The following is a 144179-nucleotide window of genomic DNA, read 5'->3' as shown; positions in this document are numbered from 1 at the left end:
TGTCCCGGTGAACTTCGTGTCACTTTAAAACCTTCCCTCGACTTCTACGAATATTTTAAGACTAAAATCAGCCCAATCCGTCCAGCCGTTTTCGAGTTTTAGCGCGACTAACACATTGGAAAATCCATTTTTATATTTATAGATAAGATATTAGATTAGATATTATGCGAAATGCTTTGAACCTGGTTGTGCACTTAATTTTGTTATAATTTAATATATTATATTTCCTTAATAATTAAATAATAAGTTCTCAAATTACACTCTGGATTTGTGTTGTGTTTGATTTCCACTGTTCGGATGTAGCTCAGTTTGGGAGTTTCTGTTCATCAACCGTTGGATGAACCTTTAACATAATATGGCAATTTACCACTGTCGGAAGAAGAAGAAGAATACATATCTTTGACACTTGACAGATGACAAGTGTTTGCTGGTCTCTTTTTGCCGCGGATCGGGCTTGATGGCATTCGAGAAAATTTTGTTCTGATAATTTTTCAATTCAAGAGTACTTCAGCTACGCTCCGGAGCGGACCACGCGCTACAGAAGACAATAATCTTGCTCCTACAAGATCCAACGGGCTTGCTGCTACTGAAATTGCCTGAGGAGTACCCCCTGCTGACTATGGAACAGGTTAGTCGGGCATGATACAGATTCCGAAGTGTCTTTTTTTGAGAACTTTGTATTATCCCGCAGGCAATTTAGCTATTTACACGTTATTGCCTTTCCAGAACGTTTGATCCAAATATTATGGAAATTTCTCGAGAATTTTCCTTTAAAATAATCAAGAGAGCAAAATTTGGATATTTTTATACCCTGTAAGTATAGGTTTTTGCGTTGGAAGTTAGGTGCCAGATAAACCATGAGACAAGTCACAGAAGATAAGAATTGTACAAAAACCACTGACCTCTATAATAATACACTGGACAGGCTATGCCGTACAAAATGACAGCTATTTCTTATGCCGATGTGAACTAATTACATAGAAAATGACAACCGCCATTTGCAAAATAGTAGTTCCAAGTACACTCACTACTGCTTTTACATAGCAATCAGCGCCAATATGGCGACTTTCAAATAGGAACATTTTATTGATAGCGATCGCCTGTCCAGTGTATTATAGAGGTCAGTGACAAAAACCAAGGAATTCTCCAGAAGATGCGCGTCCAATTTCTGTTGTGTGTATACTGTTGACATAAAGTTCATTGTGCTGTGTAGTTTCGTTGCAAACAGTCGCATTCGCGGCGGTAGCAATTGAGCTTACTTTTAAGATTGGGACAATAATTTTAATACATACTTACTAATATAAAAATAAGTGTATCTGTCTGTAACCTCTTCTATTACGACAGGTATATGACTACGTTCGTATTTAAAGCCCTTTTCAACAAAACTCCGGAAAATCCAGTTTCAGTGATAGTGTAGCTGTCGCAGTCGACTGGTTAAAAATGTCATTCAATCAAACAGCTAGCCCTTTGACTGAACAACGCGGCTATACGTCGTTTAGCCAACTTGTTGACTGCAACTTTCAAACTTCAACTAGATAATGCTTAGCAGTGGCGAAGAGTCCATATAACCCGATTTCCGTCGGCCTCCCTTTTGGAAAATCGAATCTATGGGCCAAATACATTTTTGTCTAATAAATATTTTACATACTTAAAAAGTTTTGAATTCACTAAACGCCTACAAAATTTTATATGCAATAAATTTTTCTCTCACTTGAAATAGTTTGAATTAATAATTAATCGCCTACAAATTTATATAGGCAATGCAACGTGCAGGCCGTCTCCGATAGAAGCCGATAAATTAGCGGGTTATTTCTTCATACAACGATATTTTATAGTAAGCATCTGTCCTTTTCATTCCTGTGAACTGATCGTCATGTTCTCGTTCTACCACGCGCCAATATACTCGGATACAAGCCGATACTCGGCGAGTTATTACGGAGAAAGGTTAATTAGCAACGCACAAGTGCGAGCGAGAAAGATGAACTTCATGAAGTAAAATTGTTATGAGTCAAATGAGTGTTTGTAAACAACTTGTTTGTTTTGTGTTTAAATGTCGAATGTTATTTGTTTTAGCGTTAAGAAGAGTGCAGTGTCGCGAATTTAAATTAATTTGTATTGTGATTTGTTAATTGTGACTCGTACAGCTGAGACTGTTGTCTGACAGATTATTTGCTGTCGAAGGAAACTTCGTTTTCCAAACTTAGTTTTGAATGATCATATGTGCCGTCAGTCGTCACGCATACAACTTAACTCAGAAGGCATTTTTCAAAGGCATCATTATCAAACTTGAAACTCGAACATTGTTGAACATCAGTGCTGAGCGTTTTGGTAAGTAGATTTTTTACTCCGGCTTCCCTTCCGAAAATATTCACCCTTCGCCACTGAAGTTTAGCCAACTGGTTAAATGGTAAATTAACTAAGGTTAGTGTGTGTCGCTTGTGCTATAATAGCACTAGTAATGATAACAAGGTGATTAATTATAACCTAACTCATTTTGAGCACAATAATGCAATAAATACCTTGGTGATGCATTTCATAGTCCCGTAATTTCTCCTCGAATATTAGTTTAAATTTTGATTCACTCGTATGCGCCCCCATAATTTCTGTCTCTTTAATAATAATTGTAACGTATATTTACGAAAAATATCTTAAATCAATACAGCTGTGTAGTGTGCACACAATAAGTACTTTATTTTTTATATTAAACTTTATATTTTATGCCAAATTTCAAAGCATATTTAGCCCCCCAATTACACAACTTTACCCATAAACTATTTATCATTGATAGGTTTAGGCCCAATTTCACCAACGTCTGTTAGTGTTAACAGCTTGTTAAAATGTCCTGTCTTCTCTTTCATTCATATGAAAAACGAAACAGCTAACGTGATACTAATTCGATCATTAACTTTAACAGTCGTTGGTGAAATTTGGTCTTAAGGTTACGTCACTGCCTGCACAGATAAAGTATTGAGTTATTTAATACCGTAGAATAGATATAACAATCGAAAAAAATCGAGACTTAAATGTAAGATGATACCACCTCTTATAGAAAGACTTTTGAGCAAGCGTCAGCGCGATGTAGAAGACGCACGGCGCCATCTATTATGAATTTTTTGAACAAATTTACGACCCTTACAACCCTTTTTTCCAGTAAAAAAGTAGCCTATGTCCTTTCTCAGGCCTTAGACTATCTGTATACAAAATTTCATTACAATCGGTTCGGTAGTTTTGGCGTTTGGCGTGAAAGCGAGACTGACAGACAGACAGAGATACTTTCGCATTTATAATATTAGTATAGATTATGTGCACACTGCACAGCTGTTTTTGGGTATTTTGATTAATTAAGGGCCGCGCTACACCGGAATGGCAGCGGCGAGGCGAGCACTTTCAGCGCTGCCATTCCGGTGTAGCGCGGCCCTAAGAGGGGTACTTCTTACCAGGGTTTTAAAAAGTTTTTAAATTTGACACAAATTTTGTTGACACCGCGCGCTATAAACTAAAGTCCACGCGGACGAAGTCGCGGGCAACAGCTAGTATATATATAATATTATTATAATATTATTAAACATCATATTCTAACGTATTAAAAACTATAAACAAAAACATACTAACTAATAAGTATGATTAGTTCTATGTTACAATAAAGTAAAAAATAAAACGCCATCTGTTGAATCGTATTAGAACTAAAATGTTCATTCCATCGATATATTTCTGGATTTTTTATAATATTATACATAAAATATGTTTAAGATTTTTGAAATTTTATTTTAATACACATCCAAGACCCAGGAAAAGTGAAAACTTTTTGTTCCGCCTGCGGGACTCGAACCCAGGACCCCCGGGATGAGCGCTGGCCACGCGCAATGCGAATTCATTTTCATCGAAATTTTCATGGAAATAAGATATTTTCCCACATCAAAATGTAGCCTATGTCCTTTCTCAGACTCTAGAATAACTGTATACAAAATTTCATTGCAATCGGTTCAGTAGTTTTGGCGTGAAAGCAAGACAGACAGACAGACAGACAGACAGACAGACAGACAGACAGAGATACTTTCGCATTTATAATATTAGTATGGATTGAAATTGTAAGATGTTAACCCATTGATAATGAAATTTAGTGGTTTTCCGGTTTCGGTGACGGTGGCTATGTCGCAGCCAACAGGTTAAAAGTGTTTTCGAAAATACGTTTCATGCAGTATGTCACATTAATGGCGGGGGCGCGCCGTGACCTAGCGTTGCTCAGCCGTTCGTAGCATGCTTATAAGTTACAGCGGAACCCGCACCGATTCATCAGTTTGTTTGAAGTCGACCTACTCAGCTAACGAAAAGTCGGCCACTCAGAAGAGATCTCGAAATTTATATGTTTGACATGGTTTGACGTAATATTGTCGTATCGGCCGGCGCGTGCCGTATTAATACGTTACTCAGCAGTTTGAAACATGTTGAAAGTGACAGTCGCGCCCAATACACGGGCTAATAGCCCGTGTGTTTGAAGTCGAGGTACTCCTTACTCCTTAGTTCTGTCCATTCTGGTAGCATGCTTACAGCTGTACCCGCGCCGATTCGTCAGATTGTTTAAAGTCGGCCTACTGGTTCGTTCTGTCTATTGCGTGTATACTGTCTATATATAGACGAAAGGGTGCGTATATTTAGCTGGGGCCAGTGACAGTTGGGTGAACATCCAGGTCAGTACATGAGGTAAATATAGAGGTTTGGGTGACGATGTAATATACTACGCACTATCGTATTTATCTACTTATATATAAAATATTATAATATATTGTATATAAAATTCTCGCGTCACAATGTTAGGCCGCGTACTCCTCCGAAACGGCTTTACTGATTTTAACCAAATTTTATATGCATATTCAGTGGGTCTGAGAATCGGCTACTGGGTACTTTTTATATTGATAAGTGCATTTGTTGAATAAATAATAGTAAATTATTACAACTCGAGACTGACGGCGACCATTGTTTGTGCGACGGGATAGCGATGGACGTTGCCATGGTGACATACTTATTTAGTCACTTCAATAAAATAATACGGGCCAAATACTTTATATTGGCAAAGAAACGTTTGCCGGGACAGCTAGTTTAAATATAAACGAAAGAGAAATAAATAACAAAATATAATATAAAATGTATAAAATTAATTTATTCTTAATCCTATGTCCTTTTCAGGGACTTAAAGTATCTTCATACCAAATTTCAGCAAAATCAGTTTAGCGGTTTGGGCGAGAAGAGGTAACAGACAGACAGATACAACGTAACGTCAAACAAAACTTCTTATTTACTGTCTATGCTGGTGCTGCCTGTTATGAAATAAGGGGGCAAACGAGCAAACGGGTCACCTGATGGAAAGCAACTTCCGTCGCCCATGGACACTCGCAGCATCAGAAGAGCTGTAGGTGCGTTGCCGGCTTTTAAGAGGGAATAGGTTAATAGGGGAGGGTAGGGAAGGGAAAAGGGTAGGGGATTGGGCCTCCGTTAAACCTTGTACTATTATCTATTCAGTGGTTAAACACACTCACTCGGCGAAACACAGCGCAGACGCTGTTTCACGCCAGTTTTCTGTGAGCCCGTGGTATTTCCCCGGTCGAGCCGGCCCATTCGTGCCGAAGCATGGCTCTCCCACGTTAGAATGTCCTATCACAACTCGTCTGTGCTATTAAACTTATCAAATGAATACTCGTTGCTCTAAATACCTAAAATAGTAATTACTTTAGCGCTCAGAATAATTAATGATAAATCAATAGAGCAATATAAACTAAGCCATTATTATAACAAACTACGTAGTAATACATAAGTTGTTTTGTCAATATGTATTTAGCTTTTGCTTAGATTAATCGACGCGTAGATCTATAATATTAAGAGGATACACCAGGGGCTAGAGAAATGAAAAAAAGTACGTGTAATATCTATAGCTGTCTCCCTTACCTCAAGCCTATACCGCAGAACGCGATAGAGACAACTGCAGAAAATCCAGAAAATCAACGATTCGTTGTCCCCTGATTCCTTCTCCAAAACTTAACCGATTTAAGTACTTTTTTCATTAAAGATTAAAAAAAGGCTTGAGCTGTGTTCCTATGTTTTGCTTTTTTTTGTATAATCTAGCCAAATCTGTTTTCTGGACGTTTGAACACAGCGGAAAATCTGGCCATTTTTTTAGGTTTTTGAACATTCATATCTTATTTAATAATTAAATTATGAAAAAAAAGAAAACATAGGGACATTGTATTAGTGGCCGTAGATATTTAGGAAAAAAATTATAACTCTACTAGCATTATCCAGGGAGGAAACAGGGGACAACGCTTGTATGGAAAAAATGGCGGTGTGGAATCCTCTTAAGGCCGTCCCCCGAGCAAACGACCTTGGCTATACATTTGCCGCGTTGCCGAGATCGCACCAAAACCCTATTTTTTTACTTATCTTAGTTCAAGATTGTCCTAAAAAAATTTTAAAACGGGAAAAATGTAGTATATGATATTGTCGATCTATTGGCGTGTGTTTCAAATAAAAGTAATTTGTAAATCCTAAGGAGATGCTGAATGTATGCTTGAATTTTGATAAATTGGTTTTACTTTGGAAGCTGATATCATGAGTATAATAAACAAAATTAGAAAATTTAAAACAGGGAAAGGAATGTTGATATAGGTACTGAAGATTATTGCTGTATTTTTATTATAACTTTAAGTAGCTTTCAAACTCTGAGTTTATAAGGCTTTAAATACGGTAAATTACGGAATCTCCGTAGGGAAGGCCCTTAATGGGCTATTACGTCTGTTTCGGTGACGGTGGCCGATTTCATTGAAACGAGGCTGCAGATACGCAAGCGTAATTTTATAGTACCGAAGTGTGTGCGCAGTACACGAGAGTTTTCTCTTTACTCTTGTAATCCAGTGGTACGGACGACCTACATACCGGCAAGAGATCAGGCGCAGGACCGACTTTTTACATGCCCATCCGACGCATGGATCATCTTACTTATCAGACAATCAGGTGATCAGCCTGCATCGTCCTAACCCAACTTGAATAACTTTCTTTAATCGAACCCACGACCTCCGAGTCAAGAGCCACGCTCTGAACCACTGAACCACCAACCTTTAAGACATTCCAAGGAATAATTATTATATTGACTTACCTACCTGTGTAAATTACGTTTAATATAATTTGTAAGGGTCTCTTAAATATTGATCGGCCCTTCACACTTCGTTAGGACAAGGGCTGATTGGCAACGCCATTAAATACACAACTCATTTGCATACCCCCGGGTATTGTAGAATATTGTTGACTATGCTAAAATACAAAATTGCTTGCAACTTCTTCAGAAATTCATTCATCGTTAGGGCATGTGTAAAAATAACCGGCCAAGTGCGAGCCGGACTCGAGCACGAAGGGTCCCATACCGTTATAGAGCAAAAATAGGCCAAAAATTGTGTTTTTTTTGTATGGGAGCCCCACTTAAATTTCTATTATACGATGTTGCCACTTTTCAATTTCTTCACTTTTATCTTTCTGTCTGTTACCTTTTCACGCCCAAACCACTGAACCGATTTTACTGAAATTTGGCATGGAGTTGATACTTTGAGTTCCGGAAAAGGACATAGGATACTTTTTATCCCGGGAAAATGCACGGTTCCCATGCGATGAACGAATTTTGGCGCTACAGTTGCGGTCGTCATGTAGTCCATATTAATATCATAAAACCGGCCAAGTGCGAGTTGGACTCGCCCATGAAGGGTTCCGCAGCTGCAATAAGGTTTATTTCTATGAAATTAAAAGGTTTTTGAGTTATTTTTATAGTTCTGCAGTTGATTTAATGAAAGTTAAAAAAAAACTACTTGCTAGATCTCGTTGAAACCCATTTTCGTTGGTAGTTTTTATAGTAATGTACATCATATATTTTTTTTAGAATTATCATGCCCCTACTTTAGAAGTTAGAGGGGGGGGGGGACACATTTTACCACTTTGGAAGAGTCCCTCTCGCAAACTATTCAGGTTAGAAAAAAATGATGTTAGAAACCTCAATATGATTTTTAAAGACCTATCGTTAGACGAAAAAAATTTTTTTTGTTTCAGTTGTACCTATTGTACCCCTAAAGTTTTTGATAATTTTTCCATTTTTGTATCAAAATCCTAATGCGGTTCACAGACTACATCTACTCACCAAGTTTCAATAGTATAGCTCCTATAGTTTCGGAGGAAAGTGGCTGTGACATACGGACGGACAGACAGACAGATAGACAGACATGACGAATCTATAAGGGTTCCTTTATTGCCATTTGGCTACGGAACCCTAAAAAATAGGCCAAGTCTGAGTCGGACTCGCGCACGAAGGGTTCCGTACCGTTATAGAGTGAAAGTAGACAAAAAATTGTGTTTTTTGTATGGGAGCCCCCTTAAATATTTTCTTTATTTTTATTTTATTATTAATTATTAAAGTACAAATAAATATAATAAAGGATTTTTGTTTCATTCAATTTTGTTTCAAGTGTGTAACTGTTATCATTATTGATTACGAGCAAAAAAGGCCAAAAAAATCACGTTTCTTGTATGGGAGCCCCACTTAAATATTAACTTTATTTTATTTTAAGTATTTTTTGTTATAGCGGCAACAGATATACACAATCTGTGAAAATTTCAGTAGTCTAGCTATAGCGGTTCTTGAGTTACAGCCTGGAGACGGACAGACAGACATCGAAGTCTCATGAATAGGGGCTGAAATTTGGTATGTAGACACTTAGAGTCCCGGGAAATATATATATATATATATATATATATATATATATATATATATATATATATATATATATATATATATATATATATATATATATATATATATATATATATATATATATATATATATATATATATATATATATATATATATATATATATATATATATATATATATATATAAAACTCGAGCTGAAAATTGGCATGCAGGTAGATGATATGACGTACGCATCCGCTAAGATTTTGATCAATTCCACCTCCGAGGGGTTAAAATTGGGGATAAAAGTTTGTATATAATAATACTTCTTAACGCGAGCAAAGCCGCGGGCAAATGCTAGTCCTAGATAAATGTGTATTTTATACGCCTGATTCGATTAAAATACGTAATAATGAATACATCATTAACAATAATGATTTATTAATGATAACGATAGACTTGACCCCATGAAATTCCGAATAATCATTGTAATAATGAATAATTCCACGCGATCACATCCTGTATACGGTTGCCGTGGCAACAGAACGAGACCATTAAAATATGATGTGATAACACTCTCAATAATTCAATAGAAAAGACGAAAAAACAATTTGAAATGAAATATTGTTATCGTTCTGATTAGGCACCATTATATACCGTGAGAATAAAGAAGATAGAATGGAATACTATGGCATTGATGTCTCCTACTATAAACAATCGTATGTTAAAAAAAATGTTATTACATAATATATATATATATATATATATATATATATATATATATATATATATATATATATATATATATATATATATATATATATATATATATATATATATATATATATATATATATATATATATATATATATATATATATACAGGGTGTAACAAAAATAAGTGATAATACTTTAGGGTGTGTACGTGTTCCTTGTAGAGAGCTCACTGTGAAAGTAGCAGCGCTGAAAGACCAAAAAATTTTTTCACTTTTGTATGGGGAAACTCGCGACGCTCGGGCCCTTACCCATACAAGTGAAAAAAAATACCTAACCTAACCAATACGAGCGAAGATTCAGAGGAAAATGAAAAAAAGACGAGGAAAATTATTTAAAAGGTCTTAATATCTCACGGACTACTGGAGCAGTTTTTATGATATTTGACACAAATATACTTAGTAAACTACGTGAAACTTGGGTTATTAATTTGTGAAAAATGTACGGTTTCCGTGAAATTCCTAATTTATGCGGGCGAAGCCACGCGGAACGTCTAGTTATTAATTTAGAGCAAAGAAGGCTAAATAGTCATGTTTATTATATTATGGTAAGTACCTAAAAAGGTAGGTCCTAAAAATATATAAATAATATTTTGTTTTTATTATTTTTCCTTCTAGCGGCAACAAAAATACAAAATCTGTGAACATTTCATAAGACGAGCTATAGCGATTCTTGAGATACAGCTCCTGAAGACAGGCAGATGGACAGACAGAAGGATAGACAGACATCGAAGTCTTAGTAGGTAATTATAGGGTCTCGTTTTTACCTTTTTGGGACGGAACCCTAAAATATATAACTTTCCAATTGCTTCAAATCGTTAATTAGTTAAAAAAAATTGACATCAGAAATTATCACCATAATATTGAGAATTCGATAAAATGCATGGGTTTCCACTTTGTTACGGTACCCAAAATGGCGGATGATAAAATAAATAAATGGTAAGTTAAGCGACTTATAGTCATGAGACATCATATACGAGTCATCATCATTACCTAAAATCGTGTAATTGTAAAATAACAGGTAATCTGAGATTAAATTAAATTCATAAATATTATTTTGCAATTATTCGAAGGGGGCGTTAAATATTTGTTAAAAAACGTATATCGTCGAGAAATTTAATTTCCCTTAGAAAAGTAGATACTGTTACCGACTAACACCAAATACATTATAGTCAATAGCATTCATTTAATAATAAATATGGCAGACAAACTTTTACCAACACGATGGCTACTTTTTCTTTTATCTTACTTCAACAGAACTGTAAAACAATTAGTATCCGCAAAAAGGTAATGCTGATGACTACTTCCCAATGTTTATACGACGTCTACTGGATCACAATACGACGATACGGTTATACAATTATAATAATAATAGTTTATTGTCTCAGTAAATACATAATAAGGAAACGATGCAAGACAAAAGATAAATACAGAGTGTTACAATAATAAGGTGCACAACCCCTACACTAAGAGTCTTGTGCTGTAGGGGTTGACTAAATTAAATGTACATAATAATTGGATGTATTATAAAGATGACAGAGAGAGGGCTTAAGGTAAGTATATTAATTTACTATGTAATTTTAATATTTGTATTTTGTGTGTATGTGTGTGTGTGTGTGTGTGTGTGTGTGTGTGTGTGTGTGTGTGTGTGTGTGCGTGCGTGTGTGTGTGTGTGCGTGCGTGTGTGTGTGAGAGAGAGTATGCAAGAGGATCTTATTTTATTATTTGTACCATTTTTTCTTAATCTTTATTAATCACTTTACGACTGCTATACGAATATTTAGTCACTAAAACGACCATTACATGATCGCTATGCAAATAAAAGTTATATATTTTGCGCCTATTTCGCGTCATATAAAGGTTAATACGAATGCTATATAACCAAAAAGGCCTGACCTCAAGTTATAACCAAAACGTTGTCTCGAAACTTATATAACCAAATTTTGCTAGTTAAGGTGTTAATTAAAAAAATGTATCTCTAGAGAGAAGAGGGCTAGAGAGAATGGGCAGCTCCTAATTAGTACATCTTTAGATTATATCTGTTAACTTAATTAAATATAAACATTGTTAATTACTATTTGTAAGATTCTAAGGCCTCGTTGCTATGGAATGAATCTTTATGCTGTAAGAATAAAGACCTTTTACAGCAAAAATAAATCTGAGGTGTTTCTTATGAAAGGTTTTTGTTTATTAAATACCCCCACATAGTGTGTAGTATTGTTACATATTTACGGAAAAACTGAACTGATTTTGATAAAACTTGACATAGTTGTAATGTAGGTTCCGGATTAACACACAAGCTACGTTTTGTCAAAAAAAAATTACATTATTTTCGTAGGATGTTCTTATTATCAGATTTTGCTAGATATAATAATTATTGTAAATTGCGAAAAACTTCATCGTATTCTGTTACCTCTTTAAGCTTGAAATACTTAACCGATTTTGATAAAGAATACTACATTATTATCTGTATAGGCGTATTTTCCTGTCTCCATACAATCAATTATAAAAATAACTGAGTTAGCAGCTTCGGTTAGCAGACGCTAAATTTGGCTGAATGCCAGACGCCTGGCAAATAAGGTTCTTTAAATGAAAGGCCGATTTCACGACGAAAGTTGCAGTGTGCCAGAAATATTCTCTGGCATATTTTACGATTTCTTTATAGCATTGTCAATAAACATTTAATTTACTAAGTTCTATGGTAGAAACCCCGAAAAGAGGCTTACTTGGTATGCAAAATGTACGAAATTCTGGCACGAATTTATATTTTTTGAAAGCCGTGAAGGCTGTGCCTAGACTTGGGGCTTCTCGTATAGGGCTATTGAGATGGGCACTTTTAACAACTAAGGCAATTATCATTCGCATATATCTTACACAAACACCGTGCTGAAGTCTTACAACATCGCACGCGTCGGAGTAGGGGCTGTTAGATTTTTTCGTTACGAAATTTATTGATTCGGAAAACTCCAGTAAAGTATTACCAAAGTAAAGATAATAACACTTTCTTTATAGTTTTATATAATGGTATGTACCTGAAATGAGTACTATAATGGTTTACACATTTTCTAAAACCATCAATTAAATCATAGTTTTTCACAAACTAGATTTCTTAATATTTTAAAACAAGCTTAAATCAAAAAGAGTGCTCCAAAAATTAACTCTTTCACAATTTTGTGTCTTCCCATCCTTGTAGACCTGCACTTGTAGACCTGTAGACCTGTACTATGACTGACCTTTTTCTGTTGCCTTTAATATATCGCCCTAAATCCCTTTGTCCCATTTACAGGGCTTTATTTAGTTTGGGGTGGTTTGGACTTTGGACCCTTTTTAAATCAAAAATAATGGACACGATTCGTAAAAAAAACTTTGTGTCTTCAAGGTAAAGTTCGATATCTTTTGTAATTTGTATTGCGATTTGTATATTTTCTGTCAATTATGTTGATTGATAGAAAAAAGCAAGCAAGAACTGATAGACGTGAATTTTAGGCTACATTTACAAGTGATGTAGCTAGAAATTCAGTAGAGCGAATGAGCTGGTTCGATTCCCGGATGGAAAATAGATTTTTGGAAAACTTATAATATTATTATTGTAGTTTAAAAATGGACATCACAACTTCTTTGAGCATTTTTGGCTACATACTTAGTTAGCAGTAGTGGGAGTACTTGGAACTAATACTAGTTTCTACAACCAATAGCGATTAAGCAGACGTTTGCTAGTTACGTCAGATTTAGTTCTCTTTCCCCGCATTGGGGGCGCTGATTCCGCTTCAAATAGGCACAAAAAACAGTTGGGTATCATAAGTTCAGCGTACTTGTATAATGGAGATCATTGGGCTACCTCTTTTGTGATTAAAAAACATACCAGTGACAATGTAAGATGTCAGTTAGTTAGACTGAAAGTACGGCTCATTTATCAACAAGATGTACAATTAAGAAATAAAGTGTTTAAAGCATTTCAGGGTTTTTAAGTTCATAAAAGAAAACCCTTTAGGGAAAACCACACATGCTAATATAATTAACTAGCGACCCGCCCGGCGTCGCACGTGTATAAAATATATAGCCACTGAAAAAATGAATAAAATCGATAGCCTATCATCCTTCACGTGGTCTACTTCTTATTTGTGCCAAATAACATAAAAATTGCTCCAGTAGTTCGCGAGATAAGCCCTTTCAAATAATTTCCCCCGTTTTTTCCACATTCTCCTATTAATCTTGTGTGATAAAATTTAGCATATAGCCTTCCTCAATAAATGGGCTAACACTGAAAGAATTTTTCAAATCGGACCAGTAGTTCCTGAGATTAGCGCATGCAAGTTAGCTCTTTCAAATAATTTTCCCCGTTTTTTCCACATTTTCCTCCATTTCTTCGCTACTATTAGTCTTAGCGTGATAAAATATAGCCTATAGCCTTCCTCAATAAATGGGCTATCTAACACTGAAAGAATCATCAAAATCCGTTGCGTAGTTTTAAAGATTAAGTGTCTATCTGCCTGTCTATAATTTATTCACGCCCAAAGCGCTGAACCGATTTTGCTGAAAGCTATGGAAATGCTTTGAGTCTCGGTAAAGCATATAAGATTTTTTTATCCCACAAGGTTCCCGCACGATAAACGAATTTTGGCGCAACGGTGTTGCGGGCGGATTGATTGATTAAGGGCCTGTATAACCACTTCCTGATAAGTACCGGATAGGCTATCCACCACGTAACTTGACAGATAGAGTATAGAGAATCTGTCAAAAAAGGCCCTAAATTTTCAATTAAACTGTACGCGTGTGTGAGGCGTTATACATATAAAACCGTCCTCGTTTTTCTCTTCAGCACAATTATTCTTCTATATTGATGGCCGTCTTTCACTAAATCGCTTTCGAAACACCCTATTTAAATTAGGCCCTTAATAAGATCCCCTTCTGTATAGATTTATTTTATGCTATTTTTTTCCTACGAAGAAACGAAGATCTTGAATAGTATATAATAATAGTATTTCAAAAAGATAAAACCGACTTCAAATTTAACGTAAGTAATTAAGAATTAAAATTCCCTATCTCAAAAACTACTGAACCGATTTTGATGAAACTATCAGTGTTCCCTAAGTTGAACAATACCTGGTACAATAAAAAGGGACCACTTAAATCGGACCTGTAGTTCCGGAGATATGCGCGCACAAACATAAAAACATACATACATAAGTACACACACTTTTGAAATTTGGCATCAGAAGCTGTTATAGATTAACATAATATTATCTATACAAAAACTGGGCAGTTCTGGAAATATTACATACATACGCGTCGAATTAATAACCTCCTTTTTTTAAGTCGGTTAATAAAACAAAGTATGTTGTTGTCTGTTCCTATAAAATAAACTAGATGTTCGATCCAATTCGATAATCGCACGGGAACCGTACATTTTTCCGGGATTAAAAGTATTCTAGGTCCTTTCGCGGGACTCAAAGTATCACCATATCTGATTTGAGGAAAATCAGTTCAGTGGTTTGGGCGTAAATAGGTAACCGATAGATAGAAACTTTTGCATTTTTAATATTAGTATACATGCTTACCTGGGGGGCTAAAATGGTCGCTTCGGAGAATCATATATTATTATGAATCATAATATGATGCATTTTTTTAAATGGCAAAATGCAAGTCTGCTTACAATTCATGTCTACAGCTCGACAAGGCTTTAAATGAACGTGGCGAAAAAAGGAACTAACGCTGCCATCATACAAAAACGTCATTTTTGACAGTTCTCCTTTACCAGCAACGCCCCCGCCCACGTTCAATTAAAGCCTTAATGTCGCACTTTAGTAATTCGTACTAATTTGACATTTGTCAGTTTGACAGTTTTGACAATTCATTTGCTGAATTGATTGAGAGGAATTGCTTTGTGACCATTTTCGCCCCGCTGATCTTTAAATCTACGGAACCGAAGTTAAAAAGATTTTTGTATGCTTAATTGCTAACAGTTAAATAAATATATTTTAATGGCATAACAACTTTTGTCGGTCAGATGGTTATGTAAGAAAAAGTTTGTATTTCAAACTCTTCGTCTAATCACCCAATAACTTAAAAAAAAAACAGAATTTGATTCCTCTTCGAGTTTAAAATTTAAAATGCGACTTTGGAGGTTCGAATGTTTATTCGAAATTCAAAATATGACTTCGGGGGTTCCCTGACTTGCGAAGTTTTTGAATATTCAGTAGCAATTAGCGCCAAGTGCGAAGTTAATTTATAACGTGCTTACTGCTTAACGATGTTGACGTGTGAATATAAAGAGATAATTTATATCCATACTTACTAATATTATAACGCCTCCGTGGTCTAGTCGTATAGAGCGCGGCTCTTGACTCGGAGGTCGTGGGTTCGATTCCCGCGTTCTAAGCAAGTTATTTCCAAGTTTGGTTAGGACAATGCAGGCTGATCACCTGATTGTCTGACAAGTAACATGATCCATGCGTCGGATGGGCATGTTAAAAGTCGGTCCTGCGCCTGATCTCTCGCCGGTCGTGTCGGTCTTCCGTCCCACTGGGTTATGAGAGTAAAGGAATAGAGAGTGCTCTTGTGTACTGCGCACACACTTGGGCACTATAAAATTACTCCTGCGTAGCTGGCCTGGTTTCAATGAAACTGGCCACCGTCACCGAAACCGGTGTGGGAGCTTTTATTATAATATTATAAATGCTATGGCGTGTCTGTATGTGTTACCTCTTCACACCCAAACGACTGAACTGATTTGGCTGAATTTTGGTATGGAGATAGGGAATGTTTCCGCACGATAAATGAGTTTCTACGCAAACGCCTTGCAGGCGTCATTTAATATAGGTACACTGTACTCGGCGAAACATGGCGGTAGCGGTCATTGACTCCCTGTCAAAAACTTGCCATATTCTTTACAAAGCCGCCATTGACAACATCTGACACTTCACTGTCAATCGTTGTTGTTTATATAGAAAATAACAAGTTTTTGACGGGGAGTCAATGACCGCTATCGCCATGTTTCGCCGAGTACAGTATAGTTTCACATAAATTCTTGTGAAAATTATAAAAATCTTATAATTCTCGCTTCTTAGATAAAATCGCAATAAAGTTACCAGCCCTACTGCTATTAACATTTAAAAATACCCTATAGGCTATGTCCTTTTCCAAGAATCAAAGTACATTAGAATAAAAGGAGAACGACCAATAATGTATGGAGTTTGGTCCAAATGTCCATCACTAACGAGACCTGAAAAGAATGAAAGTTACTCTATATTTAATGGATACTAAGTCAATATGGGTCTCGTTAGTGGTGGGCATTTGGACCACTTCAGTTAATTCTCCGTCAACATGTTAGTTTAGTAGACAGAATACAGATAGATAAGTAGATAGTCACTCTTCTACAAAAAGTAATTTATGTAAAAGCAAAAGCCATTTTATGTATAAAACTTTTATAAGTCCGCTTAAAACTAAATGTTCAGTTTAATTGAAATAAACTAAACTTTTAACTTTTATTTGAAGACGTAAGTGGATGAAGTGGGTAACAAAAAATTTAATTAATTCCCGTCTTTTTTAAGATCGGAAATTTTAAAATGTATGGATTTTATGTATACTTCAGCAATAAAACATCCATATCTTTTTGATTGCAAAGCATTCTCCCGGTCCATATGCATTTAGTTATGCAAAACTGTTAAAACAAACAAACCTGTAACATCCCATGTAACACAGTTTTAGCAATAAATATTTAAGGACATGTGTGGATCAAAATATGGGAAACTATCATTTTTACATTTACAAAATACGAACTGCAACAATTACTCAAATGAGTAAGGGAAAAAATTTCCCGTATAATTTGAATAAACCTTGTAAATTACCTACTTCATCATATTCTGGCTATTATGGCTACACATAGCACATTATTTATATCTAATTATTTTCCCGGTCCTAAAGCCTCCATTTATGCAAAAAAACAAACATTTTCAAATTGTTACTTACCCACTTCCTGCACTGACGTCTTTATTTGTGAACTGTAACTATGGCCGGACTTCTAAACTCGGCGGAAAGAGCTTTGCATTTAATATTCTCAATGCAGTGTAAAAATATTTCTCTTTCACAAACTTACTGAATAAATCTGTTTGTTTTATAAACGGATCAAATATTTAAAAAGTTTGATATTATGGGCAATAAGAAATAATATTATTATTATAACTGTGGATAAAATTTGATTTCAGTAATTATTATATTTTCATTGATTCCATAAGGGTTCGAACCATCATTGTCTAAACTAGACGACGCGCGACGCCCGCATCTCCGTTGGCCCTTTGCGCCAATATTCGAGTTTTGAAATTTATAATATTAAAATGGCTTATATATAAAATTACCGTACCACAATGTTAGTTACCGTACTCCTCCGAAACGGCTTTACTGATTTTAACCAAATTTTATATGCATATTCAGTGGGTCTGAGAATCGGCTACTGGGTACTTATTATATTGCATTTGTTGAATAAATAATAGTAAATTATTACAACTCGAGACTGACAGCGACTATTGTTTGTGCGACGGTATAGCGATGGACGTTGCCATGGTGACATACTTATTTAGTCACTTCAATAAAATAACATGGGCGAAATACTTTATAATATTTCAAAACAACGTTTGCCGGGACAGCTAGTCATCATTATAAAATATAAATTACATGGATATTTTAACCCATTAAAGCTTAAATGAAATAATAATTAAGAGATTCAAAATGAAGTTCGCAGAGATAGCTGTGCAGAGCCACTGAGTGCAAAACGATAAGGCGCTTAGCTTGCCCTCACTTTTGTCATTCCCTTTTCATTTTATAACTATTGTTATTAATTTAGACATCGGATTATGTGCACGAACAAAATGCCAAAATATGCATGCAAATATGCACGTAAAATGGCCGAAATATGCACAAAATATGCACAATCAAAATTCACTTATTATTTAAATGTTTTATTTTTGGAAGAGCATATACATAGCCGAAATATGCACTATCAACGAAAAATTGCCAAAATATGCACTATCGCCTAAAAAGTGTCATAAGTCATTATAATTATGTATTTGCATATGGAAATATGCAAAAGCATATAATACGATATGTAGTTATTATACTTTCCTTGTGTTCAAAATTATTATTGCATGCATAAGAAAACTAGATGAGGCCGTACATTTTTTCGTTAATAAAATGTAAGGTCAATGTGTCGAAGCCCGTCTGGGAGGTAAGTCCGTCTAGCGGCAATAACTTCCATATTTGAACGACTAGTTTCATATGGCTCAGTGGGTAAAACGATATTGCAACGTTAGTTTGACCTAAGAAACAGACATGTCGCTACTAACTACCTGTTACGAAAAAAATGATCTCAAAATTTTTTACCGTTTAAACCGTTGTTGCCATGCATTTTACTTCACAAGCTAGGGCTATACTGCTGCTACTCGTAGACGGACTTACCTCAAACTGTAAGGGAAGTCTGTCTACACGCCGAGATTTAAAAAAATACCACGTAAGTAAAAAAATACGGCAACTAAGATTATTTTAGATCATTATAGGTCTTATTAATATATTATAGCCTATAATTTCCGATGACACAAGTTACTTTAAAAAGCGAATCTCGTAACAATAAATTATGTTAAACTTTAATTTTAGAAAAGTATGCCGGACTTCGACACATTGACCTTATCGTCCTTTCCCGGGACTTAATATTCGAATATCACGCAGGGAACCGTACATTTTCCCAGAATATAAAGTATCTTAAGATTCCCCGGGGCTTAAAGTATATCTATACCATTTTTCAGCAAAAACGGTTTAGCGGTTTGGGCGTGAAGAGGTACTAGATAAACAGATAGACTTTCAGACTACATTTACAATGGACATTAAAATGAACATTGTAATGTACAGACAGTAAAAAATTATAAACGTATTTTTTTATGAAAAACTGTTTTTATGCTTAGAAAATCTTTCTGTTTTTCCATGATTGAATTTTTCGGGTTTTGAGGGTAATTTACGGTAATTTTATACTTCTCATTTCGCGGTAAAAATCTTATCTTAATACTTTAACCGACAACCGTCATAATGACGATTTATTCTTGTTATTATTGCTTTTAAAATTAGGAGTAAAATTAAGTACTTTTGTATATTACTAGCTGTCCCGGCAAACGTTTCTTTGCCATATAAAGTACTTATTTCGCCCGCATTATTTTATTGAAGTGACTAAATAAGTATGTCAATATGGCAACGTCCATCGCTATCCCGTCGCACAAACAATGGTCGCCGTCAGTCTCGAGTTGTAATAATTTACTATTATTTATTCAACAAATGCACAGTTCATCAATATAATACTTAAGTACCCAGTAGCCGATTCTCAGACCCACTGAATATGCATATAAAATTTGGTTAAAATCAGTAAAACCGTTTTGGAGGAGTACGCGGCACTTTTATAATATATATCATCAACGCTTTTGCATCCATTGTGGATGAATACATTACTTTCAGAGCAATGTAACCACTCTTCAAATACTGTAGTACCTGGGACAAGATTTTCAATGTCCATAGACCGTATGGTTGCCCAAGCACATACGGCATTTTCGCAACATAGTCGGCCTAGTCCAAGGAATGAACAGGTCAATATTACGCTTATGGCCAACTATGAGCGGGTTTCCTCACGATGTTTTCCTTGCCGTACGAGCGTTCGCATTAGAATGTCTCATCGGTTCTCTCTCTTGTTGCCTCCACCCGGGATCGAACTTATACTGTAAGTGAGTGCGAACCAAAGCTCCACCTAAAGGCCACGGACGGTCATGTCAAGCTTGTGCAAAATTAACCAAGACGTGCTAGTAAGGTTAAGCAAAGGAAATTAATAGAAGACTGAACAATGCCGCACATCGCGCGGGGCAAGTTTTAACAACTTATACTTGTTCAATCTTTTGAACACTTACATTTATCTTGTCTATGCGCTTAGCTTAGGGTGGGCACACACGGTAAGACCTTTAGAAAATGCGTATGATGTATTTACATACACAAACTGTGAATTTGCATCGCACCGCAAATATCTGTGACAAAACTCATAATAAAAATGACATTGCGATGCGAATTCGCACGAATTTGCAGTTTTGTGTAGGAGCCTTTAATACGCAGTAAGTAAGGGTACGTCTACAAATAGCGTGACCAGATTTTGATGTGACTTACGGTCTCAGGATGGATTTCTTTGAAACCGCCCCTTAATGGGTAACTTAGTGAAACTTTAAGGGGCCGTTTCACAACTTACTGATAAGTGCGGGATAGGCTATCCACAGCTTATCTGACAGAAACTATATACTCTATCTGTCAGATAAGTTGTGGATAGCCTATCCGGCACGTATCAGTAAGTAAGTGGAGGAACAGCCCCTTAGTATTACTTATAATATAAAATGTTGTCTACAACAGCTTTCATCCAATTATTTAAAAATATATTAGTGGTTTATCCGTAAAAAGGTTACAAACAGAGGGAGCCGTCATTTTGCCGAAATAATAATGTCCTTTTCTGGACCATAAAGAATCTCCATACCTTACATCTAAATAGGTTCATCGGTTTAAGCGTTAGGCTGCGTTTCCATTGAAGCGGAGCGGAGCTTAGCGGTGCCGAATTGACATTGGTCAATTCGGCACCGCTAAGCTCCGCTCCGGTGATTGCACCATGCTCGAAATCTTCGCTCCGCTTCGCTGTCATTCCGCTGGAATAGCATGATTGGTCAATTCGGGCACCGCTAAGCTCCGCTCCGCTTCAGTGGAAGCGCAGCCTTAGGAGGTAACAGACAAACAGATAAACTTTCGTATTCTTGATAAAATCCTGTAAAATCCTAAAAGTCGCAAGTCTGTGGCTCGCCTTATCCTGTCAAGTGTTCCGGCTTTGCGAACTTTAATGAAATCAGTTCGAACATTCTTCCAGCTCAAATACTTATAACAGATTATAATTTGTCACCACTTATACTTACTAATATTATAAATGCGTCTGTCTGTCTGATACCTAATCAGTCATCACGCTTAAACCGCTTAACCAATTTAGATGGGTATACGGAGACAAACTTTGAGAGACAGGAAGGACATAGGATAGGTTTTTTGGGGAAAAATGTACGGTTCCTGTACATGGCGATACATAAATTTCGCCGCAACGGAGATCATCTAGCATTGAATTAATAACTTAGTTATTTGTTCAGTGACTATTTTGTAGTTTGATAGTAGAACGATTAGGCTAGATTTATATTCATCCGCATGAACGCGCGTATTGTCCGCTACACCGCAAGATTACAAGCAATAATAATAATAATAATAGCTTCCACACCGGTTTCATCCGGTTTCATTAAAACCAGGCCAGCTACGCAGGAGTAATTTTTTAGTGCCCAAGTATGTGCGCAGTACACAAGAGCACTCTCTATTCCTTTACTCTCATAACCCAGTGGGACGGACGACCGACACGACTGGCGAGAAATCAGGCGCAGGATCGACTTTTTACATGCCCATCCGACGCATGGATCATCTTACTTGTCAGACAATCAGGTGATCAGCCTGCATTGTCCTAACCAAACTTGGAAATAACATGTTTCCAACGCGGGAATCGAACCCACGACCTCCGAGTCAAGAGCCGCGCTCTATACCACTAGACCACGGAGGCGTCACAAGCAATAGTAACTATGTAGCGATTTATTGAAACTAGAGATCGCCCAATGGTCGAAATTCGACCTTCAATTTAATTATCATCTTCTTTTGGCCCCCCGTTTAAAGTATTGAGTATTTCAGATTTAATAAAAAACAATCCATTTTTAATTTCACAACAGACTTCAACCATAAACAAAGGAGTAGAATTCGTGTGTATAGGCTTGTCATTCAAAAGATCGTAGTGTACAGTGTGCACATTGTAGTGTGTGTAATGTTTTAATTTATTAAAATAATGTATGATAAAAGCATAATTTCAAAATAATATTAGCTCGATGCACTCTATTTAAGCTATAACTGTGCAAAATTTCATTCACCTACGTCTCCGCATTTTTCGTCAAAAGGGATCCAAAGTTTTTCGCTCGCGTATTTATATATATATATATATATATATATATATATATATATATATATATATATATATATATATATATATATATATATATATATATATATATATATATATATAATATATATAAATAATAATAATAATAACCACACTTGGCCGATTATATTAAATAGCGGCACGGTCGCAATGTCATTTAGGTACATACAATAATTGCTTATGATCTCGCGGTGTAGCCGCCAAACCGCGCGTTCAGGCGGACGCAAATAAATCCTTAGAGCAGACAAAAACCAAAGCTTCATTCATGTTTCTTACAATAATGCCGCGGCCGCATAATTATGCGTCTATCGTCACGAAGCTTCCATTACAGATACCATTGGATGATACACGCAGATCGTCCATAGTATCGTCTCAAGCATGAAACACTGCATGTGCGGCCGCAGCATAATAGACATGACTACAGTTTACTAGAAAACTTTAAAAAGGTTCGATTTACGAAACTAAAGGAAGGAACTAAAAGACAAACAGGTCTAAGACACAAAAGACAGTTTTAGACAATGCATCATTATTTTTCTAAGGTTGCCTTAGGCTCAACTCTCACTGGGGCAGAGTCGAAGCGACGCGTCATGGTTTTCGTCAAAGCATATCTATCTCTATTTTGCATTTTAGTACAAACGTACAGTGATTTGAAGCCTTTCTTTTTAGGGTTCCGTACCCAAATTGTAAAAAATGTACCTTTATATTAGTAAGATTTCGATGTCTGTCCATCTGAAATATAAAAAGCGCACATCGCCGTGGTAGGTCTCATGTAGACGCGACGTTCCAAAAGTGTTAACTTTGTTAACTTACTTAGAAATAAATATTTTTCATTTCATTTCATCGACATGCGTTGCCGCGCGCATTCGCTCTTCGACGCTTCCATATTTTCTTAGCAGAAATACATAATATACATTATGGAGCAATAATTGAATCGTCGCTTCGACGACGCCCCAGTGTGAGTCGAGCCTTAGCGATCGTTACTTCGTACAATGGGGTTCTTTGTTGCTTCGACTTTTGTTAAGTCGATCTAAAACGTAGCAAATCAGGTGGAACTTGGTAATAATTGCCGCATACAAACCTGGAGTAAAAGTAAGGCCTTATACCTACAATATCTTTATTTTTAGTTACTCACTAGACTGGAGACACTTGGCAAAGTTTAAGCCCGCGTGTAAAGTTTTGAGTAAGACAAATAATTGACAATTAATAATATTGTTCAGCCTTTCTTTATAAATTAAGCTATATATAGCAACTCCTATTTTTCTGAAAAGATCGTTTTATTAAGACATATTTCAAGTAAAATATTTTCGTTCAAAATAATTAAAATAAAACTAATGTAAGCGCCATAATTTACCCCAAAAATATGTTAGTGTCGCCGCAACTTAAGCCATAATAGAGCAAAGAATTCTATTTAAACTGAGGTAGAAGTCTTTGTAATAGAGGTGCTAAAGAAAATTTCTTCCCGTCAACCTGTCAGGAGATAAATCGCCAAGTCCCCCTTTACCTCCTTCTCAACCCCCTCGCAATCCTAAATCATTCGGTTTGTGCCCATACAAATGACGAACATTCCAGCGACGTTTGCGTGAAATGGGACGAGTTTTTTCTGCAAACAAACTCGTACACCTGAGGGGTTAGTGCGAGTTTTATTCGATCATACGCATCGAGCGCGTAAACGCGAATTTATATATATTATATATAAATATAATAATAAATTCGCGTTTACGCGCTCGATGCGTATGGTCGAATAAAACTCGCACTACAAACTAAAACCTTAGACCAGAGGGGTTCTGGTCTAAGGTGACGCCGCGTTAAAGTAAAAAACCGTGTTGGACATGTTTTAGATTGCTTGTTTTCTATGAGAGGCAGACAGGCCGGGCCGGCCTCTCATAGAAAACAAGCAATGGAACAGCAAAAAATGGAAAGGGCGTAAGCGACAAAATGGTTTTTGTCGCTTAATTTAAAAACTTCATATAAGCTATGGGCAAATTAATGTGTATGCTTGAAACAATTTATGTACAAATTTTGGAAGCCTAAATCACTCTCCTCTGTTGGAAAAATAAGAATGCCATTTTTTACAGAGGTCTTTTTGATTGAATATTATGTGTAATAAAAGTTGACCAATCGTGTTATGCTATGAGTAATTCAAAGACAAAGACATGATGAATACTGACAATGAACTATAATTTCTTAGCTTTAGTCATTGCTGAGAAAAATCGATATCGCTACAGCCAAATTATCGAGGCGTCGCCTTAATGAAAAAAAACTTTCAGCAAGTTTAATTCAATTCAATTCATTTATTTGCTTTAAAAGTGGTGTAACAGTAGATGGTAATGATCAGTTTCTTAAGAACACTTGTAGCTGTGTTTAAAATAGCATGCAAATAATATTATACATATAAAATACATCATACAAATATAATTAACGCTAACAATAGTCAAATCAATTTATACATAAGTCATTCATATTAATTAATAACAATACTTAAATAAACATGGTCATGAATAGTATAAAAATTTACTAGCTAAAACATACTTCGATAAAACACGAATAAAAAGACATTTTCTAAAAATGATTCCTAGCTAGATCGATTTAACGCCCCCGAAACCCCCTATATACTTAATTTCATGAAAATCGTTGGAGCCGATTCCGAGATTCCAATTATGTATATTATGTCGCAGGCAGATTGTATATTTAGCCGTATTACATTACGGCTAGCCGTTTTAAAAACGCCGCCGTTTTGTAATGCGGCGTGTCGACGTTTAGCCGGATTGTAATTGCGATACGTTCTTCAATAAGGCGGCCCACGTTTAGCCGCATCGTACTCCTACGTAAGTTATAGGGTGACCATGATTGCAAAATAAATCAATGCTGCAATGAGTGGCCTATACTTCATTAAATTTTGGTAAGCACTCAGAGAATAAGCAAAAAATTCTGGATTTATTTTTTTGTTTTGGCGGGGGCTGCCCCCGAGATCCCCCATTTGTTTTATGACGGTCGCCGGCTGCTGCCGCAGCACGCTCGCTTCGCTCGCTCGGCTACCTCTGTGTTGTGGTCACCCCCCCGTCCCCCCGCTTCGGTATCCGTAGTAAGTAGGCCTTTAATTAACAAAATAAATAAATTAATTCAAGAATTGCTCGTCTAAAGATATAAGATAAGATATTTATGTCAAGAAATTAATGATGAGTTGTGCCAAAATTTGTTTTAGTATACCGTACTTTTTTGGGGACTAAAGTCCCAGTTCCAGGGCTCCGCAGAGCCTTATGAATGGCTGGTGTAGATGATTTGTTTTATCCAATTGTGCCGAAACAGAATAATAATTATGCTTGTCGAGTCTCTACAGCAGCTATAAAGTACTCAACCTGCGTTCCGCCGGGACTTTATCAGTGGCCCGCGTAAAGTTAAACCATTTTGAAATTCACGCCCAAGGGCAAAATAGGTCAAAGTCGTCGTAAAAGTCGTAAAAATTTTGGTTGCGGCCCGTGACCAAAGAAGTCTTTGCCCGTGACACCAAGACCAAAACGTGTTTGTGGCCCGTATCAAATAAAAGTTGAGTACCACTGCTCTACAGTAATAATAATAATAATATCTATGGACGCTTCACACCACGTCAGTCTGGCCCCGTGGTAAGTACCTGATGGACTTGTGTTACAGGTACCAGACAACGGAAATATATTTAATACTTTTATACTATACATACAATTTAAGATTTTTATTATATGTTACACATATTTAATACACATCCACTTTGGAAACTTTTTGTTCCGTCGGCGGGATTCGATCCCGCGACCCCCGGCTTGAGCTACCAACGCGCTCACCACTGAGCCACAGATGTCGTCGACAGTATAACTTTACTCCCACTTAACATTTCGATCCAAAAATAACAGCAATCACTGAATAAACGCCCAACTATCTCTGGACAAAGTTCACAATGGTCCTTCAACAATGTACCTACCAAGAACAACTCTCTCTAACTCTCTTCAACTATAGAACTCGGTAGAACTCTGAACATTATTATCTCTAGATTTGCATTCCAATGATTGAAGAAAGTTTTCTTGTTATTTTTAACAGCTGTAAGTCGTAACTCAAGAAAAGAGATATCGTTATTTAAGAGCTCACCTGACTCTAAAAATCAAACATCGTCCTTCTCTCTTCACACTCACGCCCGTCTTTCATATGCCAGGTGAAAAAGGACGGCGCGGAATCATCGCCGAGTCAGTTTTACTTGAATAAAAGACGAACTATAATGATTATGAAAAAAGTGTTTTGAGCAAATTTAGGTTTTATCAATACCTTTTTAGATATTAAAAAATATTAAAGAAAAGACAGCAAACTTCGAAGATCCAAGCAAAAATGTAGTCAAGTTAGGGTCATATGGGCTCTTAATATTTTAAAGGATTTAACTATTAAGCATCGAAATACGATGCTAAGGAAAAGTCATGTTGACGTCCCTACTAAGTATATTATCTACAAACAAACAAACAAATATACTTTATTATGCACATATTGATAATATTATTACAAACACAAATAGGTACAAAATAATTAATTGAACTGCACACAAAGGCGGCCTTATTACTTTAAATCAATATCTTCCAGGCAGTTCCAGGCAACCTTTAACACGTCTTAAGAGATGAAGAACTTAGGAAAATCGACTTCCAATCGACTTATCTAGTACTTTTATCTATAAAAATTAAAAATTAAGAAAACAAATTTTTGCCATTTGTTTGCAATACAATATTAAACCGATCGGGCTGGGACTTTGATACCTAATTAACAACAATACTTCTTAACGCGAGCAAAGCCGCGGGAAAAAGCAATTTTTTTAATTTAAATAAAATTGTCATTTTTTCGAACCTTTTCGAACTTTTGGGATTATAATATGAAAGCAACTTCCGTCACCCATGGACACTCGCAGCATCAGAAGAGCTGCAGGTCACAGGTGCGTTGCCGGCCTTTTAAGAAGGAATAGGGTAATAGCGGAAGGGAAGGGAATAGGGGAGGGTAGGGAAGGAAATAGGAGAGGGGAAGGGAAAAGGGTAGGGGATTGGGCCTCCGGTAAACTCACTCACTCGGCAAAACACAGCGCAAGCGCTGTTTCACGCCGGTATTCTGTGAGCCCGTGGTATTTCTCTGATCGAGCCGGCCCATTCGTGCCGAAGCGTGGCTCTCCCACGTCAACATATTATACTTAATATATTACTATTTTCAAATAATATACAGGTCCCAAGAGAGCCCATAACCTCAGAGAAAACTACATAACATAAAAACCAATCATTCTCATGGCTATATGTAAATCTTACGTCACATCCAATCCGCGATTCCAATTATAGCTCAATATTAGTTTGGGGTAAGCGGATTGCCTCGCACTAGCGGCTTTTTAGGGTTCCGTTATCTGTGAACAAAACCCAAGGTGACTGAAGGTCCTACCCAAGGATGTTTAATGATGATAATGAATAGGTAGTTTCTGCGCTATAATGAATAACAGAGACGAAGGCTAGGGCGTCATGTAGTTTACTGTCTAATCCTATATATAAAAATGGATTTTCAAATGTGTTAGTCGCGCTAAAACTCGAAAACGGCTGAACGGATTGGGCTGATTTTAGTCTTAAAATATTCGTAGAAGTCCAGGGAAGATTTTAAAGTGAGACAAAGTTCACCGGGACAGCTAGTCTTATATATAAAAATGGATTTTCAAATGTGTTAGTCGCGCTAAAACTCGAAAACGGCTGAACGGATTGGGCTGATTTTAGTCTTAAAATATTCGTAGAAGTCCAGGTAAGGTTTTAAAGTGACACGAAGTTCACCGGGACAGCTAGTCTTATATATATAAAAATGGATTTTCAAATGTGTTAGTCGCGCTAAAACTAGAAAACGGCTGAACGGATTGGGCTGATTTTAGTCTTAAAATATTCGTAGAAGTCCAGAGAAGGTTTTAAAGTGATACGAAGTTCACCGGGACAGCTAGTATAATATAAAATTCTCGTATCACAGTGTTTGTGCGCGAACTCCTCTTAAACAGCTCAATCGATTTTAATGAAATTTTGTATGTACATTCGTTAGGTCTGAGATTAGGTTTCTATCTACTGTTTATATTAATACTAGAAATAATTTATATGGCAAAACAACGTTGCCGGGTCAGCTAGTTACTAACAAATAGTATTTTAAAAAGATAAAACCGACTTGAAAATTGTACGTAATTGAGAATTAAAATTGTCGTATCTCAACAACTACTGAACGGATTTTGATGAAACTTGAAGTATACTCTAAGTTGAACAATAGCTAGTACAAAAAAAGAATCACTTACATCGGACTTGTAGTTCCGGAGATATGCGAACACAAACATAAAAACATACATTCATACATACATACCCTTTTTATGGCACTTTTGTTCATACACTGAAATAGACTGACATACACAAAAACTGAGCATTTCTGGAAATATTACATACATACGCGTCGAATTGACAACCTCCTTTTTTTGATGTCGGTTAAAAAATTGTACGAAACCCTTGGTGCGCGACTTCAACCAACACTTTACCCCAAAACTATATTTTGTCGAGTATTTTCTTTACTAATCGTGGCAAATCTGACATCAATTAGGATTGTTTTTCTATTAAGATGAATGAAAAGAAAAGGCTTTACTTTTAGGGTTTCTTGTAAGCCAAAAGAGATTTAAGTATTTAGTGTTATTTTGTTAGATACTCTGTCTAGCACGTTATTTTTAACTCATCCGTATGTATGTAACATTTCCAGAATTGCCCAGTGTTCGTATTATATATATATATATATATATATATATATATATATATATATATATATATATATATATATATATATATATATATATATATATATATATATATATAGTATATATATACAAGAATTGCTCGTTTAAATATATAAGATATTATATCAGCGTCTACGCCAAATTTGAAAAGTGTACTTAGGTATGTATGTTTTTATTTTCATATCTCCGAAAGATTTATACGTGGGAGAGCCATGCTTCGGCACGAATGGGCCGGCTTGACCGGAGAAATACCACGTTCTCACAGAAAACCGGCGTGAAACAGCGCTTGCGCTGTGTTTCGCCGAGTGAGTGACTTTACCGGAGGCCCAATCCCCTGACCTCTACCCTATTCCCTTCCCTACCCTCCCCTATTACCCTATTCCCTCTTAAAAGGCCGGCAACGCACTTGCAGCTCTTCTGATGCTGCGAGTGTTCATGGGCGACGGAAGTTGCTTTCCATCAGGTGACCCGTTTGCTCGTTTGCCCCCTTATTTCATAAAAAAATAAATAATAACAAGTCCAATTTAAATGATTATTTTTTTTGTTAAACTAAGTATTGTTCAACTTAGGGAATTCTGCAAGTTTCATTAAAATCGGTCCAGTAGTTTCTGAGATACGAAATTTCAATTCTTGAGTACGTACTATTTTGAAGACGATTTTATCTTTTTGAAATATGTTTTTTTTTTTATGAAATAAGGGGGCAAACGAGCAAACGGGTCACCTGATGGAAAGCAACTTCCGTCGCCCATGGACACTCGCAGCATCAGAAAAGCAGCAAGTGCGTTGCCGGCCTTTTAAGAGGGAATAGGGTAATAAGGGAGGGTAGGGAAGGGAAGGGAAGGGAATAGTTGAGGGTAGGGATGGGAATAGGGTAGGGGTTAGGGGATTGGGCCTCCGATAAACTCACTCACTCGGCGAAACACAGCGCAAGCGCTGTTTCACGCCGGTTTTCTGTGAGAACGTGGTATTTATCCGGTCGAGCCGGCCCATTCGTGCCGAAGCATGGCTCTCCCACGTACTTTTATTTTTGTAATAAAACCATATTAAAAAAATAAAAATATTAACCTTTCATAATCATACACTTGTCCCTCCAGTATGCCGATCGATCAAGTAGTGGTTAGCCTTTATTATCAATTTATCACGACGTTATATTCAGGTGTTGGCATTTCCACGTAATACGTCGGTCGCACAACCGAACAATACGTCAACACACCGTGACACGTTACGTCATTTCCTACGTTTATTCAACGTAAATTGAAATCTCGTGACTATAACGTTTACGTACAATGTAACCCCAATATTACCTTCCTAAAGTTATTTGGGTTCTGTAAATAGACATGTTATTAGTAACATTGCGTCCGTATGCCTCGGTCACAACCATAAAGTTAATATACCTAGCGGAATAGAGAAACAAAGGCCTGAGCAAGAGAAATGTCACTATCAGTAACACTGCGTGGTAAAAAGCGACGTGTGATACATGACAGCAGCACTCTTTTTTGACGTCCAGTCGGCACGTGCCGCACGTTGACAATTTAATCTCATAGAAATCACGTTCAATCATGCTTGTGTAAATGTATACGTACACATATTATTTTTACACACAGATGAAACCAATTTCGGTTACGTTTGACAGCTCGAGATTGTTGCTCTATTCCCCTAGGGCCTAGGTATATTAACTTTATGGTCACAACTCACAATGCTGTATTATGAATTATGATATCTGAATAGAAACTTTATATGTGCAGTTTTGTCACCAATAAAATTAAATAATTTTTTAATAATTTATACGTGGGAGAGCCATGCTTCGGCACGAATGGGCCAGCTCGACCGGATAAATACCACGTTCTCACAGAAAACCGGCGTGAAACAGCGCTTGCGCTGTGTTTCGCCGAGTGAGTGAGTTTACCGGAGGCCCAATCCCCTACCCTATTCCCTTTCCTACCCTCCCCTATTCCCTTACCTTCCCTACCCTCCTTTATTACCCTATTCCCTCTTAAAAGGCCGGCAACGCACATGCAGCTCTTCTGATGCTGCGAGTGTCCATGGGCGACGGAAGTTGCTTTCGATCAGGTGACCCGTTTGCTCGTTTGCCCCCTTATTTCATAAAAAAAATTATAATTAAACGTTTTAATCGGGACTTAACGCGACTTATTTAAGTAGTAAGTTTAAGTGTTGTGTGTCGCAGTGAACCTACTGACTTTCAGTGTATTGGAACACAAATATTGGACAATTCGAGGGTAGTCGTAGAACCGACCGCCCGGTGCAAACGAAGACGTCGCGCTCCTGCAGTCCCCTCGTGACCACGGCCGTTGCAACACGGCCGAAACGTCGAGAAAAAGTATGTACTCGTAGTAGCATTACTACTTAAATAAGTCGCGTTAAGTCCCGATTAAAAAGTTTAATTATAATGCAACGCGAAAGTTTAAAATGTTAAAAAATTTATATTCTACTTAATTAAACGCCAAAGAGTGTCTAACCGCTGAACCGATTTTGCTGAAATTTGGTACGGAGACACTTTATAGTAGGGGAGGGGAAGGCGCTTCTTTCTAGTCACTCGAGCGTCATGGAGACCTAGTAGGTTTTTTACATTAGGTAAAACTGGTAAAAAAATAATAAGAGCGTTTTTCATTTTAGCGGTGGGTTCATAAACTGCAGCCATTTTATAGTTTTGAAAAAAAATATATATTTAGAAAATTGCTTATTTCGGTCAGTTATTATTATATTTTAGACAACAAGGACTACATCATTTAGTTTACTGTTTAGTGCAAAATAAAATATCTGCGAAGCTTAGTAAGGAAAATATGAAGCTTTATTTTTTATTTATTTTAAAATGTCCCTACAGGCTTACTTAACCTTTGAATCGTCAGTGCTTTATATGGAAGCTTCTTCGGGGTATACTAAACATCCCCTATCTTAGCCCGGCCGCACATTGTCCGAATTCTGATCAGAAACAGTTGAATTTCGCCGGACCGCCCGCGCCACCCCGCACACTATCCGAAATATCCTTCCGGCGAGTTCGAGCTCACTCGGCTCAGTACAAAATGTAAGAGACAGCGCGGACGTTCAACTGTTTCTGATCAGAAATTTCGGACAATGTGCGGCCGGGCTTAATCTGACAAATCCGATGACATTTCAATATTCAAAAAAAAATTTTTTAACCCACCAAGTGAGAAATCTGATTTCTATAGTCTATACCATGATGACTAGACACATGTCGGAAGCCTATACAAGCTTAATCTGACACTCTCGAACTAGTCCCCTCCCCAACTATTAAGTCACGGGACAAGAGAACAAGACACAGGATACTTTTTATCCCGTAAAAATTTACGGTTTTTTAAAAATGAATTTTGACGCAACGGGGTTGTCAGTTGCGGGCGTCGTGTATATAGCAGATTAAAATTTATTATATGTACTTAGAAATAAAATAGTATTAAGTAGTAATAAATAATAATTAATAAACCAAAAGCGCGCCAAAAAGTTTCTGTAGCCCTCAATCGTTAAACTTCATTAATACAAAATCCCATTAGCAGCGAATGTTTTGAGATCCAAGATGGCCGACAAGATGGCGCTGACAGCTCTTTGCGCGGGAAATTTCGTTTGATTTTTATTTCCAATTAATCAAGTCTCAAACTGCTTCCAAGCTAAAGGAGTAATCAAAGGTATTGGATAAAGTTTCGATGTTTTTTCAATAATCAAAATTGACTTCATAAATGCGTAATTAAAGTGTTGAAAAGGAACAAAATCAATCTTTTGATAACTAGGAACAAAGTTCTATTTACACTGACCGTTAAACGCCTCTGCGGTCCAGATTCCAGTGGTTTAGAACGTGGCTCGACTTGACTGTGGTCGTGGGTTCGATTCTCACGTTGGAAACATGTTATTTCCAAGTTTGGTTTGGACAATGCAAGCTGATCACCTGATTATCTGACAAGTAACATGATCCATGCGTCGTATGGGTATGTAAAAAGTCGGTCCTGCGCCTGATCTCTCGCCAGTCGTGTCGGTCGTTCGTCCCACTGTGTTATTAGTGTAAAGAAAGAGAGAGTGCTCTAGTGTACTGCGCACACACTTGGACACTATAAAATTACTCCTGAGTAACTCCTGGCCTGGTTTCAATGAAACTGGCCACCGTCACCAAATAAATTGTAATCCTTCATATTTTTTGGTATGCAAATATTTTGCAGTTCATCTTTGTACAGGAACCTAGCTACGAGAACCTAGGTAATAACTCAAATATGGTAAATATTCTCGTATGGGAAATGATCTTGGTATTACGTTTGTATGAGACACTTGTGGCGGTACCCACAATTCGCCTAACATTCCTGCATCGCGCTATCGAAGTTTCGGAGAACGGCAAGATATATACAACGTCTGAAATGACGTCAGTGGGCTTCGGCCTGACCGAGCATGCTATCTCGCTCGGTCGGAAGATCTTCCTTTTCGGCCGCCACTAACAACGTTAAACACTTATCTAAAAATTTTAACACAATCGGTCCAGCCGTTTCAAAGAAGTTTGGAAACTAACATCGCGACACGACAATTTTCTTTACTAATATTATTAAATGCGAAAGTATGTTATTCTGTTTGTCTGTCTGTATGTCTGTTACCTCTTCACGCTGAACCGATTTTGCAGAAATATTATGGCATGGGGATACTTTGAGTCCCGGAAAAGGACATAGGATACTTTTTATCCCGGAAAAATGTACGGTTTCCGCGCGATAAACGATTTCGACGACGAATTTTGGTGCAAAGGAGTTGCGGGCGTTATCTAGATTCTAGTACAAAATAAACTTCGATATAAGGGTGGTAATTTTAAGTTTTTTGTTATCGATGAAATTCAATTTGCCGCGGGAAATAAGTTGCTGATAGAAAAATAACAATCGAATGTTTGGTGGAAAAACAGCGCGAACTAAACTTAATATTTTGTAAGCAATATTGAGGGAGTCTGAGGAAAATTGATACCTGCCCAAAACTAGGGATGTACCTTAAGTATAAAAAATGACGATATCTATACTATAACATTTTAAAAAATGTGACTTGGATTCTGTTCAAAACTACAAAAAAAATACAGTACAAATGAAAAAATGCATAATACTTATACAAATTTTTTACATTCGGTCAACATGACGATATCGATACTATAACATTAAAAAAATGTGACTTGGATTCTGTTCAAAACTCCAAAAATACAATGCAAATGAAAAAATGCAAATACAATTTTTTAACATTCGTTCTATATTTATAATAAAAAATACAACATAGCAACAATTAAGGGAATTTATGTCACGTAATTATGAGACTTGCCACTATCAAGTTTTTCCGTTTATAAAAAAAAATGGCGATAAGTATTTGGTCGCTGCCACCGACCTCTTCTTCTTCTGATTAACTTCGCTGCGGGTCCTAAGGCAGTTTTCGCATGTGCCTCGGGCTTCCTGAGATCATATCGAAGGGTTGTCGTGGTTGGATACCACTGTTGATCCTGGCGACACAGGAGATACAGCGGTGAGAATTGAGTGGTGGGCCAAAGCCCGATCTAAAAAATGCCACGAACGCACGGTGTAGCCGCCAAACCGCGCGTCCGGGCGGACGCATATAAATCGAGCCTATCACTTCGATTCTATTAAAACTATCGACATATTTTATCGACTCCACCCCATCTCTAAACCGAAATGCCCCTAACGCAGTTATGTGTCCATCTCGGTAAATCCCCTCTCGATGTGTAGCTTGTACATTCATTTTGAACCTTATTAAGTTGTTTATAAAGTCGAAAGTATCACTGTTTTTGTTATAAGCTATGAGCAGTGAACATTATAAGCTGTGGGCATTGATGTATACTGTATACACTATACAGCATAATTTGTATGTAAATGACCGCTGAGAAGAACTTTGCTTAGAGGTATGTCGTGGAAACGTACACTTGGACTTTGATGGTGAAAACTGTTCTATGTCCTTTCCCAGGACTTATGAATAAAAACTCTATAACAAACATTAATTAAAAATAGTTACCAGACAGTCAGACGTAGGTACTTTCGCATTTAAAGTAGATCTACCTTTATTACGATGAAGGTGTTGATTCAAAATCAAATCAAAAATTGAGGACAGCATCCGAATTAAAAATTATCTGAGCAAGTATATTTACTACATTATGTAATACATTTAACTCAACAACAGGATAATATTTTATTATAATGTTTTTTACGCTCGAGGCAGCACCAACACAGACAGTAAACAACAAGTTCCGTTCGACGTTTGACAACGTTCCTGTCAATATTCTGATATGACGTGTGCAACATGTCGGACCTTTTAAAATTCCCTATTCTTGCACAATTTGATTTTATACAAAGTTACCTATTGGCCGACATATTATAGTATAAGGAATAGTCCGTTTTCGCTGTAGCGGTTAGGGATTCTAGTTGGTCTTCTAGAGTTTTATCTTGCCATTCCTTCAGGATGTATTTTAATCGCGAGGCTTGACTGTTAAACGCTGTTTTATCTGCAGCAAGTCTGCTCAACTGCCAAACACGTCTCAGCCGTCGCCTTTCCTGAATTTCCTTTTTTATTTTAAGAGGAAAGTCATAAGTCGTCTTATTAGTTCCTCGGGATGGTGTGTTCTTTCAACATGCTTCCTGTATCAGTTGGGTAATATACTTTGTTGCGTTCTCTACGTCGTCCGCAGTTTTCAGTGGAATGTTAAGCATTAAGTTCTCGTCAATGTAATCTCGAAAGCTTTCCCAGTCAGTATTTTTATTATATAGTTTTTCCGGATCTTCATTTTCAATTATATTATTGCTTAAGGTTAGTATGACTGGAGTGTGGTCTGAGGAGCTATCTTGGCAAGATTCGCATTCTATGTAGTGACTGGAGAAGCCCTTCGTAACGAAAAAATCCAGCAGGTCAGGAATCTTGTACGTGTCCGTAGGCCAGTATATAGGTTCACATGTGGAGATTGCTGTTAATTTGTTTCTGTCTATAGATAGTTTAAGTTGTCGTCCCCGAGTAGTAGATAATCTGGAGCCCCAATATGTGTTCTTGGCATTTCAGTCTCCTCCAGCCAGAAATCTCGTACCCAATGTTTTGAAAAAGTCATTAAACATGTCTTCTGATATTTTATGTTTCGGAGGGCAATACACAGAAGAAATGTTTATTAGTCCCTTTTTATCTTGAACCGCTATTGTAGTGGCCTGGAGGTGTGATGTTTTATATTCCGGCATGATGTGGTGTTTGAGTGATTTTCTCACTATGATTGCCGTGCCTGCATGACCTGTTCCGTCAGGATGCAAAGTTATATAGCATTCAAAGTTGTTGAATTTCATGCTATTGGATGCGGTGCAATGAGCTTCAGATATAAGTAACACAACTAGCTTTTGTTGGGTGAGTAGCAGTTCAGCGTCTTGTTTGTTTGGAGTCAGTCCATTTATGTTCCAAGTTCCTACTCGAATAGCAGTCATTTGGTTAGCTTGTCAACTAGTTTTGTAATGAGCATCATCATTACAAAACTAGTTGACATTCATTTGTTGTAATATTATTTCAAATTTTTCCGTTTGTTTTAGTAGAAGTTTGTGAATCTGGTTGTCTGTCTCTTTTTGTAACATTTGCATAGCTCGTAGACTTGCTGGTATCTTTAAGCGGGTACATTTTATTATGCATGTCTGCTTCTAGGTTTTCTATTACTGTGGGTGTTATGTATTTTTTTGGTATAGACTTGGTCCGTCTTAGTAGAATTTGCCTATATACGTCGCATCCTTTGTAGTTGGCTGGGTGTGGGCCATTGCATAGGGCGCAGTGTGCGGGGGTTAAACGATCCTGTTTCTTGCATTCAGACGTTTTGTGTGATTGACCGCATTTGATGCAGCGATAGGGTCTCATACAATAGTTTTTCGAGTGTCCGTACTGTTGACACCTTTGACATTGTACAATAGTTGTTCTCCTTCTAGACCCTAATTAAATACAATATTTAAGATATTGTACATCAGTGCTCTACAATCTATTGCATTATTATTGCATTAGGAATAGTAGGTATCTAATATAATGATTATAATAACATTATTAAGCTCACCTAATTACAACCCCGGATCTTCCATTTTTTTCAGGCGGGGCAAAAACTGAAAAATGCCACCCCCCACGGGCGTATATATAGCTTTGTTAAGGGGGGGGTCCCTAACGTAAAAAAGTGGCCAAGTGCGAGTTAGGCTCGCCCATGAAGGGTTCTGCAGCAGCCTAAATACCATAATATTATATTGTCGATTGGACAAGTAAGATGGATAGTAAAGTGTTGGGTCCGGGTGAAGTATGAATTTGGTCGCCCCCTGAATTTGCCGCCCGGGGCACAGACCCCAGCTTGCCCCCCCCCCCTAGATCCGGGGCTGCCTAATTATCTTATTAAGTGAAAGCTATTAACACAGAATTAATAATTGAGACACCGCGGTCCACGACCACCAAAAATTCAAATAAAATGACACTTTATGACAAGCTATAGTTTTCATATTCTACAAGTTAACAATGGCATCCATATCCATATTCCATACTAAAATAATGTATTTTATTATTATAACTTATTTCATACAAACGCCGAAGTACTCAAACGTATGCGTAAAAAAGTGGAACTTGTCCGTACCATCAAGCAAAGAAAAGTCGCGTATCTGGGCCATATCTTCAGGAACAAACAGTACAAGCTTCTTCAAACCATAATGATGGGTAAGATTGCCGGGAAACGAAAACCAGGGAGACGCAAAACATCTTGGCTGAGGAATATCCGAGAATAGGCGTGATGACTATTTTTTTTTTCTTATTGGTAATTGAAAGACCTGTAAAAAATAGAAACATCGCTGAAAGCATGACTCTGATAGCTTAAAAATTCACCTAACATGACAATTCTAACATCTCATAACAAAAAAATACAAATGCTATCAAGCCGTATCGTGATTTCTTTATTTTATTAACAAAATACTCTAATCTTTGACCTTGTCATCATCCCTATGTACAGGGATAAAGTCTGTTGAAGAAATTTTCAGACTCGCTTTGGACAAGGAAAAGTTTCGGAGCCTGACTTCCAATCTTCAGTGATTGGAGAGGCACTGGAAGATTATAAATGCAAGTGTGTGCCTGTCGCGGATAGAAAGATAATCCTGGAAAAGAACATAGGATAATTTTCTCGTAAAAATGTACGGTTCCCGCACGATTGATGAATCTCGTGTAACGTGTTAAATGTTTAACATCCCGTTGGTTGTGCCCTTCGGCTACGGAACCCAACTCAGGAAATTGGTTTTAAAACTATTAAAACCAATTTCTGGTTGGTTTAAACAACAAAGTTAATAGTTTTGCAATAGAAGTTAGAACACAAAGGTTCAATCAAACCAGTTCAATAGTATTCGTATGTAAAGTTCACGGTTATTTTGCCTCTAGAGCACTGCAAAATTCATCTCTATATACAGGACATTAGGGTCATAGAGTCATGTAAATTCGTTTTGTGTATTGCGCTATGTAAGCGAAAAATATTTTCGGTTTGAAGAGAATTCGTCTAAACGCTATTGCTTATTTCTAACGTTTGTTAACAAAATTTGTGCACTATTTTTTTTTATGAAATAAGGGGACCAGCGAGCAAACGGGTCACCTGATACGGCCTTTTACGAGGGAATAGGGTAATAGGAAGGGTAGGGATGGGAAGGGAAGGGAATAGGGGAGGGTAGGGAAGGGAATAGGGTAGGGGATTGGGCCTCCGGTAAACTCACTCACTCGGCGAAACACAGCGCAAGCGCTGTTTCACGCCGGTTTTCTGTGAGAACGTGGTATTTCTCCGGTCAAGCCGGCCCATTCATAACTATAGTCTTACTAGGCTGTTTTGGCGCATGGGCAAATCAGAACTCTATAATTATTAGGTCTAAAGGCCTCTATTCACTTTGATTAGTGCGAGTGCAGGCGATTAGTGATTAGGAGAAATTAAATGACTTGCACTAATCAGTTGCTGTCCACACTTGCTTTCTCCTGATTACTAATCACCTTCACTTGTACTAATCAAAGTGAATACAGGCCATAAAATAAAGCGTGTTCAACTATTCGAGGACTGATTTTGGTCTGTCGTGTCACTTTTCAAACGTGTCATACAAAGACAAGCAAACCTTTTATCCTTACTAATAATATAAGAGAGTGTGTATGTCTGTCCGTCTGTCTGTCTGTTACCACTTAAATCACTTAACCGACTTTAGTAAAATTTAAAAATTCAGATACTTAGGTTAAGTTGCACCAGAAACGTGGTTAAAGTTAAAGTTATGGTTATAGTTAAGGCTAAATTTAGCTTTAACTTTAACCTTAACTTTGACCGGAGAAATTAACAGATGACAGCCTGGTCCAACAAGGTTATAAATGAACGTGGGTGGGGGCGCTGCTGGGAAAGGAGAACTGTCAAAAATGGCGTTTTTGTATGATGACAGCGTTAGTTACTTTTTTTGCCACGTGCATTTATAACCGTGTCGAGCTCTATGGTTATGGTTAAATATGGCGTCTTGATGACGTCCATAATCCATTTTTAACTTTAACCAAAGATTTGACATTTTGCATTGTAGTTAAAGAAGTTACAGTTATAGTTAAAGTTAGTTGGTGCAACCCAAGCTTAGTGTCCCAGGAAAGGACATAGGATAGTTTTTATCCCGAAAAAAGTACGGTTCTCATGCGATAAACAATTTTCTGTGCAACGGAGCTGCGGACATCAACTAGTATAATATATATATATTTTTTTTTTATGAAATAAGGGGGCAAACGAGCAAACGGGTCACCTGATGGAAAGCAACTTCCATCGCCCATGGACACTCGCAGCATCAGAAGAGCTGCAAGTGCGTTGCCGGCCTTTTAAGAGGGAATAGGGGAGGGTAGGGAAGGGAATAGGGTAGGGATTAGGGGATTGGGCCTCCGGTAAACTCACTCACTCGGCGAAACATAGCGCAAGCGCTGTTTCACGCCGGTTTTCTGTGAGAACGTGGTATTTATCCGGTCGAGCCGGCCCATTTGTGCCGAAGCATGGCTCTCCCACGTATTGATATTAAAGTACAGCAGTAGTTTCACTTTATAAGTGAATTGAATTGTGATCAGCTCCTCAGTTATACGACTATAGCACCTAAGCGCATTAGGGCTCGTTCATAAAGATAAGATATAAGAAAAAATTTAGTTTGGTATTATTTTTAGCAATGTTCCGCGAAATAAACCCCAACCTTTAAGAGGAGTCTACACCGCCCTTTTTTCCATACAAACGTTGTCCCCTGTTTCCTCCCTGGATAATGCTAGTAGAGTTATAATTTTTTTCCTGAATATTTACGGCCACTAATACAATGTCCCTATGTTTTCTTTTTTTTCGTAATTTAATTATTAAATAAGATATGAACGTTCAAAAACCCAAAAAATGGCCAGATTTTCCGCTGTGTTCAAACATCCAGAAAACAGATTTGGCTAGATTATACAAAAAAAATAAAACATAGGAACACAGCTCAAGCCTTTTTTAAATCTTTAATGAAAAAAGTACTTAAATCGGTTTAGTTTTGGAGAAGGAATCAGGGGACAACGAATCGTTGATTTTCTGGATTTTCTGCAGTTGTCTCTATCGCGTTCTCCTCCATGCTTCCGCAAAGTAACGCCTGATTCTATTATAATAGCTTCCACACCGGTTTCGGTGACGGTGGCCGGTTGAAACCAGGCCAGCTATAACGCAGGAGTAATTTTATAGTGCCCAAGTGTGTGCGCAGTACACAACTCTCTATTCCTTTACTCTCATAGCCCAGTGGAACGGAAGACCGACACGACTGGCGAGAGATCAGGCGCAGGACCGACTTTTTACATGCCCATCCGACGCATGGATCATCTTACTTGTCAGACAATCAGGTGATCAGCCTGCATTGTCCTAACCAAACTTGGAAATAACATGTTTCCAACGCGGGAATAGAACCCACGACCTCTGAGTCAAGAGCCGCGCTCTATACCACTAGACCACGGAGGCGTTATTCTATTAACTGACATCTATGAAGTAAAAACTGTAGTTTTAAAAACAAAAACCTCACGGCTTTTTGAAAATATTGATGACACCTCTCAAGGTAAAATCCGGTCAGGAGGTTCAGTACTCTGCAGGAGTAATATGCCAAACATAGGCCATATTGTTTTTCTTAGTTTTGAGGGAAGAGTCAGGTTGATTTCTGCATATACTAAGGTTGGGTTGCACCAGAGGCGTGGTTAAAGTTAAAGTTATGGTTACACAAGGCTTTATAAGAACGTGGGCGGGGGCGCTGCTGGTAAAGGAGAACTGTCAAAAATGGCGTTTTCGCCACGTGCATTTAAAGCCTTGTCGAGCTCTATGGTTATGGTTAAATATGGCGTCTTGATGGCATCCATTTTTAACTTTAACCAAAGATTTGACATTTTGCATTGTAGTTAAAGTTACAGTTAAAGTTAAAGTTAGTTGGTGCAACCCAACCTTACATTTTTTAAATTTCATTCCAGTTAAGCCCGGCCGCACATCGTCCGAAATTTCTGATACGAAACAGTTGGACGTCCGCGCTGTCTCTTACATTTTGTACTGAGCCGAGTGAGCTCGAACTCGCCGGAAGGATAGTGTGCGGGGTGGCGCGGGCGGTCCGGCGAAATTCAACTGTTTCTGATCAGAATTCGGACAATGTGCGGCCGGGCTAAAAGTCCTCAAAAGCAAAGAAGAAGGGAAACTAGTCCCTAGGTAAAACCTGAATGATCTTTTAATATTTTGTGAACGATTCTTTGTTAACCTATGCGTTTATTGCAATCGGAATGTTCTATTTTTCTCCTACCGAAAATCGGTCATACTTCACAGATTACATCTAACGAAACTTCAAGAAATTACATGACAAGACGTGGGAGAGCCATGCTTCGGCACGAATGGGCCGACTCGACAGGAGGTATACCGCGTTCTCACAGAAAACCGCGCTGTGTTTCGCCGAGTGAGTGAGTTTACCGGAGGCCCAATCCCCTACCTTATTCCCTTCCCTACCCTCCCCTATTCCCTTCCCTTCCCATCCCTACCCTCCCCTATTCCCTTCCCATCGCTACCCTCCCCTATTACCCTATTCCCTCTTAAAAGGCCAGCAACGCACCTGCAGCTCTTCTGATGCTGCGAGTGTCCATGGGCGACGGAAGCTTTCCATCAGGTGACCCGTCTGCTCGTTTGCCCCGTTATTTGTTCATGTTATTCGTATAACGTATCATAGAGTTATTTAAAATATTGTTCTAATTTATTGTGAACACACCCTTACGCCCGTTTCTGTAACTTTATAGCGTATTTCTCGTCTCATTCACTTCTCTAACTGAACTCAACTGGACTGGAAACTCGACAAACACATTTGCACAGAAGTTACTCCACTAAATAACGAAAAGTGATACGTCTTATTTAGAAAGTTATCTGTTAGGTTACTGAAATTGTATTATACTACAATCAATACTCAGTTTTTAAAGTTCTTTGAAAGGAGTTTATCTATTCACTTTACTCACTGGCGCCTTAGACTGGCTAACCTAAAAAAATTTTTGCATTTTAGAGCAAAGGGCGCTATGAATGAATTAATTATACTAAAAACTAACACTAACACTAAAACATTCAACACGTATTGTCTGCGACGTGGGGCGCGACGTGTTCGGAAGTCGTCCTCAGAACCTCCTGTAGACGACTCCAATCGGCCAGAACTCCTCCTTCTCGAAGGTCGGTAGATGGTGCGTCGGGACTCTCACCACAAAGGAGCTAAAATTGACTTTGTGGCGGGACTCCAAGCGCTCGACCCTCAAGACGAAGTGGGTCTTCTCCTGATGTAGTCCACGACCTGCTCGAACGTCGTGGACCAGTGCAGCCTGGACACGTACAGCGGCGTCGTAGGAGTCTCACGCCGCAATAGCTGCTCGGGTCCTACGGGTACGGTGCCGCGATGGTTGCGGTCGACGGGTTTCTATTAATGAATGGATATTCTTTATTGCACCAAAACAACCATGACATACAGAACTTAGAACGATTGAGTAAAGAGTACAAAAGGCAGTTTTATCGCTACAAGCGATTTCTTCCAGACAACCTTAATTATAGAACTACTAGCGACCCGCCACGGCTTCGCATCGGGTATAAAATATATAGCCACTGAAAAAATGATTAAAATCAATTCAGCAGTTTTGACTTGTATTCATTATTACTACCCGTGGCCCGCATTGGTCGGTACCACCCATAAAGTTAATATACCTAGCGGAATAGAGCAACAATCTCGAGCTCTCAAACGAAACCGAAATTAGTTTCATCTGTGTGAAAAATATGTGTACGTATACACTTACACAAGCATGATTGAACATGATTTCTATGAGATTAAATTGTAAATGTGCGGCACGCGCCGACATGCCGTCAAAAAAAAGAGTGCTGCAGCCGTCATGTATCACACGTCTCTTTTTACCATGCAGTGTTACTGATAGTGACATCTCTCTTGCTCAGGCCTTTGTTTTTCTTTTCCGCTAGGTATATTAACTTAATATGGTACTGCTGCAAAAGCTACTTCCCACAATTTTTAAATCTGTAATATCTTCGAAAATATTCAATTACTTAAATCATATGGTGAGAAAGTTATATCCTTATACATATAGCCAATAGCCTTTTTGCCGAAAAATGCATACCTGTTTCTGCTGTTTAGTTTTCACTTATGGCGGCACGTGTCCGTTGTTTTTTTACCGAATTAAATGCAAGCACTAACCCTAAAGTATGTGGTCTCTAAGTGCCGCTGAGTAAGTAATACGTCCTCAGTCCTCACCGTGGTCCTCACACAAATGACCATCGATTTAGTTAGCACCATAGACTAAAAGAAGTTGCAGACATGGCAAGAAGATAATATTATAATATTACTAGCTGTCCTGGCAAAAGTTGTTTTGCGATATAAAGTATTTTATATAAAATAATATTATTTTATTGAAGTCACTAAATAAGTATGGCACCATGGCAACGTCCATCGCTATCCCGTCGCACAAACAATGGTCGCTGTCAGTCTCGAGTTGTAATAATTTACTACGAGTATTATTTATTTAACAAATGCACTTATCAATATAAAAAGTAGCCAGTAGCCGATTCTCAGAGGTCTACTGAATATGCATGTAAAATTTGGTAAAAAATAAAAATCAGGAAAGCTATTTCGGAGGAGTACAGTAACTAACATTGTGACACGAGAATTTTATATAATATAAGATTGTCGTAATTATGTTTGTAATTTAACGTTGTTTCTCAATTTTAATTGAGGTACCGATTGCAAAAAAATGCAGAAAGCTTAGCAATCTGTGCATTTAAAACAGGAAAAGAGATGTAACAAGAAAGGAAAATTAAGTAACTATACAGCTGTACCAATTTAACATTGAAAAAATTTAATTTTTGGCGACGTCGACGTAGAGTCAGTTATATATATCTATATATTAATACGTGAGAGAAAAACTTTGTAACCCTTTTTACGAAAAATGGGGAAACGTAGGTGCATGAAATTTCGCACAGTTATAGTTTATATGGTGAAGGAGTGCATCGAGCTAATATTATTTTATAATTATGCTTTTATCATATATATTTTTAACAAATAAAACGTTACACACACTACGACACTACTACTAGGAAAAATGACAGACTTTTGAGTGACAAGCCTATACATACGAATTATACTCCTTTATTTATGGTTGAAGCCTGCTGACAACAAGTTGACAAATTGAAAATGGATTGTTTTTTTATTTAATTTTAGATACTATTAGACAATGCTTAAACGGCCAGTCTGAGATCAGCTGAGTCCCAGAGACAAGAATTGAAAAAAACTATGATGAAGTCAATATTTTTTACAAAATATAGGTAGTAGTCCTAATGTCGTTGCATGTAAGGTTGAATTTCGACCATTGGGCGATCTCTAGCAATATTATATTATGCGTCCGCCCGAATGCGCGGTTTGGCGGCTACAGCGCGAGATCACAAGCAAATGTATCTTATTGACGGCACGACCGCGCCACTATTAAAATAAATATATAACTAACTAACCTAATCCTAGCGTTGATGATAGACGTTTACCACAGTGTCTGCCAGCTCACGAAAATAAAAAAGGCGTATAATAATATTCCGAAGCCACATCTGTATGTTTGTTCGATCTTCTTAATCGTTACTCCTCGTTCCCCGAAGTATTAGTCACTGGACCCCCACTTTTTCACCACTTTCAATCAGCTGTCTATGTACCGTTTATATGGACGATTATACTGATGCCTTCTAAACCAGTTTCGGTGACAGTGGCCGATTTCATTGGTACCAGGCAGACAGGAGTGTTTTATAATGCCCAAGTGCGTGCGCCGTGCACAAGAGTCATCTCTTTCTTTATTCTGGTAACCCAATGGGATGGATCATTTCACCCATAAACTCACAATTTTATTAAAATCGGTCCAGCCGTTTTGAAAATATTTGGCAACAAACACTGCGACATGAAAAAATATTATAATAAAAATATACAGTGTGTAACAAAAATAAGTGATAATACTTTAGGGTGTGTACGTGTTCCTTGTAGAGAGTTCACTGTGAAAGTAGCAGCGCTGAAAGACCAAAAAATTTTTTCACTTTTGTATGGGGAAACTCTTGACGCTCGGGCCCTTGCCCATACAAAAGTGAAAAAAATTTTTTGTCTTTCAGCGCTGCTACTTTCACAGTGAACTCTCTACAAGGAACACGTACACACCCTAAAGTATTATCACTTATTTTTGTTACACACTGTATAATATTATGATTCTTCTTTGTTAACCGCCTGAAAATACTTTCACCAAGTGTCTAGGCCATTAATAAAATGACTGAATACTCCATGAATAGAGAGATCCTAATCCGGGAAAAGGTGGATTTACCTAAACACTATATAAAATGACAGCATAGATAACTAAAGTTTAGATAAAACAAAATAGTTAATATAATATACAGCTGTCACATATTTGAAGCTTTTTTTTCTGTCATAAATATCCGGCAGCGGGAGACTAGATTTCTGCTTCTTCTTCCGGCCGTTCCCAATATTTGATCTATCTCTGGTTTTGCCCTACTAGAGATAGGAATAGCTCACAATTGACATAAAATATATGTCTCTAATGTCTAATGTGAGCTATTCCTATCTCTAGTAGGGCAAAACCAGAGATAGATCAAATATTGGGAACGGCCGTTAGTCGTATCCTCGTGGCTGAGGGACGTGACCGCCAATATTTTCTCCAGTTACCCCGAAAACAGAAAGATAAAAAAGTTTTATACTTTATCAAAGGTCAGGTAGACCTTCAGAACTGGATACCTCCTAAAGTAACCGCCACCGAAACTCCATAGTTACTGGTCGTTCTAACCTCTAATATAGGGGTTATACATATTATTATACTCGTATAGTTCGACAAGGCTTTATTTGAACGTGGCGAGAAAAGGAACTAAACGCTTCTATCATAGAAAAACGTCATTTTTGACATGTGTTTGACAGTTCTCCTTTACCAGCAGCGCTCCCGTCAATGTCAGCCACGTTCAAATAAAGCCTTGTCGAACTGTACAGGTTAATTTTCAGCTTTTATAAAATGACGAGAGCCAGCAGCTCTTAGGTTAGAGGAGGTGGCCCCGTGCGAGTTTCTTACGCCGGTTCTTCTCGCCGTGTTAGTTCCCGAACCGGTGGTAGGCCAACTAACAAGTAATATACCTTAATCGTAAAACGTTCAGAGGAAAATATTCAGAGATAAAATAATCTTTCATTTTTATTTGGAACACAATATGAATGAAAGAAAAGGAAATTGTCATTTGATACATTTGAGCAGTTACTTTTCCTTACTTTTTAACCCCCGACAAAAAAGAGGGGTGCTATAAGTTTGACGTGTCTGTCTGTCTGTCTGTCTGTGAGTGTGTCTGTCTGTGGCATCGTAGCATCCAAACGGGTGGGCCGATTTTGATGAAGTTTTTTTTTTGTTCTAAAGCTGACATGATCGAGAGTGTTCTTAGCCATAGTTCATCATCATCAGCTTGCTCAGTGCTAAACAATCGCGGTTTATCTGGTTCGTGAAAGGCCGATTAGCAACTTGCAGCCGTTTGATGGGTTTTATATTTTGCATTCTAGCTCGTGACAATTATGAATATATACACATTAATGGAAAGTTGACCTGGTGCTGCAGCATCACCTGGTAATCAATAGGATACCCAACTCCTCACCAACTTAGAGCAGAGGTTTCGTGTTTGGACTCATTTTAATTGCGACAACTAGTAAGATGTAAATAAACAGTAAATATTTACATACTGCTGCTGCAGCATCACCTGGATTCTATAGGAGCCGAGCTCCGTATGAACCCAAAGTGGAGGTTTCATGTTTGGGCTCTCACTGACAGTCTCATCCAAGAGGACATTGGTATTCATTGAGATATGATCCTGTTGATAGGAACTATTCTTCACTATAACCAACAGAAGTTTAAAAAGCATGAAATAAAATTAAATTAAGAAACTTTCAAAAGTAATGAAATAATATTTACTGACTTTAATTTTAAAATATTATTCGTAGTTTTATCGTATAAAAATAACACACCCATAATAAAAGATATTAAACATATTTCCTGTGGAATGGGGTGGAATAATTTTACATATTACTTTCCCCATGCCATATTATGAGGGAACAAATATAATTTTATGCTTTCTGTCACCTGTCATTTCCTCCCAGAGTAAACATTAGACGGAACGAGGAAAAAACATGCCTCCCAAACCGGTTTCGGTGACGGTAACTTGTTAAAAAGCGAAACCAGGATTTTATAGTAAGTCAGCAGTACCCAATAGCTTTGTCCACACTGTGCATTTTTCTGTTCGTCAAGGGCATGCGTTATAGCGCTGTCAACAGCGAACGTGAGGCATGCCCGCGACGCATGCCCTCTGACCGTATCCAAAAAACAAAAATGACAATGTTGACGTTGCGTTCGTTGACGCATTTAATTATTGAATGCGCCAATATGAAAGTTGATGACGAAAAATATTCATGATGAAAGTGCACAGTGCGGACATAGCTAATACCACCTATACTTACTCTCTTTTGTTTCTTGTCAAACAGGTGGTCAACCTACGTTGGCCTAACTAAATTCTTAGAAATTAGTGTAAGTAGGTCTAAGAATCGGCTAACATCAACCCTAAAGGTTTACGTAGCCAACGGGTAAAAACGGGGCCCTATTACTAAGACCTTCTTGTCACTTGTCTGTCCGATTGTCTGTCTCCAGGCTCAAGAACAAGAGATTGTGTATATTTTCTGCTGCCGCTATAACAACAAATACTAAAATCAGACGTGGGAGAGCCATGCTTCGGCACGAATGGGCCGGCTCGACCGGAGAAATACCACGTTCTCACAGAAAACCGGCGTGAAACTGCGCTTGCGCTGTGTATCGCCGAGTGAGTGATTTTACCGGAGGCCTGCTCTATATGGGTTCGGAACCCTTCGTGCGCGAGTCCAACTGCACATGGCCTATTTTTTTCTCACACACCTCAATGTAAAGTGCTTTCTTTTAATATCTGTTTTATCTATCATCTATTTTATATCGTTGCCTCAGGTAAAGTAAACAATCCTCTGTCCTGAGGTAAAAGGGACCGTCGGACCCTCGAGATCACTCTGTTATTGTTTTGAAGGTAAATGAAAAAGATTTAAATATTACACTAATCTTAAAATATTTTTCATTTCCTTTACTTACATTAATAATAATTAAATAGTTTAAAGCCGATTGAAAACTCAAGGCCCCATACATGGTACGATTCGTCTATACTCTATACCATTGATTCCCAAAGTGGTCCAGGTGGACCCCCAGGGGTCCACAGGAGCCCGATAGGGGTCTACGCTTGCGTGGAAGAAAAATGGGGGTCCACGAGTCTATGAAAATTAGGTGACCCGACTTGACTTCTCCTATGAATATAGGCAGACAATATTATATTAGCAGATTAAATATTAATCCCTCTACCAAGTATATCCCTCCCATTAAAATTGTAACTTTTATCTCAGGTTACCATTGTAGAAATTTTAATTTTGATTATATTGCGAGTTGCGACTGTTTTTAAAATAATAATCATGGTTAGTTTTGATGTTAAATTGATTCTACTTCGATATAACAACATAAAAGTGTGGTAATAATAGCTACAAAACAAGAAAAATTAAATATTAGTGTTAAATTTTGAATTTTTTACCAAGTCCGAAGTGGAAGCTTATTGGTTCCTTGCTCCATTGGTTGACTTGTGAGTCAAACTGAGTCACTAACGTTATCATGTGTCGAGGTCTCGATACTATTTCGAAAGTGCTTCGTGCTTCCAACTTAGGTTGTCTAACGTTTTCGTATCGACAACTCGATACGCTTGCGATAGGTACGAAACGTTACAAACGTTACAAACGTTTCGTACCTATCGCAAGCGTATCGAGTTGTCGATACGAAAACGTTAGACAACCTAAGTTGGAAGCACGAAGCACTTTCGAAATAGTATCGAGACCTCGACATGATAACGTTAGTGACGTCACACAACCGTAAATATGAGTGAGCAAAATAGAACGAATGGTCGTAAAATTGAATGAAAATTTCATTCATAAACTAGATACGTATTTAATCAATTAAAAACTTTGTGATTTTAGGGCACTTCAAACATAAACGCTGTTCACATTTTTTTTTTTTAATAAAATAAGGGGGCAAACGAGCAAACGGGTCACCTGATGGAAAGCAACTTCCGTCGCCCATGGACACTCGCAGCATCAGAAGAGCTGCAGGTGCGTTGTCGTCCTTTTAAGAGGGAATAGGGTAATAGGGGAGGGTAGGGAAGGGAATAAGGTAAGAGATTGGGCCTCCGGTAAACTCACTCACTCGGCGAAACACAGCGCAAGCGCTGTTTCACGCCGGTTTTCTGTGAGTACGTGGTATTTCTCCGGTCGAGCCGGCCCATTCGTGCCGAAGCATGGCTCTCCCACGTATATCTATATATACCACGTATATATTATGACGCAATATGACGAAACTGCAGTACAAGTTAATATTATATATTCATTAAGACGAATGGTATTTATTAATAAAATTTTTCTTTTAATGAAATAAGGGGGCAAACGAGCAAACGGGTCACATGATGGAAAGCAACTACCGTTGCCGATGGACACTCGCAGCATCAGAAGAGCTGCAGGTGCGTTGCCGGCCTTTTAAGAGGGAATAGGGGAAGGTAGGGAAGGGAAAAGGGCCTCCGGTAAACTCACTCACTCGGTGAAACACAGCGCAAGCGCTGTTTCACGCCGGTTTTCTTTGAGCGCGTGGTATTTCTCAAACATGTCTCTCCCACGTCCTTCGCTGAAAGTTGCTTACAACTTTTTATGAAGTAAACCCAAATTTTCCAGAAGTGAGTGAGATGATAATGAACCATTGCTAAGTACACTCTCGATCATGGCAAGTATAAAACAAAAACTTTATGAAAAGAAAATTTTCCGTCTTGATCTTAAATAGGCTCTATGTTATAAAATAAAAGTTTATCAAAATCGACCCAACAGTCAGCATCGAAATTTTCCGATACGATAGACAGACAGACAGACACACACAAAAGGTCACGTCAAACTTATACCACGGCTTTGAAGTGAACTTCATACAAAATTTTCTGTCTAAATCTGTTTAAACGAGTGCCAAATAATTTTACACCATTATTATCTACGACGATAGAATTTAATTTTGCTTGTCACAGAACTAGTGTAACTGTATTTTAAAATACCAATTTATTCTTCAATAGCTCGGAAGCGTGTGATTTTAAAAAGTTACAATTTTTACAAATCAATTTTATTTATTCCGCTGCACGTTCGACTTGAATTGAAAACTTATTTTATATTTACAAGTATGAATTCACAACCCTAAGGGCCTGTTTCAGCACTTCCTGATTACTACTGGATAGGCTATCCACAACTTGTCTGACAGGTACAATATGAAGTATGTGTCAGATAAGTTGTGGATAGTCTATCCGGCACTTGTCAGGAAGTGGTGAAACAGGCCCTTACATTTAAAAATAAACTTTAAAATAATTATTAAACTAAAGTGCAATAAATGCTTGAATCTTACAAAAAATGCTTGCTCGTCCTCTAGAATCTCTGCACTTCGGAGTTCGGTGTAATTTTAAATTTTATATTCTCTCTCCGCTGAACTGCGCTCCGTTCTTTCTGCACTGAACCTTAGTCCCACTTTTTTTTGCTGCGCAGGAGAAACCCATCTTGGGTGCCCCGGGTTGTGAGTGTGCCTCAGTAAGCTGAAGCACCCCGGGGGTATGTGGGACTCTTATCCACTAAAACCACCTGCGGTTTGCCTTCAGCCGTATACGGAGGGATATCCTGGATCTGTCTAACACAGGACTCCCTCCACGACCGGCCGGTCTACCTCAAAAGGGACCGGACTTCCACCAAAGTTAGGGAATGCTCCGGCAAACTGAAGCGTTCCCCTCGGCGCCGGGACTAGCTAAGCCGGGCAGGTTCCCAGGTTCCTTGCCCGGAGCCCTTAGTCTCACTTGTGCTAGTCTGGGCTAAGCTGACTTAGATGAAATTTGGTATGGCGATACTTTAAAAGACGGGAAAAGACATAGCTTATGCGACGTCTTTTAAGTTTTAAAGTACCGCTTTTTACGGAAAAATATTTGAATTCAGACGTGGGAGAACCATCCTTCCGGGCCGGCTCGACCGGAAAAATACCACGTTCTCACAGAAAACCGGCGTGAAACAGCGCTTGCGCTGTGTTTCGCCGAGTGAGTGAGTTTACCGGAGGCCCAATGCCCTACCCTATTGCCTTCCCTACCCTCCCCTATTCCCTTCCCTTCCCATCCCTACCCTACCCCTATTAGCCTATTCCCTCTTAAAAGGCCCGCAACGCACCTGCAGCTCTTCTGATGCTGCGAGTGTCCATACTCCGACGGAAGTTGCTTTCCATCAGGGGACCCGTTTTCTCGTTTGCCCCCATATTTAATTTAAAAAAAATAAACTCCTTGTTAGGTATTTTTTGCGACAAAACCTATCCCGGTATTCAAAGTATTTCCATGCCTAATTCCATCAAAATTGCTTTAGCTGTAAACACGTAGAGACCACAGACATACATTATTATTATAATATTAGATGATGCCCGTTGCGCCAAAATTCGTTTATCGCGCGGGGACCGTACATTTTTTCGGAACAAAAAGTATCTCCATGCCAAATTTCAGCAAAATCGGTTCAGCGGTTTGGGCGTGAAGAGGTAACAGACAGACAGACACACTTTCGCATATTTTATAATATTATTAGTATATTAGTATGGATATTAGTATGGATTAATACGGCTGGTTAAAGCTAGCTTTTGATGTGTTCCATCATCCATGTAAATCGCTAATTGGAAAATGACAAAACGTCGCTTGAAACTCAGTTTAGAATGGAGTCTTTGTGAGCCGCGCTGTTTGAAACTAGATTAATAATTTGCAGCTTAAAACGCTGACAGTCAAGCTATAGAGACAGCTTAAGTTTTAACTTTCAGTTAGCATTTGTTGCATTTGTTGTCTGTGATTGAAGCATAAATATGCTGAAATAATATAAAATATTTTTTTACTCAAAATAGGTATTATAAATACACTTTTTGATTTAAGTTAATGCCTGTTGCGGCGTGCGTTTGCGGGCAAATTTAATGCGGACCACCATCCGCGGTCCGTGTGTTATCACGGAGAGTGCTCTGAGGAATTGTTCCACGCGAAAAATATAATATACCATCCTAATCACCTTGATAAGTGGCAGTCTTCCACCGTGCGTTTTTCGCGTAACTTTCTGCCTAGCACTGTAAAACTCTGGAACGAACTGTTACCAGCAGTATTTCCGGAAACAATACGACCTGCAAACCTTTAAGAAGGTTTTCAGTAGAGCGTATTCCCTCTTAAAAAGGCCGGCAACGCACCTGCAGCTCTTCTGTTCTGATGTAGTGAGTATCCATGGTCGACGGTAGTTGCCATTTCCATCAGGTTACCGATTACCGATACCGATTATCTCGTTTGCCCCCTTACGAGTATCTTATACTAAAAAACACGCGTAAATAACGTTCAATTTTATATGATCTATCGCAATTCTATCGCTGCAAAACGATCTTTATATTTTGAGCGATCTATACCTACATAATAATTTATAATTTAGATCTTTAAAATCCGCTTAAGAAAAATGTGTCCCCAAGTTTTTAATTAAATCTACATAATGAATAAACGATTAGCATTTCTGAGTCTTAAAAGTTCAACATGCATAATGTATTTTTAAACTGCATCTTTAAGTTGCGACACTTTGAGAATCACTGCTGTTAAAGTTTTAATTAATGCAAATTATGATGGGCTTCTAGGATTCTGTAGTGACTACAAGAAACACTAATTACAATTTAGCTCCGTCTATCCGTCCGTCCATCCAATAAATTTCTAGATGATTTTTCATCATTTTTCTAGATAAAAAGTATCCTATGTCCTTCCCACCCGGGGAAGGACATAGGATACTTTATACTATGGAGATACTCAAAGTATCATATATAATACACAATTTCATCAAAATCAGTTCAGTGGTTTGAACGTGGAGAGGTAACAAACAGACAGACACACTTCGGTATTTATAATAAACTTCCGTGGCCAATTTTACGTTTCGACGCATTCGGCTCTGACTCACGAGAAGAGCCGAAGTTACGCCGCCGAAATTCAGTAGCGTAACTTTGTGTGAGTATTCAGTGTCTCGAACTCTGTCGTGGCGTCGCGTCGCACTATGGAAAATGGTAGAACTAGAGCATATCATAAATGGTTTTTAAAAATATCACAATTTGAACGAAATATTTATTGCATTCAATACTCTAATAACCTAATAATCCTAATCAGACATTTTTTTCTACTAAAACTGCATAAATATTTTTTTATCATAGGTTGAAGTAAGTTGAAGTAGCGGATGGCTCATTCAAATGTTTGCATACACATAATTCAAATGAATATTGTGAAAAAAGTATTTAGCATATTATGCATGCGGTTTTATACATTTTTAAAAAGGATATTTTATGTTCCTAATAATGAGCTATTAACTTTTTTTAATATGCTTTTTATTTTTGAGTAAGTACTTAAAAATTGACATACCCTATTTTTCACTTTTTTTTTTCGTCGAAGGTTTTCACATTTACCCACGCCTCCCCACGCGCAACTTTATGTGTTATCTGATAACCTAACTATTCATAAATGAAAAATTAAAGAAATCAGCTGCGGAAGTTTGCGGTCCTGGAAGTTATGGGGAAAAATGTGATAGAGGTCGGAGTAGATAATTCGGTATCTTTTGCGGTTACTGCAAAATCAATATTAACCACAATATTTTGATAGCAATAGCTTATTATATTCTAGTCTGCAGTCGTCCTGCGTGAGTAAATATGCATAACATTGATATTAGTACGTATTTCATATCTAAAAAACAGTATATAAGGAGAAGCAAATATCTTCAAATTGCACACTTCAGCGTGTATTTCATATTAAGTGACACTTATTTAAATTGGTTATTTCCATTAAAATGTCAACTTTCAACTGTATTAAAGGCGATTTCATCATTCCCTATATCGAGCGTGGCAGAACCTTGGAATCGTTGTCCATAGTTCTACAGCAAACATATGTTTCTGAAAACAACTCGTGTTTTGTAATTGGTGACATTCAAAGACATTTTCTGCCTTCTTTCAATAAGCGCTGGGCTCAAGCATCACGGAAAAAGGACAAATTTATTCGGAATAATACAAGCTGGCTGGAGTCAGGATATTCAGTAAAGTTTCCGGAGTCTGAAGCACATTCACTGCCATCAACTTCTGGTGAACGAAGAAGATAAGTGGAAACTCAAGTGATGGAAATACAGCACGAAGGTTACTTTACAATTACACTTGCTCGACGAACATAACAGGTCTTGATGAAACATTGATTAAACGCTTGTATATTATTTTACAAGCTCTATCTTCTGGAATGATGATCGATCCCGAAAAATTTGGAGTTTATGCCTTAGAAACTGCGTGAATTGATGTTAGTAACTATGATTGGTACTACATGCACAAATTACTTATACACGGAGAAAACGTGATCAAACATTTTTCTGTTCTTCCTATTGGGCAACTGTCGGAAGATGCACAAGAGTCGCGCAATAAAGACTACAGAAATATGCGCCTACACCATGCCAGAAAATGAAGACGTATTTAAAACGCTTCTATATACTTCAGAGCTATACCTTTTTAAGTTTAATAAACCCTTATGTGAGAAATGTGAAGGATCTTGATGAAGAGGCACAAAGTCTTATGAAGGTGGTACCTGAAGGTGATGCTACATTTACACCGGAAGTAATTTTAGTTAGGAATAGTGAGGATGATAACAATTAGATACAACATTATAATATTTAGACAAATAAGATTTGTCTTATCTGTTGGTGTGAGGTATAGATAGGTACTATACGATTTTATAATTTTATGTATTTTATTATGCTTGTGTGATAAGTAATTGTTTAAGTATTCTTAATTTTACTCTTATTAGTACTTATTTATAAAAAATAAACAACTACTTGTATTACTTTTTCTGTTTTCTTTTTTTTTAACCTCAAATAAATATGTATACATTGAAAAAAATACAAAAGTTGATTATTTTTTCAATCTTTGTATATCACTGTATACATGTGCCAAATCTCAATACAATACGATGAAAAACCTTGAAGTTACAGATTTTTGATCCGATACGGACCTAAAATTTTCCACTGTGCGTCGTGCCGTGTTATAATAAGTGTCCTCACGCCCGAATCTTCGTTGACAATTCAACCGAACTTCGGTTCGCGACTCGCGTATAATGTGTTGCTATACAAAACATTTCCACTGAAACGCTGCCGAACTTACGCCCGGACGAAGTTCGGCTGTACGCGATAAGGCGACGTAATTTCGGCATTTTGCAGGCCTAAATATGTTAATCTTCAGCCGCGTATTTTCGGCATGGTGTGTTTACACAAGTTTTGTTCTGAATAGTAAGTATAAGAGCCGTGACCACAAATCACAATAACTAAGGTTGGGTTGCACCAGAGGCGTGGTTAAAGTTAAGGTTATAGTTAAGGCTAAATTTAGCTTTAACTTTAACCTTAACTTTGACCGGAGAAATTGACAGATGACAGCTGGTCCAACAAGGTTATAAATGAACGTGGGCGGGGGCGCTGCTGGTAAAGGAGAACTGTCAAAAATTGCGTTTTTGTATGATGACAGCGTTAATTCCTTTTTTCGCCACGTGCATTTTCATTTCATTCACGTGCAAAACCTTGTCGAGCTCTATTGTTATGGTTAAATATGGCGTCATAATGGCGTCCATAATCCATTTTTAACTTTAACCAAAGATTTGACATTTTGCATTGTAGTTAAAGTTATAGTTCAAGTTATAGTTATCGTTAAAGTTAGTTGGTGCAACCCAACCTAAGTAGTCTAGCAGTACGTTAACACCTGGGCTCGAAGTTTTAATACTTTAAGCCTTTTACTGTGTCGTGCAAAGTTTCGCTAGACGCCGTAGTCTGTAAGCTGTAACTACATACCTAGTCACTAAAACTAACAAAGGTTTTATACGTGGGAGAGCCAGGCTTCGGCACGAATGGGCCGGCTCGACCGGAGAAATACCACGTTCTCACAGAAAACCGGCGTGAAACAGCGCTAGCGCTGTGTTTCGCCGAGTGAGTGAGTTTACCGGAGGCCCAATCCGCTACCCTATTCCCTTCCCTACCCTCTCCTATTCCCTTCCCATCACTACCCTCCCCTATTACCCTATTCCCTCTCAAAAGGCCGGCAACGCACCTGCAGCTCTTCTGATGCTGCCAGTGTCCATGGGCGACGGAAGTCGCTTTCCATCAGGTGACCCGTTTGCTCGTTTGCCCCCTTATTTCATTAAAAAAAAGGTTTTAATGTGCTAACATTTAGTAATAGGGAATAGCTTAGGTCGGAGCAGAGGGCGCTACTAGGTCATATCTATCTATATATTAATACTTTTATATATTTTATACATATATTAAACCCCTTTGACGAAAAATGGGGAAACGTAGGTGAATGAAATTTTGCACAGTTATAGTTTATAAAGTGAAGGAGTGCATCGAGCTAATATTATTATGAAATTATACTTTTATCACACATTTTTTAACAAATAAAACATTACACACACTACAGCACACACACTACGAAAAATGACAGATTTTTGAGTGACAAGCCTATACATACGAATTATACTCTTTTATTTATGATTGAAGTCTGTTGACAACAAGGTGACAAACTGAAAATGGATTATAGTTTTTTTTATTGAATCTTAGATACTATTAGACAATGCTTACACGGCCAGTCTGAGATCAGCTGAGTCCCAGAGACAAGAGTTGAAAAAAATATGATAAAGTCAATATTTTTTTACAAAATATAGGTAGTAGACCTAATGTCGTTGAAACTAAGGTCGAATTTCGACCATTGGGCGATCTTCTAGTAGTAAATAATACGACCAAAATCTGACATGTTTCATAGTGCATACGTTGATGCATCTACGCGTCGCGTTGCGGTCTAAAAATCAGAAATGTTTTCAAACGTCGGACAAAACTTTTTGTTTACTTACTCTTTTTACGTCTGTTACTTACTTTTTGTTTACGTCTGTGCATGTGTGTAGCACAACTACCTCTAGCAAGAAACTAATTTTGGCGCAACGGAGTGGCAGGCGTATTGTTAGATTTTAAAATCTATCGCTAGTTTTTGACGTTAAACTTTTAGATCCAGCAAGATGGATGCCAAAATAAGTTAAAAAGTAATAACAATAGTTTCAGTATTTCGTAATGCAACGATTTGACGTTGACTGATCGACGCCGGCCGAAATTCCGGCGGGAGAAATAAAACATGGCCGCCGAAAATCGCGGTAAAAATATTGGCGCGCAATTTTCTGCGGTGCGGAATCATGTCACTCGAATTTTCAAATTTTGTTTTTTTTTCTGCCCTACCGCATGGTATTGGATTTGTTCGTTGCAGCCAAAGATTGAATTTTAAAAAATCTGTGATTTGCTTGTTACCTTTTCTCTGCGGCACGGAAGTCGGAAATCGGAATGTCACTCGATTTTTTTTCTTAACTAGGTCATGGTATTGGATTTGTTCCGTTGCAGCTGAGGTTGCAGCAAAAGATTGAATGTTGAAAAATCTGTGATTAACTTGTTAACGTACGTCTCGGTAATATAGCAAAATTGATTAAATACGGACTTTTATTTACGGAGTGTGTATTATATCCACCCTTACTTAATATTATAAATGCGAAAGTGTGTACGTCTGTCTGTTTGTCTGTTACCTCTTCACGCCCAAACCGCTGAACTGATTTTGTTGGTATGGAGATACTTTGAGTGCCTGGAAAGGACGATACTTTTTTATCCCAAAATGTACAGTTGCCGCAAGAATTTTGGCGCAACGGAGTTACGCCTTCTAGTATGAATTAACATTATACAAGTAATAGTTTGAGCTAGAAACGTCGAGAAACAGACAATTATTGTAATCACACCCTGCTGATATTGTTCCAAAGCAATAAATGATAAATGTTCCAATTTCAATCATATCGGGGAGATACGTAAGTACGATCACACTTGGCTACATTAAATTTAGCCCTTAAATCATGATGGACAAACACTGATGATTACGAACATGTAGAAGGCATAATATTTGTCTATGATTGCCCTTGATCGACGTTTATAATTATGTTTGTGAATTGGGTGACTAAAGCAAAATAAAATATATGATCTTATAATTCATTTTTGTGCTTGATATTCTAATAAGCAACGAATTGTTTCATATTTTAAACTTAGATACTACACTCTATGGGCGTACCCAGAGGGGGCAGGGGGGCAACTGAAAGTGCAGCACCAGCATATACAGTAAACACTTTTTCGACATTTGACAACGTTTCTGTCAATATTAATGGCGCATGTCGCATTTCGTTTGAATTTTTGTCAATTGCGGTCGCTTGCGCTTGCGGCAAAAATCGGAAAGTCACTTTTAAATTTTAAGGTGACGCCGCGTTATAGTAAAAAACCTTGTTGAATATGTTTTAAGCAATAGAACAGCAAAAAATAGAAAGGGCGTAAGCGACAAAATGGTTTTTGTCGCGTAATTTAAAAACCATAAATGGGCAAATTAAAGTGTATGCTTGATCTATGTACAAATTTTGGAAGCTTAAATTCCTCTGTTGGAAAAATAGGAATCCCTTTTTTTACAGAGGTATTTTTGATTGATTATTTTGTGTTACCTATAAAAGTTGACCAATCGTGTTATGTTATGGGCAATTCAAAGACAAAGACATGATGAATACTGACAATGAAGCTTTAGTCATTGCTGAGAAAAATCGATATCGCTACATCCAAATTATCAAGGCGTTTGCGTAGTGCGTACATTCACCAATAGCTGATAGCAGTTAGCACGAAGGCATCATCTTATAATTTATTGTCTTCCAATCAATTGAAAACTGACGAAAATTTGATGGATGACGAATTAAACGAAACCCTTTTTACTGTCCGAGTCGGGATTATCGCTTTTACGTTGATTAATAGTACTTGCCTCAATGATATTCTATGTTACTAACGTAACTAGATTGGAAGTTTACGGTAGCAACGCGTTGCCACAGATGCCTGCAGGCATATCTCACATACATAATGACATAACGAATATATGACTGATGATTACGAACATGTAGAAGGCATAATATTTGTCTATGATTGCCCTTGATCGACGTTTATAATTATGTTTGTGAATTGGGTGACTAAAGCAAAATAAAATATATGATCTTATAATTCATTTTTGTGCTTGATATTCTAATAAGCAACGAATTGTTTCATATTTTAAACTTAGATACTACACTCTATGGGCGTACCCAGAGGGGGCAGGGGGGCAACTGAAAGTGCAGCACCAGCATATACAGTAAACACTTTTTCGACATTTGACAACGTTTCTGTCAATATTAATGGCGCATGTCGCATTTCGTTTGAATTTTTGTCAATTGCGGTCGCTTGCGCTTGCGGCAAAAATCGGAAAGTCACTTTTAAATTTTAAGGTGACGCCGCGTTATAGTAAAAAACCTTGTTGAATATGTTTTAAGCAATAGAACAGCAAAAAATAGAAAGGGCGTAAGCGACAAAATGGTTTTTGTCGCGTAATTTAAAAACCATAAATGGGCAAATTAAAGTGTATGCTTGATCTATGTACAAATTTTGGAAGCTTAAATTCCTCTGTTGGAAAAATAGGAATCCCTTTTTTTACAGAGGTATTTTTGATTGATTATTTTGTGTTACCTATAAAAGTTGACCAATCGTGTTATGTTATGGGCAATTCAAAGACAAAGACATGATGAATACTGACAATGAAGCTTTAGTCATTGCTGAGAAAAATCGATATCGCGACATCCAAATTATCAAGGCGTTTGCGTAGTGCGTACATTCACCAATAGCTGATAGCAGTTAGCACGAAGGCATCATCTTATAATTTATTGTCTTCCAATCAATTGAAAACTGACGAAAATTTGATGGCCTTTAATTAGATTAAAAAAAAAAAAAAATTTGATGGATGACGAATTAAATGAAACCCTTTTTACTGTCCGAGTCGGGATTATCGCTTTTACGTTGATTAATAGTACTTGCCTACCTATTTCAATTTGAATTATCTTGTCTTGTCTGTCAACAAGTGTAAAAAAACTACTTGTTAGATCTCGTTTAAACCAATTTTCGTTGGTAGTTTTTATAGTAATGTACATCATAATATATTTTTTGACTTATTATGCCCCTACTTTAGAAGTTAGAGGGGGGGGACACATTTTACCACTTTGGAAGAGTCTCTCTCGCAAACTATTCAGGTTAGAAAAAAATGATTTTAGAAACATCAATATGATTTTTAAAGATCTATTCCATAGATACCCTACACGCATGGGTTGGATGAAAAAAAAATTGTTTCAGTTGTAGGCTATTATATATTATATACTTACACCTAAAATTTTTAATATTTTTTCCATTGTTGTATCAAAATCTTAATGCGGTTCACAGACTACATCTATTTACCAAGTTTCAATAGTATAGCTCTTAGTTTCGGAGAAAAGTGGCTGTGACATACGGACGGACAGACATGACGAGAAGCTATAAGGGTTCCGTTTTTGCCATTTGGCTAGGGAGCCCTGAAAAAGTATTTGTGTTCCGATAGGTTCCGATCTACGCAAAGAATAATTTTTAAATTTGCAGGTAGTTTCGAAATATAACTTTGCAAGTTTGACATTAATAACTGTCACCTTACGGCTCACGCATTTAATTCATGTCTCGGTACCGTGTGTGCGTGGTCGCGATGATGAGTCCGGACTCATCCCGGAGCCACTCCGATTTGTAAGCTGGGTTATAATATTGTTATTATCTTGTCGATTTTCGGACTTTTGTGCGCGTTTCGTTCGGCAGACGGGGTTGATATTGCATCCCTCGATGGGCCGTTGCATACGTTTAAAATTTAAATTAGTGACTTTTTTTGTGATCCGTGGGGCTCAGCACAGAAACTACATAGGTGAGTACTTACAGTAAAACCGATTTGTTCATGTTCTAGCTAATATTTTCCTAACCGACGACCGATTCATCAGTCTACAGTCTACACTCTACTGTCTAGAGAGTATAGTTTAAAGTTAAAAGTTACTTAATAACTTAAACATTTTTACTACCTACGATGTTATCTTTAAACAAATATTGTAGATGCGAAAGTGAGTCTGTCTGTCTATTACCTCTTCACGCCCAAGTCGCTGAACCGATTTGGTACGGAAATACTTTCAGTCCCGGGAACGGGCATAGGATATATTTTGATATGAACAATTCACGCATGATAAACGGAGTCTTAAAACAATAGCTGCTGTAGTATCATTTTTTATTTTATTTATTATAGCAATAAAGCAATATTATTTTTTTGTTTTTTACAGATTGGCAGACGTTCTCGTGGCGTGTACGGCGCAGTGTGTACACGAATGCGGTGCAGTGTAGTGGCGGCCGAGCCGAGCCGTGCGGAGCCCGTCGGCCCGAGCCGAGCTGAGCCTAGCGGAGCCGAGCCGAGCGATGCCGAGCCTAAGGCTGCGTTCCACTGAAGCGGAGCGGAGCTTAGCGGTGCCCGAATCGACACATCGTGCTATTCCAGCGGAATGACAGCGAAGATTTCGAGCATGGTGATTGGTCATTTCGGCACCGCTAAGCTCCGCTTTGCTTCAATGGAAACGCAGCCTAAAGGCCGAGCTAGCGGAGCCGAGCAGAGCCGTGCCGAGCGAAGCCGAGCGGAGCCGCGTCGGCCTGTGCCGAGCCGAGCCGTGCTGAGCCGTGCACGGCTGTACCGCGGGGCGCCGTGCCACCACCACTTAAGTATTAATTCCACCTTTCTATTCCATTTCATTTAGTAAGGTTTTAAATACGGGACTTTGTTGAGTGTCAACGTCTTTAAATTACTGAACTGGAAATAACTGCATTACCTAAGTACCTACATCGCTCTAAAATCATAATCACAGATCGATGCCTAAAACGACATGGTACACCTTGTATACAACTTTGACTATTAGGTATGTTTCTATGAGAAATGCCATAACGTCATGAATTTTCCCATACAAAGTTTAAACAGTTAAGTATAGCTGTTTCAGCACCGCCACCGGCGGCGCTACTTTCACAGTGAACTCTTTGGCCGCGTCCCCATCGGACACGACGCGGCGCCGCCACCGTGTTACGGCACGACGCCGCCACCGTGATACGGTACGGTGCCGCACCGTGTCACGGTGCCGCGTACGGTGCAGTGCGCCAACCCGCGTCCCTATTCAGTCGATATTTACGCTGGAACGAAAGTGCTTGTCTGGATATGGATCGCGAAACAATTATTCTCTTGTTGTGACTAAGTAGAAATTTATTTTTGCTATTTTTTGCTCCGTACCAATAATGACAACAGATAGGCACTTGAAATGTTCACAATACTCAATTGTATTTATACTTTAAAAATTGATGGAAAAATTAAAATAAAACTTAGTAATTATGGGGGCTCCCGTACAAAAAACATAATGTTTTGGTTATTTTCTCTACAATAATGGTACGTTCGAGCGCGAGCCTAACTCGCACTTGGCCGATTTTTATCTGTTCCAAATTTGTGCCTCGTGTAAGTTTAGACACAATTTTTTTGCGGCACCGTTTGCGGCACCGTGACACGGTGCGGCGCCGTACCGTGTCACGGTGGCGGCGTCGTGCCGTAATGCGGTGACGGCGCCGTGCCGTGTCTGATCGGGACGCGGCCTTTATTATAAGGGACATATACACAACCTAAAGTTTAATCACTTTGTTTTGTTATATCCTGTATATTATATCTAATATTATATAAAAATAAGTCGGGTTTTCCTTCCTGACGCTATAACTCCAGAACGCACGAATCGATTTCTACGGTTTTGCATTCGTTGGGAAGGTCTCGGGCTACGTAAGGTCTATAGAAAAAAATTCTGAAAAAACTTCAAGAGAAAAGCAGGAAAACAGGGAAAATCATTTTTCACATACAGCGCCATCTTTGATACATAGCAGGTACTACAACGGCGCCAGGTCGTTGTGTGTGAGTAGGGATACTAGGATACGAAAATAAACTGTACGTTTTATCCAGGCGGCGGAGCCGTGGGCGAAAAACTAGTATTTTATATATATATATTTCAATAGATGTATCTATTACCCTCACATGTACCCAACTGGCTACCTCTTGGGTACCTTAGGTTACCAATCTCTAGAGGTCCGACAAGGCGTTGACCTAACATTGGTTGCATTAAAAATGCTTCGCAATATAATCGACTAGATGTCCCGCGCGGCTTCGCCCACGTAAATTAGGAATTTTACAGAAACCGTACATTTTCCCATAAAAAATAGCTCTTATGTCCCTACTCCCTTCACTTGGTCTACTCTATGTCTGTGCTTAATATTGCCATAAAAATTGCTCCAGTAGTTCGTAATTTCTTATATTTCCTCCGTTTTTCCCACGTTTTCCTGAGTTTCTTCGGTCGTATTATTCTTAGCGTGATAATATTTAGCCTATAGTCTTACTCGATAAATGAGCTATCTAATACTGAAATAAGTTTTTAAATCGGACCTGTAGTTCCTGAGATTAACGCGTTCAAACAAACATGCTCTTCAGGTTTATAATATGAGGTAGGTATATATTTTTTTTAAATTATCGCCTGACAAACTCGAGTGTCGATCTAAAAGACTATGAAAAGTACCAATAACAGGGTCATAGGCTCATAAGTCATAACCATGGGACGATGCATGGTATAATATGGTAGTGATGTAATTTGCATAGTAGCATATGCTTTCCGTTCTTAAAACAACACCGAAACTCCTAAACTTGTATCTATATACAATCAGGAGATCTCTGAGCACCTTCCGAACCACGGTATACCAGGTATACCTCGGTGCAAAATCTTACTTGTTGGTAGCATATGCTTAGAATACTTTTCACGAAACCGAAGTCACCACATGTTTCCCTATAAATTTTGAGGAGTTCCCTCGATTACTTATGGATCCTTCATCAGATCACCACTTTTGTGAATATAATACTAAATTGGGATGATACCCTATATTATACCAAAAGAAAAATTTTGAAAATCGGCTAACAAACGGCGGAGTAATCGTTCAACATAAGAAAACGAACATAACACCTCCCCCATTTTGAAAGTGGGTTAAAATTGTAGCCTATGTGTTATTCTGATGTATAAGCTATATTATTGTCAAGTTTCATTAAAATCCGTTCTGTAGTTTTTGCGTGAAAGAGTAACAAACATCCATACATCCACACATCCATACATCCAAACAAACTTTCGCCTTTATAATATTAGTAGGATTGCCCTGCGGGGCTAAGATGGTCGCTTTGAAGAATCATGATATGAATCATAATATGATTCATTTTTCTAAAATCGCAAAATGCAACTCTGCTTGCAATTCATTTCTGTATTTTTGTACTGATTTGACATTTGTCAGTTTGACAGTTTTGACAATTCATTTGCTGAATTGATTGAGAGGAATTGCTAAATGTGACCATTTTAGCCCCGCAGAACTCCATGCCTTAATTTGCCGCTTGTTTGTGCCTGACAACTATCTAAAACACCGTCCTAGCCGTCGGCCAAAATTATTCGCACTGTCGACATGTCGTTCCTTGGAGCCACCTAGCGATTTTCCTAAGACAATTTTCCGCCGTGCTTACTGCCTCAGCCAAATTATTTCCATAAAAAATAATTGCTGTGTCATATTAAATATGTCGTTCATATATAAAATGAAGAGTGTAGGGCCTAAGATACTCCCTTGTGGTATGCCCAAATTAATATTTTGTAAATTGCTTCTATGATGGTTAATTTTAACACATTGTTTGCGATTAATTAAATAACTGTTGAACCAGGCTAAGGCGTTACCTCTTATTCCCATTAATTCTAACTCACGCAACAAGATTTTGACGGAGATTGTGTCGAACGCCTTAGCGAGGTCTATAAAAGCGCCAATACATGAACGTTTCTCATCAAGACGTCCTGAAACTATATGCGTCAATAATTTCACTGCATCTTCTGTTGACCTGTTTGCGCGAAAACCGAATTGTTTGTCGGAAATTAAATTATTTTTATCTAGAAAGCTAACTAGGCGTTTGTGGACAATTTTTTCTAAAATTTTTGAAAATGAACACAGAAGAGAAATAGGTCTGTAATTACTAGCATCTGATCTACTACCATTCTTGTATACCGGTGTAACAGCTGCTGTCTTCCACATTGAAGGAAAAAATCCTTCAGATAAACTAAGTTTGCAGATAAAGGTAAATGGTATAATAATGTGACTTTTAATTGATTTTAGCAGTTTGTTGGTAATTCCATCTAAGCCTGGAGCACTATCCATTTTCAGGTTTTTAATGATTGAATCCACTTCACTTTCATCTGTGGGCTGTAAGAAAAGGGACTGAGTAGGTGTGTTGCTAATTTTAATTTTAGATGCAGGTGACGCTTCATTTTCCGTGCTAACTGTAAGCTTATTTGCTAGATTTTGACCGACATTAGAAAAAAAGTTATTACTGTGATCAAGTGAATCCAATATGCTAGGTTTAATTACAGTAAATTCTACTGGATGCCTTTTGATTTTATTTGTGTGAGTTATATTTTTAATTGTTTCCCAAAGCTTTTTCGGGTGCTTTTTATATTTATCTAGCTCCAACTCTTCGTATTTTTGTTTTAGTTTTCGAATAATGTTGCTAGAGAAGTTTCTGTATCGTGTGCAAACAAGTTTTGTTATAGGGTCACTTGTATGAGCACGCAATTTAGCATGCAGAGCATCTCTATGCTTCGAGCATCTAATAAGACCCGGTGTCATCCACGGCTTGAAAGTAAATTTGGATCGACTAATTGGTACGTTAGTTGAATGTTTGTCGATTATGCTTGAAATTTTGCTGCTGAACAAATTAACTGCATGATCCACTATATTTAGTTTAGTAACATCACTCCAGTCCACATTTTCAAGGTCTTTCGAAATTGATTGATAGTCAATTTTTAGATGCATCCGCTTTTTTTCTGTAGAGCGCGGACAAGTTAAGGTAATTCCAGTGATAACGATGTCGTGGTCTGTGATGTCCGTTTTACAGATTACTGACTCAGTCTGAAATTTAGAGGTTACGTTTATGTGATCTAGGCAAGAGTTAGCTCGTGTTGGTTCCGAGATTGTGGGTGCTAAATTTAATTCAGCTAATAGACAGAGGTATCGATTACTTCCATCATCCAGTATCACTCTTTCGAAAATTCCGACACCAAATTATTACTGTTCTGTGGTTGACACATTTTGACTTGTTTCTTTTTATTTATTAGTGTAACGACCAAGACGTTTTTTCTGTGGGAGTGCCTCCGCAGTCCGCTGTCGGTGCGGCGCCGTTTTCCGAAGTTTGCCAAAGTCACGCGATGTTTGTCGAATAAGCTGCCGCCTAGAACAGCTGATTTCCAGTATCTTCGGAACTATTATTAGTATACCTTGGTGCAAAATCTTGGTAGCATAATATGCTTAGGATACTTCTCCTAAAACCAAAATCATCATGTTTCCATTAAAATTTCGAGGAGTTCCCTCGATTACTCAATGATCGACGTTGTTCGCTTGCTATATTATACTTCACAATCAATCATGGTTTTTCATCAAAGGGACCAAACATATGAAATAACAACACCCACATAATAAATCTGACATTTATTTTACAGGGTTATATAACAGTATCACTTAACAACTGGTCATTAGAAATACCTTCACAATAAAAATATATGCATCCCTTTCTCTCCTTCACGAAGAGACAGGGATGGAGGACAGTCGAAACTATATCTAGCATCTCTCTCTTTTCCCTTGGTAAGAAGAGGTCAGAGATATATGAATTAGAAAAATAACTTGAATCTATGCACTACTTAGTGAAATATTACTTGTTGCAAGTACTTACATAATGTCACATTGCAAAAACCCCGAAAGACATTATGAAAGTGATTGCAGTATAATTAATTGAACCCTTGTTTATTATTGTAAGCATTAAAGTATTCAGCGGTAGGTAGTTAGGTTTAATCAAAGCTGGGTAGAGTATGGTCGTGAAGCACGTTGAAATTAGGTCATTGACATAGCTTCTTGTCTCTTTCGCTCATGAAAATATCGTTTTTAATTTTGTAAAGAGCCATAAAAGCGATAGGTCAATGCACGAATTTCTACATTATTTTCGTCCGGACTATAGCGTAAGAGGTTCAAAAAGTATTTTTAAAATACATAATAGACATGTTGTTATGGCAGTTATACAATGTAAACTAAAAAACCCATAAAGTTAATATACCTAGCGGAATAGAGCAACAATTTCGAGCTGTCAAACGAAACCAAAATTGGTTTTCATCTGTGTGAAAAATATGTGTACGTATACACTTACACAAGCATGATTGAACATGAATTCTATGAGATTAAATTGTCAACGTGCGGCACGCGCCGACTGGACATTAACTCTATTCCGCTAGGTATATTAACTTTATGAAAAAATCTTAATAGGGCCATTTTAGACCTGTTTAGTGTTTGCATTAGTCATGTGAAAAATATTTTTTAACATATTTTATTGACGTGACATTTCTGGCATGGTCATTGGTCACCAAGATAACAGAAAATCTCCATTTTGTCTTTTGTCTATAAAGAGCTAATGTAATTTTTGCCCTACGCTTAAAATAATAAACAAGAATAAGTTAATTTTGTAAGCATGATATAAAAGGTTAGAAAAATTGTGAAGGTCCTAACAAAGTTAAAGAGATTTATATTACAAAATGTACATACAAGCTAACTCTAACACCGCGAATATAAAAATTATGGAATCTTTTAATCACACTAGAAATATAAACAATTATTTTTTTATCATTTTAATTATCTTAAAAATATAGATTTCTATTTAAACGCGTCTAGTATTAGTAAGAAATACAATTTAGATATTTTTGTTAGTAGAAATATCTATAATAATGCGATTTTATTCATATTCTTTCATATTATCGTTATACAATTTTAATAGTTATTATTTTAGTGCTTAGGTACAAAATATCATTGACAATCTTTTAACACAGAGGTCAGAGATAAAAGCTATACTCAAAATATGAATAAGAATATTTTAAAATAACACATTATAGACATTTCAAGATGTCTATCGACTTATTAAAAACCTAAATGTACTATAGAAGAAATTGATTCAGCAAATGGGGGACCTATTTCATTTGGTCGGGTTATGTTCAAATCTTTTATACATGAAAAAACCCCACTGAATAATGTAGGTAAATTTCTGATTGATAGTAAGTATAAATTTCATAATGAACTTTAGCATGTTTTTTATAAAAGGCTAAATGCTAGTTTTGTTACTTAAGAATAATTTAATTTTATTATTTAACTTAAATTTAATGAGGATACCTCCAGAAAATGTATTGAGTTTATGTCAAAATCTTCATTACAGTAAAGTAACATGTAGGCCGGTATAAATAGTCAGTACTCAAGATGCATCTCGGTCTCAAGCCACGGTTCGGCTCTATGATTGGTCCAAATTTTGACAGCCAACCAATCACAGAGCCCTAACCGTGTCTTGAGACCGAGATGCATCTTGAGTACTCACTATTTATACCAGCCTTTGCGGCACAGAGTGGGCATTTTTATAACATGAAGTCTTTTAATTCAGAATTTCTAATAAGTCGACAGGCATTAATTAATATAAAAATCGAAAGTAGCAACAGTTAAGGTTATAGAGAGCTAACCTAACAAACCAAACTTATCAATATTCTTATTCAGTCAATATGGAAAAATATTGTACAGTTTAAGTTTCATGTTCAAATAACTGAATAATACAGCGTGTTTATAAAACTATATACCTAAGTGATAATACATTAGGGTGTGTAATGTGTATGTGTCCCGTTCAGAGCTGCTACTTTTACAGTGAACTCTATACAAGGGACATACACACCCTAAAGTGTTATCACAAGTTTTGTTACATCCTGTATAGTTTATACTCGATAATTACATACTTTTCGGAGTCGGTAGAAATCAGGTAGAAATATAATGAAATTTCAATTCATCCAAATTGTGACGCGACAGAATTTTTAAGGAGGCGGCTAAAATTGAATTTTATTTACTACTAGCGTGCCCGACGGACGTTGTCCCGTCGGGCATGCTAGGTATTTATTAATTTATTAATATATATTAAGTTAAAATGGTAAACTTACGTGATTTAAATAAAATTATATTAATTTAGTAATAATAGGTATAAGTACTTAAAATGTCTAATTTGTCACATCTAAAAATAACCTTTCCCCTTTAATATTACCTACTTCTGTTATTAAAACATGTCAAGTAAACTGTACAGTTCGCGTAAAACTTGCAGCAAGTCATCAGTAGAAATGTTAAAATTGAAGACTTTAATTAAATAGAGGCAAATATATTTTATCATTCTGATGATTTGCTACAAACCTAACACTAGATTATAGATATTTCAACAACTTATAGTCAACTAGGGTTAGTGTATTGGAATAACAATTAAATATCACAAAATAATTATATTCTTTTGAAAAAAAAAGTTATAATAATAATCGGACGAATAAAACATGATGGGGTGATCTATACATTATTTTTTGGAGTATTATAGTCAAGAAAAATAAAGCAGTTTTACAGGAACACTTCGACAAGTTGCATTCGATAATTTCGACAACGAAATAGGGATAACACTCAAAAGTCGGAGCAGAGGGCGCTACTAGCACGCACAGTAAACAATCCGCCCAAGATCTGACATGTTGCACACGTCATATCAGAATATTGACAGAAACGTTCACAAACCTCAAACTAAACTTTTTGTTTACTGTCAATGCTGGTGCTGCCTCTAACTTAACCTATTGATGAAACTGCTCAAACTGCTAACATTTTTCCTGACTATACATACAGAGTGCAATTAAACATTTCTGCCAAATTTTTTCCAGGGCTTAGGTATCATTAGGTGAGTCCATTTAACAGAAAAAAAATTGGGTGTTATTATTTAAAATGACATTTTATCCCATTTAAAATCGTTGCAGAACGGTCACTCGCGGCGCGGGGGAATGAGCGGGGGTGACGCGGGGGGAGGCGCGCGCGGATCACGCGCGTGCGACGCGTCGTGTCCATTAATTGTAGTGTTTTTTAGGATAACTCTCGGAAACTATTTCCATAGACCAATTATCTATTTCTCAAAATTTTAGTACTGAGTGATTATAAAAGAAAAAATACGTGTATTTTTATTTTTAACAAGGATCAATATATCAAAATTTGGCAGGAAGGTTTAATTGCATCCTGTATAGTGTATACCCTATTACTAATAAATATATTTTACGCATTGTATTCAAGGTCTGTTGTCTTTGTGTGTCATTTGACTTCCAATACGCCATTCAAAGACAAGAAGACTTTTTACATTCGCTGTTTAAATATTTTGATTAGTAAGTAGGTTACAAAGTTATTTTGTTCAAATTATGATTAAATAATATACTCTTTCTTAAAATCGTGGGTAGGTGATGTTCATAAGAAATAAAGCTCATTCCGCACGGTGCGTTTGTTTGAGATCAAGAGCCGAATCGATAAATGTATTTGCACCGTGAAAAGTGAGCCTAAAGTTATGTGTAAATAATGTTTCAATGTCTTTCTTGTACACTTGTTTTTGTCTGTTATGTAAGAAGCAAAAGAAAATGATTTTTGTATTAATATCGTTGCTGGTAATTTCAAATTTATTTTCGAGGCAAACAAGGTATATTTTGTATGTTAAAACTTATATACAAAAGCAAGTAACAAAACTAGAATATTTAGAACTAAAGAATATTTTAAAACTGTTTTACCTTTGTCGATTTACTTTAAGAACTGTTTTAGCTTCATGTTACGCCTGATGTAGTTAAAAATAAACTAGGGCTTGTATAATGTATGTACAATATTACTTTACATACCTGTTATTGCCTGTCAAGTGGCTTAGAAATACAGCATTCGAAGTGATAAAAAATGTGTTAAACACAAAATATACCGTTTGTCTTAATTTTATGTTTTTTACAAGTTTACGTGACACAAGTATGCAAACATTAACACACAACTTTTTAAGCTTATTGTAGTAGGTATACAATACAGTTATTAGTCAACAATATTTCCAATTTTTGCAGGTATTCACCGGGTTATCCGGGTCATCCGAATAACCGGTCGGATATCCGGAATTAGTATCGGGCGTATCCGCCCAAGATACCGGAACACTCCTGGGTAAATTTTCCGGTTCATCCGTACATCCGGCCGGTTGAACCGGATTATCCGGTTATGCCGGAGTTTCACCGGCCCGCGACAACCCGGTAACACTCTTCGCACACTCTCACGGGCTTCAGTTGGCCGTAGCGCGGCAGGGGTATGGAGTTGGAACTGCACGACGCGCAGAACACTTTGCCTGGAAATTATAAAAGTAAGTCAAAGGCTCTAAACACACTAGGCTGAATTACGCCGGCGTAAATTCCGCCGCGTTTACGCCGCCTTTAAATTGCATACAAAATACGGGCCGAATACGAGGGGTGACACACTATTACATCGCGTTTTGTATGCGTTTGACATTTGCGGCGGAAATTACGCCGGCGTAATTCAGCCTAGTGTGTTTAGACACAAATTAGAGTTATAATAATAATAATCAACCGGTTCGGCAGTTTAGGGGCCTAATCATTAAAATATATATATTTCGCGGTACCGTTACGTACCGTCGGTCCAACCGAGCGACGGACGGCCTGACAGACAGAAAGACGGATTGACCGACCGATGGACGGACCAACGGACGGACCGACCGACCGACCGACGGACTAACCTTATGACTGACCGACCAACCGAACGACCAGATAAACGGACGGAGTGCACACGCGTACTTACCGCAGTTGCGACAGTGGTGTCGTCGTCGAAAGGCGGTGAAGTGGGCGGCGCACCGCATGCACGCCGCCGCCGCTATGTCCGGCACCCACTCCGGCGCGCGCTCCACCGGCCCCGCCCCCGAACTCGCCCCTGACCTGCAATGGCGACGAATACTGTTTAAATACAAGGAAATTCGGCACGAATGGGCCGGCTCAACCGGAGAAATACCACGGGCTCACAGAAAACCAGCGTGAAACAGCGCTTGCACTGTGTTTCGCTGAGTGAGTGAGTTTACCGGAGGCCCAATCCCCTACCCTTTTCCCTTCCCCGCCCTCCCTTATTCCCTTCCCTACCCTCCCCTATTACCCTCTTAAAAGGCCGGCAACGCACCTGCAGCTCTTCTGATGCTGGTGACCCGTTTGCTCGTTTGCCCCCTTATTTCATAAAAAAAAACTGCTTTCACAGACTAAAAAAATGTGCAGATGGACACTATAATAACTCACTAATAAAACACACTTTTCTTGCACTTTTTCCACTAAAGTGGAAAAAGTGCAAGAAAAGTGTGTTTTATTAGTGTACAACATGAATTTCCACCAAGAACCGACAGTACAATCAATTACATATGTATAATAACTCAGGCTGAGTCTACAACAAGGGTTTAGAAGTTCGTGACACCGTAGCTTTTTGACACGAAAGACCCTATGGCTACTAACGCAATTTGCACACCGACACCATGAACCACAAAAGTAATTGTGCACATTGATGGCCACCTAGGGCCATTTGACGTGTAAGGGCCAATTCAGACCGCAGTGCGACGCGTAGATGCATTTCTAAATTTGTACTGAATTGACAGACTTCATGAGCGTGAGACGTCATGCAAGTCTGTCAAATCCATACAAATTTAGAATTAATGCATCTACGCGTCGCATTATGGTCTGAATTGACCCTAAAACTAACACCGCCATAGCGTATTGACGCTCGTGCGTATCGTGACGCCTGTGTACAAACAAATGACATACCTTAAATCTCCCGTAGACGCAGACGGCTGAATATCACGTGGAGGCGGACGCGGCGCGGGCTGCGACGTTTGTGACGTGTGCGAAGCCTGTGACGCTTGTGACGCGTGTGACGTTTGTGACGCCTGTGAACCATGTGACGTTTGTGACACATGTGACGTTTGCGAAGAGTCGGACGAGTTGTCAGCGTACACTTCTTCGGCCGAGTAGACGCTGTCGAACGAACTGCCTGTAATGTGAATTATATGATGTTGTATCTTTGAGAATTACACTAATTTTTTGGCAAAATAGCCTTAGTGTCTAAACACACTAGGCTGAATTACGCCGGCGTAATTTCCGCCGCAAATGTCAAACGCATACAAAATGCGACGTAATAGTGTGTCACCCCACGTATTCGGCCCGTATTTTGTATGCAATTTAAACGCGGCGGAATTTACTCCGGCGTAATTCAGCCTAATGTGTTTAGACCCTTTATGTTAAGAGCCTAAACCTTTTTACTATACCTATTAATCACTCACCATATTCTGTATAATCTGCCCCTCGAGTAAGAGTAAGTACCCAAGGTGCGCGGTTTCATCTTTTACCTACAGCCACTTCAAGGATGCTTTCACCAACACATCTTTGTAGCACTATACTTACCGTTTTCTGTATACCAGCTCCCTCCGTAGGTACTAGCAGTTTATTGTGTCTTTCCTGCAGGCACTTCAAGGATACTTACTTTCACATCCTTGTATCACTCACCATTCTGTATAAGCTGCTCCTCCATAAATACTCAAGCGGCACGGTTTGTCATATTGCAGGCCCTACAAGGTTCCTTCCTCTTACATCCTTGTTACTTGTAGCACTGTACTCACCCTGCTCCTCTATAAGTACTCGAGCGACGCGCTTTCATATTGCAGGCACTGCAAGGATCCTTTCTCCCACATCCTTGTATCACTATAATCACTTACCGTTCTGTATAATCTGCTCGTCAGTGGGCGTGTACTCGAGCGGCGCGGGCTCCGGCTCGGGCTCGGGCTCCGGCTCCGGCGTCTGGTTCATGAGGAACACCGCCTTGAGGATGTTGCGGAGGTCGGCCGCGAAGTTGGTCTGCAGCTGGTCGGCGACGCCCGCGATGCACACGAACAGCCGGTGGATGAGGTCCACCGATGATCTGAAATGGTTTGACAGTAAAATAAATAAAAATCTTACACATATCTACGTGCACATACTAATATTTTTTAACCGACTTAAAAAAAGGAGGAGGTTATAATATGTTCGGCTGTGGAGATTTTTTTTATTTTTATTTTTGTATGTTCAACGATTACTCCGCCGTTTTCTTTTTTATAAAAGCCAGTCCACACGGCGCGGTACGTTAGCGTTGCATCGACGCAGCGCTGCCGTTTGACGCATAGCCGGCCACACGGGCGCTGCGTTATTACGAAGCAATCAACACCCCCTCCCGCTTCGTCTCAGGGGCTGCTGTCCGTCATTATTGTGTGCGTTGCGACGACGACCTTGGTTATTTGTATGTAAAACAACGCAACGACAGCGCTGCGTCGATGCAACGCTGACGCATCGCACCGTGTGGACTGGCTCTCAGGGACCTATCAGAGAGCGGTCACGCGTTCAATCGTTCGCATTCTGCGTTTGAGCGGTCAGTCACACATGAGGAATTCTGACGCGGTCAGAACGCCCCTGTGTGAGTACCTCTTATAAACACAACGAACGCAAAACTGACCGCTTGAACGCTTGACCGCGTGACCGCTCTCTATCTGATAGGTCGCTTAGCAAACACCAAAAAAGAATTAGCCAAATAAGTCTAGCTGTTCTCATGAATTAGCGCATACCAACACATTTTAGCTTAGCAACATTTAGCTTTTAATTTTTATATAAATTAATAATATATTATTACTGCCTGCATTGATTTAACTTTATCTGGAAATTGAAATCACTTACTTGAACTTTCCCCTAGCCTGCTGTCTCGCCGCCAACTCCTGCGCCTGCAGAGCCAGAGCAATTTGTTCATCGTCCGCGCACTCAGAGCTGAAAGCATAATGATACACGTAAATATAATCGTAATATTATTGTCTGTCTTTATGTTGCCTCTTTACGCTATCTTTAGGTCAATTTTGATGAAATTTGGTATGCAAATAATTTGTATCCTGGGAAAGACCGAAGTACTAAGGACACTTTTAATAATAATAATTTGACGTCAAAAATTGCGGCAACATAATACACTTTAAGAGGACGACTTTAAGTACACAAAGCGAAGTTGATTAATTGATAGAATTATCCTTAAAGCAGGAAACTTAAAATTTTGCACACGCGTTCCTCATATTATGTAAGAATCTATATTTAACACCTCCATTGTAGGTATCGCAGACAATATAGATTTTCAATTGTTATGCCGCTTGGGGATGGGTTTAACAAAATTTGTATGCTAGGAATAACATTTCACTCTGGCAAAAAAGCTACTTATTAGAACTAATATTATGTATGTAACAATAAATAACACTAACCTTTCATCTACAAAATGGTCCAAATTCAATCTTAAAGGGCTATTCTGATTTTGCGTCGATCTACTATCTATAATCATGAGGCCAGGCGGCCAAATTTTACTTTTCTTCTTTTTACTTTTCGATCCAGACTTTTTATTCCTTCTCGGTCTATGACTCTGCGAAGAATCTCCTTCTCTGGACCTGCTCTCTTCTAGAAGGATATTCTTTCTGTCGGCCACCCTCTGTCTTCTTAACCCTGAAATGAAAATGAAAAATATTTTATATCTAAATCGCATCGGTTAAAAATTAACACTTTTAAAACTTTTAAATTAACACTTTTTACTGTGGAAGAGCCATGCTTCGGCACGAATGGGCCGGCTCCACCGGAGAAATACCACGAGCTCACAGAATACCGGCGTGAAACAGCGCTTGCGTTGTGCCGAGTGAGTGGGTTTACCGGAGGCCCAATTACCCTATTCCCTTTCTCCTCTTCCCCTATTCCCTCTTAAAAGGCCGGCAACGCACCTGCAGCTCTTCTGATGTTGCGAGTGTCCATGGGCGACGGAAGTTGCTTTCCATCTGGTGACCGTTTGCTCGTTTGCACCCTTATTTTATATATTTTTTTAAATCTACATGAGGCCTGCCAATTACCTGAAATAACATCCTCTATCGTCCTAATATCTTCCGGAGTATCCTGCCAATTCTGGTCATTGCTCGCTTCCTCATTTAAATTCTCTTCGCTTAGCCTATCTATATTTACATTGTCTATGTGTGATGATCCCGCCTCGTTCTTTTGAGTATTATGTTCGACGTAGTTTATATTTACAGTTACATCTCCCATATCGTTGAAAGAACGTTCTAGTGAATTCTTCTCTTTGCCATCTTCAGTTTCACTCTCTGGACTTTTTAATACCCTGTTTTGTTGCATATAATGGTTCTCCTTTAGATCTTTACTTTGATCTGTATCTGGAGATCTATCTAGACTTGTATTTTCTGTGCTCACACCGCTGTCAACTGGCGATTCATGATCACTTTCGTACCCTAACATAAACTTAACTCTATCTTCGTCCTTGTCCATAGTCGTCCTAGCGGAGTGAAAACTAGTGTTATCATCGTTAGCATCAACAAAACTCTCCCTAAACTCCTCATTGGTTAGTAATAATGAACTTAGGTTAGCATTAGCTATAGATATGTTAGTATTCACGACCTCAGCTTCAATATTCTCTTGTATCATTAGCGGTAGATCCGGGTTCAGTATCGCATTATTAATATCGTTGTCCTCGTCTTGGTTGAACACGGCTGAACTATTATGTGAGAGTGAAGATAGTACAACTGGTTCTTGGCTTATGGCATTCGGTATCAAATACCCATGACTGGTAGAAGGTAAGCAACTTAACAGTTCATTCCTCGGTCCTGTCAAATCTTCTGTACTATCCGTCGTTAGGAGGGTTACATCACTAGTCGAGAACGCGTGCATAGGGTTATGATCGAGTATATCCACATCGCTAACTATCGACGAAAGTCTATCAGCTATTTCGGTGACTTGCTCGTTTAGTGATGTGACTAAGTCGTGGTCTGGTATCTGTCGATTACTCTCGCTCGACGTCGAAGCGGATAGGGCATTAATTACTAGCGGATCGAACATCATTAATCCATTTGTCGATAGATTTCTTAGCGATGATAGATCACTGCTCTCTGCTCTGCTGGTCTTTCTACTCTTATCGTCTTGGAATGTATCGTCTAGTTTCTCCGTGCTCCTGTCTGTTTCTACTTCTGACTCTTTCTCTGATTCGTCGACGTCTTCCGTCAGTCGTTTGAGGCCGTCGATGATCGGTGTCATGACTTCAATATTGTCGGGGAGGTAGTCTCCATCCGTTATTGTTGGTTCGCTCGAGCTGAAAAATATAATTAAATATTTGAGTATTTGAAATTATTTTTGGAAAAAACAATATTTAAATATATTTTGTATGTGGTCCTATCCTAGACAAGCTTAACAAATATGTTAGTATTTTTAAATGACACAGAAGTTACCCATGAATTTAATTTGCATAGAAAAATAATGACAAAATTACCATTGCTTTGAGGCTAGATGTCGTTTACGGGCAATTTCATTCCCACGACTGCTACTCTTGTATCATCAGAATCAACTATAATTAACGACTAGACTATAATCTCTAATAATGTTAGTACATACCTTTGTGTAGTATACAGGTCTCTACAGTGCGCGTGGTCTGCATAGAACTTGGACACAAACTCGCCGATGTCAGGGTAACACGAGTCCTCTGTGCTGTCTTCTGTAAAAAATAAACAGACATGAGTATTCGGTATGACAAGCGTCTATTACTACAATATACCACTTAGTAAATTTTTAGGCTGGGCTGTAACCAGCAGGCGTTAACAGCGCGTTACCTGTTGTCAGCACGTTATCTGTTGGCAGCGCGTTACCTGTGATCAGCGCGTTACTTGTGTACAGCGCATTACCTGTTAGCAACGCGTTATTTGTTGACAGCGCGTTACTTATTAGCAATGCGTTATCTGTTGGCAGTGCGATACCTATAGGCAGCGCGTTACCTGTGCGCAATGCGATTTCTGTTGGCACACCTTGTTACCTGTTGACAGCACGTTACTTGTCAGCGCGTTTTCTGCTGGCTACTTGTTACCTGTCGGCAGCGCGTTATCTGTCGGCAGCGTGTTACCTGTAGGCAGCTCGAGGACAGCGAGGTCGGCGATGTCCTCGTTCGTGCACAGCAGCTTCTCGAGCGCAAGCAGCTCGCGCCTGTCCAGCGTCCACAGGAGCGAGCGGATCTTGTGCAGGAGCGTGCGGAAAGGACGAAACATGTCCGACATCTCCTCTGGAAAAAATAAAATAATATTAGTTTATTTCTAAATCGATTACTTTTATTCTAAATCGATGGTATAATATATTTAATTCCTCGAACCGGCTCGATGCGAGCCTTCGAGCTGTGAGTTTTGCGGTCCACACAGTTACTCGATTCGGAGTAAAACTATCAAGCAAAACCGCATGTGAGCACTTAGCATAAGTCACGATAATATGTCTTGACTTGAAAAGCTAGGCTTGTCATAACCCAACCAAGAAACAAAGGTTGGCTATCTAGTAAATAAATATCTCTGACAGCAATGAGGGTTGTATGGCGCTATGTAGCCGTTTTACCTGTAGGTTTATCAATGCTGAGCGGGCCACTGGAGTATATCAGGAGTCCGCTGACGATGGCCAGCCGCGGCACCGCGAACATCAGCGCCGGGTCGTAAGAGTCCACCTGCAAACATCAGCGTTGTGACTTTAAGCGCACGTCTAGACCTACAATAATATTGCGCAATATCACGTATTGCGTAATATTATTGACCGTCTAGGGTTGATACTTGATATTGAACATCGCGCGCCTTCAATCTAATTATCAAATAAGCTGTACAATAAAATTGAAGCGCGATATTGACAATACAATTGCTCGTCTAGGCGACCGGTAATAAGCAAATCATTAACGGCCGTTCCCAATATTTGATCTATCTCAGGTTTTGCCCTACTAGAGATAGAAATAGCTCACAATTGACATAAAATATATGTCTCTAATGTCTAATGTGAGCAATTCCTATCTCTAGTAAGGCAAAACCAGAGATAGATCAAATATTGGGAACGGCCGTAAATGATAATATGAAAAAGTCATTTGCTTGATCCTCATCAACTTACACTCGGGTGGAAATAGTTTTATAGCCTATTCTTATACCAATAATGACCTCAAGACTTAAAATATTACAAATACAAATAAATTTATTGCCAGAATGTTGTTGATATAACTGTTTATTTATTGTTAACCAGACAACTCGGTGAAGTTATAATCATTCCCTGGTTTTTGACAAATATTTCAATAGTAAAATTAGCCAAATCGGTTCAGCTATAGCGAGACTAATAAAATAAATTCATTTTCATTTATAAAGAAGATATTTATCATGTACAGATACATAATGTTGACAACAACACAAGCAGGGCTTGTAAAACTATTCGATGTATCCATACTACTATTATAAATGCGAAAGTATGTATTGTACCTCTTCACGCCCAAGCCGCTGAACCGATTTCGCTGAAATTTGGTATGTAGATACTTTGGGTCACGGGAAAGGACATAGGATACTTTTTATCACGGAAAATGTACGGTTCCCACGCGATAAACGACTTTTGGTGTAACGGAGTTGCGGGTGTAGTCTAGTAATTTTTTTTAATTAAGCGGGCCAGTTAGTCACTCACCTGTTCCTGAGTAAGCAGGTTCTGCTTGAGCGCTCGTCGCAGGCTCTCGGAGAACAGCACGCAGATGAGCTGCTGGGCCTCGAACTCGTGCGGAGTCTTCACGTTCACCATCGCCGACACGTAGCACAGCTCGAACTCCGCGAACAGCCTGCAATCAGCATCAGTCAAAACGGTAAGCATCCAATCAATAAGACAGTAAGAACCGTATCAGCATCAGTCAGTGGGACAGTAAGAATCAATCAATGGAACAGTATTGAATCAGCATCAGTCAGTAAAACATTATTTTAATGCGCATGAATAGTATCTTGCTATAGGAACTGATCAGCAACTGTTACTTTTAACAATTAATCAGCATCAATTAGAACGATTAATCAACATCAATTTTGATTAAACGCGTTGTAAATTTTGTCCGTGGGAGAGCCATGCTTCGGCACGAATGGGCCGGCTCGACCGGAGAAATACCACGGCCTCACAGAAAACCGGCGTAAAACAGCGCTTGCGCTGTGTTTCGCCGAGTGAGTGAGTTTACCGGTGTCCCAATCCCCTACCCCCCTAGAAATGCCGCAGTTGAAAAACAATTTGTTACCCCAGGAGGGTACCAACTGCGTTGGAGAATCCCTCTCTGGACGTCCATGCTCAGGAACTCCTGGAACTGAACGTGGACGTCCAGGCTGCCCCTCGTATTCTGGGGAGGGCAAAACTGCGCTCCAATCTGCTCGGGGCAAGAGCAAACACACAAAGGCACCCCCCTCGATATTAAACATGGACTTTTGTAATATCAGGGGATTACACTCCAACCTTAATGCCGTCCATTACCACCTTGATACGGCAAAGCCGGCTTTGCTCTTTTTAACCGAGACGCAGATATCATCTCCGAGTGACACATCATACCTTTCCCACCCAGGGTATTACCTCGAGCACTCCTTTCAACCCAAAGCTGGAGTGTGTGTGTATATCAGAGATGATATCAGCTCCCGCCGCCTCAGCAATCTTGAGGTCATGGACCTATCAAACTTATGGCTCCGCATAGATTGCGACGACCACCCTCGCGTCTATGCGTGCCTATATAGGTCCCATAGTGGTGACCCCGAGACGGACCGACTCTTGGAGCACCTGCAAGCTGCTTCAGATTTTGTGCAGCAGCAGATCCCATCCGCAGAGATCATAATACTTGGCGACTTTAATGCCCACCACGCCGACTGGCTCAATTCCAGTAAAACTGATCATGCGGGGAGATCTGTCTGCAACTTTGCCCTTGCGAACGACTTGACACAACTGGTTACTACGCCTACGCGAATCCCAGATTTGGATGGTCAGAATCCTTCCTTGTTGTCTCGACTTGATTACACCGGAGCGGTTGTGCAAAAATGCCTCATTGTGCAGTGTCTAATTGTAAAAACATAAGTACGAAAGTGAATCGGTCAAAAGGAGGTATTTCTTTCCACGGGTAAGTCATTTGTTCTAACTAAAAGCAAAGCAAAAATTGACACGAGTGATTCCTTTAGCAACGCACGCGCGTCGCCGTCCTATCTTGATTTATTTTTGTTGTCCAACATATTATATTTAGCGCTAGGCAGCTTAGTACTCTGTATAATTATTAATTAGTGACATTTACAAATGTTACTTAAATTTTTCTTGTAGGTTATTATTATTGTCATGAAGCAGATTATTATTTTTAATATCATAAATTACTGTCTTATACAGGGTGTAACAAAACAAGTGATAGATAATATTTTAGGATGTGTTACATGTGTCCCAATCCCAAAGAGTTCACTGTGAAAGTAGCTGTACTAATATTTATTCTGTGGCAGCGCTTAGAGAATACATTTTGTTTAAATAGTTGTCAGGGCAAATTTTTTAATTTGGGGCAATACTCATAAAAACTTAGAAGTCAAAGGTTGCTTAACCTGTCAACTATCTGTGCAGTGAAGCCAAACGAGCGTAAATTCGATCGCGTAATTTATTATATTTTATGTACTAATCATGACTCACAATATTACGCTCATGTGAATAAAGTATAGGAATTTTTTGTGAAACTTATTGCAGCAGAATTTCTGCCAACCGAAATTCTGCGACTCATGACTCACAAAATTACGCTCGTTTGGCTTCACCCTTTAAGGCTTTCAAAGCAGATAGTGGACTGTCTCCAGGCCGTCAAAACTCTTGGCCAAAGCCAAGCCGCAGCTCTCTGCACCAAGCGCTTCTCTACTGACAATACGTCAGATTTCCATCAGACCACCTGTCGGCTGTCGCCTGTCACCCACCTGTCGAATATCCGGAGGCTCTCGTGCAGCATGTCATCGTGGTCCTGCAGGGCGAGGCCCCGGGGGCGAAGGCACTGCTCTCGCAGCAGGGAGCGGACTGTCTCCAGACTTCGAGTGAGCGCCTTCGCTAGCGGACGCATGGCAGCTGACTCCTCTTCTCTGTTCATGATGGAAGAACCGGCTGCTAGGCACTGGAAGATATAAAAAGAAATGAATGAATGAATATATTTTATTGTGCACACAGTTACAATAACAACAAAAACACATAAAATTACGAGTACACAAAGGCGGTCTTATAACTATATAGCAATTTCTGCCAGACAACCTTTGGAAGAAAGGAAACAAAAAGTTGCTGGAGAAATTATTTTTATTCCTCTACTGACTTCTAAACATATTGCAAGCAAAAACAATGATATTCCTGACCTTTTGACTTTTTATAACTTTTTTAAGAGCATGGTTTTAATGGCGATTTTTCAAATCTTTACTACAACGACGCAATAAAGGTTTATGGACGTTTCGACCTTTTCTCATACATTTCCTACTACTATTTTTCTACTCTTGTATACTTGCTATTTAAAGTTCTCCGAAATAGCGCTGATGTGCGAGCCTGATTTAGACAGCCTGCTGTGATGGTCTACTATTAGGGCCAACCCACACGTACCACAACCACACCACATCGCAACGACAAAATGTCGTCGAGCAGTGGTTACGTGTGAATGGTGTCGTTGCAGCTTTTTGTAGTTGCGTTGTGGTACCGACAAAATGTCGACGTGGTTGTGTTGTCGCCCGTGGTTGCGATGTGGTTATGTACGAAAGTCAATGAAACGGAGGGGGGAGGGAAAAGCGCGGGTGGTATGCGCGCACTGTCATTGCATCGACGCAACGTTGTCGATGTCCCGTTCTGACAAAAAAAAATGGTCACGTTACTTCTGGATCATAAAATCATTTTGCAAATCATGTCATGTTGACGGAAAATGCATAGATCTATCTATGCATGATGTATCATAAATGGCTCTGTTATCAATTAGTAATAATTTATGAATATAAATGCATTTATAATAACTCATGTTTAATGCAAGAGATACGTTAATGGTGAAATAGAAAAATAAGAAAAATGCAGATTACTATAACAATATACAAATGTAGCTGTACTGTCAAAGTCTGATCAAGTGTATCGTCTTTAGTGCTTGATAGTCTGTGTTGATCACAGACATAGATCAAGATCTATGTCTGTGGTGTTCATAGTGTTAAAATTTGAATTTTTACCCAAAACCCAAAGTGTCTAAACACACTAGGCTGAATTACGCCGGCGTAAATTCCGCCGCAAATGTCAAACGCATACAAATACGCGACGGAATAGTGTGTCGTCTCTCGCGTTCCGCCCGTATTTTGTATGAGTTTGAAACGCGGCGTAAACGCGGCGGAATTTACGCCGGCGTAATTCAGCCTAATATATTTAGACACTACGTATTACGTATACGTGGGAGAGCCATGCTTCGGCACGAATAAGCCGGCTCGAACGGAGAAATACCAAGTTCTCACAGAAAACCGGCGTGAAACAGCGCTTGCGCTGTGTTTCGCCGAGTGAGTGAGTTTACCGGAGGCCCAATCCCATACCCTATTACCTTCCCTACCCTCCCCTATTCCCTTCCCTTCCCTATTACCTCTTAAAAGGCCGGCAACGCACCTGCAGCTCTTCTGATACTGCGAGTGTCCATGGGCGACGGAAGTTGCTTTCCATCATGTGACCCGTTTGCTCGTTTGCCCCCTTATGTCATAAAAAAAAAGACAAACGGAAATATGGCACCATGACATTTGCACTATGACTTGTTGCCAACTTCACGCGAATTCAACGAAATGGTAACGCAATTTCATTCACAATGACTATTCAAATGGTGAATTTAGTACGCCCGTTAGATTCTATTGTTGTGACTTGTGAATAATCTGAATGAACCGCACTGATTGCGCATGGTTAGGGCACATGACCTGCATTTTGTGGTCGAAATTAATGAATCCATACTTCTTTACTACTGTCTGCTTGTCTTATGTAAACAAGCAAAGCGAAGACTATGGGCCTGTCCACATCTCCACGTCACGACGTCAACGTGGATCGGTGCAGTAACGTGGCACGGTACGTTGACGTGACGTGTATTACGTCAACGTAACGTAAAAATGCACGCATTTTTTCTTCTCTTTCTCCGTTTTTAAAAATAGCAAAAGAGTATTTAGATCAGTAGTGAAGTGAAGTGAAGAATGTAGCAGTTTTACAAGGCATGGCGACGTACAATGTTGCTATATCGTGACGTGCATTTTACGTCACGTCAACGTACCGTGCCACGTTACCGCACCGTTTCACGTTGACGACGTCGTGACGCGGAGATGTGGACAGGCCCGCGAACTTATAGATTATTCGTGTATGATTTTTAATATTTTTTTCAATTTTTGTATCAAAATCCTAATGCGGTTCACAGAGTATATCTACTTACCAAGTTTCAATAGTATAGCTCTTAGTAGTTTCGGAGAAAAGTGGCTGTGACATACGGACGGACAGACAGACTTGACGAATCTATAAGGGTTCCCTTTTTTGCCATTTGGCTACGGAACCCTAAAAACGTAGACGAGTTGAGATGCCTTCAAGACCCTACAGACTGCAGTCCACAAGATTTTGCAGATTTTGCAGTTGCAGTCTGTAAGGCACTATTTTAAAGAAAGATGTTGTCAACCGTCATACAGCGATGGTGAAACGAATTTTCAACTTATTCTGGATGATGGAGATATAAGATATAGCTGCATAATTGTATACTAGATGACGCCCGCAACTCCGTTGCGTCAAAATTCATTTATCGCGCGAGAACCGTCCATTTTTCGGGATAAAAGTATCCTATGTCCTTTCCCGGGACTCAAAGTATCTCCATACCAAATTTCAGCTGAATCGGCTCAGCGGTTTGGGCGTGAAGAGGTGACAGACAGGCATTTATATTATGAGTAAAGTAAGGCCGGCATAAATAGTCAGTACTTAAGATGCATCTCGGTCTGAAGACGCGGTTCGGCTCTATGATTGGTCCAAATTTTGATTTTTGACAGCCAACCAATCACAGAGCCTGAACCGTGTCTTGAGACCGAGATGCATCTTGAGTACTGACTATTTGTACCGGCCTTAGTAAGTAAGTATAGTAAGTATAGAAACTATAAAAAAGTATAAAAACGCCTCCGTGGTCTAGTGGTATAGAGCGCGGCTCTTGACTCGGAGGTCGTGGGTTCGATTCCCGCGTTGGAAACATGTTATTTCCAAGTTTGGTTAGGACAATGCAGGCTGATCACCTGATTGTCTGACAAGTAAGATGATCCATGCGTCGGATGGGCATGTAAAAAGTCGGTCCTGCGCCTGATCTCTCGCCGGTCGTGTCGGTCTTCCGTCCCACTGGGTTATGAGAGTAAAGGAATAGAGAGTGCTCTTGTGTACTGCGCACACACTTGGGCACTATAAAATTACTCCTGCGTAGCTGGCCTGGTTTCAATTAAACCGGCTACCGTCACCGAAACCGGTGTGGGAGCTATTATTATTATAGTAAGTATTCCTACCTCTGCGCCAAACCACAGCTGCCCAGCCAGATTATCCTGCAGCACATCCTCGGGAAACTTGACGCGGAAGCCGCGCGCCACCCGCTCCTCGCCCAGCACCTGGTCCATGATCTGACCCGTGATGGTGAGAACTCGGTCCTGGAAGACACAGGTGGGAGGTCAGATACACAGTCAAATGGAACGTGAAGGTTGATATAATACGTTACGTTGACGTAAATTTACACGTCACGTCAACGTACCGTGCCACGTTAACGCACCGTTCGACGTTGACGACGTCGTGACGTGAGATATGAACAGGCGTTAAGGATGGTCTAACGCTATTACTGTCATTATTTTTTTTCTCAGTTATTTTAATAACTACTGTTTATTCCGTAGCTAATTGAATAACAATCTTAAATTGTTATTGCATAAGAAAAAATAAAACCGGCCAAGTGCGAGTTGGATTCGCCCATGAAGGGTTCCGCAGCAGCAATAAGGTTTATTTTTATGAAATTTTTGATTTATTTTTATATTTTAGTTGCTTTAATGAAAGTTAAATTAAGGTTTACCATTTATGACGTATAAAAAAAACTACTTGCTAGATCTCGTTCGAACCAATTTTCGTTGGTAGTTTTTATAGCAATGTACATCATATTTTTTTTTGGACTTATCATGTAGTTAGAGGGGGAGGGGGGCACACATTTTACCATATGGGTTCCGTTTTTTGCCATTTGGCTACGGAACCCTAATAAGTAAGCAGTACACAAAATCAATATAGGAAGCGATACAACTTATTTGCCGACCCACATAATAATAATATTATGCTGTTACTTGTACTTAGGGAATGCAAATCTCGCGAGATTGGGGCTCAAGCGAGATCCCGCGAGTTTATGAATACAATACCGCGAGATCTCGCGAGATTAGCAGTTTGGTGGGTTTTTTTTGCAAATAATCACAATATTTGAATAAATTACGAAATAAAGTAATAAATATTATAAGATTAACATTCATTTTCACGATTTTTTTTCAATAGAATTTTATGCATCATAATTCAAACATTGTTTGATGTATCTGTCTATAATTTTTAAGTAGTAAACTTTGACATACGTGTCTACTATCTATCAAATAACAAATGAAAGAAACAACCAGTCTTCTCTTCTAATGCGCTTTTATAATTTTGGGCGTGGTGGTAATATCGTGGACGTCCGCGGTAAAACGATAACATAGGGAAGTAAAATGTATGGAAATATATTATGAAGACGTTTCTAAATTTCCGTCGACGATAACTTTTTAACGTGCACGTTAGAGAACATCACAACGTTTACACTTCTGAACCGCTCAAAACGTCCGCGGTGCGTAAAATACTTTAACGTACACCCAACGTTTTATCGTGGAAGCCGGCGTCCACGATAACGTGACGTTCAGAATTATAAAAGCGCACAATCAAACACAAATCTCTTAGTAATAAAATATAGTTCTTTTATAGTTATAAAACAACGAGAAGTCAAAATTCGGGACCTAGTTGAGAATCACAGTGCACAGTTGCTTAGGCCAGCTCCTCTTTGTATGACTCCTTGATCGCAACTCCGTCCGTGTCAGTCCGCGCTTCAAATAAGACGTTTTTATGCTCAAGTGCAATCTCGTCAAACTCGCGAGATCTCGCCTTTTTTTCGTCTGAGATCAATCTCGCTAAAAAAGGCCGAGATCTCGCGAGAACGAGATTGCATTCCCTACTTGTACTGTGTACATAATATAATGTGTATTATTATTTATTACGAAGATAGTGATAGTTACAATGTAGAAGTGGCATCCACGATGACACCACACACGTGTATTTATTTTTAAGCTGTTGCATAGCTTTTGTAGCGGGCTTTGAACGCGAGACCGAATCAAGAAATTCCGTAACGAAAAAAAACCTAACACCCCCCACCGGCACAGCTTCATCATTCTTCATCCACTCATATCTTAATTTGTAAAAAATCGGCCAAGTGCGAGTCAGACTCGCGCACGAAGGGTTCCGTACCAGTATAGAGCGAAAGTAGACAAAAATTGTGTTTTTTGTATGGGAGCCCCCCTTAAATATATACTTTATTTTAATTTTATTATTAATTATTAAAGTAGACATATAACTACTAAGGCCTTTATAAAAATCTTAAGTTCCTAGCTGTTGCTGTTGTAGCTAGCTGTTATACATTTGTTGTATGGGAGCCCCCCTTAAATATTAACTTTATTTTGTTTTTAGTATTTGTTGTTATAGCGGCAACAGAAATACACAATCCGTGAAAATTTCAGAAGTCTAGCTATAACGGTTATTGAGTTACAGCCCGGAGACAGACAGACAGACGGACAGACAAATGGACAGACGGACGGACAGACATCGAAGTCTCAGCAATAGGGTCCCGTTTTTACCCTTTGGGCACGGAATCCTAAAAACACTCGCATTTTATTGTTATCATGTTAACTAAATAATAGGGTAATTTATAAGCGCTACATTTACTGTAGTACTAAATGTAGTAGATAAATATGCAAATACAATAAGAGCATTCAACATATATTTTAAGATAATGCTTAGTCAATCCATATTCTATACTAATTTAGTTTTTGCTGGGTATGGAGATATTGGGCCCGGAAAACGGCAGATGATACTTTTTTTACCCCGAAAATATACATATTTTCGGGGTAAAACCATACACCGTACACAGTTACCGCGCGACAATTGATCAACGAATTCCGGCGCAAAGGAGTTGCGGGCATCATTTCTGAAGTGTAAATACAATAAAAGCATTCAACATTAATTAAGATATCGTTTAGTCCAAGGGTGGCCAACGCGCGGCCTGCGGGCCACATGCGGCCCGCCGTCTGTTACCTTGTGGCCCGTGTTTTTTTAAAGTAAAAAAAAAGTTAATACTAAAATTACCTTATCATACCTACTATAAAAACCAAACAAACACTAAAATAAAAATTTGTCCCTTATTATATTTTGTTCCTAAGAAATTAGTTTTATTAAAAATTTCTCCAAATATATTAATGTTTTTTTTTTTTTATGCGCTGCTTAGTTGCGAGTAGAGTGAGTGTCAGATAACTCAGCGCGTGACTGGGGTGTTTTCTTTGCTTATTACAGTGCATTTTTTTTGTTCTAAGCTCTATATAAGTTCTAAATTAGGAAAAAATTGTAAGTATCCGATTTTGACTGTGCGCAATTATCTGGTGATTATCTGGCGCGCACTACGAGTATGTAACATAAAATTTTGTAGTGCGGCCCGGGATAAAATTCTACTTCCGAATTTTGGCCCAAGTGTCGAAAAGGTTGGCCACCCTTGGTTTAGTCAATGGTTTTATATCACAAAAATTTTTGATGAGACCGATCGATGTTGAGTTTAGATTAGGACTGTAAAGAAGCAGCAATGATGTTGAATTAAAACAATATAATTGGGGTACCAACTGGGGTAACTTATGCGGTGCTGATGATGAACAATCCCAAGGCCATTGACCCACATGACATAATAACAGTGGGGTACGTTACGCAACGCGATTACGATAAAGACGCCATGTCCTTATAGGACCAACCAGCGTGTACGGGCAAGAAAGTAGTACACCAACTAAAGAAATAAATCAAGACTTGGTTTCTTGGTTTCTAAGACTAGGGTTAGACGGTCAGTCTGGCATAAGTTCAGTCCATCTGTCTCAGACTGACGCCAGAATGTTGACCGGAAGGTACTTACATAATAATAAAATTATCAGTCCGTCAATCACACGGATACACGATCATTCTCCCGTCAGTCTGGATCAGACTAATGGACTGAACTCATGTCAGGCTAACCGGACCCGTGTAACCCTAGTCTTAGTATTCACCATGCAAGTGCTCGGTCATTTCGTTTCAACCCTTTTACGTTATGCAGGACTGGGGGTTGAAAATCCGGGGGTAACATATCGGCTTATTGACTATTCCGGTATTATTTGTTGCAAAAAACCTATTGTTTTACAGCAATAATATCAATTTTTTATACGTGGGAGAGCCATGCTTCGGCACGAATGGGCCGGCTTGACCGGAGAAATACCACGTTCTCACAGAAAACCGGCGTGAAACAGCGCTTGCGCTGTGTTTCGCCGAGTGAGCGAGTTTACCGGAGGCCCATTCCCCTACCCTATTCCCTTTCCTACCCTCCCCTATTCCCTTCCCTTCCCTACCCTCCCCTATTACCCTATTCCCTCTTAAAAGGCCGGCAACGCACATGCAGCTCTTCGCTCTTCTGATGCTGCGAGTGTTCATGGGCGACGGAAGTTGCTTTCCATCAGGTGACCCGTTTGCTCGTTTGCCCCTTATATCATAAAAAAATATATATATTATAACAGCTATAAGTGCTATTGTATTATTGTTGTAAGTAATTATTACCAAATCTGTACATACAATGTTTTTGCAAATAAACGTTCATATTCTTATTCAGCAACAAGGCACTGGCCCTTCCGCATAAAAATATCAAGCATCGACATCACATGTCGATTGTCGATATCTATGTGACATGGCCTTCATACAAAAAATATTATGAAGGTCATCAAAACATACGATATAATAAAAACTAGGTATTATACAACCAAGTTCGGAACATTTACCTATTGTGTAATCATCATCGAGCTAGGATTAGAAGAGGTTGAAAATGTAGAATGTTACTCAGGGGGGGGCGAACTGAATAATATTATATTATATAGACTACTTTCTGTTTGTCTGATTGTCGTCACCTCTTGAATGGAATTTGGCATGGAGATAAGAACCCGAAAAGGAGATAGGACACTTTTCAGGTTGCGAACTTGCGGGCAACATCTCGTTCATTTTTAGGGTTCCGTACCCAAAGAGTACAAACGGGACCCTATTACTAAGATTTCGATGTCTGTCCGTCTGTCCGTTCGTCTGTCTGTAACTCAAGAACCGCTAGAGCTAGACTTCTGAAATTTTCACAGATTGTGTATTTCTGGTGCCGCTATAACAACAAATACTAAAAATAAAATAAAGTCAATATTTAAGGGGGGCTCCCATACAAGAAACGTGATTTTTTTAGCCTTTTTTGCCGTAATCAATAATGGACAACAGCTAGGCACTTGAAATTCTCAAGAAATCCTTAATTACATTTACGTACTTTAATAATTAATAATAAAATTAAAATAAAGTAAATATTTAGGGGGGTTCCCATACAAAAAACACAATTTTTTGTCTACTTTTGCTCTATACCGGTACGGAACCCTACGTGCGCGAGTCCGACTCGCACTTAGCCGATTTTTATTATGTACGCACTTGTATTGTATTGCAATTTGTGTACAGTGCTCTACTCTACATACTAAATACTATTTATTAACTAAATAATAAACATCTAACCGGGTTTAGTTTGTTTATATTTGTTAATTTAACAGTTAAATATGTTAACAGATTAAGCTAAGATAAACTTTATGCCACCGACATACGGACTACATAATATAGTGAATTACTTGTATGATAACAGCTCGGAAATGTACTTATGAGTCACGAGTCACGACGTACGTAAGGTCTTATAACGTCATAACTACGGAAGCAGTGGTATTGAGAGTGGATTTGTTGACTGGATTATACTAGACTGGCAGACGAGACCAATGCCGCATGTTTGTAGCTATTTAAAAAAATAGCTGAAAAAAGAATAATTATATAACCACAGTCTATTTTTGGAAATCAGTTATAACTTACAACACCTGATTTCTTATGTTACTGCAACATCAATGCTGCTTTGTTATTTTTCAATTCAGGGCGTAAGGGCTTTTATACCAGCCATTGTAGAGGACGTCACTTCGGCGAGGTACCGACTTGGGAGGAGCTCTCGCTGAGTCGCGGATGCGGAAGCTGAGGCAGGAATGGCTGCTGCGAAGGTGGGGGAAGGTTCTGGCGCAGGCCCAGTACGGTCTGCGCACTGCTGAGTCCCTGCGTCCTGCCCTTGCGGCGTGGATGCGCCGCAAGAGAAAACCTTTCACCCTCCGCTTTACACAGGTACGCACACCCTAGAGGTGTGCGATCGTTGGGCCGTGCAGCACCATAATCGCATGGTGGTGCTAGGAGAGTACCTCTCGCTTCTCGTTCGAGAGCGATGAGGCCTGGCAGGCGGCGGTCTATTTCTGCGAATATGTCATTTCACAGAGACGCCGTGATGCTGAACAGAGAGGACGACCGGTCCTCTTTTCCGCTCCGTCGTTGCGTCGTTACGCGAACTTCCAAACTTCCGTCTAATCCGGAGCTCCGGGCAAGGATGGGTACCTGCCCGGCTTAGCCAGTCCCGGCGCCTAGGGGAACGCTTCAGCTTGCTAAAGTGTTCCCTTTTGGTAGAAGTCCGGTCCCTTATGAGGTAGACCTAGCCGGTCGTGGAGGTTATCTTGTGTTAGATCTGGGATACTCATCGTTCAACGAATGATGGCAAAATGCATGTGGTTTTAGTGGGTCAGTTGGCGAGATCGTCGGCCAGTCCCACATACGGCATACCCCCGGGGTGCTTCAGCTTAACTGAGGCACATCCCCAACCCGGGGCACGCATAAAAAACTGGTTTTTACTCTGTTGACCCTTTCTCACTATCAAACCGCTACATTCAACTTCCACACTTAATTCCATAATCTAACTTCTCAGCGGTTTAAATATTAGGTGTCATATTCAGTTCTGCGGTTATTGTTTCCAACCTCAACCGATATCAGTGTGAATAACTTTCGCGATTGCTATCACATTGTCCCCTTTATTAAATCAGACCTTCCGCTGTTTTTTTCCTTTTTGGGTGGGGAGTAAAATGTCGACCCTTGCTACACCTAACTACTGCTGCCATTTGCCAATGGATCATCTTCCAGCTGTGCAGGAGCGATTTTATAGCGTATTAGAACACTTTATTTTCCTTCTGGGTGTTTTCTACGGCTACGGACGGCTGTCAAGAACGATGATCCAAGCGTCGGTTATGTAAAAGTTGGTCCTGATCTCGGCTGATCTCTCGTGTCGGTCATCACTCATCCGTCCGACGGCAGTGGCCATCCGACGCATTGTCGCAGCCTGCATTGCTAACCTAACCTAACCAAACTTAAAAATAACAATTTCCTAAAACGGGAAATCGAACCGACGACCTCCGACTTCCGAGTCTGGAGCCTAGCTTTGCAGGTGTTTCTTTTATAAGCACATTTACTCACTGGAGAATCTACATTATAACTTGGAAAATATGGTTTTCATTTCGTGCTGAGTCTCGTTATAATAAAACTGCAAAATGGTATTCCTATGACGTCAAACGCGTTTTCATTATTTCTCTCTTCCAAAAATCAATCGTCTGATCTGACGTATCAGCATATGTACTATTTTCCTGTTTCATGGAATCCGCAATGAGATAAAGCTGTAATAACGTTGGATTCAAATAATCGGGATAAAGTTAAGTTTATCATATCAAGATGATGCATAGTAATGTTATAGATGCGAAAGTGTGTCTGTCTGTCTCTGTCGGTCTGTTAGTTACCTCTTCACGCCCAAACCGCTGAACCGATCTTTTATTTATTTAAATAAATAAAATGCTGGATATGGAGATACTTTGAGTCACGGTAAAGGCCATAGGACACTTTTATCCCGTTAAAATGTACGGTTCCCACGCGATAAACGAATTGTGGCGAAACGGAGTTGCGGGAGACATCTAGTTATTTATTCAACGACAGTTATTTACATTTTATGCTGGTGATGACTGAATATGGTATATATTATATACAAGCAGAATTCACTTTGCACGGTGGGAGAGTTCACATGATCTGCATGCCATATTGTCACATACATTATCACTTGTCTACCTTATTTCTTGGTAATAAAGTCTAAACGTTGTAAATCCTGTCTTGATGTACAATGCAGATGGCCAGATGCACTGGCAACAGGAGCTGTTATGCATACTGATGAGTTGACTTTGTTTATGACGAATATAGCCAAGAATGGCTTAAGATCTGTACTATCAGCTGTACTAAATACTAATATTAACATATTATACTATTATTTAAAATGCGAGAGTGTGTTTGTTCGTATGTCTGTCTATCTGTTTGTGTAAATTAAACTTTAACGTTATTATAATTTTCATCAACAACGCTCTAATGGCCGCACTTAACTTTACTTAATTGCGTAGTTTATGTCCAAATATTTATTCAATTAAAACAGTACAATCATAAAACCTCTCTGAGTGCAGCCGCATAACAACCAATTTACGTATTTCAATATTCCAGCAGAAAAGAAGCTTACACAATAAGTAACCTTCGATGCAGATATACACAATAGGCTCGGAATACAAAAAACAGCGAAACAAGACTAGAACATACTATTACATTTGTAGAGTGTCATAGAGCGGGGCAAATAAGAAAGAAACTGCAGTCTGCTTGGTATTAAACCAGCGTCGCCAAAGAAAATGATGTCTGACATAGGGGATAAAAATCTGCTGATTTCCCACAAATTCTACAAGTTTGGTGAATAAAATAAAATAAAATAATAAAATAAAAAATGTTTTATTTCTGAGTAGATTTTAAGAAAATACTTTCAGAATGTTAATATTAGCTACGGTGCCTACCACCGGTTCGGGAACTATCCCGGCGAGAAGAACGGCGTGAAGTTTTTAGATGAAAATAAAATGTCAAAATCTCCACGTTTTCCCCACATGACAGTCCCCAATCAACTTGAGAATCCCCACAATTTGAGGACTTGCCTACAAATTGGCATCTTGTGTGAGCAGTGCACAAAAGCACTCTCCTTATAAACCAGTGGGACAGGTGACCGACACGGCTGGCGGCACGGCTATCAAGTATTAAAATACCTGTTAAAACACTTTTTTTTTTGCTGCGCAGGCGAAACCCATCTTGGGTGCCCCGGGTTGGGGATGTGCCTCAGTAAGCTGAAGCACCCCGGGGGTATGTGGGACTCTTACCCACTAAAACCTCCTGCGGTTTGCCTTCAGCCGTATACGGAGGGATATCCTGGATCTGTTTAACACAGGACTCCCTCCATGACCGGCCGGTCTACCTCAAAAATACCTGTTAAAACTCTGTCCTAGTCAAGAGTTTCTATACACAATAGCACTGCGTTTCTCTATCTACTATCATTAGTCATTACCCAGTGGGTCCGTCCCACTGGGCACTGGGTAATGACTAATGAGTAATGACGGAACGCCTGGCGAGAGATCACGCGCAGAACCGACCTTCCGTTTTATGCCTTGATTACACTTACCGAAACAGTGCCCTCGGCCGAGCACATCCATACAAAACAATCGAATACTCCGTGATCCAGTGGCTTAGGGCGTGGCTCTCGTCTCGGCGGTCGGGGGTTCGATTCCCGCGTTGGAAACGGGTAATTTCCAAGTTTGGTTAGAACAATGCAGGCTGAACACCTGATTGTCTTTGTAAGATGATCAATGCGTCGGATGGGCATGTAAAAAGTCGCTCCTGCGCCTGGTCTCTCGCCGGTCGTGTCGGTCTTCCGTCCCACTGGGTTATGAGAGTAAACGAATAGAGAGTGCTCTTGTGTACTGCGCACACACTTGGGCACTATAAAATTACATCTGCATGGCTTGATCTCAATAAAACCGGCCACCGTCACCGAAACAATATGGGAATTATAATTATGGTCAGGCGCTCAGGAATCTAACCCACCACTCTCAGCCAAGCTTGAAACCACTGAACCACGGAGTATCACAGGTAATAGCGAGATACAGTAGATAATTTACAGCTGACAATCTGTCACGTATTATTTGTTAGTGTTATCTGTATGTGCCTTATCAGTGTATGATAAAAAAAATAACAAACACGATAATGACAAATGAGGTACATTAATTAATATATCTCCCGTCGTGTGGTTCTGTTTTTTCTGTGCTATTTTTAACCCAACAAAAAACCAAATAATGTTAAAATTTTGACGTGTCTGTCTGTCTGTGTGCGGCTTTCCATATAATTATACCCCCAACACATACATGCGACAGCCGGGTGCCGCTTGGAGATTGATGGGTTAAAAAGTAACATTGTATTATAGAACCTTCTTTTATGGAAGACCAAAATATGTGTGCATTTTTGTCCCCAACAATCTAGAGTCTAGACCAAATTCCCACTTTCCGTCTGGAAACATTCAATGCCAGTTTGATCATCATAACCATAAGGTATCCGCACAGACTATCAGCAAGCACGTGCCATAAACACTAAACACGTATTCTCTGCGATGCGATGTGGGGCGCGACGTGTTCGGAAGTCGTCCTCGGAACCTCCTGTAGACGACTCCAATCGGTCAGAACTCCTTCTCGAAGGTCGGTAGATGATGCGTCGGGACCCTCACCACAAAGGAGCTAAAATTGACTTTGTGGCGGGACTCCAAACGCTCGACCCTCAAGACGAAGTGGGTCTTGCTATGCGTGACTATGCGGGGCGTCGCGTCGGTGCATACAGTGCTGACAAAGCGAAGCGAAGCCTTACCTGGGCGTGTCTAAGCTGGTTGACCAGGGTGGAGCATCTCTCAGGGTCCTTCCTGCCGTCGAAGGAGTCCAGCTCGGCCGCTATCATGTTCAGCGCGTCGTCAGCGAAGAAGAACTGCGCTAGGAGCGAGCGGTCGTCCCTCTGAAAGAGATGGAGAGATAAAATTAAAAAGAGGAGTAGGGGATAAATTGCAGCCAAAGACGTCGCCAAAGACAGGACTTGATGGAGTATAGAGTATCTGTCAGATAAGTTGTGGATGGTCTAGCACTTATCAGAAGGTGGTAGAATAAGACCAAAATCTAAGAAGCTTTCTGTTAACAAATTGGTTGTATGCAGTTGATAAACAGATAAGCAGCCCGAAACACCCCGAACAACCCAAAAGATGATTTTCTGCAAGATAACGTCTACACAGGTTCTTCACACTTAGAGCCTTCCCTTTCCTTCCCTAGAAACTGACGCACCTTTTTTTACCTCGCTTTTACCTCTCATGACAGGATTTTATTAAGAAAAGCTGCTGCGTCTACCATACATTATGTTACAAGCTGTGGCTCACTTGGTCATAAAAACACACTTAAACAGAAAATACGGCTCGCCCCCTTGCCCCGTCCTAATTCGCGCCTTTAAATATCAGCGACCTCTAAGGTTACATGTCGCCACGCGAGCCCAGCAGTGTCAACATACGCAAATACAGTTACAACACTCATCGACCTTGAGGCTTGAGGGCAATTATTGTTACAAAGAAACATCAAACGAAATGGTTGTTTTGAGCAGATTCAAAACCAAAATTTAACTTTTTGGTACCATGGCGGAAAGGATGAGTTGTTACGTTACCATTTTAAATAAACCAATACAACTAACTGACATTCTTTAGTAAACAACTTTGACAGTGCAGAACGACGGTATTCTTGAAACACATTTTTTATTGCAGTGTGTGTGCGCGGCGGTGTAAATTGAGACCACTCAATTTACACCGCCGCGGAATGGAACGGGATGAAAGCGTCAATTTCGCCTCATGCGAGCGAATTGGCAACGGAGAATTCTCGAGAATTCCACGGAAGACGCTCGTCCAATTTTTTTGGCTCGTTTATACTGCAGTTGACATAAAGTACATTATTTTATGTACAGTTTCGTTACAAAAAGTCGCTTCCGTTCCATTCCGCGCCGGTATAAGTCGAGCCTTAGAGCCCCCGCAGACTACAGACTTTTTACCTACATTACCTACATTATTATCGGCCGATACAAATCGTTTAGTGTGCGCACCTTCATACATCATCGTACTGGTTAAGCTTTCGATCAAACTAACGGCCGACTTTTAAAAGTCTGCAGTCTGCGGGGGCTCTCTGTTGCCTACTTTGGAGTTTGGACTACTGGACCAGTAGTCCAAAAAAATATGCAACCAGTAATAGGTACTGGACACTGGTTGTATATTATACTACTCTCTTCAAAAAGGCCTACGCCTTTATGGATACCTCCAAGTGCATTCAGCTTCGTCCATCGTATAATATAATATCCTCATGGTATTTCTAAACATAAACACGAAGGCTGCTTCAACCTTGGTCAGTAAGGATAATCTACGCTGTCACTTGTCACAACTCACAAGGAAGTTATTATACCACGTTATTTTTAGATGACTAGAAAAAACAGACAAAGCATTATTTATTTTCTTATTACTTAAGACCAAATAGAAAGGACAGAGTTCTAGGGCACAAAGTGTTAGGCGGGTTTTTAATGTGTATCAAACTACGCAACTGAATAACTAGTCAACCACACACAAACACAAAGTAGCGTAGTCTGATGCATGTGTGCGTAAACGCGTGCAAATAAAGTGACTCCAGAAAGTGTTATTTCTTCGGCCGAGCCGGCCCATTCGTGCCAAAGCATGGCTCTCCCACGTTTAATTATAACACCAAGAGGATACATTTCACCTATTTCTTTAGAAAGTAAAGACTTTACAAAAGTACGGCAACATAATAATTGCAAGTTGTAACTTTTCTGATGTTGCGATTTGCGAATGTCTACAGGCGGCGGTAGGTACTTGCTTTCCATTAGGTGACCTGTTTGCCCCCTTATTCGCGGGTTGGAGGCTTATACACCATACTTGGCAGTCAATGATATAGTAATAAAAAACTCAAAGAAGATATGTTACTACCGCGCGCGTTGTGAAGCTTCAAATACGACCCAATTGGGTCGTCTTTTATTTAGTCTATCTCTTTTATGTAAATGGCATTTCATATCTTTCATTTCACTTATCTGTCAAATTTGTCAATGTCGTTCGGAAGAGATTTAAACCGGAAAATAGTATGAACGTAACAAATCTGTATAAGTAGTACTAGCTGTTGGCCGCGACTTCGTCCGCGTGGACTTCAGTTTATAGCGCGCGATGTCAACAAAATTGGTGTCAAAAGCTTTTATAAAAAAACACTGGTACCCCTTAAATCAAAACAGCTGTGCAGTGTGCACATAATATTTCATTTTTTTAAATTAAACTTTATATATTATGTCAAATTTTAAAGCTTATTTAGCCCCCCAATTACACAACTTTACCCATAAACTATTTATCATTGATAGGTTTAAGGTTACGTCACTGTATAATATAAAGTACTGACTTATTAAATAACGTAAAAAAGAAATAACAATCGAAAAAAAAATTAAACTCCAATATATGATGATACCACCTCTTATAGAAAGATGTTAGGCAAGCGTTAGCGCGATGTAAGAGACGCACGGCGCCATCTAGTATGAATTTTTGGAACTAACTTAATTTGAACAAATTTTCGTATTTTCACCCCCTTACAACCCTTTTTTCCAGTATAAAAGTAGCCTATGTCCTTTCTCAGGCTGTAGACTATGTGTATACAAAATTTCATTACAATCGGTTCGGTAGTTTTGACGTGAAAGCGAGACAGACCGACAGACAGACAGAGATACTTTCGCATTTATAATATTAGTATAGATAGTATAGATATCATTGTTGGCGGTTATATTTAAACCAATTACAGCAACATTTAAGGCATATTAGCACGTCGCGTGAGCGGTTAGCATGCAAATGAACTGAAACGCCCGACTCAATAATTCGAATATAATACACACGCAAACACCCTAAGCGAGGGAGGAAAGTAGGCCCGATTCTCGTCATTCGAATGTCATTTCAATCACTCACGCACGTATGATTGGTGAAACACTACTATCGTGATGAGCGTGGCGTTACAGCCTACGATCGACGCGAAATTCGAGGTAAAATAATCGGGGCCCAAGGCGAAAAAAAAATTAATTAGTATTGACCCGGTGGGGCCGATTCTCGTCCTGCAAGTTATTTCATGCGTAAAAACTAAAACAGCATGTGTGCGCGCAAGACGGAAGTTACGATCGAAGTCACATTCGAGGTAATAGAATCGGGACCCAGGGCGAGGGAGAAGTATTGACACCACGTTTAACCTAATGGATGTGAAATTATTGCCAAACTCAGGATAGGCTATGAGTAAGAGGACATTTGAACGTACTCTTACCTATGGTCTTACATTGTATACAGCCTTTGGTGAATTGCTTACACCCATGGTTTTTAACGTTTTATGGGTTAACCCAACCGCATTGCATACAAACATAATATCCATACTAATATTATAAATCCGAAAGTGTATATGTCTGTATGTCCGTTACTTTTTTACGCCCGAACCGCTAAACCGATTTTGCTGAAATTTGGTATGAAAATACATACTTTGAGTCTCGAGGAAGGAATATAGGATATTTATCCCAAAATGTACGGTTCCCGCGCGATATACGAATTTTGGCGCAATGGAGTTTGGGAATCATCTAGATTCTAGAATGTATAAAATACAATATAATTTTATACGTGGGAGAGCCAGGCTTCGGCACGAATGGGCCGGCTCGACCGGATAAATACCATGTTCTCACAGAAAACCGGCGTGAAACAGCGCTTGCGCTGTGTTTCGCCGAGTGAGTGAGTTTACCGGAGGCCCAATCCCCTAATCCCTACCCTATTCCCTTTCCTACCCTCAACTATTCCCTTCCCTTCCCTACCCTCCCCTATTACCCTATTCCCTTTTAAAAGGCCGGCAACGCACTTGCAGCTCTTCTGATGCTGCGAGTGTCCATGGGCGGCGGAAGTTGCTTTCCATCAGGTGACCCGTTTGCTCGTTTGCCCCCTTATTTCATAAAAAAAAAATTATAATAATAGGTAACAGACACAGAAAGATATACAGACAAACTTACTTACGCATTTACAAACTGTAATATTAGTATGGATTACAAGAACAATTACATAACAAATATCACAAAATCATCACAAAAATCGCAAGGACTAAACCGACCAAAACCGGTTGACGATTAAAAAGAGAAACTACGGATAAAATCGAAAGCCCCACGCCATATTGGGTGAAAGTGAGCTGGATGGTGATTTTGCGATATCGATAAACCGCTGATTAGATGCTTCGGCACTAATAGGCCGACAATTGTTAGGTCTGCCTCATTGTAATAGCCCATCCGTGACTTTGAAATGATTGTGAAGAGTTTTAATTTATATTATTACAACATTTATAGCAAAACTTTGCCTGAATTTTTTCGGCTTCTTCTGCCGAATGTGATAGCAATTTTACCTATGCAGGTTATAAAATTATTGATTTTTAAATAATATTTTAATGATTTAACAAGCATGCCATTTATTACAATATGTTCTAATTTTACCTTATCTACAGTAAAACACAAGTCACAGACTAATTTTTAACCGACTTCCAAAAAGGAGTAGGTTTTTGAAGTCGGTACCGGCTAAGTTAAGTAATTACTACTAATTACTGTGTCAAGGATCTCAGTTCCGAGTTGGTACTGTCTTCAAAATAAATTGGATGCAGAAGTAGTTGAGGTTTAGCCGAATTTTGAAAAAGGCACTAATAATAATGGCTCCCACACCGATTTCGGTGACGGTGGCCGGTTTCATTGAAACCAGGCCAGCTACGCAGGAGTAATTTTATAGTGCTCAAGTGTGTGCGCAGTACACAAGAGCACTCTCTATTCCTTTACTCTCATAACCCAGTGGGACGGAAGACCGACACGACCGGCGAGAGATCAGCCGCAGGACCGACTTTTTTACATGGAACCAAACTTGGAAATAACATGTTTCCAACGCGGGAATCGAACCCACGACCTCCGAGTTAAGAGCCGCGCCGAGTGAAGAAATAAGAATTATTTCATACTTTTTCTCTCGCGTTAAGAAGTATTATTATATACAAACTTTCATCCCCTATTTTAACCCCTTGGAAGTGGAATTGATCAAAATCCTTTCTTAGCGGATGCCTACGTCATAATATCTACCTGCATGCCAAATTTCAGTCCGATCGGTCCAGTGGTTTGGGCTGTGCGTTGATAGATCACCATGTCAGTCAGTCACCTTTGAGTTTTATATAGATAGATTTTACCAAAGAAAGTTTTGCTTGCAAAGATTAGGAAAATATATTTTGGAGAATCACGTGTTGACTCATGAGTCATGACTTTGCAATTATTATTATCGATATAATAATAAGCTATATCGATATAATAATATCACTAAAATGCAATACGAATTATCTACTCTCCCTTCGCCTTACGAATTTTCAATCAGGTCATGTATCCTGAGTCCTGGCTCAGGAGTCATACTCGGCTCAGGAGTCAGGACTCAGGAGACGAGTCAAACATTTTTACCCATCCCGAACAACGAAGTTCACAACGCCTTATAGAATAGAAGTACTAAATAGTAATCATACTTGATACTCATTAAATGACCACTGGGAAAACTAATGGTCAATTAACCACTAAAGCTTTGGAAAATCCTTAGATTTTCCAAGTGTGGGTCGCATCAAACAACTATATTTTTAATACAGTGAACAAAAAATCAGGTGCATTAGTTATGTCCACACTGTGCACTTTCATCTTCAATTTTCGTCATTAACTTTCATATTGGCACATTCAATAATTGAATGCGTCAAGGAACGCAACGCCAATATTGTAATTTTTGAAGTTTTGGATACGGTCAGAGGGCATGCGTCGCTGGCATGCCTCACGTTCGCTGTTGACTGCGCTCTAACGCATGCCGTTGACGAGCAGAAAAAGGCACAGTGTGGACAAAGCTATTGGACTTTGTTGCTGATCCAGATACTCCAACTTCTTTGCGACGAAAATCGTTTATAAAGAGGGAACCGTAAATTTTTCGCGGTACAAACTATTCTTTATCTCTTCCCAGCACTTACAGCCTCAACAAATTTGATCAAAATTCGTTCTTGAGTTTAAGCGTCAATGGATACCAAACATACACTTTCGCATTTACAATCGTATGAATATCAATTCCAAAAATTCTCATAACATTTTCACTTGTACCTACTATCTCCTAGGTATACCCGTATTTCGCCGCTGCGCGCTCAATAAAAAATTAAGAATAGATAATATTGTTAAATGATTTTGGTAATTAACACGTCATATTTTTGCTAAGCTACAGTGGAACAAAATATAAAATATTTGACTTTTTTAATAAAAAAATGCAACCTTTTACCAAATTGTTTGATTTCAAAACCGCGTATCTTTAATATTAAGCCTACTTATTTTGTAACTACTTAATACAAAAACGCGTAAGTGTTTTTGACTTGACTTTACACAAAACTTAAACCAATTGCGAACAAATTTACGTTACTAACCACTAAAGGAAAGTACAAAGAACTAGCTGTTAAGTTCAGTCGGTAATAGGAGTCAAAATAGCTGAGATATTCAGTTTTTTCTTCCTCCTGTAAAATCATCAAAAAGCAAATACGCGGTATTTACCAGCTGCTCATACGCGGTATCGCACGCGCAGCGACGATTTGGCAGAACAGGCGATCGAGGTCACCGACCCCAAAGTGTAGCACCATGAAGGACAACGCACTTCCTTCGACCGGTGCACCACTGGAGGTCACGATATGCTCTGATACCCTGCTAATGGTACTAAGTAATCCGTTTTATTTTATCCATACTAATATTATAAATATGTGGATTCGGGTCTGTCTGTAACCTCTTAGTGTCCAAACTTTTTATGTACACTGCTTACACAAGCATCTTTCTAAGAGATTAAATTGTCAACGTGCCGATAAGTGCCGACTGGACGTCAAACAGATAAAAAAAAATTGGTTCTGCTGTCATGTATCACACGTCTCTTTTTATGACGCAGCGTTACTGATAGTGACATCTCGCTTGCTCAGGCCTTTGTTTCTCTATTCCGCTAGGTATATTAACTTTATGGTATGCCATAGGAGATACTTTAAGTCCCGGGAAAGCACATAGGATTTTGAGGACCTCCGTGGCTCAATGGTTAGAGTGTGTGGCAACTCAAGCCGGGGGTCGCGGGTTCGAATCCCGCCGACGGAACAAAAAGTTTTTCAATGTTTCTGGGTCATGGATGCGTATTAAATATGTGTATCATATAATAAAAATCTTAAATATATGTATAGTATAAAAGTATTAAATATTATATTTCCGTTGTCTGGTACCTGTAACACAAGTCCTTGAGGTACTTAGCACGGGGCCAGACTGACGTGGTGTGAATCGTCCATAGATATTATTATTATTATAGGATACTTTTTATTCCGGAAAACTGTACGGTTCCCGCGCGACAAACGAATTTCGTTGCAACGGAGTTGCGGGCGTCATCTAGTAAATAAAAGAGAAGCTCCCACATCGGTCGATGTGACGGCGCGGTGGTCAGTTTCATTGAAACTTAGCTGCGCAATGCCCAAGTGTGTGCGCAGTACCTTGTGTACTGCGCACACACTTGGGCATTGCGCAATTCTCTCTCTCTTTACTCTTGTAGCCCAGCGGGGCTAAAATGGTCACATTTAGCAATTCCTCTCAATCAATTTTGTCAAAACTGTGAAACTGACAAATGTCAAATTAGAACAAAAATACAGAAATGAATTGCAAGCAGAGTTGCATTTTGCGATTTTAGAAAAATGAATCATATTATGATTTATATCATGATTCTTCAAAGCGACCATTTTTGATTTTAGCCCCGTTGTTGGACGCATGATTAACATGAATGGCGGTAGATCAAGCCGACGACCGATTTTATAATGCCCATCAGACGCAGATCATTTGCCTCGTCAGAAAATCGGGAATCGAACTCACGACACCCCACGAGTCAAGAACCACGCTATAAACAAAGCTTAGCATATTCGGTGAGTTGATTGATGATAATTGATAATAGATTACAGCTTAAAACTTCTAATTACATTAAAATCGATTCATCCGGTCGTATTAAACCTATTTGAAATAAATCGCTAAAACTAACATTTGGCGGTATTTAAACAAAGGACAATTTACAAACATGAATCAGTAATGACATCATCAAATTACAATAAATTTGCATAAAATACTAGTCTTGACTATGTCTAGCCAAGTAGCCACCCAAGCGAAGTAAATGTTTTCTTAATTTTTAAACAATAAATAAATCAGATCAGTGTTTGATTCCGCTTTTTACCGACTACAGCAAAAAGGAAGGTTTAAGGTACAAGTTGGAGACTACACTACACTATTACAAGTTGTAGCAGACGACGCGACGTGTCGTCGCGACACTACTGGTTTCTATGTATTTCTATTAAAGTGTCGCTAGCTGCGGAAATCATAGAAATACATACAAACCAGTACCTAGTGTCGCTGCGACACGTCGTCTGCGGTTGCTTCATGTCGCCCGCTGCCAACCGGCACCTTTATGATTTTGGAAAATTCATGCACTAAAAATTATTTCATAGATTATATAATTTAATTAATATAATATTGTTAAACCTTAAAACTTCTTATCATTAACAAAATGTGGTTTCGAAGTGGCACACTATTATGGCAAGTGCAACTAGCCACTAGGTCATACTAGGTGACAAGTGACAAGAATGAGTTTATAAAATATGTATTTAATTAGTATTTTGATACTAAAATTATATGTTGCCCGCAATCGAATATTTTTCCGGGATAAAATGACCCTTTTTGGGACTCAAAGTATCTCTATAACGAATTATTTTCTTTATAATACGCAGTTTAGTGGTTTGAACATAAAGATGTAACAAACAGACAGACTTTGAATTGGAAAAATATTTTCCTGTACATTTATAGAGTAAAGTCTTAGGTCATATTTAAACATAACGCTGCGATTTGCGACCAACAGTTGCAAAGAATCAGTGGAAAATGTGGGAAAACAACCTCCTCCTTTTTCGGAAGTCGTGTGTGCCCTCCTTATTCGTGTGCTGTCGGCTGTCGCGGACTGAGTAGCGAGCAACAGGTCCAACAGCTAGTTTTAAAACTTTTAAGTTTTAAGTAAAAACACAATAACTCGATCTCACAACCGGTTTAGCCAAATTCGATAAACACCAAACAGCTGTTGTATAGTTATTAGTTAATATTGACAGAGTTTTGACGTTTTAATTAATTTATGGAATATTCCGTCCCACATCCATTTAGAATAAGTCACTTTTAAGTACGGCTACTCCCACTTAAATTCTATCAGAACCCTATTAATTTTCTCCCTAAAAATAATCCATAATCTAAAATAGAAAAAAATTATAGCCCGGGTCCCCCTAATCTTAGTACGGTCTACCTACGTAACCCTTCGTGAGGGAGTTCGACTCGCACTTGGCTTTTTTAGGGTTCCGTAGTAGGAACCCTTATAGTTTCGGTCTGTCCGTCTGTCTGTCTGTCTGTCCGTCTGTCTGTCTGTCTGTCTGTCCGCGGTATTACTCAGAAACTATACCTACGCCATACGAAGCTGTAATTCAGCACGAATACAGATATTAATGATGCCGACTAAATGGTCATTAAAATCTCTAAAAATAATATTTTTATGGTACCTCCCCTACACATCAAGAGGGGGTGATTTTTTTTTCCCCACCACTCTACCGTGTGGGGTGTCATTGGATAGGTTTTTTTTTTAAATATTACGAGTATTCATAGATCACTTTTCGATTTAGGGATCCATTTGTGAAATATGAAGTTTCAAAGCGGAAAAAATCGTTAGACTCCAGTGTGGGGCCCTTCTACCAGCTAAACGGTTGCTTCTGGAAATGTGAAAAAATTCACAGGAGTAGGTAATATGCTGAATTTAAAAGGAAAACTATCGCGTCTAAGAAGACTTCATAACTCATAAGTTATTGAGTAATAGTTGATCAACTAAAAAAAATATTCGGTGAAGTATAAAGGAACTTTTGATGTTGTTAGAAGTGTTAAGCACACGTTATTTAAATGTATGTTACATATTAATTGACCATAGAAAAAATATCAAAAACTAGCGGTACTACGGAACCCTATATTGCGCGTGGCCCAACACGCACTTGGCCGTTTTTTTATCTATCTATCAAGCTATCAAATATCAACATGACGCGGTAGTTATCAACAAATTAAAGTCTTTCAAAGAAAGAAACAAATAAGTAAAGTAGATAGGACAAAATGGCGCCGAGCCGAAAATTTACATTTTCGCGCAAAAACAAGGTTGACAGGTATCCGCGGGTGAACGAACTCATTAGGGCATGTGAGGGCCCAGGCCCTCCAAGAGCTTTTGGCAATGCTCATGTGAATTAATGTCAAAGTACATTCACCAGAGTGTCGTAAACATTGCATATGAAATATCATGTTAGGGTACAGTCACCCCTGCAGTGCCACAAACATTAAGGGCCTGTTTTACCACTTCCTGATAAGTGCTAGGCTATCCACAACTTAACTTGACAGATATAGAGTATGGACCTGTATGGAGCATCTGTCAAATAAGTTGTGGATAGCTTATTCGGCTGCTTACCAGGAAGTGGTGAAATAGGACCTTAATATCCTAAATTATAAATTAAAAAATGTGTAGTCTTTTTTTTTATGAAATAAGGGGGCAAACGAGCAAACGGGTCACCCGATGGAAAGCAACTACCGTCGCCCATGGGCACTCGCAACATTAGAAGAGCTGTAAAAATGTGCGGTTCCCGCGTGATAAACTAATTTCGACGCAACAGAGTTGCGGAAGTCATCTAGTATTATTATAAATGCATTTAAAGCAGTGGTTCTCAGGTTCTGAACCTAATAGTCATGAGCAGCCATGACTCACGAGTCATTTTTTTTTTTATGAAATAAGGGGGCAAACGAGCAAACGGATCACCTGATGGAAAGCAACTTCCGTCGCCCATGGACACTCGCAGCATCAGAAGAGCTGCAGGTGCGTTGCCGGCCTTCTAAGGGGTAATAGGGGAGGGTAGGGAAGGGAATAGGGGAGGGTACGGGAGGAAATAGGGGAGGGTAGGGAAAGGAAAAGGGTAGGGGATTGGGCCTCCGGTAAACTCACTTACTCGGCGAAACACAGCGGAAGCGCTGTTTCACGCCGGTTTTCTGTGAGGACGTGTTATCTCTCCGGTCGAGCCGGCCCATTCCTGCCGAAGCATGGCTCTCCCACGTCATGAGTCATGAGGGACCATTTTACCAAATGTTTGTGTAGCCAGGGACCACACAGCTGGTTTACCTAAACTATGGGTTGTTTGACATAGAAAACAAGCACCACTTTATAATTAGCACTCATTTTTATTTGGCAAAAATCTAATAATAAATATAAAAGCTACACAAATTCGCAGGTATTCTAAGTACACGAGGCACTAGTCACTACTAAAAACATATGGTTTCATCCATCAGAAAGTAAGTTATGTCTTATCCTTCTGAGATCCAGGTCCATTAGGGTTTGACTTAACGCGACCAATTTACTTAGATCCGCCATTTGCCTAGGAATCAACTTAACTGATAGTACATCATATTATACATATTCAGTTTGTAATAATTCTACTTTGTAGGTACAATTATTAATTATTTCGTACAATTACAATACGTATATCAGTGAATTCGGTGTCACGGATGTTTGCACCTTAAAGTGAATCACCCTGAGAATGTTACGCTAGTACGAACGCGGTTATGTGTAAACACACCCATTTGTAGTGTTTGGAAATGCGACTGTCATAAATCATAATGTACGCGTACTCATAGGCTTCCATTACACGGTAGGTTTTGCTGTCAGTTTTACCACAGTCATGGCTGTGAATGATGGATAACCTACCGTGTAAAGCCGCCTCCCCATATAGACGAGCGCACTGCCAACGCGTTGGCACACGCGTTGGCGGTGCGCTTGCAACGGCGCTTGTGAGTAATCCACACATCGGAAGGTCGTTCAGTATGCTTTGGATCGCGCCAATGTGCGGACGGATTCAAAATGGATGTTGAGTCGCTAACAGCTGCAGCTGTATATTTATTCACAGCTTATAATTACTTTGTAAATGTGGACAAGAAAAAGTTTTTAAAGGGTATTCTCGAAATAAATAAATAAAAGGCGAGAAAACGTAACAAACAAAGATATTAAACTCACTTTTACATAATATTTTATAATATTAAAATAATATAAGTAATTATTTTATTACCTACTTCGTCTAAATACCTACCGCCAACGCGCGAATGCCCGTTCTACACATTGGGCCAACGCGTCTCCCAACGCGTTCGCCTATATGGAGTGCCGACTTAAGAGAGTGACAGACGGTTGCATGAAGTTGATTGACGAATATCTGGATATCTTGATTTTTGCTTCATGCAACCATCAGTCACGAATTTAGAGTGAGTGTTGTCACATCTGACAAAATAGGAAAAAAATAAGAAACGTATACCTTTGAAAATTTTGGCTTTGACTCATGTAAAATTAAAAAAAGAGAATTGAGTGACCGTCTAATACCATTCGTCATTCCATCAGTCACCATATTCAGTCAAACATAATTCATGATTGACGGAATTGCTTGCATGATCGTGTAATGGATGCGATAGGAGTTAGGACGTTTTTCCATCGCTGACGACCACCGAGAACAAGTTTTTTTTTTAATAAAATTACACTGCAACTGTATGACGGCTATGACATAGTAAAAGGAAGGGAAGTAAGTTATCTCCATACAAAGGCACCGTGCGCGGCTTGTATGTGTGCGCCATAGTATCAATGCGTCGCCACGTACGGCACACAACAAAATCTCGGCGGTACCAGCCTCTAAAACTCGCCGAGATTTTGTTGTGTGCCCGGTGGCGTGTGGCGACGCATTGATACTATGGCGTATGGCGCACACATACAAGCCGCGCGCGGTGCCTTTGTATGAAGATAACTTACTTCCCCTCCTTTTACTATGGCTATGACCTAGACTCTAGGCTTCATTTTGCTCTACGCCACAACAAAGCAGCGTCGGTATGGGTCGCTAGACCAATGTCAGTAGAAAATGAAACCTATAGCCTATGTCATAAAGTAGTATTTTATTTGAATTTTTGTCGGTCGCTGTCGCTTGTTGCACAGCAAAGATAGGAAAGCCAACTTAAAGCCCCCAGTGGCCAGTACACAATGGCTCACGATGGTCGATGGCCTATTGCAGGCCATCATGAACTGTAGACCAAGATCACTTGGTGTTAAACACAATGGCGCATGGCTCATTACTGCCCTATCTAGTATCCACTGGCTATCGTCCGCCGTCATACACCATTACGCATTACCCCGTCTATAATGGCGATAGCTGGTAGTAGGGTTGTTGAGGAAGTGATTATGAGGAAGAGGAGGAGGAAGAGGAATTGTCACGCGCAAATTTAGAGGATGCGGATGAGGAAGAGGATATTTTTTGAGGAAGAGGATGCGGATGAGGAAGCGGAAGAGGAAGCGGATGAGGAAGAGGATGATAGGAAATTATAAATACTAGCGGACCCAACCCAAAAGTCTTTGTCCTGTCTGTACATAACTAGGTACATTACACAAAAATTAATTAAAAGGGCATTTTCCAATGATGACCAAACTATGAATCTAAGCCATTCTCAAAACACACAATATAAAGAATCATCAAAATCGGTCCAGCAATTAAGGAGGAGTTCAGTAACTAGTGTAAGAAAATTAGTTTCAAAATCGACGATCAGACCGAATAATTCGTGTAGTTTTGAAAGTTGGTACAGTTGTTCCTAAAGGTGTCCAGATGAATATATACTGAAAGTCTCCGAGGGTGGGACAAGAGCTTTAAAATATCTCTTTAATGACTTCTACATTAATTATCTACATTAAATTTATTATAAATTAAGTCCAAGCATTTTTACTGAACGATCATTACTTTAGGAAATACAGAGTATACGCTCGCACTGTTTTTCCATGTTACAAACTTATTCCCCAATTTACTCCCTGGACAATGCGTTTAGACAAATGATTTTTATACAATACTATGATCTGTTAAAGCTACGTTAGATTTTTTCTAAATTTACTAATAAATAAAAAATAATATGACCCTTAAAAATTGCAAAATATAAATGCCCCGTACCACAATAGACATACCGACCAGTAGTTCGACTGCAAAGAAACGGACAGGTTTCAATATCTGTCAAATTCGTCGGGTTTCACTAGGATTATGAACGGAATGTGCCTCGCGCTGGCTGATATAATTTATTTTTAAATATTTAAAATAAAGATTTCAAAATTGGATTCAGACAATTTTAATCGCATGTGCCAAAACACAAACAACAATACGACCAAAGAGGAACACGTCCAGCGAATATGTCATAGTTTTAAATTCGTAGGTAACAAGTTAACAACCCTAGCGACGATTTTCGTCATAATACGTCAAATTTAAAAATTTGAACATCAGTTCTAAGTCGGCATACTCTATCATTCTGTCTACTCTGCCCGTACCCCGCCAATCGACCGACCATAAAATAAATTTGAAAGATATTTACGATAAAATAAAAACGTAGTGGTACCCTCCCCCACCGCCGGCTCTTCTCCCACCCTCGGAGACTTTTAGTATATTCATCTGGACACCTTTAGGAACAACTGTACCAACTTTCAAAACTACACGAATTATTCGGTCAGACCGAATATTTCCTTAATTTTCCCAGGTTAAACATACACAACAATGCACACAAAAAAAAGATGAGTGAATGATACAATTATCTGGCTCTGGCGTGTGCGTTGCCATGATTGGATACGCGACGCGCATGCGCAGTGAAATTCCTCATAAATTCCTCTTAAATTTTGAGGAAGCGATAGCGGAAGAGGATTTTTTTATTTTTATTTATGAGGATGCGGTAACGGTTGAGGAACCCAAAATATTGCGGAACTTTCTCATTATGAGGAAGCGGAAGAGGAATCCTCAGCAACCCTAGCTGGTAGTGGGCTAGCGTGGACCATTGTGAAGCCGCACCTTTAAACTCTGTTTCGAATCCTCTGAGGTTGATGATGTTATTTTTCTGCATTAATTCGCGACCGGAAGTTTACCAGTTTCGGTGTTTTATATGCGGAAACGTTTTCGCGCACGATACAGCTTTACGTAACTTTCCATGTTTGGCACAATATGATCTAGTTTTGGACGAGATAAGTTTTTACTGTCTTAAGTACTTGCTTAAATATTAAAAAATAAACCATACTAATAATACCCCCCACACCGGCTTCGGTAACGGTGGCCGGTTTCATTGAAACCAAGCCAGGTAAGCAGGAGTAATTTTATAGTGCCCAAGTGAGTGCGCAGTACACAAGAGCACTCTCTATTCCTTTACTCTCATAACCCAGTGGGACGGAAGACCGACACGGCTGGCGAGAGATCAGGCGCAGGACCGACTTTTTACATGCCCATCCGACGCATGGATCATCTTTATTACTTGTCAGACAATCGGGTGATCAGCCTGCATTGTCCTAACCAAACTTGGAAAATAACATGTTTCCAACGCGGGAATCGAACCCACGACCTCCGAATCAAGAGCCACGCTCTATACCACTGGACCACGGAGGCGTTAATCCCCAATCCATACTATACTATGTATCATGCGAAAGCGAGTCTGTCTGTCTGTTTCCTCTTCACGGCCAAACCAGTTTACCTGTATAATTTAATATGGAAATCGTGAAAGGACAAAGGATACTTTTCATACTGGAAAAATGTATGGTTCCCACGCGATAAACGAGTTTTGGCGCAACGGAGTTGCGGTCGTTATCTAGTAGTTATGTACATTATTATATTGCCATTACAAAATAAGACTAGTTAAACTTATCTAAATACAAAATGCAAGTAGTTCTAATATCCAATATCAAGTACTGTAAGTTGTAACTTGTAACAAACGATGATTAAACATCATTTTAGCAGATTAGAAAAGGCGAAGAAATTAACAGCTACACAGTAACAAATACAGTCAAGCATGTACAGTTAAGCAGTAAGCACGGATAAAGTATACAATTTTCAAACTTATTAGAAAGATGTTTAAGATTAAAAGTGGTAAAAATTAAATTAAGAAATTTAAAAAAAACCCCGTCAAACAACTTTAAAAGTAATGAAATAATATTTACTGCCGTAAATATTATTTCATTACTTTTAAAGTTGTTAAAAAAAACCCCGTCAAACAACTTTAAAAGTAATGAAATAATATTTACTGCCGTAAATATTATTTCATTACTTTTAAAGTTGTTTGACATGTTATCGTCCGCCATCATACTCCATTACGCATTACCCCGTCTATAATGGCGATAGCTGGTAGTGGGCTAGCGTGGACCATTGTGAAGCCGCACCTTTAAACTCTGTTTCGAATCCTCTGAGGTTGATGATGTTATTTTTCTGCATTAATTCGCGACCGGAAGTTTACCAGTTTCGGTGTTTTATATGCGGAAACGTTTTCGCGCACGATACAGCTTTACGTAACTTTCCATGTTTGGCACAATCTGATCTAGTTTTGGACGAAATAAGTTTTTACAGTCTTAAGTACTTGCTTAAATATTAAAAAATAAACCATACTAATAATACCCCCCCACACCGGTGACGGTGGCCGGTTTCATTGAAACCAAGCCAGGTACGCAGGAGTAATTTTATAGTGCCCAAGTGTGTGCGCAGCACACAAGAGCACTCTCTATTCCTTTACTCTCATAACCCAGTGGGACGGAAGACCGACACGGCTGGCGAGAGTTCAGGCGCAGGACCGACTTTTTACATGCCCATCCGACGCATGGATCATCTTTATTACTTGTCAGACAATCGGGTGATCAGCCTGCATTGTCCTAACCAAACTTGGAAAATAACATGTTTCCAACGCGGGAATCGAACCCACGACCTCCGAATCAAGAGCCACGCTCTATACCACTGGACCACGGAGGCGTTAATCCCCAATCCATACTAATACTATGTAACATGCGAAAGCGAGTCTGTCTGTCTGTTTCCTCGTCACGGCCAAACCAATTTACCTGTATAATTTAATATGGAAATCGTGAAAGGACAAAGGATACTTTTCATACTGGAAAAATGTATGGTTCCCACGCGATAAACGAGTTTTGGCGCAACGGAGTTGCGGTCGTTATCTAGTAGTTATGTACATTATTATATTGCCATTACAAAATAAGACTAGTTAAACTTATCTAAATACAAAATGCAAGTAGTTCTAATATCCAATATCAAGTACTGTAAGTTGTAACTTGTAACAAACGATGATTAAACATCATTTTAGCAGATTAGTAAAGGCGAAGAAATTAACAGCTACACAGTAACAAATACAGTCAAGCATGTACAGTTAAGCAGTAAGCACGGATAAAGTATACAATTTTCAAACTTATTAGAAAGATGTTTAAGATTAAAAGTGGTAAAAATTAAATTAAGAAATTTAAAAAAAACCCCGTCAAACAACTTTAAAAGTAATGAAATAATATTTACTGCCGTAAATATTATTTCATTACTTTTAAAGTTGTTAAAAAAAACCCCGTCAAACAACTTTAAAAGTAATGAAATAATATTTACTGCCGTAAATATTATTTCATTACTTTTAAAGTTGTTTGACGGGGTTTTTTTTAAATTTCTTAATTTAATTTTTACCACTTGTAATCTTAAACATCTTTCTAATAAGTTTGAAAATTGTATACTTTATCCGTGCTTACTGCTTAACTGTACATGCTTGACTGTATTTGTTACAGTTATAAGTTCAAGTAATTCCTAACTTGTGTAAAGTAATATTTTAGTCCATAATTGTTGTCACGGTGTGTCGGGGGACCGCCAAGTAACCTACACTTTACAACCGCCAAGTCGTTGATTATCTCGATTCAGTTCGCTGTGAATTGATCCAAACTTAGACATTAGCGGTCCCCCGACACACCTTGACAACAATTATGGACTAAAATATTACTTTACACAAGTTAGGAATTACTTGAACTTAAAGGCAGTAAATATTATTTCATTACTTTTTAAAGTTGTTTGGCGGGGTTTTTTTTAAATTTCTTAATTTAATTTTATTTCATACTTTTTAAACTTGTGTTGGTTACAATGCAGAATAATTCCTATCAACAGAATCATATTCTCATGATTACCATCTATCAATGTCCTTTTCGATGAGGCCGTTAATAGAGCCCAAACATGAAACCTCCACTTTGGGTTCATACGAAGCTCGGTTCCTATAGAATCCAGGTGCTGCAGCAGCAGCATGTAAATATTTATTGTTTATCTACTTCTTACTGGTTGTCGCAATTAAAATGAGCCCAAACACGAAACCACTGCTTTAAGTTGGCGAGGAGTTGGATATCCTATTGATTACCAAGTGATGCTGCAGCACCAGGTCAACTTTCCATTATTATGTGTATACGTCTATCGTGTATTCACAAATGTCACGAACTAGAATGAAATATAAAACCCATCAAACGACTAGAAGTTGCTAACGGCCTTTCATGAACCAGATAAACCCTGATTGTCCAGCAAGGAGCAGGCTGATGATGATGAAATATAGCTAAGGACACTCTCGATCATGTCAGCTTTCAAACTAAAAAAACTAGATCTAAATCGGTCCACCCGTTTGGATGCTACGATGCCACAGACAGATACACACACAGACAAACAGACAGACAGACAGACAGACAGACAGACAGACAGACAGACAGACAGACAGACAGACAGACAGACACGTCAAACTTATAACACCCCTCTTTTTTGTCAGGGGTTAAAAAAGATGTCTTTGACAGTACCTAAGTCCAGGATGAATAGTAACAGCATAAGTAACTTCAGTTAGTTATTGTTCAAGGGCTTGCACTGGCCGGGCTAATATCTAGCAAAGGCTCTTGATGGAACTCTATTGATTCAAACCCTGAAGAAGAATAAAGAATATTACGCGAAGGTCAGAGCAGAGGGTGCCACCAGCTCATACTGTAAAGTTTAAACAATCCGACCAAAATCAGACATGTTGCACACGTCATAATATCAGAATATTGATGATAAAAAAAAGTAATGTTAAAAAAAACTTTTTATTTACTGTTTATGTTGGTGCTACCTCTAGTGTGTAAACATTGCAGATTGGTAAAACCCTCAGGGGTTGTGTGAAACCCAATTCAGAAATACCTGCACAGGCTATAACTCATAAATATATGACTAAGTCCACAGTCAGACAGTAAGGAAAACTGCTCACAAAGAAACAAACAATCAACAGATTATGTGATAATATAAGGGTCTATTGCTGATAAGGATTTGCAGTTAATGTTATAGATTAGTTTAACTGACATTCATCTTGAGACAAGCATACTCGTAATATATTTTCCTTCCTCTTACTGACATTGTATTATCAATTATGTACAAAACAATAAGCTGATTTCAGTAATGAGTTAATGACTAATGAGTGAAAACTGATATCATACAATGACAATTTAAAAGAAATTGAATATCCCGTTGGCAAATAGCTGTTTATGTAATTTGGTTGGGTTACAACTTACATCGAACCTAGTCTAGCCCATGACTAACATTAACTAATTTAGAGCATAGACTCGACATAAACCCTACCACAAGACCTATTAGAGCGCTTTCGCACTACGTCCAATCCAAATCCGATCTGTAGCCGTGAAAAAGTACTGTTTCTCTATATAGCTTATACACACTCTGACTTTGGATACCTCACATTTCTCTGACATCCGTGAATATCGGGTTCGGATTGACTCGGAACGGATGCAGTGCAAAAGAGCTCTAATGAATGTGTCAGAAGACAAATAAAAATTGGTGGTTACTGCCAAGAACTCAAAGACAAAATATTAAATGTAATTGATTGTACTGCAAAATTCTTAGTGGATATTCAAATCTCATGTCATGTTCAACAAAAAAAAAATTGAACAAATTATTAAGATTTCACCTCAAACTAAACAATGATCATGAATTAACATTTTAATTTCTAAACTATGAGAATTTACAATTTTAGCAAAACTAAACAATAGACTCATTTTCTTATGAGACACAAAAATTTGAATATTTTAGGTTAAATCCTTTACGACAAGTAAAATATCAAATAAATCATATCAGGTTATAATAACAACATTAAAAAAATAAACAGTAAAATGAGATACAAACTCAGGAGAAACAAATATTTTTCAGATAAAAAGTTGGTCATATTTTATTACTTTCAAACATAATTACACTGCCATAAAGCAAAACAGGTACTATTCTGATCAATGCTGCAAGCAACTGCCACCAATAAACTAAACATAGCTTTTCCATCCTAGCCACAGCCCACAACTCACAACACTTTGGACAAAATTTAAAATAAAACGCCACTTCAGGGCAGCGCTACACCAGAATGGCAGCGGCGAGGTGAGCACTTTCATTGTCATATTATGATTTTAAGCTTTATCTTTATTATTGTAATACATGGAAAGAAAAATGGACAAAAATATTATCAGACTGGCAACCAAGAGACGAAGACCAACGAGACAGTGGCCCGACGACATAAAAAAGATAGCAGGAGTAACATGGATGAGAGTGGCTAGGAACAGAAATTAATGGAAAACGCTGGAGGAGGCCTATGTGTCGCAGGACACGCTGATTACCAACCTAGAACAAGACACTCCATCTTTGTTATTATGACACAAAATGCAATATCGTTGGTACCAACAAAAAGGCTAATTGTAATACATAGTATCACTTACAATTATGAAGATAAAGTTTAAAATCATATGGCACTGAAAGTGCTTGCCTCGCCGCTGCCATTTCGGTGTAGCACAGCTTATGGTACAGATTTCATGATTCCACATCACTACAAAGCTGTGAGGGTATGGGTCACTAGGCCAATGTTGATAGAAAATAAAACCTTAAGCCTATGTCATAGTGTTTTTTTCGTTTTTTAGGAACAAGCAAAGCAAACAGTCCGGATTTCCGCTACCAATCTGTCATTTTGCCTTACATTCTTTTGTATTAAGATTTTTTGCTATGGTGCCTATGCTGGGCATTTTGCAGCACAAGATATTTTTTATAATGCGCTACCAGTGTAATAAATAATAATAATGCCTCTCATATTATGCTATTACATATTATATTGAATATACTGTAGGTTTTGGTGGTTCAGCAGCAATAAAAACAAACCATGTCTACTTTTTTTTACTTTATCTACTCTTTCACCTTCAAGATGAAGAAAAAAAAATTAACACCTCCATCGTGGGTATCACAGACATCATAGATTGCGGCAGCCGGCTGCCGCTTGGGGATTGATTGGGTTAATTATACAATTAATAATACGCAGATTTGATTTGTTGACAGCTCAATATTTTAGTGCACAAATAGCATGGAAACATATTGATGCATGCTATTAATTGTGCAGTTTAAATTGAAGATGACATGTAGAACAAGCTTTAAAGCAAACATAAGTTGTTTGTGGCAAAAGCATGTCAAATATTTAGAAAAACAACATTGATTTTAATAGAATATATATAAAAGTTTCATATTTATTTAGCAACTATGGGTATAGGTAAGTTACAGACTGTAGATAGGTAGTGTTTTATCTAAGGTGATGCATATAAAGCTATGTATTTAACAAAAACTTAGTAAAAAGCAAAAAAACTTGGAACTCGTCTGTAAAAGCACGTGCCCAAGTATTTTTTCAAAAACAATTCTCAAACTACGTTCCATTTTCGAAATGGCAGATGGTACCTACTAGATGAAAAAATACGAACGCGTATGAATCATACAAAACAAAGAGGCCTACGCGATAATTAATGGTATTTATCAATATCTTGAACTCCAATTCTATAAATAATTAAAATGCACGAAGGTCGCAATAAACGGGTCAAAGGATATTACAGAAGAATTGTTTTGACATACCGTACCTTTGGTTTGTAGAACCATTTTCTGAGAGACTCCATTGGACCACTTTTGTATAACAGCCTCATATGAACAAATCACAACACCATCACACACATTATAATATGGGTTTAGCACCAAAATTCACCACTAAAAAGGCAATTGTAACAACGATTTCACAAATATTTATTATTTACGTCAAACAACACAAAAAGCAGACATGTTGCATTCGCGAACACTTTGACTGTCTTTGACGTAGTGATGTACCCACACAGCACAGATTAGTAATCACTCGCTCCACCCTCAACTCGCAAAAATCATTCTCTCGATTATCGATTTAAATATAGGCATGATATATTAACTACTTTTTAAAATAATATTTTTATGATTGCGGGCGCAGCGCAGACGACAGACTATCCGTGACGCACTTTTTAGTCCGTGGATATAGAACGCAATAAATATAATATTATGCAGTAACGCACATGACGCGCAGTGCACACTAAAAAGTGCGACACGGATAGTCTGTTGTCTGCGCTGCGCCTTAGAGTGTGTCTGATTACTTTAATCTTAAACTACTCTACCTAGCTATTAGAAAAAGATACATAAATAAACACCTTTAATAATAAAGTTAGGTTAAGCAGGTAAATAGTAATAGACTTTAAATATAATAATAATTAAAAGAGGGTGGGCAAGTGTCTTGTTTTCCGTTATTAGATAAGTAATTATAATAATTACTTATCTAACGGCTTAACATAATTAATACTATCATTTAATTTATAAAATTTGTGGTTTAGGATAATGATGGAGGATCTACTCACAGCGCCCTTCTTGCCTTTCCACGGCGCACACTTTGGGAACGCCTGAAGTCTATATTATAGCGTTTTTGGCATCTAGAACTGCCCCGGGAAGGGCAGGCCGAATTGTTACGGAATTAGCCGAACAAAACCGGTAATCCACGAAGCACTTAGACTTAAGCCCGCTCCACATTCCCGGCAAAAGTCCCGAGACTTGCCGAGTTATGCCGAGAGAGTGTGGAGAGCATATTCGTCTATATTCGTATAATTGTTTCGTGTATATTTGCCGAACTATCCGTTCGTCGTCGATACAAGGGTTCACAGGTAGTTTTGTTAAGTTTTGTGTTGATGCTAATTTTTCCGTTCCGGATCCGTTTCGGATTCCGGATACTATTCGGAAAATACGTATATTTACGTAGATTAGATAGCAATATTTTAAGCTTTGGCTATTTTCGTATCCATTCGGCCCACTCTACCCCGGGGCAGTTCAACTTCTAGATGCCGAAAACGCTATTAGTTGAGCATTCTATTTTTTGGAAATAATTTTAGTACTTATGTGATATCTACATAATAATATCATCATTTCCACTCTTGTAAGAATCTCTTGTGAATATAATATTTTAATTGTGATCTGTTGGCTTGGTTTGACGTAACGCGATCAAACTACGTAGGTCCACCATCTGCCTAGGAATCAACTTCTCTGATAGTACAATATGAATGACGTCTTGACGTGAGACGAATGAAGAGATTTGTTTAGATCATAGATGTCACTGATAATGAGACAGATGCACGTTACTTTCTTACATTAAGTTATTACAATCTAAACGGGCTTATTGAAAAAAACAAGAATATGATAATATCACATTACACATAGGTTTAAAAGAATCGATAGTATTAATCGATTTCAACATTTACAAAAGTGTATATTACCTCATCACTAGGTTTTGACTCTGACATTATTTTTTTTAATAGCATATTTTGGATACGAGCAAATGGAATAAAAAAAATTAAAAGTCATGACGTTGTTTTTTTTTATTTTAAATTCATTACTTCTATAATCTGTGGCTCAAACTTAATAAAATAAATAAACATTGCGATATTTTTAGACAAAATTGCTTAAAAAAAGAACAAAATTGGATACCGTTAGGGTCAATTCACACCGCAATGCGACGAGGCGAGGCGCGGCGTGGCATACATTTGTATGGATTTGAGAGATTTCAATTGCCTGAGACGTCTTGCGAATCTTTCAAATCCATATAAATTTAGAGATAATAATAATAATATCTATGGACGCTTCACACCACGTCAGTCTGGCCCCATGCTAAGTACCTGAAGGACTTGTGTTACAGGTACCAGACAACGGAAATAATATATTTAATAAACGGAAAAAAAAAATTCCCGCCTTCATTGATATGAAAACAATTACGTGATAATAAATGAAATATTTTTTTTTTGACAATATTACTTGGATTTCTAGTTTTTTGTTCAAGTTAAAAAATTAATATAAACAAAGTAGGTATTCATTTTTTTTAACTGTTATGGCGTGATCTTGATATGTATGTTTATATCAAGGGCTCCACGAAGTGAAAAATTTTTACGAAAATTATTTAAGATTTTATTTAAAGTACAACGAGGACGGAAGTTCGAAAAAATTTCGTTAGTTAACATTGTCTAATTTGTTGAAAAATTAACTTGAAGTTAAATTTCCAACGGGAGCAAATTCTTCGAAGTGTTCGGAATACACCATAAGTTTTTGAAATTTTTAAATTAATATTTAATACCTTTAAAAAAATAATCAGTGTGACGTGCTCGGTTTTGAAGCCGCGCGCGCTACCTAAAAAAGCCGCGCTTACTTTCAGCGTTAAATTAGAATTATAAATAATAGAGATAGAATACCGGGAGTTGGGAGTTTTCTTATGGAAATTTCCTCCTCTTTAAAAAATTTTCTAGACGTCTTCCCGAATCTAATGAGCTATCGCACGTATTTTTATGACCCTTATCTCTATATTTCGCCATTCTCAACTTATCGCTTAGAATATTAGTTATTTTCATGGGCGTACCGAGGGGGGCAGCTGCCCCCCCCCCCCCCTTGATCATGTTGACGTCCCTACTAAGTACTTTTATCTATATTAATTAAAAATTAAGAAAACGAATTTTTGCCATTTGTTTGCAATACAATATTTTTACAACTAAAAATTATGAATTTTTTATTCTTTATAAGCACCTAGCTAATGAAAAATCTGATTTGCCCCCCCCTGGCCCAGAACCTGGGTAATTTGCCCCCCCCCCTGGCACCAGAACCTGGGTAATTTGCCCCCCCCCTGGCCCAGAACCTGGGTACGCCCATGGTTATTTTCAAAAAGTCTTGGTGTAAGAGCATGCTATTTTGTATAATATAGCATTGCTTAAACTGTATAACCACAGAGATCGATCAAGATAGATACCGCGCCATTTCGCTCCATTTGTATGAAAACGAGCGTGCCAATTTTTTATTACCTACTGTGACCGTGTACCGATAATAAGAAACGTGTCCATTATCAAGGCCAACGTTTTTATTTGAATTTCTACAGAAGAAAAGACTTTCAAAAGACGAGCATTTCTCATCGTTTGGGAACGCGATATGTCATAATATGGCACGCGAAGTACATACACATGCGGTATCTATCTTGATCTCTCCACAGACATAATTATATTATCACATATTATGTGGAGACTCAAACCTATGACTCAAAACCAATTTCTGTAAGTAATAGGGAATAAAATTGTGCATAATAATTTTAAAACATATAATAATATACTTAATATTATATTTCAGCACCAAAAAGCATTTTCTTCATCAAGAAAATAACACAGATGATGCACCTACGTGATATGTTGGTCAAGTCCAGTCTTTCGAGGTGCAGGCTCTCACGCGATCCCGCGGCCCACCTATCTATGACCGGCGCATAGTGGAGTATTTTTTTTTTTAATGAATTAAGGGGGCAAACGAGCAAACGGGTTACCTGATGGAAAGCAACTTCCGTCGCCCATGGACACTCGCAGCATCAGAAGAGCTGCAGGTGCGTTGCCGGCCTTTTAAGAGGGAATAGGGTAATAGGGGAGGGTAGGGATGGGAAGGGAAGGGAATAGGGGAGGGTAGGGAAGGGAATAGAGTAGAGGATTGGGCCTCCGGTAAACTCACTCACTAGGCGAAACACAGCGCAAGCGCTGTTTCACGCCGGTTTTCTGTGAGAACGTGGTATTTCTCCGGTCGAGCCGGCCCATTCGTGCCGAAGCATGGCTCTCCCACGTCAAATCTATATCGCCTGTATAGTAAATCGAACCAAATCTGTATCGCCGACTGCGGTGGTATGGTGGTGGACGGAGCTCTTACTCAGTAAAAACGAGTTTTTACTGAGTAAGAGCTCCGTCCACCACCATCTTAGACCGCAGCAGAGACCAAAATACTTACAGATAGGACCCTCACCCCCCGGAAGACGCTTCAAACAACGTAAAAGCGTTTTCTTGGCGCAAAAAAAGGTCCAGTCTACCCGCAAGATCACACCTAACACTTGGCATACCTACCCTTTAATTAGGTGCGATCCCAGCCTCACATTTTGTGGGGATTTGAGTGATTCACGAGTAGGCCATTATTATAGTTAGGTTAGGTTAGTAATTATTTATCCTTAGATATATATTTTATTTATTTATTTAATTCAGGCATCTTGGCCCATATTATAAATACCTTAAAGACTAACATACATACAAATATACTAAAAACTAACACTAACACTAAAATACGCCCCAATTTCACCAACGACTGTTAAAGTTAACGCTCGAATTAGTATCACGTTACCTCTTTCATTTTTCTTATGAATGAAAGAGAAGACATGACATTTTAACAAGCTCTTAACACTAACATACGTTGGTGAAATTGGGGCCGTTTTAGTACTTACCTTTTATAATGACTGTTTAATCACGCGGCTGAAGCCATGCCTAAATTCTTCTAGGTAATAAAAATATTATAAGCCGCTTTCCAATATATTCATGAAAATCGAAATCATGATTTTTTATCATTTCGAAGTCGGATCACGGCATAATCCTAAGTGAAAAAGCCCGAGGCTAAAACATTAGGATACCCTACGGTAACCCTTTATAGGTGCTCGATTCTTACGCCTCGATCTTCGATTCGAGCGGTCATACTCGCGCGTTTTGCTGTGCTTGTGCACCCATCCGTTTTGAGGAGTTCCATACCCAAAGGGTATAAACGGGACCCTATTACTGAGACTTCACCGTCTGTACGGCTGTCTGTCCGTCTGTATGTCTGTCTGAAGGCTGTATCTCAAGAACGGTTGGTTAGAAGGTTGAAATTTTCACAGACTATGTATTTTTCTTACCGCTATAACAACAAATACAAAAAAAAAGTAAATTAAGTATTTATTTATTTAAACAAACATGATTTTTGGCCTTTTTTGCTCGATATCAATTAGGCACTTTAAGTATTTCCAAAATTCTCAATAATTGTATCTGTGTAATATTTAAAGGGGACTCTCATACCAAAAAAACTTTTTGTTTTGCCTATTTTCGCTCTATACCTAACGGTACGGAAGCCTGCGTGCGCGATCCTAACTCGCACTTGGCCGATTTTTATCATTTTAATTTCAAGTTGCAATCAAAATGATTGCAACTTGAAATTAAAACTATGATATGTATCATAGTTGTTGCAATTTGTTTTGCTTTGACTAATTTAGTATTTCAGCGAAATTGCAACAAAAACTAGATACTTTTGGACATTATAATAATCAATTATAAGATTAAATAGCTAAAACAGATTTTTGGACGTGTCGTAAATGCACGGTAAGATGGAGTGAGGGCAAGCCGACATTCGAGTTATGAGAATTGATCCTACAAAGCTGCAAAGGCCAGCAGCCTACGCGGTACGCCAAACAGTTCGTTCAGATATATTTTCCCCTTTTCATAACGTTACTACTAACGTCATAAGGATCATAATAGAAACTGATAATAAAACGTAACGTAGTTACGCCAAAATAATCAATAGCTATAGCAATGAGCAGACGAATCGCCTAGTGGGCTTTTTAATTCCTGCTCCTATAATTTTGCAGTTTCTTGTCACTTGTGTGCATTTTAAGCAGACAGACAGACATATAGAAAAAATTGACTGCGTATAAGGAACATAATATTTTTATTAGAATAGAAGAACGGGGGTGACTTAATCACTAAGTGATCAAACCCCCTTAAAAATAAAGATTAAAAAAATAATAATAGAAGAATAGAAATTGGGATTGGATGAGATAAGGCTATAGGTTTTCGAAATAAAATACATCTGAAAAAATTTAAATACCTTTAAATAGAAATTCAATAATTTTTTTCTTTAAAAACACTTTCGTGACAGTCTCCGAAACCGAATGAGATTAAAGCCTTTGCATCAAAGGAACTTCACAAGAAAAACAATAACAAGTCGATTGTTTAAGCCGTTCTTTATTCAAAATTTACATAACCTTAAAATACTTTTAATTTCGACATTTAACTCTTTGCGGCCTTGGAGGAGGATTGAGGAAGGAGGGATATATTTCCAGCTTAGTTCTTGAATTCTTATGGGTTCGATTTTCCCCGTTGGAACCAACAAAAATATTGACCTCAAAAATATTGTTTCTCGTGTTGCGATAGTCTGTCTGTTACATTTTCATGCTACGTAAACAGCTGAACCGATTTTGATGAGGCATGCAGATTCAGGAATTGATTGCCGTGTTTTATACGAATTTTGACGCATCAAAGCTGCAGCATACGCAATGTACTTTGAAGCAACATATTCCATACTAATATTATAAACTAGACGTTCCACGCGGCCTCGCCCGCATAAATGAGAAATTTTACAGAAACCGTACATTTTCCCGCTAAAAAATAGCCTATCCTTCACGTCATGGTCTACTCTACATCTGTGCCGAATAACTTAAAAATTCATCCAGTAGTTCGCGAGATAAGCGCCTTCAAATAATTAGTCTTTGAGTGATAATTAAATAATAAAATCTATAGCCTTTCTCGATAAATGAGCCATCTAACAATGAAAGAATTTTTCAAATCGGACCAGTAGTTCCTGAGATTAGCGCGTTCAAACAAACAAACTCTTCCACTTTATAATATTAGTATAGATGTGAAAGTATGTCTGTCAGTTGCGCCCAAACCGCTGAATCGATTTTGCTGAAATTGGGTGTGGTGATACTTTGAGTCCCAGGAAAGGACATAGGATACTTGTTATCCCGGAAAATTGTAATGTTTCTGTGTGATAAACGATTTTTGGCGCAACGGAGTTGCCAGCGTCATCTAGTGTTATAGTCTGGTAAGAATATTATAATATTATGCCAATCAGGCTATCTTACTTTAGTTCGTAAACAAATGAATTATCAATTAATATTGTCTAAAACTCCATATTAAGGCGGGGATCAATCTCAATCAAAAACGATAACCTTGCACACAACCAAAGACCAAGCGTATACGCATCGCAATAAGATTCATTTTAGCTTAGCATAAAATTGTCACAACAAGGGCGGATCTTCTCTATTTTTCATGTTTTTTTTAAATATCTTTGGAAATAAATATTAAGAAACAAAATTGTTCGGTTAAAGAAATTTTAATATACATTTACTAACAATTTATTCAAATAAAATGTATAATTATCCTAGTTAATACTTATATTTCGATGAAATAGAGTTTTTTCGGAGGCGAGTTTGTAAATTAATTACAGCCAAAGTATTACGTTTTATTAAAATGTTTACGGTTTAAGGTATTTTGAATATTGTGCTTTATATCTCATATTTTTTAACACTTCGTTATTATATTGGAACTAGGTAAACCGGGAGTCACGGAATAACAAATTGGGGTTTATCCTCGCCTTAAGATAACTGACATATTTTTATAACAATAATTACTCATTTTTCCCTTTAAATTTTTAACAAACCTTGTAACTTTAAATCTATTTCATTATTCGACTAATATATCTGGCTTTACATAAAATCCACATTTTTTAATTTAAAATCATTTTACCGGCCCTAAATCCTCCGTTTATTCGAAAAAAACGGCAATTCTTTAACCTATTACTTACCTGCTTCTTCCACTCACGTCTTCAATTATTGTTGAAACGTATTTCTATACATTTATATTTTAATTACAATAAAGTACGTAAGTGAAGTTACGACGTTCTATTGTTAGAAGTTACCGCTTATGGAACGTAAGTAATTTGTTTTACGTTCAACTTTTGAGCTTATGGAAATTGTATGTGTGAAAAACCGATATTTAATGATGATGATGATGATGATGATCATGAATAGGTCGTTTAGAAATTATGTTACAGCAGACGCATAAGTACACCGATTATGAAATATAATTATTATTTAAGTATTTTGTTTGTCAATCGGTTAAAAATTAACATTTTAAAATGTCTATGCGTGAGGCCTACCACTGGTTCGGACTTCGTGAACTAACCCAGCGAGAAGTAACGGCGTAACAAACTCGCACGGGACCACCTTTTAGCAAAAAGATGGGAAATTGTTCTAAAAAAATGTGTTGCATTATTATTTGTATGTCAATTGTTATAAAGAGGAAAAGTTCGTATGTTTATTTGCATCGACTAAGTTCTGAAACTATAGAGTACCTACTGGGTCAATTTTGAAAAAAATTGACACAGATGAAGAGTAGACCATGGGTTTTAATGACATCTTAGTTATTGGTCCCACAAAATCAATTCGACGCAGAGTATATGGATTTGAATAGCTGATTTAATAAAGTAAATTACAAAATATTACTTTTGAAATAATTAAAACGCTTACAAAATTACAAATTCCTTGTATTTTTTTTTATGAAATAATTGATCTTAGCATTAAATATTAGAGAACACATATTCTGCTAAAAGCATGCAAATCTTAAGTGCTAATTAGTTGCAAAATTTATCAAAGCAATAAAATTTTAAAATAAGTAAATAATTAATATCACAACTCTATCAGTCAAATCATCAAATATTATAGCTTTGCAAAAAATATTGTGAACTAGGTATATAATCAACTACTAGAAAAAAGATTTATAGTCACCAAAGCAGTTCTAGTAGTTCAAGACCTTTAAGAAGACCCCAAGGCTTAAAAATTATTTACAATTTATGATGCAATTAATGAGTATCAATTACTTAATTGTAAATACTTTCAGAATTAGAATAATTAGATAATGTTCTCAATTCCGTTGCTAAGTAATTAGGTAGTTTACCGCGCCGTCCATTTTCCACCACTAAACTATCCTATCTTATCCTGTCTTTCTCACACTTTCTGTGACAGACACACTTTCGCATATATTTTTTTATGTGATAAGGGGGCAAACGAGCAAACGGGTCACCTGATGGAAAGCAACTTCCGTCGCCCATGGCCACTCACAACATCAGAAGAGCTGCAGGTGTGTTGCCGGCCTTTTAGGGAATACGCTCTTTTCTTGAAGGTTTGCAGGTAGTTAAGGTCTGGAAATACTGCCGGTGACAGTTTGTTCCGGAGTTTTACAATGCGCTTTGTATGAAATACTCCGCCCGTACGTTTTTTCCAAAATATCAATATTTAAAGTTATCTAATAAAATTTATTTCGATGAGTGCCGTTTGTCCCAGAAAACTACCTAAAATACGTTACTGCGTACGAATTTTCGAACGGGCGTCTTCTCTGTAATTATTTAATCAAAATATCCTCTCATCCTTTATATTAAGGATTAGTCTATAATTGTGACAATAATTATTAGTATGCTTGAATAGATCAATTTGATGTACGGGTGTATAAAAGGGGTGAGACTGAAGTCCTGAGGCACAGTCAAATGACGGGCGTTGAAGAAAGCGGATGTAAGAGATATCAGGTATGTTCGTTTGTTTATGGGGTAAATGTGAATAAAAATATGGGGTTATTGTGAATGGGGTTATTGTTTATGGGGTAATTTTGAAATTATAATTTTTTGAGTGGGAAAGGTTACAACTTATGTGGTTGTATCTGTGTGGTAACAATTTACTTGATAAGTTTTTAATTTGAATTAAATTATGGAGTTAATGTTTATGGGGTCGTTTTGAAATTATAACTTTTTGGGTAGGGATGGCTAAAACTTATGTCTAATATTATATTATGGTAGTAACTGTGTAGTGTGTGGTAATTGATAATATAAGATAATTCTGCAGTGACTTGATAAGTAATTTACTTTCACTACATTGAAGGTTAAAGACACAGCTAAAATAAATAACAAAAACACGCTGTTTCCTAAACCTTATAATAACATTTTTTAAATAAAACTAAATGAAATATTTGTACGGTGTTGATGTGTGGAGGTTAAACAAATAATTTATTATTTTAATGGTTTTCATGTCATAAAAAATGCGAAAGTAAAAATCGACCAAGTGCGAATCACATTCGCGCATGAAGGGTTCCGTAGCGTTAAAGAGCAAAAGTTGGCCAAAAATTGCGTTTTTTGTATGGGAGTCCCCCTATAGTATTTATATTATTTTAATTTAACTATTAATTATTAAATTACGAACAAAAATAGGGATCTTGTGAGTATTTCAAGTGCCTACCTGTTGCCATTATTGATTACTAGCAAAAAAGGCCAAAAAAAATCAAGTGTGTTTTATGGAAGCCGCCCCTTAAAAACTAATTTTATTTTATTTTTAGTATTTGTTGTTATAGCCGCAACAGATATACACAATCTGTGAAAATTTCAGAAGTCTAGCTTTAGCCTTTCTTGAGATACAGCCTGGAGATCGACAGACGGACAGATATCAAAGTCTCAGTAATAGGGTCCCGTTTTTACCCTTTGGGTACGGAACCCCAAAAAAGGAATAAAATACTTTTATTTACTGCACGGAGCATAATGGAGTATTGTGGATTGTGAAATGAGAACGGTAATAGATACTAAATTATTGGCTAATTATAATTTTAAATTCACCTTTTCCCATATTATACATAGTGTAATAAAAACAAAGTGAAAATAATTTGTTGGGTATGTATATTATGTCCCTTGTTTGTTTATAGTTCAATGTGAAAATAGAAGCGCTGAAAGAGTTAATGTTTTTACTTTTGTATGGGCAAATTGTACCTCGAGGCATTTCTCATAGAAATATTAGTCAAAAGTAAATCTTACACTTTTATAACTAGACATCGGATTATATGCACGATCAAAGTGCCGAAATATGCATGCAAATATGTACGAAAAAATGGCCGAAATATGCACAATCAAAAATCACTTCATATTATAAAAATGTATTAATTTTGGAAGAGTTTTCCGGTGTTGCTCATAATAAATGCGCCAATTATCATAATTTCATTAAATCCAGGACTTTTTTCTCCTTTCCGATTACAATCTTGGTACCCATGGAAGTTCATCACCTACTTTATTAAATTTTTTTTCAAATGTGGCAAACTCCAAAAAAACATTTTGTTTCTCGAAATATATTGTATTGCGGAAATCTTTAAACAAGAGTGGGCTACATATTTGAAGTATTTTGATCTATCATACCTCTGTTTCTTGGCCTCGGTGTATATTATGATAGCTAGTTTGGAAACTACGAGGGCATAATATGGCCGACGAAAAAATGCCAAAATATGCACTATCGCCTAAAAAGCCCCATTGCATACTTGCATATGCAAATGCATATAATCCGATGTCTAATTATAACGTAGTTGGGACGAATTCAAATTTTGCATATTTCGACATCGAATGCTAAGACCCAACCATTAAGTCAATTTAATGTTAGCTGTGATCGGTCGGATGGGTTTGATCAAACGCGACCAATTTTTTTTTCTGGCAATATAATATCTCTAGACATAAATTACGGGTTCCGTAGAGTGCTTACGGAACCCTATTAGCATCTAGTTTAAAAACTTCACATAGACTTGAAGAATCAATCGAGTTTGAACTTAACTTTATAACTTGATCCCTTTTCGAAGGTGTTAGTTTGTTAAACGTGACTGTGTTAAACATTTACCCCATCCAAACTAATATTACAAATACCAAAGTGTGTCTGTCTGTGCGTTACCTCATTATGCCCAAACCACTAAACTGATTGTGACATAGGATACTTTTTTACTCCAGAAAAATGTACGGTTCCCTCACAATAAATGAATTTTGTTACAACGGAGTTGCTGGCGTCATCTTCTTACTAATAAACGATCCAGTTTATTCAGATGTCTGGCACTTTTTTTCTGAATCAGACAGGGACAAAATCTTATATTTAAAATTCTCGTGTCACAAAGTTAGGCCGCGTACTCCTCCGAAACGGCTTTACTGATTTTAACCAAATTTTATTTGCATATTCAGTGGGTCTGAGAATCGGCTACTGGGTACTTTTTATATTGATAAACTTGCATTTGTTGAATAAATAATAGTAAATTATTACAACTCGAGACTGACGGCGATTATTGTTTGTGCGACGGGATAGCGATGGACGTTGCCATGGTGACATACTTATTTAGTCACTTCAATAAAATAATACGGCGAAATACTTTATATGGCAAAGAAACGTTTGCCGGGACAGCTAGTATTGTATATACTTATACCTCTAATAAAAAGGCCTATAATTTCTGTATGGACCTTTTGATTATAGGTTTTAAGCCTATAGCTATCTATAGCTTTATTTCTGATTCATTCATGTTGATTATTCAGCAGATATTAAAATATTATACAATTTAGTATTTGTAAAGAAATAGCAAACTGTTGGATAAAGTTATTTATGCCCACCCACTAATATGCATTGCTATTTTAGTTCTTAGAATCGGAATTCGGACCCCTACGCCCTTTTAGATCTGAAACTATTTTCCTCCTTCATTGTATTAAATGCAACCTTAATTGCTTTATTAGTATTCTGTTACAATTTTTCTGCGTAATTCCCTTCGGGTTAAGGTGACGCCGCGTTAAAGTAAAAAACCGTGTTGGATATGTTTTAGATTGCTTGTTTTCTAAAATAAGCAATGGAACAGCAAAAAAATGGAAAGGGCGTAAGCGACAAAATGGTATAAATACATTTCATATAAGCTATGGGCAAATTACAGTGTATGCTTGAACCAATTTATGTAAAAATTTTGGAAGCTTAAATCACTCTCCTCTGTTGGCAAAATAGGAATCCCTTTTTTACAGAGGTCTTTTTGATTGATTATTCTGTGTTATAAAAGTTGACCAATCGTGTTATGCTATGAGTAATTCAAAGACAAAGACATGATGAATACTGACAATGAATTTAAATTTCTTAGCTTTAGTAATTGCTGAGAAAAATAGATATCGCTACAGCCAAATTATTAAGGCGTCGCCTTAAGGTTACCTCTGACATTAACACTGATGACAAAATTAACCAGCACCCACTAGCATAAGTTTGCAGTAAGTGGTAAGTGCAAATGATTTAAGTCACTTTGTGACTTAAATCTATCACAGAAGATGTAAGTAAATAAAGTGGATAATTTACATTTTATAACTTTTACAACAATTACTCACTTTTTCCCTTATAATTTGAACAAACCTTGTAACTTGCCTACTTCATCATCTGGCTAATGTTTCTGGCTATGCATAAAATCCTTATTTTTTTATTTCAAATTATTTTCCTGGTCCTAAAGCCTCCATTTACGCAGAAAAACGAAAAGTCTTCAAATGTAAATATGTGTAAGGCCGGCCGCATACGTACGATTTCCGTATGCGATTTCCAAATCCATTTATCGTGTTCCTAGCACAAACTATTCCGTTAACTCCTTGAGACTAGCGCAAGCTTTCGTTTTTTTTTCGCGCAAACGCGCCGGTATGCACTTGAACGGTACGTGCGGAATTCGTTCCGTACCGAGAAAAACGAACGTGTGCGGCAGTTGAGGTATTTTCTACGGATTCCATGCATTTAGATTTCCGAGTAAGGAAAACGAATTCGGAATTGGCATACGGAAAACGTATCTATGCGGCCAGCTTAACCTAACAGTTAGGGCCTGTTTCGCCACTTCCTGATAAGTGCCGGATAGGCTATCGACAACTTAACTTGACAGATCATCTGTCAAATAAGTTGTGGATAGCCTATCCGCGGCACCTTATCAGGAAGTGGTGAAACAGGCGCTTATTCACTTTACAATGCAAAATCTATATTTTAAGTTTGCAGCGGGATGTCTCATCAAATGTCAAAATGGCCGTCTCCAACCGGTAAATACGAAACATAAAAATGTCCCACGCATTCGATATTATAATGATAAGAAAACGTAACGTAGCACGATGGTATCTTGTATCAAAGCGATTTATTTGTAACGATATCGTTGTCAATTTGTTATAATGCTAGGAAAATATCGAAGTTATTTTACGCCTAGTTGGAGAAATAAAGCGCCGTTTTAAAAGGTGTAGGAGTATTATAAAGGCTTGTGTGATTATACGTAAAACTACTGAACTGATTTCGTTCGGCGGTTTAGACTCTGGAAACTATTTGAAGAATTCTGCGTGGATGTTGAAATAAAAAGCAAGATTTGGAAAAACTTAGACAATTTATTGCTAGTAACGAGCCATTACAGAGAGCACGGAGGAAGAGACCATAAATAACAGACTATAGATGACACATAAAAATGACAATGACATAGACAAGACATACGTGGGAGAGCCATGCTTCAGCACGAATGGGCCGGCTCGACCGGAGAAATACCACGTTCTCACAGAAAACCAGCGTGAAACAGCGATTACGCTGTGTTTCACCGAGTGAGTGAGTTTACCGGAGGCCCAATCCCCTACCCTATTCCCTTCCCTACCCTCCCCTATTCCCTTCCCTTCCCTACCCATCCCTACCCTCCCCTATTACCCTATTCCCTCTTAAAAGGCCGGCAACGCATTTGCAGCTTTTCTGATGCTGCGAGTGTCCATGGGCGACGGAAGTTGCTTTCCATCAGGTGACCCGTTTGCTCGTTTGCCCCCTTATTTTATAAAAAAAGACCGATCACAGACAACACTGGCAAAAATTGGTTGTGTTCCAAAAACACATATTTTAACACTATTAAATAAACAAAATAATAAGTTTAAAATATAAAACCCAACTTAGAAAAGATTTGGCTACTACATGTTACCCGGAACTTCGTTGTGCCAAAATTCGTTTATCGCGCGGGAACTGTACATTTTTTCGGGAGGAAAAGTATCCTCTGTTCTCTCCCGGGACTCAAAATATCTCCATACAAAATTTCAGCAAAGTCAGTTCAAAGGTTTGGGCGTGAAGAGGTAACAGACAGACAGACTGACAGACACACTTTCGCATCTATAATATTAGTATGCCAATCATGGTTATCCCTCTTGATCCAACGTTGGCTTTTACCTTACGTCATCAAGTTTGACTAGAACAATGCAGGCTGATCACCTGAATGTCTGACAAGTTAGATGATCCATGCGTCGGATGGGCATGTAAAAAGTCGGTCCTGCGCCTGATCTCTCGCCGGTCGTATCAGTCATTCTACTAGGTTCGAGCAATGGAAGACAGAATGCTTAATGCTTTCGTATACTGCGCACACACTTGGGCACTATATAAATCCTGGTTTTAATGAAAATGACGTCACCGAAATGGGAGGCATTATTAAAACTCTTTTAAAGAAAACACAAAAGGTTTTTGTGATTTTTGTTTGGACATTTTAATTTGTTTCTGGCAGGGGTTGGGTTTCGATTCCGTCTAATGAATTAATTTTAAACACATCCACGTTTAATGAGATTATTTTGTTTTGTCTCATTTTTAAGCTTACTTGACACTTTCTGATAAACCACATAATGTATGTTTAAACGCAAGTATTATTCGTAACTCTAACGTCTAAGAAATAAAAATCCATACTGCCATACTAAAAAATATAAATGCGTGAGTGTGTATGTTTGTAATACTTTTACACTCTTAAGCGGCTGAACCGATTTAGATGAAAAGTACAGAGATACTTTAAGACCTGAGAATGGACATAAGACAGTTTTGATCGCGGCAAAATTTACAGTTCCCGGTCGATAAACGAATTTTGGTGCAACGGGGTTCTCCGGGATAAAAAAGTATCTGATGTCGGATATCAAATATATACCCCGGGACTCGAAGTATATCCATACTAAATTTCAGCAAAATCGGTTCAGCGGTTTGGGCGTGAAGAGGTAACAGACAGACACACTTTCGCATTTATAATATTAGTATGGATGGTGTGTTTAAGCGAGTGAAGTTGCAACCTAGGAATCCCTATACGTCACACGTTAAGAGAAATTAATTTAATAACTAGTTAAGTTCAGTTCAGTTCAGTTTTTGCATTCTGATATAGAATTTAGAACATTTACACTCGTAGACAGGGGCTACGGCGTAGAGGATACGTCTACGACGCGTAGACAGGGACTACGGCGTAGAGGATATGTCTACGACGCGTAGACAGGGGCTACGGCGTAGAGGATACGTCTACGACGCGTAGACAGGGACTACGGCGTAGAGGATAGAGGATATGTCTACGACGCGTAGACAGGGGCTACGGCGTAGAGGATATGTCTACAACGCGTAGACAGGGGCTACGGCGTAGAGGATATGTCTACGACGCGTAGACAGGGGCTACGGCGTAGAGGATACGTCTACGACGCGTAGACAGGGACTACGGCGTAGAGGATAGAGGATATGTCTGCGACGCGTAGACAGGGGCTACGGCGTAGAGGATATGTCTACGACGCGTAGACAGGGGCTACGGCGTATAGGATATGTCTACGACGCGTAGACAGGGGCTACGGCGTAGAGGATACGTCTACGACTCGTAGACAGGGACTACGGCGTAGAGGATAGAGGATATGTCTACGACGCGTAGACAGGGGCTACGGCATAGAGGATATGTCTACGACGCGTAGACAGGGGCTACGGCGTAGAGGATATGTCTACGACGCGTAGACAGGGGCTACGGCGTAGAGGATACGTCTACGACTCGTAGACAGGGACTACGGCGTAGAGGATAGAGGATATGTCTACGACGCGTAGACAGGGGCTACGGCATAGAGGATATGTCTACGACGCGTAGACAGGGGCTACGGCGTAGAGGATATGTCTACGACGCGTAGACAGGGGCTACGGCGTAGAGGATATGTCTACGACGCGTAGACAGGGGCTACGGCGTAGAGGATATGTCTACGACGCGTAGACAGGGGCTACGGCGTAGAGGATATGTCTACGACGCGTAGACAGGGGCTACGGCGTAGAGGATACGTCTACGACGCGTAGACAGGGGCTACGGCGTATAGGATATGTCTACGACGCGTGGACAGAGGCTACGGCGTAGAGGATACGTCTACGACGCGTAGACAGGGACTACGGCGTAGAGGATAGAGGATATGTCTACGACGCGTAGACAGGGGCTACGGCGTAGAGGATATGTCTACGACGCGTAGACAGGGGCTACGGCGTAGAGGATATGTCTACGACGCGTAGACAGGGGCTACGGCGTAGAGGATACGTCTACGACGCGTAGACAGGGGCTACGGCGTAGAGGATACGTCTACAACACGTAGACAGGGGCTACGGCGTAGAGGATATGTCTACGACGCGTAGACAGGGACTACGGCGTAGAGGATATGTCTACGACGCGTAGACAGGGGCTACGGCGTAGAAGATACGTCTACGACGCGTAGACAGGGACTACGGCGTAGAGGATAGAGGATATGTCTACGACGCGTAGACAGGGGCTACGGCGTAGAGGATACGTCTACGACGCGTAGACAGGGGCTACGGCGTATAGGATATGTCTACGACGCGTGGACAGAGGCTACGGCGTAGAGGATACGTCTACAACACGTAGACAGGGGCTACGGCGTAGAGGATATTATGTCTACGACGAGTAGACATAGAGCTGAACAGTAGAAAATATAATAACGTTTTACATGGATATTCTGGATGAAAAAAAAAAGGGCCGCGCCACACCGGAATGGCAGCGGCGCGGTGAGCACTTTCAGTGTCATATAATATAAATGTCATATAATACAAAGATAATGATACTGTAATACATAGTATCGCTTGAGACGTCTACGGTTGTCCGTGGCCGCTCGTGGCCGCTCGTGGCCGCTTCAGTGTTAGATAACTCATTTATCGAGGAAGGCTATAGGCTATATATCACGCTAAGACCAATAAGGACGAAGATACAGAGGAAAATGTGACAAAACGGGGAAAAATATTTGAAACTGCTTATCTCACGAACTACTGAGCAATTTTTATGTTCTTTGGAACAGATATAGAGTAGACCACGTGAGACATAGGCTATTTATTTGCCGGAAATGTACGGATTCCATGACATTCCTAATTTCCTAAGATGCCGCACGGAACGTCTAGTTATGAATGAAACTATAGGTCTACTAGCTCTACCATGAGTTTAAAGCTATAGTATTTATCGATACTCGATACCGACTACGTAAATATTTAGTATGGCGATTTTAGTTCCGCAAGTTACCGCTAGAGGCGCTGTAAAATTTGCCATACTAAATATTTACGTAGTCAGTATCGGGTATCGATAAATACTATAGCTTTAAGTTTTTTTTTTTTTATGAAATAAGGGGGCAAACGAGCAAACGGGTCACCTGATGGAAAGCAACTTCCGTCGCCCATGGACACTCGCAGCATCAGCAGAGCTGCAGGTGCGTTGCCGGCCTTTTAAGGGGGAATAGGGTAATAGGGGAGGGTAGGGATGGGAAGGAAAGGGAATAGGGGAGAGTAGGGAAGGGAATAGGGTAGGGGATTGGGCCTCCGGTAAACTCACTCACTCGGCGAAACACAGCGCAAGCGCTGTTTCACGCCGGCTTTCTGTGAGAACGTGGTATTTCTCCGGTCGAGCCGGCCCATTCGTGCCGAAGCATGGCTCTCCCACGTATAAGTGTAAACTCATGTATGTCAATATAAGTTTAAACTCATGGTAGAGCTACTGGATCTGATAGCGATTGGATGGCAGATTTTCAAAAAATATCCTTGGTCATTGGATAAATTTTTATGTTTGCATGTTTAACACACAGAATCATCCGCTATAAGAATAAAAAGGATCAAAATGGTTTATCCCAATTACCTCCGGTATTGCTAGAGTCTATTTATTTTCTCACTTTTTGCCATCAGATTCGTGTATAACTGCAATGGTGCAGGCTTCGGGAAATTATTAAAAGATGTTATCTTCACAGTTAACCTTTATTGAGTGCCTTACTAGCTACTAAGCCTAACTTATACAGTGCGTAACAAAAACTAGTGATAATACTTTAAGGTGTGTACATGTTCCTTGTTGAGAGTTCACTGTGAAAGTAGCGGCTCTGAAAGACGAACATTTTTTTTCACTTTTGTATGGGCAAGGGCCCGAGCGTCACGAGTTTCCCCCTACAAAAGGGAAAAAAATTAGTCTTTCAGCGCTGCTACTTTCACAGTGAAATCTCTACAAGGAATACGTACACACCCTAAAGTATTATCACTTGTTTTTGTTACACCCTGTATAGGGGGGAGGTGACATGTGTCCTCCCCCCTATTCGTTCGTCATCTATAGTTATGTAGTGTATGTACACTACATAACTATAGATGACGAACGAACGAAAAACGAATTTTAGCACAACGGAGTTACGGGTTTCAAAGTTATTTTATAATTTCAAGTCATTTGCCATATCTATTCGCTACCTAGCTCTACACCGTGTAACAGTGCTCCCTATAATTACAAAGCTCAAGCAATTCGACTCTCATCAGAACCTACTAATTACCTATTTTTGTTAAGAGCACAGGCTAAAACGAGCTGAAACAGAAATAGAAAGCTTTGACAAAGAGTTTTATAGATTGGGATAAATACTGTAAAAATATCAAAAATATACGTGGGAGAGCCATGCTTCGGCACGAATGGGCCTGCTCGACCGGAGAAATACCACGGGCTCACAGAAAACCGGCGTGAAACAGCGCTTGCGCTGTGTTTCGCCGAGTGAGTGAGTTTACCGGAGGCCCAATCCCCTACCCTATTCCCTTCCCTACCCCCCTAATCCCTTCCCTTCCCATCCCTACCCTCCCCTATTACCCTATTCCCTTTTTTTAAAACCGGCAACGCACCTGCAGCTCTTCTGATGCTGCGAGTGCCCATGGGCGACGGAAGTTGCTTTCCATCAGGTGACCCGTTTGCTCGTTTGCCCCCTTATTTCATAAAAAAATAGACATTAGTATACTTATTACTTATGTCCTATAGTGTGTAACAAAACTGAGTGATAATACTATAGTATGTGTGTCCCTTAGATAGAGTTAACGTATTTTGCCGGGACAGCTAGCAACATATAAAAAAACTACCGTAAAGATTATTACCACGCAGAAAAACCACGCAAGCTAGTATATAATATTTAAAGTTAATTATTAATCAATCGTCTCTTCTTCCAGACCACCATGCTGACGAATCTCTCTGTATTCCTCATTATGATCACGCTGTCGTCGGTCGCGGCGCAGACATTTCAGTACTCCCGCGGCTGGACGAACGGCAAGCGTGACGGTCGTGACGGTCGTGACAGACTCGCTGACAGGCTGGAGAAGATGTTCACGCCGTGCCAGATGCAGAAACTCCGATATCTGTTGGACGGGAAGGCTGTTACTGAGAAGGTATTGAAGAAATCAGAGGTTGTATGTTAAAATAAATTTTGCAGAACCCTTTACTTACAAAGTTGTAATTTGTATGATTTTTTTGTTTTTCTTGTGCTCATTGCCAAGTTGCTCAAAGAATAATAAAATAAAGAAAACTGTTGATACCGCCATGGTGATTGAACATTACAAAATAACTGGAAGGCTTGGCTTGAATGTCAATTGATCTGACTTTTAACGATAGAAAGATTATAGATAAGCTTGGCTCCTTTTTACATCTCATTTTTTTGGTGCGATTATGTCTGTCTGGTTACATTCCTAAACCGAGTGAAGTTATTCAAACGAATGAATTACTTATATAAATGTTTATTTAACTAAATATTAACTCTATTTTACAATATTAGATTACTGTTAAATGTCGCACAGAGTTACAGTGAGCGGGCAAGAGGTGGCTGTCAACTGACTGGTGTGGGCCTAACTATTGCTTATAAACTATGTAGGGGTATGGGGCGCGGGCGGCGAGTCCGGCGTCTGCGACGGCTGAAGCGGGCGGCGGCGGTGATGACGCTGTATTTACATTGGGTGTCGTATTAATCTGGATCTGGATCCCAGGAACAGCGGACGTCTAATGGTTTCGGCGATAATTAAGCCACGGATGTTTATAGGTGGTGTTGGGTTCATTCTATGAAGAGAGCTATGTGCCTCTTTGTTACGGTAACATAACTCCTCCCCCCTTAAGTGTGAGGCGCGATGAAGATGGCTGCTGCGAAGGCTCCGTCGACTGCAGCTGCAGTTCTTCGACTTCTTGATGCGCTGACATTGCATGCCTCCTTTTGCCAGGGCCGTAGCTAGGGGGGGGGCATAGTGGGGCAATGCCCTACCTTAAAATCACAATGCCCTACCTTAAAAATACCAATAATCGGCCAAGTGCGAGTCGGACCCGCGCAATAAGGGTTATACCGCGCACGTACCGTTATAGAGCAAAAATAGTATGGGACCTACCTACCTACCTAACCCTTTTTTTTTTTCTTTTATTATTATTTATTAAATTACATATATTATTATGGCCTTTGTGAAAATTTCAAGTGCCTACCTGTTGTCATCATTGATAGTTAAGCAAAAAATGTTAGAAAAATCACGTTTGTTGTATGGGAGCCCTCCTTAAATATTTAATTTATTTTGTTTTTAGTATTTGTTGTTATAATGACTGGTATGGTATTTCTGGCCTTTGAAAAAAAAAAGGACAAAAAAAGTTGATCTGAACGAAGTTCTTCGCATTTTTAATAATATGGCGAATCGTAGAATTCAGCTGTTTTAAATATTTTATGTTATTTTATTATTAATTATTATTTTAATAAGTTTGCAGAAACAATAATAATCTAAATATATTTTTAGTCGTATCTATTGACTCGTATCACCCAACCCAACAATTAATTATTATTTCCTCACTCTCACTCACACGTGGATCGCTACATCCAGAAGTGTTACCATATTGTTTGCTTGTTCTTCGTAATTGAGGATTTAATAATATGTAGTTCTTAGATATAGTGCTCATGCTTTGTCACAGATTTTTTTTAAGTATCTAAGAATAACTATTGAATGAATTGAATACATCATTGACCTAGAGATAAATCAAAATAACAAATACTAAAAACAAAATAAAATCAATATTTAAGGATTCGTGTTTTTTGGCCTTTTTTGCTGCATATTGATATTAATGGCAACAGTAGGCACTAGACATTTTTGCGAAATCACTTAATTAATAAATAATACAATTAAAATAACATTTATATTTAAAGGGGGCTCAATTACAAAAAACACAATTTTGGCCTATTTTTTATCTATAACGGTACGAAACCCTTCGTGCACGAATCCGACTCGCACTTGACCGATTTTTTTTGCTTCCGCCCTACCTGTAACCGACGCTGCCCTACCTCAAATTTGACTCTAGCTACAGCCCTGCCTTTTGCAGAAGACGTATGCTGCAACGGCTCCGGCTGACATCAGGTTGATATACAGTATAACATTCCATTTGTTTGCAAACAACATTCTAGTTGTTTATGAGCTTGCAGGGTTCGTTGGGGTAAGCGAATTCGTTATTCCCCAGAATAAGGTAAGGGTGTTTTGGAATAAGGACCATATTATTTTTATTAGGAATAGAATACAAATGAAGAAGGATATAAGGATGTTTGTCTACTAACTGAATTTCTAATATAAAATTAATTGTTTCATTTGTACTATATGCTTAAAAAATTATACTTTTTTCTAACAAATACATATAAAGTAATTGTGGATGATAAGGTAAATTAAAATCAATCTCCTTTTAAATTTCCACTAGTTTTTCTAGCAGATAACTGGGATCTACAATACTCCGATGCACTACACCTGAGTGGGTGAACGTTATAGCGTTTTCTAATAGCGACAACTTACTGTAGAACTGTTGTAAGCATATCTCTATTTGGATATAGACATTAATCATATTTATTCTATTTTCTAAACGGTACGTATTATTAGACTACTAATTCATAACACTAGCTATTTGATTCTTTTTTTTATTCATAAAGTCTTGCATAAGGCTAATAGTTAATTTTAATTTTTTTATGTAGTCTGTTTTAAATTACTAATTTCATTAATTTTTTAATATCGTACGGATGTCGTAGAGGGTGCTACGGGTGACGACGTAGAAGGTGCTACGGGTTGTGCTACGTTCTCAAAAATTCTATTTTGAAGACTGACATTTCCATTTTCTGAGGTGTCGTCGAGTGAAAAATCTTGAGCGGATTGAAAATCCTGTTTAATTTTATTGAAATTATTTTTCTGAAAATGTTTTTATCATCTTCTAATTTCATATTTTGTTTCTGATATGTAGGTTGCTGATTAATGGGTGGCTTTACGAAAATTTGTCTCGCGTTTCTATATTTAGTATATTTTAGGTCGTCGATTTTTACCATCGCAATGACTTCTTCTAACTTTTCAATTTTCTGTGTTCGAATCATAATTGATATCATTGGATTTATTTGGTCTAATAGGACGCTGGTTGCTAATTTTTCATAATGCTCTGTACTTTGTGACCCGCAATTAATAAGGTTACATGTTAATTCCCTAATTTTATCGGTGAATGTTTCCATATTATCTCTGTCTTTATTTAATTTAATCAAATCTTGTGTTAATTCCACTTCCGACCTATATTCGCCAAATCTTTGTGTTAAAATATGTTAAATGTCCTTCCACGTTTTAAAATTGTTCCTTTCGGACAATGCCTCAACAGCTCTACCTGTCAATTTATTCACTATTAGACAAGGTAGCAACTGATCTTCTTTATTTTCGATCATGTCGATAACATTCTCCACACACTTGATATAAAAGTGCAGCGTTTTTTTATTTCCATCGTAAGACGGTAAAAATAATGAAACGTTCTGGTAATCTATTGCTACAGGACTTGTCATTTTGAAATTAATTTAATTTAATGATATAAAAACAAAAGTTTAAAAGCTTTATAAGGATAGGGCCAGATGGGATGTCCAGGAAAATAAACAAATTTTATGCTTACCCCAGGAACATCGTCTTCCGCTATCTTGTGAGTTGAGCCGGTTCCTCTGCTGCTTCTGCTGTCGATGCTGCTACGGCCACTTGCACCATGATAGTGCGTAATCTGGTTGAGAGTCTTTCACTGATTTTACTAGAGTTTGTAGAGTCTTTGTGTCGCGATCACTGGACTAAATGAGCCCGGGTCGTTAAGTTAGACACTTTATCCTACCGACTGCGCCAGTGAAGTTATTCAAACGAATGAATTACTTATATAAATGTTTATTTAACTAAATATTAACTCTATTTTACAATATTAGATTACTGTTAAATGTCGCACAGAGTTACAGTGAGCGGGCAAGAGGTGACTGTCAACTGACTGGTGTGGGCCTAACTATTGCTTATAAACTATGTAGGGCTATGGGGCGCGGGCGGCGAGTCCGGCGTCTGCGACGGCTGAAGCGGGCGGCGGCGGTGATGACGCTGTGTTTACATTGGGTGTCGTATTAATCTGGATCTGGATCCCAGGAACAGCGGACGTCTAATGGTTTCGGCGATAATTAAGCCACGGATGTTTATAGGTGGTGTTGGGTTCATTCTATGAAGAGAGCTATGTGCCTCTTTGTTACGGTAACATAACTACCGTTATGATATATTATAGTATATTTTTATTTACAGATGCTTTAAGTTCCTGTAAATATGAGTTGATAGTTTTTATTCCATAAAAATGTACGGTTTTCAACGATTAACGAATTGCGGAACGAATATAAGCTAAACATGTAGTAAATAAATAAATGTATGATATTTTGTATGCAGCTACACATAAAATTTAAATTCTTACTAAAGTTTTTGCGTAAGATCTGGTAAGATTTACAAACAACGTCATCTATCGGTAAATATTGATACTATTAGGATCGGCTGCAAACCTGAAATTTTGTACTGAATTTTTTTAATTCTTGCAGCTCCTGACGCCATGCGAGTATTTAGAAGAGGACGGTGAGGAACCGAGACGACAGAAACTCAAGCTAGCTCAAGACTCCCTCTACGACAACATCCAGTAAAATCTGTTCACGCCTTGCCTGAGTTCATTTTATTACATTGTAAAGTGCCATCTGTTATTTTGGAGAGCAAATTTCAATAATATATTACATATTATTTTTTAGGGTTCCGTACCCAAATGGTAAAAACGGGACCCTATTACTAAGACTTCAATGTCTGTCCGTCTGTCTGTCTATGTGTCTCAGGCTGTAACTCAAGAACCGCTATAGCTAGATTTCTGAAATTTTCACAGATTGTGTATATCTGGTGCCGCTATAACAACAAATACAAAAAACAAAATAAAATTAATATTTAAGGGGGCTCCCATACAACAAACGTGATTTTTTTGCTATTTTTTGGTCGATGTCAATAACTGCAACACATAGGCACTTG

At 38.6% G+C, this 144179-nt stretch overlaps 2 protein-coding genes across 2 annotated transcripts; one reads left to right on the top strand and one right to left on the bottom strand.

The window, feature by feature from the left end:
• Positions 1 to 71189: 71189 nt before the first annotated feature.
• On the bottom strand, positions 71190 to 119116 carry LOC121737620 (lateral signaling target protein 2). Its single transcript, XM_042129284.1, has 15 exons — positions 118900 to 119116; positions 96804 to 96944; positions 86366 to 86503; positions 82784 to 82974; positions 80520 to 80667; positions 79431 to 79536; positions 78955 to 79110; positions 78453 to 78552; positions 76910 to 78153; positions 76280 to 76514; positions 75717 to 75803; positions 74729 to 74931; positions 73782 to 74007; positions 72784 to 72917; positions 71190 to 72316 (listed from the first exon to the last, which is right to left on the bottom strand). The coding sequence occupies exons 1-15, from the start codon at positions 118960 to 118962 to the stop codon at positions 72204 to 72206; spliced, it is 3285 nt and encodes a 1094-aa protein (XP_041985218.1). The 5' UTR covers positions 118963 to 119116; the 3' UTR covers positions 71190 to 72203.
• A 9400-nt stretch (positions 119117 to 128516) lies between these two features.
• On the top strand, positions 128517 to 143862 carry LOC121737587 (pro-corazonin-like). The gene is made up of 3 exons (XM_042129247.1): positions 128517 to 128542; positions 139029 to 139244; positions 143711 to 143862. The coding sequence occupies exons 2-3, from the start codon at positions 139035 to 139037 to the stop codon at positions 143807 to 143809; spliced, it is 309 nt and encodes a 102-aa protein (XP_041985181.1). The 5' UTR covers positions 128517 to 128542; positions 139029 to 139034; the 3' UTR covers positions 143810 to 143862.
• Positions 143863 to 144179: the final 317 nt, after the last annotated feature.

Source organism: Aricia agestis, chromosome 21, assembly GCF_905147365.1.
Source record: "Aricia agestis chromosome 21, ilAriAges1.1, whole genome shotgun sequence".
Lineage (NCBI taxonomy): Eukaryota > Metazoa > Arthropoda > Insecta > Lepidoptera > Lycaenidae > Aricia > Aricia agestis.
Note: the sequence above shows the minus strand (reverse complement) of the source record. Positions and strands in the feature narration are given on the sequence as shown.

Coding starts and splice junctions, on each gene's coding strand:
- LOC121737587 (XM_042129247.1), top strand. CDS start 139,035: ATGCTGACGAATCTCTCTGTATTCCTCATTATGATCACGCTGTCGTCG. Junction 139,245..143,710: donor GGAAGGCTGTTACTGAGAAG/GTATTGAAGAAA, acceptor TAATTCTTGCAG/CTCCTGACGCCATGCGAGTA.
- LOC121737620 (XM_042129284.1), bottom strand. CDS start 118,962: ATGAGGCTGTTATACAAAAGTGGTCCAATGGAGTCTCTCAGAAAATGG. Junction 82,975..86,365: donor AGCTGTGGTTTGGCGCAGAG/GTAGGAATACTT, acceptor TATATCTTCCAG/TGCCTAGCAGCCGGTTCTTC. Junction 74,932..75,716: donor CAGGCTAGGGGAAAGTTCAA/GTAAGTGATTTC, acceptor AAACCATTTCAG/ATCATCGGTGGACCTCATCC.